Source organism: Jaculus jaculus, chromosome 2, assembly GCF_020740685.1.
Source record: "Jaculus jaculus isolate mJacJac1 chromosome 2, mJacJac1.mat.Y.cur, whole genome shotgun sequence".
NCBI lineage: Eukaryota > Metazoa > Chordata > Mammalia > Rodentia > Dipodidae > Jaculus > Jaculus jaculus.
This window is the reverse complement of record NC_059103.1, coordinates 74753446-74897039: the sequence shown is the minus strand read 5'-3', so window position 1 is coordinate 74897039 and position 143594 is coordinate 74753446. Positions and strand designations below refer to the sequence as shown.

General features: G+C 41.0%; 2 protein-coding genes and 2 pseudogenes across 2 annotated transcripts in view; 1 reads left to right on the top strand and 3 right to left on the bottom strand.

The window, feature by feature from the left end:
• Positions 1 to 24700: 24700 nt before the first annotated feature.
• On the bottom strand, positions 24701 to 102073 carry Ube2v2 (ubiquitin conjugating enzyme E2 V2). The gene is made up of 4 exons (XM_004665421.3): positions 101976 to 102073; positions 67008 to 67156; positions 59815 to 59940; positions 24701 to 25582 (listed from the first exon to the last, which is right to left on the bottom strand). Exons 1-4 carry the CDS (start codon positions 101989 to 101991, stop codon positions 25436 to 25438), a joined length of 438 nt encoding a protein of 145 aa, XP_004665478.1. The 5' UTR covers positions 101992 to 102073; the 3' UTR covers positions 24701 to 25435.
• Positions 28488 to 28974, top strand: LOC105944549 (annotated as a pseudogene).
• On the bottom strand, positions 42491 to 43001 carry LOC101605258 (annotated as a pseudogene).
• A 20449-nt stretch (positions 102074 to 122522) lies between the features above and the next one.
• Positions 122523 to 143594, bottom strand: part of Mcm4 (minichromosome maintenance complex component 4) — a 24056-nt gene continuing 2984 nt past the window's right edge. The window contains exons 6-17 of the mRNA XM_045144270.1: positions 141524 to 141616; positions 141344 to 141439; positions 138840 to 138978; positions 136704 to 136924; positions 133886 to 134006; positions 130923 to 131182; positions 129703 to 130068; positions 129146 to 129273; positions 127861 to 128068; positions 125563 to 125791; positions 123715 to 123848; positions 122523 to 122726 (exon numbers count right to left, since the gene is read on the bottom strand). Coding sequence (XP_045000205.1) covers positions 122634 to 122726; positions 123715 to 123848; positions 125563 to 125791; positions 127861 to 128068; positions 129146 to 129273; positions 129703 to 130068; positions 130923 to 131182; positions 133886 to 134006; positions 136704 to 136924; positions 138840 to 138978; positions 141344 to 141439; positions 141524 to 141616 — 2088 coding nt within the window. The 3' untranslated portion in view covers positions 122523 to 122633. The remainder of the gene's footprint in view (positions 122727 to 123714; positions 123849 to 125562; positions 125792 to 127860; positions 128069 to 129145; positions 129274 to 129702; positions 130069 to 130922; positions 131183 to 133885; positions 134007 to 136703; positions 136925 to 138839; positions 138979 to 141343; positions 141440 to 141523; positions 141617 to 143594) is intronic.

Here is a 143594-nt window from a genome sequence, read left to right as displayed (position 1 = left end):
CAGTCTCAAGAGACCAGTGCAAAAGAAGTGGAAGAAAGAATGTAAGAGCCAAAGAATGGGAAGAGTGCTTTAGAATGCTGCCTTCCAGGCACAAAGTGACCATTGCTGTCAGGAGCCATTTTGGCTGGACTTGTATCCATAGCCCTTGGCTTCCAGCAGCAAGACATTAGCAAAACTATAGCAGCCTTCCTGTAAGCAAGATTATGTATCTTCAGCCATTTGGCTGGTCTTTTGTACTGAGAAGTGATTGAAATGCAAAAACTCTGTAACAGGAAGGTTTTTTGATAGGAACTTGTAAAGCTCATAAAATCTTTGTCCATGGAAAAACTGTTTGTAAAAAGATATAAAAAGGAATGCTGTGAAATAAACCATGTCTTCAGTCTGGGCTTGAGGCCTTGCTTCAGCCCTGGACTGGAGTCCATGCTTTCAGTCTTTCTTCTGTCTTTCGTTAATCCTCACTCCCCATCAGGCTCGGACCCTTTCAGCCGGCAGGCTCCGGCACATTGCATTTATGACCTCACAGTGGCTGACACTACCTACACAAGACCTGTGTAACAGGTCGGAAAAAAAAATGACATCAAAATAGAAGAGAAGCCGGATGTGGTGGTGCACACCTTTAATCCCAGCACTCAGAAGGCAGAGAGGTAGGAGGATTGCCGTGAATTTGAGGTCACCCTGAGACTACATAGTGACTTCCAGGTCAGCCTGGGCGAGAGTGAGACCTTACCTTGAACTGGCCCCCACAAAAAATAGAAGAGAAGCCAGGCATGGTGGCACACGTCTTTAATCCCAGCATTCAGAGACAGAGGTAAGAGGATTGCTGTGAATTCAAGGCCAGTCTGAGACTACATAGTGAATTCCAGGTCAGCCTGGGCTACAGCAAAACCCTGCCTCAAAAACACAAAACAATAAAAAAGAGGGGTTGTGCTGGGCATGGTGGCGCATGCCTTTAATCCCAGCACTTGGGAGGCAGAGGTAGGAGGATCGCCATGAGTTCGAGGCCACCCTGAGACTACATAGTGAATTCCAGATCAGCCTGGGCCAGAGTGAGACCCTACCTCAAAAAACCAAAAACAAACAAATTTAAAAAAATTAAAAAAAAAAAAAAAGAGGTTGTTATTCAGGAGGGGGAAAAGGGGAGAATTGGAAAGGGAATTATGATCATGGTATATTGCTTATATTTATAGAAGTTTTCAATAAAAAGTTAAATGATTTGTGTCAGGGACTCTTGCTACTGCAAATGAATCCTATTGGGCTTTGTGTGGGGGGTGAGGAAATGACCCTGGACCAGCAGGTTTTATAAGCCAGTGCCTTTAACTGAGCTATCTTGCCAACCTCTGGATAAAATTTAATCAGGGTTTCTTTCTTTCTTTATTTATTTCATTTATTTGAGAGAGAGAAAGAGGCAGATTGAATGAGAGGGAATGAGCAAGCCAGGTCTTTTAGCCACTGCAAACGAAGTCTAGACACATGCACCACCTTCTGCATCCAGCTTATGTGGGTCCTGGAGAATTGAACCTGGGTTCTTTGGCTTTGCAGGCAAGCACCTTAACCACTAAGCAATCTACCCAGCCCTAATCACAAACTTTATATGTCTCCTTTAGTTAAAAAAAAAAAAAAAAATGCCCATATGTGTGTGTGTGTGTGTGTGTGTGTGTGTATACACACACATATTCTCTTATTTTTAAAATATTACTACAAGGTAAACTATTTTAGAACACCTTACTGTGTCAATAATCATGGCTTAGTTTTATTTTAGAGCACTGAAAATTTGACCTGAAAAATCTAATACCCTTTAGTAACAATCAAATTAATTATACCCATATCATTATTTTCAGTTTGATGTTTTCTTTCAATTTATCTTTATTTATTTGTAAGGAGGAAGGGAAAGAGAGAGAGAAAGAGACAGAATGGGTGTGCCAGGGCTTCCAACTGCTGGAAACAAATTCCAGATGCATGTGCCACTTTGTGCATCTGGCTTTACATGAGTATTGGGAAATTGAACCTGGGTCATCAGGATTTGCAGGCAAGCACCTTAACTGCTGAGCCACCTCTCCAGCCCTTTTTCAAGTATCTTTTATTTATTTGCAAACACAAGGGGGAGAAAGGAGGGAGGGAAATGGGCATTGCAGTGGCAAGGCCACTGCAAGTGAACTCCAGATGCTTGTGCCATTTTCTGCATCTGGCTTATTGGGGAATTGAACCCAGGATTCCAAGCTTTGCAAGTAAGCACCTTTAACCACTGAGTCATCTCTCCAACCCTTTTTGTTTATTTGTTTTTGGCTTTTCGAGGTAGGGTCTTACTCTAGTCCAGGCTGATCTGGAATTCACTATGTAGTCTCAGGCCAGCCTCGAACTTACAGCAACCCTCCTACCTTGGCCTCCCAAGTGCTGGAATTAAAGGTATGCACCACCATATCCTGCCCCTGTTTATTAAAATTTACTTTTTTTAAAATTTGACAGACAAAGAGGGAAGGAGAGAGAGAGGGGGAGAATGGGCATGCCAGGGCTTCCAGCCACTGCAAATGAACTCCAGATGAGTGTGTCCCCTTGTGCATCTGGCTAATGTGGGTCCTGGAGATTCGAACATAGGTCCTTTGGCTTTGCAGGCAAACGCCTTAAACACTAAGCCATCCCTCCAGCCCTTAAAATTTACTTTTGCTCATGTGTATGTAAAAAATGGTTGTTCCATGGTCTTTTGCTGCTTCAAGTATACACCCATCTAGCTTTACAGGAGTGGCTAGGGAATTGAACATGGGCTGGCAGACTTTGTAAACAGGCTCCTTTAGCCAGTGAGCCATCTTCCCAGCCCCTTGACCAGAAATTTAATAAACCTTAATACAACCTTTGATTTAACTTTTATCAGCAATACACATTATTTATAACTTTGATATCTCTTTTCAAGAACCCAAGACAGGGCTGGCAAGATAGCTCAAGGTAATGACCCAGTTTCAGTTCCCTAGTACCCATGTAAAGAAAGACAGATGCACAAAGTGGCACATGCACCTGGAGTTTGTTTGCAGCAGTAAGAGGCGTTGGTAGGCCCATTCTGTTTCTCTCTCTTCCTCTCTGTTTGCAAATAAATACAACCAGTTTTTAAAAACACAAGGAAGTACTTTTCTTCATGCCCCGTCTTTATACCCAAGACAGGAAGCCTTAGAAAAAAGGAGACTCTTTAAACCTGTGAAAAGAGGGATGGAAAGATTGCTTAGTGGTTAGGGCACTTGTCTACAAAGCCAAAGAACCCAGATTCAATTGCCCAGGCCCCTGTAAGCCAGATGCACAAGGTGGCCCACGTATCTAGAGTTTGTTTGCAGCAGCCGAAGACCCTGGCACGCCCATTCCCTGTCTCTCTCTCAAATAAATAAAAATTAAAAAAAAAAAAAAAAAAAGAGAGATTCTTCTGGGGAAAATGAGTCTTAATTGAAAATCCTGAAGAGGGAATGCAAGATGAAAGAACTAGTGGAATCTGAAGAATGGCCTGAAGGCCATTTTCAGAAGCCACAGTTTGGAACTGTGCTTTGGGCAGAGATCAAGCAGAGTGGCAGAGAAAAACACTAATAACTTGATTTGGAGCAGAGGAAGCATAGCAAGAGATATAAAGGTGTTTAGATGAAGCCAGTCTAATTTATTCATCTGATTTATGAGGGAGATAGTTAGATGTACTCCAATCAGGAGGGTCAACCTGAGGGTGAAGAGGAAAAAGGAAGGAAAGGGGTAGACACAGAGGGAACACTGATATTTGCAGTTGGGCTGGGTGAAACTATTATTTGGCTAAGCAGTGGTGTAAAACAAAATTAGGTTGTTTTTTTTTTTTTTAAATGTTTTATTTATTTCCAAGGAGAGTGAGAGACAGAGAGGAGGGATGGGCATGCCAGAGCTTCTAGCCACTGCAAAAGAATTCCAGATGCACATTTGTGCAACTGGTTTTACATGAATATGGGGGAATCAAATACCAGCTGTTGGGCCTTGCAGGTATGCACCTTAAACACTAAGCCATCTCTCTAGCCCTAGGGTTTTGTTTTTGTTTTTTGTTTAATTTTTTAATTTTTATTAACATTTTCCATGATTATAAAAAATATCCCATGGTAACTCCCTCCCTCCCCCCCCCCGACACTTTCCCCTTTGAAATTCCATTCTCCATCATATTACCTCCCCATCTCAATCATTCTACTTAAATATATACCATATCAACCTATTAAGTACCCTCCTCCCTTCCTTTCTCTTCCCTTTATATCTCCTTTTTAATTTACTGGCCTCTGCTACTAAGTATTTTCCTTCTCACGCAGAAGCCCAATCATCTGTAGCTAGGATCCACATATGAGAGAGAACATGTGGCGCTTGGCTTTCTGAGCCTGGGTTACCTAGGTCACTTAGTATAATCCTTTCCAGGTCCATCCATTTTTCTGCAAATTTCATAACTTCACTTTTCTTTACCGCTGAGTAGAACTCCATTGTATAAATGTGCCACATCTTCATTATCCACTCATCAGTTGAGGAACATCTAGGCTGGTTTCATTTCCCAGCTATTATAAATTGAGCAGCAATAAACATGGTTGAGCACGTACTTCTAAGGAAATGAGATGAGTCCTTTGGATATATGCCTAGGAGTGCTATAGCTGGGTCATATGGTAGATCAATCTTTAGCTGTTTCAGGAACCTCCACACTGATTTCCACAATGGCTGGACCAGATTGTATTCCCACCAGCAGTGTAGAAGGGTTCCTCTTTTTCCACATCCCCGCCAACATTTATGATCATTTGTTTTCAGGATAGTGGCCAATCTGACAGGAGTGAGATGGAATCTCAATGTGGTTTTAATCTGCATTTCCCTGATGACTAGTGATGTAGAACATTTTTTTAGATGCTTATATGCCATTCATATTTCTTCCTTTGAGAATGCTCTATTTAGCTCCATAGACCATTTATTGATTGGCTTGTTTGACTCCTTATTATTTAACTTTTTGAGTTATTTGTATATCCTAGATATTAATCCTCTATCACATATATAGCTGGCGAAGATTTTTTTCCCATTCTGTAGGTTGCCTCTTTGCTTTTTTCACTGTGTTCTTTGCAGTGCAAAATCTTTGTAATTTCATGAGGTCCCAGTGATTAATCTGTGGTTTTGTCTGAGCAATTGGGGTTGTATTCAGAAAGTCTTTGCCAAAACCAATATGTTGGAGGGTTTCCCCTACTTTTTCCTCTAGTAGTTTCAGAGTTTAGGTCTGATGTTAAGGTCTTTAATCCATTTGGACTTAATTCTTGTGCATGGCAAGACAGAAGAATCTATTTTCATCCTTCTGCAGATATATATCCAGTTTTCCCAACACCATTTGCTGAAGAGGCTATCTTTTCTCCACTGAGTATTTTTGGCATTTGTATCGAATATCAAGTGGCTATAGCTACCTGGACTTACATCTGGGACCTCTAATGTTCCACTGATCTACATGTCTGTTTTTGTGCCAGTACCATGCTGTTTTTGTTACTATGGCTCTGTAGTATAGGTTAAAATCAGGTATGGTAATACCACCAGCCTTATTTTTGTTGCTCAATATTATTTTAGATATTCGAGGTTTTTTGTGATTCCAAATGAATTTTTGGATTGTTTTTTCTATTTCCATGAAGAGAGCCTTTGGAATTTTGATAGGGATTGCATTAAATGTGTAGATTACTTTAGGTAAGATGCCATTTTCACAATATTGATTCTTCCAATCCAGGAACAAGGGATGTTTCTCCACTTTCTAGTGTCTTCTGCAATTTCTCGCTTGAGTGTTTTAAAGTTCTCATTGTAGAGATTCTTTACTTCCTTCGTTAGGTTTATTCCAAGGTACTTTATTATTTATTTTTTTTTTTTGATGCAATTGTGAATGGGAGTGATTCTCTGATTTCATCCTCTGTGTGTTTGTTGTTAGCATATATGAAGGCTACTGATTTCTGTGTATTTATTTTGTATCCTGCTACATGGCTGTAGGTTTTGATCAGCTCTAACAGTTTGCTAGTAGAGTCTTTAGGGCCCTTTTTGTGTAGAATCATGTCATCTTCAAATAATGATAACTTTATCTCTTCCTTTCGAATTTGTATCCCTTTTATGTGTGTCTATGGCCTTATTGCTATGGCTAAGACTTCCAAAACTATATTAAATAAAAGTGGGGACAGTGGACACCCTTGTCTTGTTCCTGATTTTAGTGGAAAAGCTTCCAGTTTTTCCCCATTTAGTAATATGTTGGCTGTAGGCTTGTCATAAATAGCTTTTATTATATTGAGATATGTTCCTTCTATTCCCAGTCTCTGTAGGACTTTTATCATGAAGGGATGTTGGATTTTGTCAAATGCTTTCTGGTGTCTAATGAGATGATCATGTGATTTTTGTCCTTCAACCTGTTTGTACAATGTATTGCATTTATAGATTTGTTATGTTGAACCATCCCTGCATCTCTGGGATAAAGCCTACTTGGTCAGGGTGAATGATCTTTTTGATATACTCTTGTATTCTGTTTGCCAATATTTTGTTGAGAATTTCTGGATCTATGTTCATGAGGGAGATTGGTTTGTAATTTTCTTTTTTTGTTCTATCTTTGCCTGGTTTTGGTATCAGGGTGATGCTGGCCTCATAGAAGGAGTTTGGTAGAATTCCTTCTTTTTCCATTTCCTGGACAAGCTTAAGAAGCAATGGTGTTAGCTCTTCCTTAAAGGTCTGGTAAAATTCAGCAGTGAATCCATCTGGGCCTGGGCTTTTTTAGTTGGGAGATTATTGATAACTGTTCGGATCTCCATGTTTGTTATAGGTCTATTTAAGTGATTAATCTCATTTTGATTTAATTTGGGTAGGTCATATAAATCAAGGAAATCATCCATTTCTTTCAGATTTTCATAGTTTGTGGAGTATATGCTTTTATAGTATGCCCCTATGATTTTTTGAATTTCTCTGGAATCTGTTGTGATGTTACCTTGTTCATCTCTGATTTTATTAATTTGTGTCTCTTCTTTCTTTTGGTCAGATTTGCTAAGGGTTTATCAATCTTGTTTATCCTTTCAAAGAACCAACTCTTTGTTTCATTAATTCTTTGGATTGTTTTTTTTTTGTTTGTTTGTTTTTATTTCATTAATTTCTGCCCTAATCTTTATTATTTCTTCCTGTCTACTGATTTTTGGTTTGCCTTGTTCTTCTTTTTCCAAGGCTTTAAGGTGAAGCATTAGGTCGTATACTTGGGACCTTTCTAATTTCTTAATAGAGTTAACTAAACATTGTATCCATTCAATCAAAAATAGCCCCAAGTATGTATGCCAGAGTAGTTATTATAACAACCAGATCCTCTATCAACATAGAGGTTAAGATTTCTGGTCTGTTGAGGGATCCAAGTCAGCTTGTGACCAAGTGAGACCCTTCCCTGGTGCAATCCCAGTTACCTTGGATGATTTTGGTCTCAGACAAGTTGCTCCCTGGGTCGTTGGGCTGCTGTTCTGGTTTCTGGAGCTGGGCACTGGCTTTTCCTGCAGGGCAAACTGAGCCTGGCAAGTGTGGCCCTGCAGATCAGCACCTCTGCTGCTGGAACTGCTGCTGCTCAAGCTGCTGCTACTGGGTCTATAGCCACTGCTGCTGAAGCTGCTGCTGCTGGATCCACCGCTGTTGCTGCCTCTGCTACTGCTGTGGTAGCTGCCACTACTGGAGCCACTGCTGCTACTGAAGCTGCTGCTGCTGGGTCCACCACCACTGCTGCCAGTGAAGTTGCTGCTGTGGGATCTGCTGCTGCTGCCTCTGAAGCTGCTGCTGCTGGGTCTGCCACTGCTGCCGCTGCTGGATCTGCTGCTGCTGGGACCACTGTTACCGGTGCCGGAGCCACTGATGTTGCTGCCAGACTCTGCTCCTGCTTGGGTCCCACTGTCAGCTCAAATTGGCGTGGCCGGGTCCCGGGACCGCTGCTCTGTTCGCTGGACCTGGGCACAGGCAGTGGGGGAGAGGAGGGAGCCACAGCTGCTCTAGTTCTCTCGCTGTTCCATGTGTTCTTCTACCTCATGGTCTGCTCCTCCATTGCTCACTGCCGCTCTCCCTTCATATTTCCTGAGGTGCGGAGAGCTCCAGTGTGAGTGGAAGCTCCCCTCACCTGGCTTTTAATGCGGCTCAAGCTGAGCCTGATGGCTTTCTGGTGCGCCGCTGTTGCTACCGCGGTTGGTGGAGCTGCCGGGGCTGCTTTTGCCAGCCTGTGCGGGCTCTGGATGCTCTGGATCTCTTCTACTTCTCCACTGCCGCTTCAATTTCCTATACACCTCATTTTTTAGTAAAAGTATGTATTTTGCTGAGTTTTTTTGGTCTTTTTTCCCCCTAGGTTGCGTTGGTGTGGTACCTATGCCGCCATCTTAACCAGAAGTCATGTTGTTGTTTTTTTTTTTTTAATATTTGCAAGAAGAGAAAGAGTATAAATGAATGGGTGTATTCCAGCACCTGTAGCTTCTGCTGCTGAAAAAAATAAATTTAAAAACATATTTTTTGAAGCCATGTGTGCTGGTACACACCTTTAATCCCAGCACTCTGGAAGCAGAGGTAGGAGTTCAAGGCCACCCTGAGACTATATAGTGAATTCCATTCCAAGTCAGCCTGGGCTAGAGAGAGAGAGCCTTCCTCAAAACAAAATTACACATATATATGTATCTATGTATCTATGTGTGTGTGTGTGTGTGTGTACGTATGTGTGTATGTGTATGTGTGTGTGTGTGTATGTATGTGTGTGTGTGTGTGTGTGTATATATATATATATATATATATATATATATATATATATATATATATATAATTTTTTTTTTTTTTTTTTTTAGACAAGGTTGACCTGGGATTCACTATGTAGTCTCAGGGTGGCCTCAAACTCACAGGAAACCCATCTCTGTTTCCTGATTGTTGGGGTTATGTACATGCCACCATGTACTATATGATTTTTTTTTCAAGGTAGGTTCTCACTCTAGCACAGACTGATCTGGAATCAAATATGTAGTCTCAGAGTAGCTTCAAACTCACAGTGATCCTCCTACCTCTGCCTCCAAAATGCTGGGATTAAAGGTGTGTGCCACCATGACTGGCCTATACTACATGATATTTTTATTTAATTTTTTATTGACAACTTCCATAATTGTAGAAATAACCCACAGTAATTCACTCCCTCCCTTCCCCCTCCCCCTTTCTCCCTAGAAACTCCACTCTCCATCATATCCCCTTCCCCCTCTCAATCAGTCTCTCTTTTTTGATGTCATGATCTTTTCCTCCTATTATGATGGTCTTGTGTAGGTAGTTTCACACACAGTGAGGTCATAGATATCTACCCTTTTGTGTCTGGAGGTGCACGTTGTAAGGAGTCCTAACCTTCCTTTGGCTCTTACATTCTTTCCACCACCCCTTCTGCAATGGCCACTGAGCCTTGGAAGGTGTGATAGAGATATTTCAGTGCTGAGCAATCGTCTAACATTTCCCAGCACCATAATGTCTTCTGGTCATCCCAAGGCACCACCATCTGAAAAGGGAAGCTTCTCTAACCAAAAGTGAGAGTAGCATTAATATATGAGTATGAACATTAAGAAAAATGCTAACAGGGCATTTTGGTGAGCATAGTATATACATTTAGCCAGACAGCAGCAGACATTACACCCCTAGGGCTCATGACTACCTCTGTTGTGGGTTTTCAGTATCAGGGATGCGTTCCCTCCCATGGAGTGGGCCTCTAGTCAAAGTAGAAGGTGATTGGTTTCCCCCATAACAGATGTGCCACTATTGCACCTGTTAGCTCATTTGGCCTGACTGGCCAAATATAAGGCTTGCAGTATACACTGTTGGGTATCTTTCTCTCTCTCCCATTGAACTGCATGCAGAATGGCTTCTTCCAGCTTTCTTTCAGCTAGTCTACAGGGAAGAGGTGTTCAGCTCAGCTCCAGCAGGATTTCTTTTTTTTTTTTTAATTTATTTATTTTTATTTATTTATTTGAGAGCAACAGACATAGGGAGAAAGATAGATAGAGGGAGAGAGAGAGAATGGGCGCGCCAGGGCTTCCAGCCACTGCAAACAAACTCCAGACGCGTGCGCCCCCTTGTGCATCTAGCTAACATGGGACCTGGGGAACTGAGCCTCGAACCGGGGTCCTTAGGCTTCACAGGCAAGCGCTTAACCGCTAAGCCATCTCTCCAGCCCTCCAGCAGGATTTCTCAGTGGCTTTGCAGCCCAAGTATGTGGAGTCTTCAGCAATAGGGTCTTACCACCTATTCCTGGTGGGAAACCAAGGGCCTCAGCAATGGCCTGTAATTTTGGGGGGTTATCAGGGACCTCTCTGGCCAACAACTCACTGGAAGGTATCCCATCCCAGGCACTAAAAATTTTCTAGCAACAATCTATGGCTCTTCAGTGTTCCATTGTCCATAAAAGTAGGTTTCCATAGGATTTGTTTATATCCTCTTAGATTTTGATTAGCCCTCCCTCCACCTTTCCTTTACTCAATCTCTTCCGCTGACCTCGCTTAGGCCTTTTCAGCCCCAGTAATCTGTTCCTCTACTTACATATATATAATACCCTCTTATTAAGTCCCCCCATCCTTTCTAGCCCACTGGCATCTGCTACAGAGTTTTATTCCTACTGGCATAGAAATACAATCATTTGTAGCTAGGACCCACATATAAGCAAGAACATGTGACATTTGGTTTTCTGGGCCTGGGTTACATCATTAAGTATAATCCTATACAGATACATCCATTTTCCTGCAAATTTCATAACTTCATTTCTCTTTACTGCTGAGTAGAACTCCATTGTGTAAATGTACCCTATCTTCATTATCCACTCATCAGTTGAGGGACATCTAGGCTGGTTCCATTTCCTAGCTATTGTGAATAGAGCAGCAATAAACATGGTTGAGCAAGTATCTCTAAGGTAGTGAGACAAGTCCTTAGGATATATGCCTAGCAGTGCTGATATCCTAGCAGTGCTGTAGCTGGATCATATGGTATATCTATTTTAGATGTCTCATGAACCTCCACACTGATTTCCACAATGGCTGGACCAGATTGCATTCCCACCAGCAGTGCAGAAGGGTTCCTCTTTTTCCACCTTTTCACCAGCATTTATGGTCACTTATTTTCACGATGGTAGCCGATCTGACAGGAGTGAGATGGAATCTCAACATGGTTTAAATCTGTATTTTCCTGATGGGCTAGGGATGTAGAACTTTTTTTTAGATGTTTATATGCCATCTGTATTTCTTCTTTTGAGAACTCTATTTAGTTCCATAGCTTTTTTATTTTTTTATTTTATTTTTCGAGGTAGGGTCCCACTAGCCCAGGCTGATCTGGAATGCACCATGTATTCTCAGGCTGGCCTCAAACTCACAGTGATCCTCCTAAGAGCCTCCTAAATGCAAGGTTTAAAGACATGCACCACCATGCCTGGCCCATAGCCCATTTTTTAATTGGGTTGATTTCTTATTAAGTTTTTTGAGTTATTTGTATATCCTAGATATTAATCCTCTGTGAGATGTATAGCTGGCAAAGATTTTCTTCCTTCTGTACGTTGCCTCTTTGCTCTATTCAGTGTCCTTTGCTAAACAAAAGCTTTGTAATTTCATGAGGTCCCAGCAGTTGATCTGTGGTTTTATTTCCTGAGCAACTGGAGTTATATTCAGAAAGTCTTTGCCAAGACCAGTTAAGTTGAAGGGTTTCCCCTACTTTTTTCTTTAGCAATTTCAGAGTTTCGGGTCTGATATTAAGGTCTTTGATCCATTTGAACTTAATTCTTGTGCATGGAGAGAGATAAGGATCTATTTTCATCCTTCTACAGATACATATCCAGTTTTCCCAGCACCTTTTGCTGAGGCTATCTTTTCTCCAGTGAGTATTTTTGCCATTTTTGTCAAAGATCAGGTGGCTATCTGGACTTACATCTGAGTTCTCTATTCTGTTCCATTTATCTACATGTCTGCTTTGGTGCCAGTACCATGCTGTTTTTGTTACTATGGCTCTGTAGTATAGGTTAAAATCAGGTATGGTCATACCACCAACCTTATTTTTGTTGTTCAAAATTGTTTTATGTATCTGAGGGTTTTTGTGCTTCCAAAAGAATTTTTGGATTGTTATTTATATTTCAATGAAGAATGCCATTGGAATGTTGATGGGGATTGCATTAAATGTGTAGATTGAAGCCAGGTGTGGTGGCGCACGCCTTTAATCCCAGCACTCGGGAGGCAGAGGTAGGAGGATCGCCATGAGTTCAAGGCCACCCTGAGACTACAGAGTTAATTCCAGGTCAGCCTGGACCAGAGTGAGACCCTACCTCGAAAAACCAAAAAAAAAAAAAAAAAAAAGTGTGGGCTGGAGAGATGGCTTAGCGGTTAAGCGCTTGCCTGTGAAGCCTAAGGACCCCGGTTCGAGGCTCGGTTCCCCAGGTCCCATGTTAGCCAGATGCACAAGGGGGCACACGCGTCTGGAGTTCCTTTGCAGAGGCTGGAAGCCCTGGCGCGCCCATTCTCTCTCCCTCCCTCTATCTGTCTTTCTCTCTGTGTCTGTCGCTCTCAAATAAATAAATTAAAAAAAAAAAGTGTAGATTGTTTTTGGGAAGATTGACATTTTCACAATATTGATTCTTCCAATCCAAGAATGAGGGATGACTTTCCTAGTGTTTTATGCAATTTCTTGCTTGAGTATTTTAAAGTTTTCATTTGCAGAGGTCCTTCACTTTCTTGGCTAGGTTTATTCTAAGGTACTTTCTTTTCTTTCTTTCTTTCTTTTTTTTTTGATGCAATTGTGATTGAATGGGAGTGATTCTTTGATTTCGTCCTCTGTGTGTTGGTTGTTAGCATACAGGAAGGCTACTGATTAGTGTGTTTGTTTTTATTTATTTATTTTTTGGTTTTTCGAGGTAGGGTCTCACTCTGGTCCAAGCTGACCTGGAATTAACTCTGTAGTCTCAGGATGGCCTTGAACTCACAGCGATCCTCCTACCTATGCCTCCTAGTGCTGGGATTAAAGGTGTGCACCATCATGCCTGGCTAGTGTGTTTATTTTGTATCCTGCTATATGGCTACAAATATTGATCAGCTCTAACAGTTTGCTGGTAGAGTCTTTAGGGTCCTTATGTATAGAATCATATCATCTGCAATGATAACTTGATCTCTTCCTTTCCAATTTGTGTCACTTTTATGTGTGTCTCTTGCCTTATTGCTATGGCTAAGACTTCCAGTAAATATAAACATTATATATTTTTCTGTTTTTTCGAGGTAGGTTCTTACTTTAGCTCAAACTGACCTGAAATTCACTATGTAGTCTCAGGGTGGCCTTGAACTCATGGCAATCCTCCTACCTTTGCCTTCCGAGTGCTGGGATTAAAGGAGTGCGCCACCACACCCAGCTCTCCAGTACTATATTAAATAAACGTGGGGACAGTGGACACCTTGTCTTGTTCCTGATTTTAGTGGAAAAGCTTCATATTTTTCTCCATTCAGTATTATCTTGGCTGTAGGTTTGTCATAAATAGCCTTTATTATGTTGAGATTATTCCTTCTGCTCCCAGTCTCTGTAGGAGTTTTATCATGAAGGGATGTTGGATTTTGTCAAATACTTTTTCTGAATCTAATGAGATGGTCATGTGATATTTTTTTTGTCCTTCAGTCCATTTATATAATGTATTACATTTATCAGTTGTCATATGTTGAACCATCCCTGCATGTCTGGGATAATGCCTACTTGGTTGGGGTGAATGATCTTTCTGATATACTCTTGTATTCTGTTTGCCAATATTTTGATGAGAATATTTGCATTTATGCTCATGAGGGAGATTGGTCTTTAATTTTCTCTTTCTTTTTTGTTCTATCTTTGTCTGCTTTTGGTATCAGGGTGAGGCTGGCTTTGTAGGAGTTTGGTTAAATTCCTTGTCTATTTTATGGAAAAGTTAAGCATTGGTGTTCATTCTTCCATGAAGGTCTAGTAAAATTCAGCAGTGAATCCATCTGGGCCTGCACTTTTTTTAGTTGGGAGATTGTTGATAACTGTTTGGATCTCCATACTTGTTATAGGTCTATTGAAGTGGTTAATCTCATCCTGATTTTATTTAGGTAAGTCATATAAATCAAGGAAATCATCCACTTCTTTCAGATTTTCAAACTTAGTGGAGTATATGTTCTCATAATATGTCCCTATGATTTTTTTTTTAATTTCTCTGGTATCTGTTGTAATGGTGCCTTTTTCATCTCTAATTTTATTAATTTGTGTCTCTTCTTTTGGTCAGATTTGCTAAGGGTTTATCAATCTTACTTATCCTTTCAATGTATCAGCTCTGTTTCATTGATTCATTGGATTTATTTTGCTTCTAATTCATTAATTTCTGCCATAATCTTTATTATTTCTTCCTGTCTGACTTTCAGTTGGCCTTGTTCTTCTTTACCCAAGGCCTCAAGATGAAGCATTAAGTTGTTTACTTGCGACCTTTCTAATTTCTTTTTTCTTTCTTTTCTTTTTTTTCTTTTTTGGTGGTTTTTCGAGGTAGGGTCTCACTCTACTCTGTAGTCTCAGGATGGCCTTGAACTCATGGCAATCCTCCTATCTCTTCCTCCCGAGTGCTGGGATTAAAGGCATGCACCACCACACCCGGCTTCTAATTTCTTAACATATGCACTTAAAGCTATAAATTTCCCTTTTAGGACTGCCTTTATTCAGTCCCAAAGGTTTGGTATATTGTACTCTCACTATCTTTGATTCTACAAATTTTTTGATTTCCTTCTTGATTTCATTGACCCATTCATCATTTAGTAGTATATTACTCAGTTTCATGACTTTGTGTATGCTCTATAGCTTTTCTTACTATTGATTTGTAGTTTGATACCATTGTGATCAGATAGAGTACAAGGAATTATTTCAGCTTTCCTATATTTTGTTAAGATTTGCTTTGTGTCCTAATATATGACCTATTTTAGAGAATGTTCCATATGCTCCTAAAAAAGTGTATTCTACAGCATTTGGATGGAATGTCCTGTAGATATCTGTTAGGTCCATGTGTTCTATGACTTCATTTAATCTTGATGCTTCTGTTTATTTTTTTGCTGGGATGACCTGACAATTTATGAGACTGGGGTATTAAAGTCACCCACTACAACTGTGTTTGGTGTTATTTGTGACTTTAGTTATAATAGTGAATATCTGATGAAGTTGGGAGCCCCCATGTTAGGTGCATATATGTTTAGGATTGTAATGTCCTCATGTTCGAGTGTTCCTTCAATCAATATAAAGTGACCTTCATTATCTTTCCTAACTAATGGTCTGAAGTCTACCCTGTGATATTAGGATTGCAACCCCTGCTTGTTTTCTAGACCCATTTGCTTGAAATGCCATTTTCCAAACTTTCACCCTAAGATGGTGTCCATCCTACGTACTACATGATTTTTAAGGAATAAGAGACCTATTGTGGTTCTATCTTACTATGGAAGAATTAAGGATTTAAACTCCCGAAGGACAAGATGCCCAGTGGAGAGCATATGAGGGAGTTTGAGGGGAGTGTGGTAAGCTCTGGCAATCAGTCGAGTGGACAGAATTAAGAGTTGGCCAGTGGTTTATGTTTTATTTTCAACATTCCACAAAACTTTTAAATAGCCAACATTTTCAGTATAAAATTTCCATCTCCTATGTGTTGACTTCTATAAGATCTATTGACTTTAACTAAAAGATATTCCATTCCTATAGATTTTGTTTTTTAATCCTACATGAGAACTAATCACGCATGCTTCTCTCATTTCTGAAGAACACAGTATCAGTGCCTTGGCATTGTTTCCAGTGGTTAAAATATGGACACCTTCCAAAATCTTGAGTAGGAATCTGTAAAATTAGCCAAAAGTCAGTCAAATTGGTACAAGAAAACTATTATTTGTACCAGAAAAATAAAATTTAGATCCATTAAAAAACTAAAAACATAACTCTGTGAATATATATACCCTCAAAATATACTTAGGGAAAAAAATTCTTTAATAAACACTTCTCACAATTCTATTATGCACAACACCAGATTACCCCCATATATATATAATATGTATATAATATATATATATATATATATATATATTTTTTTTTTTTTTTTTTTTTTTGAGGTAGATTTCCACTTTAGCTCAGGCTGACCTGGATTCACTAGTCTCCAGCTGGCTTCAAAGTGACAGCAACCTACCTCTGTCTCCTGAGTGCTGGGATTAAAGTGGTGAACCACCATGCCCAGCTCATATATTCTTTTTTTTTTTTTTTTAAATATTTTACTTTTACTTGAGAAAAGGAAGGAGAGAGAGCAAATAGGCACACCAGGACCTCTAGCCATTGCAAACAAACTTCAGACACATGTGCCACCTTGTGTACCCAGCTTTACATGGGTACTGGAAATCAAACCTAGGTCCTTTGGCTTTTTAGGCAAGTCCCTTAACCATTAAACCTTCTCTTCAGTCCTCATATATTCTTTATAATGTACATATGAAACATTATGTATTCATTAAAAAACTAAGATGCAGGTTGGAGAGATTGCTTAGCAGTTAAGGCGCATGTCTGAAGCCTAAGGTTCAATTCTCCAGGTCCCATGTAAGCCAGGTGCATGTGGTGGCACATGTATCTAGAGTTCGTCTGCAGTGGCTAGAGGCCCTAGCATGCCCATTCTCACTCACTCTCTCTCTGTCTTAAATAAATAAATAAATCTTTAAAAAAAAAAAGCTAAGATGCACTTGGGAGGCAAGGGTAGGAGTATCACTGTGTGTTCAAGGCCAGCCTGAAACTACATAGTGAATCCCAGGTCAGCCTAAGCTACAGCAAGACCCTAACTCAAAAATGCAACAACAACAATAATAAATAAATAAAAGCTAACATGGTTTTGACCAAAGATGAATAACCACCAATCTTCCTGTATTAGACAACCTATCAGAGCTCCTAGTAGGACCAATGTCATGTACACCAAGCCTATTAAAAAGAACATTTGAGAGCTGGGTGTGGTGGCATATGCCTTTAATTCCATCACTTGGGAGGCAGAGGTAGAAGATCACAATGAGTTTGAGGCCACCCTGAGATTACATAATGAATTCCAGGTCAGCCTGGACTAGAGCGAGACCCTACCATGAAAAAACAAATAAAAAGAACATTTGGGGCTGGAGAGATGGCATAGTGGTTAAGATGCTTGCCTGTGAAACCCAGGTTCAACTCTCCAAATTCTACATAAGCAAGACTCACAAAGGTGAGGCAAGTGCAAGGTCACAATGTCCACTAGGTGGCGAAAGCGTCAGGAGTTTGATTGCAACGGCTGAGACCCTGGCATGCCAATTCTGTCTGTCTTAAAAACAAACAAACAACAACAACAACAAAAACACATTTGTTGTTAGCTGTAGTGGTATATGCCTTTAATTGAAGCACTTAAAAGGATCACATTGAGTTCCAACGCCAACCTGAGACTACATAGTGAATTATTCCAGATTTGGACTAGAGTGAGACCTTGCTTTGAAAAAAAATAAAAAATAAAATAAAATAAAAAATAACATGTGGGAAGAGATGGCATTTGCTTGCTGGCCTGGGTTTAATTCCTCAGGACCCACATAAAGCCAGATGCACAAAGTGGTGCATGTATCAGTAGTTTGCAGTGGCTGGAGATCCTGGCATACTCATTCCTTCTCTATGTCTCTCTTCTCTGTTTGTATAAATAAATAAAAATACTTTTTAAAAAAAGATAACATAAGCTGGACGTGGTGGCACATGCCTTTAATACCAACACTTTGGAGGCAGAGGTAGAAGGGTCACCATGAGTTCAAGGCCACCCTGACATGAGTCTACATATTGAATTCCAGGTCAGCCTGGACGAGAGTGAAGCTCTACCTCAATAAATACCAAATAAACAAAATAAAATAGGGCTAAAGAGATGGCTCAGTGGTTAAAGGCAATTGCTTGCAAAGTCTGAAGGCCCAGGTTTGATTACTCAGGACCCACATAAAGCCAGATGCACAAAATGGTGACTGTCTCTGAAGTTCATTTTCAGTGCCAGGAGGCCCTGGCACACCCATACTCACTGTGTCACTCTGTCATTCTCTCTCTCAAATAAGAGAAGTGACAGAGGACTGTTCATCACTGAAACATCTCTATCACACCCTCCAAGGATCAGGGTCCATCGCAGAAGAGGTGGCGGAAACAATGTTAAGTGTCAGCAAACTCCAGGAATCCTTCTGTCTCCACCTTCACAGCAGTGTTGGGAATGTAGGCATGTACTACTTCAGCTAGTTATTACATGGGGATTTGAACTCAGGTTTACATGTTTACACAGCTACCTGAGCCATCTCATTTACTGACATTTATTTTACTAACAACATGAAAATCAGACTAGGGCTGGATGGCTTAGCAGTTAAGACACTTGCCTGTGAAGCCTAAGGACCCATGTTTGATTCTCCAGGTTAAGGCAGATGCAAAGGTGAAGCAAGTGCAAGGTTGCACAGGCCCACTAGGAGGCGCAAGCGTCTGGAGTTAGAATGTAGTGGCTGAGGCCCTGGTGTACCAATTCTCTCTGTCTAAAATAAAAAAGAAAATCAACCTACGGCCAGGCATGGTGGTGCATGCCTTTAACCCCAGCATTTGGGAGGCAGACGTAGGAGGCTTGCCATGAGTTCAAGGCCACCCTGAGACTACAGAGTGAATTCCAGGTCAGCCTGGGCTAGAGTGAGACCCTGCCTCAAAAAAAAAAAAAAAAAATCTATTGGAATTAAGGTAGTCCAACCCAAACTACCTATTTACTTGATCAGCACTTGATCATATTTTAATTGTAATCATTTTATAAAAGATTTTTATTTATTTACTAGAGACAGAGGGAGAGGGGGAGGGAGAAGAGAGAGAAAGAATGGGCACACCAGGGGCTCTAGCCACTGCAAACAAACTCCAGATGCATGTGCCACCATGTGCATCTGGCTTATGTGGGACCTGGAGATTCGAAACTGGGTCCAAGTTTTGTTCTCACATCACATCAGACTTAAATGCCATTAGTTATCTTTACCAATGTTTCTATTTCAAAATCTTAGAAAAGTACAAACCCCTTAACAAATGCCATGCCTTTAAGATAAAACATAAAAATTAGTTTTTATTTATTTGTGTGTGTGTGTGCACGCGTGAGCGCACACACACGCATGTGTTCACTGGGGTCTCTTGCCCTGCAAGTGAGCAATAGTGTGCTACTTTTGTATTTGGCTTTACATGGATGACTGTGAATTGAACCCAGGCTGGTAGGATTTGCAAACAAGTGCCTTTAACAGTTCAGCCCTCTCCCCAGCCACAAGAAAAAGGCATTTTTAAAAATCAGTTCTGAAAATTAGTTATCAAGTAATTATAGTCTAACACATAATACCAATAATACTGAAGTACTAGGACAAAAATATTACTTTGGTAATCACATCCTCCTCCTCAAGGGTCTCATTTGCCTGCCTTTTAAGCAAACTTCAGAGGCAATTTTATAGTTCATTTGAATGATACCACAAACTCCTGCAACCCTAGCCACTTTAGTTAAAGAGGCTCTGTTAAGTCTTATCAGTGTAACTTAGATATATGTCTCATAACATGCAAAATAGAACAATTCTGCTTTGGAAATTATTTTAATGGCATGAAGACTTTGTTGTTGTTTTTGAGGTAAGGTCTCACTTTAGCTCAGACTGACCTAGATTTCTCAGGGTGGCCTCAAACTCAGGCAATCCTGCTACCTCTGCCTCCTGAGTGCTGGAATTAAAGGCACATGTCACCACGCCCAGCTGCAGATTATTTTTCTCAAGGTAAAATCTCACTCTAGCTCAGTGTTGAAGTCAGGTTCGCGTTGCTGGCAGAAATCACCCAACCAAGAGTAGCTTTTGGGAAAAAGTGGTTTATTTTAGCTTACAGGCTCGAGGGGGAAGCTCCACGATGGCAGGGAAATGATAGCATGAGCAGAGGGTGGACATCACCCCCTGGCCAACATCAGGTGGACAACAAGGACAGGAGAATGTGCCAAACACTAGCGTGGGGAAACTGGCTATAACACCCATAAGCCAACCCCAACAATACACTGCTTCCTGGAGGTGTTAATTCCCAAATCTCCATCAGATTAGAAACTAGCATTCAGAACACCTAAGTTTATGGGGGACACCTGAGTCAAACCACCACATTCCATCCCTGGCCCCCACAAACTGATAATCATCCATGATGTAAAATGCATTCATCCAACTTTAAAAGTCCCCATAGTTTTAGCCTGGTGTGGTGGCGCATGCCTTTAATCCCAGCACTCGGGAGGTAGAGGTAGGAGGATTGCCGGACACCCTGAGACTCCATAGTGAATTCCAGGTCAGCCTGGGCTAGAGTGAAACCATACCTAGAAGGAAAAAAAAAAAAGTCCCCATAGTTTTTATCAATTCCAATGATGTTCATACATCCCCACAATAGTCCAAGATCTTTTAACTGAGCCACAATACCAAAACATCCCAAAACAAAAACCACTGCAAAAGATGGCATTGGGCAAAGCAAAGAAATATTCAACCAATACAAGATTTAAAACAACCAGGGCAAACATCAAACTCTATAACTTGAAGTCTAACAACTCCAGTCAGTGACAAATTTCCAAGTCCCATAATTCTAACCAGCAACAAGTCTCTGAAGTTTCAATGCTGGCCCTCCAGCTAGGCAACTCACAGTCCTAGAAAACTTCACTGGGTCTGGCAGCTTTCCTTAGCAGTCATCTCGTGGTTCCAGCATCGCTGCTGGGTCTCCACTGCAACCCACTGTTCATCTCGTGACTCCATGGGAGTCTCCATGCAGGCATCCAGCAAACCTGCTTCACACTGCCCATGACCATTTCCAAAATACAAGACCGTGTTACAAACTCAGTGACCCTCTTTCCTGCATTTCTTACACTCCACAATACCAGGTAGGGTGCCAATTTATTAATCTGGGGGGAATAAAGTAGGCTTTGAAGAACAGGACACTGGTTGTACATTTAGGCCCCTTTAAAAGAGTCTACATTCTTTCTGTTGCCCCAGTGCAGTTCAAAGGCTGAAATCTCTCAATTGCAGCTGAATGGGAAGCAGTTCACACAAAGATTTTTTTTTTTCCTGTGCCATATCCCTCTGCTCACACCAGTTCATTTCTACACAAAGAAACTGTGCACAACTTCTCAGGACATGTGCATAATAGCAAGCTTCTTTCATAACCTGCAAGCCCAGTCCAAACAAAGCTCTTCCTCACCCTCATAAGCCAAACCTCACAGTCCCTAGTTCTTATTGCATTCAGGTCTTTCAACTCTGACCAGAATACTCCATCAAGCTGTACTTACAGCACTACAAGGCATCTCTTAGGCTCCAGAAGGCCAAAGCCACACAGTCAGGTGCCTAATAGCAACCCCACTCCTGATACCACTTTACTGTGAGAGTCAAGTTCACATTGCTGGCAGAAATCACCCAACCAAGAGTAGCTTTTGGGAAAAAAGAGGTTTATTTTGGCTTAACAGGCTCAAGGGGGAAGCTCCACGATGGCAGGGAAATGATAGCATGAGCAGAGGGTGGACATCACCCCCTGGCCAACATTAGGTGGACAACAGGGACAGGAGAATGTGCCAAACACTAGCGTGGGGAAACTGGCTATAACACCCATAAGCCAACCCCAACAATACACTGCCTCCTGGAGGTGTTAATTCCCAAATCTCCATCAGATGGGAACTAGTATTCAGAACATCTAAGTTTATGGGGGACACCTGAATCAAACAACCATACCCAGACTGACCTGGAACTCATTCTGTAGTTCCAGGCTGGCCTTGAATTCACAATAATCCTCCTACCTCAGTTTCCAGAAAGCTGGGATTAAAGGCATGCATCTCCATGCATACTATGCAAATTTTTGTGGAGATCAATGATCCACAAAACAAAGGACTGGAAATAAACTTTACAGGTCAGGCTCTAAGAAGATATTCTGGGGGTGGGGGAGGACTTTCACAGTGATATATATAAAGGAAAGATGACATAAGACCATAGGACCAGACCCTCAGCCTGCCAATAAGCATCCCAATATTCACTAGCATCCCTGTATACAGTCAAGACACATTTAGAAAATACCAGAGACTGACACAGGCCATCAGTTACCCCCAGACTCTACAGTGTCAGTGTAATTCAACTTAATTTTTATTTTTACATTTATTTATTTTTTATTTTTCAAGATAGGGTCTCACTCTAGCCCAGGTTGAGTTAGAATTCACTATGTCATCTCAGGGAGGCCTTGAACTCATGGCAATCCTCCTACCTCTGCCTCCCAAGTGCTGGGAGTGCACCATCACTCCCAGCTCTCAATTTTTATTTTATTTTGTTTTATTTTACATTTTTTTCGAGGTAGAATCTCACTCTAGCTTAGACTTATCTGGAATTCACTATTTAGTCTCAGGGTGGCTTCAAACTCTCAGCGATCCTCCTACCTCTGCCTCCTAAATTGTGGGCTTAAAAGCGTGCACCACCACGCCTGGCCTTCAAGTTAACTTTTAAATATTAAAAGTCAATTAAGATAATCCTTCAAAGTAATAGTCCATTTTAAAAAGTTACACATAAACCTTTTTTTTTTTGGAGATAGGGTGTCACTGTAGCCCAGACTGACCTGTAACTCACTCTGTAGTGCCAGGCTGGCCTCAAATTCACAGTAATCTTTTTACCTCTCCCTCCCAAGTGCTGGGATTAAAGGCATGCACCACCATGCCTGGCCTATACCTATATTAATTTATTTGTGTATGATTTCTGTCTCTTTTTTCATTTTTTAATTTTTAATATTTTTAAAATATTTTTAAAATTAGTTTTCTATTCAGCAAATACAGGCAGTTTGGTACCATTGTTAGGCTCATCCGTGACCTACCCCTCCCCATTGGCCTCTCTATGTCTCTTTTTAATTTCAAAACTTGTTTGTGTGGCACTGGGGATTGAACTCAAAGACCTCATCCACACTAGACCAGCACTCTTCCACTGTGCAATATTCCCAAGCCCTTATGTGTCATTTAAAAATACTTTAAACATCTCTGACAACTAAAGTAGACTAGCTATGTTAAAATTAGTAAACTTGCTAGGTGTGGTGGCACACACCCTTAATCCCAGCATTTGGGAGGCAGAGGTAGGAGGATCACAGTGAGTTTGAGGCATCCCTGAGATTATATAATGAATTCCAGGATAGCCTGGGCTACAGTGAGAGCATACCTCAAAAACAACAATAAAAAAATTAACAAACTTAAACTGTATGTGGTAGTACATATAAGGAGGCTGCAATTGGGAGGCTGAGGCAGGAGTATGGCAGCAAGCAGGAGGCCAGCTGGGGCTACACAGTAACACTGTGTCTCAAAAACACCAAGAAAATTCTGGGCATGGTGGCTTATGCCTTTAATCCCAGCACTTGGGAGGCAGAGGTAGGAGGATCCCCATGAGTTTCAGGACACCCTGAGGCTACATAATGAATTCCAAGTCAGCCTGGGCCAGAGTGAGACCCTACTTTGTTATGTATCTGCTCATGTTATGCTATAAAAGTAACTAAAATATCTGAGTAACAACCCAAAGTCAATTACCTTTTGTTTACTGGATGTGCAAAGTTTGAACATCTAATTTGTTATTTTGACAAGTATGCTTTTGGCTTGCCTATATATTCTATAGTGAAGAATGAAACACATTATTAAGCTTTTCAAAATAAAGGAGACTTTAACCTGTCTTTCTGTACATTCTAGAACATTATTTTCATAAACATAGTACATAATTTTCCAAAGTGAAAAGCAGCTGGGTGTGGTGGCGCACGCCTTTAATCCCAGCACTCAGGAGGCAGAGGTAGGAGGATTGCCATGAATTTGAGGTGACTGCATAGTGAATTCCAGGTCAGTCTGGACTATAGCAAGACACTACCCTGAAAATACAAACCAAAAGTGAAAAGTGACCTAAAACTTGTATCACGTTGGTAAAAGTAGAAAAATGAATTTCCAACTTCACACCAACATATTTGTTACAGAGTAGAATAGATAAAATTAACTCTTGTTGGTAGGGGAGTTTCGAGATAGGGTTTCACTATAGCTCAGGGTCACCTAAAATTCACTCTGTAGTCTCAGGATAACCTGGAACTCATGGCAATCCTCCTACCTCTGCCTCCCCTCCTACCTCTGCATCCCAAGTGCTGGGACTAAAGGTGTGCGCCACCACACCCGGCTCTTGTTGGTCTTAAAAGCATTAAGTACAGGAAGAAACGTCTTCAGTTAGTTCAATCTGTTAACCAAAAGCTTCACAGGAACATAAAGAAAACATATTATAAAGAAAAAAAGGTATACTTGAGTAATTTGAAATTTGTAACTCTGCAAGAACTCAAGATCTTAAAAATATTTTTGGTGAAATCAAATTTGGAATGTAGTAACTGAGATACCACTTTATGCAAAGAAACTAAGTATGATACTCATTAAGTAAACATTCTGCAAATTCAAATCACAATATACAAAACAGGATTTAAATACTAAAGCATGTTTCAATGAAAGGCTGCAGTCTTTCCAATTTTGTTGTTTTTGCTTGTTTGATTGATTTTTGTTTATTTGAGGCACTTTTGTGTACCCTAGGCTGGCCTGGGCCTCGTAATCTTTCTACCTCTGCCACCAATGTGCCCAGCTAATAATTTCAATTTTTGCTACTTTTGGCATGCCCACTATACTACATAAATGCAATAGAAATGGCACAGTCTCTGAGGATACATTCCACATTTTATTTACATTTTAGACTAACTATAATCTCAAAATCACATATCCATACACCTATTTCCTTTTTGTTGGCTTCACTTAAAACTTAAACGCATGGTTTATTAAACAAAGACTGTAAACAAATATTTATCATGTCTGTTACATGTACCAAACAGGAACATCTTTTAACAGAAATGCATCAGACCCCCCTCCCGCAACATCCTTTTATTATAAATACAGGTATCAAAACAATCCTTGAACCTATTTTTGATACTACTAGTAGTCAGCACCCACACCGCTTCAATTTGTGACAATATTCATGGTACCTGCTACTTTAAACAATTTCAACTGCATCTCTCTAAGCAAGATGGATAAAGCTGCCATTTGTTTTTTCTTCTTGAGATTTTCCTTTTCAGAAACACAGGATTCCACTGCCATCTGACACCTCTTGCAATGCTTTCTTTCATCTTGTAAACCTGAATTCGGTATTTCGAGTACGCCAGGTTCATGTTTAAATGACAGTGCCTTAACAAGAGAAAGAAAAATTGTGCTGTATTTTTCCTCCTGTTACCTGAAAACATAATGGGTGTACATATATTAAATATATTCTTACAAATGTCCGGGTCATGTTTACCAGCTGGAATTCTTTTACTTAATGTGTGGGTATTTTTGCATTGTGATATTTAATCAAGACATTAACATGAGTAGAAGGTTGTCAATTTAAGACAAGTTTGAGATCCACTAGAATTAATTGTTGTACGTCTGTCCTTCTGGTGGCTGTGGAAGCTTCATATTTTCTTTGGACATCATTAGACGTCTTAACTCTTGAAGCACAACTTTAATGCTATATGAATTTTGCCATTTTGCTAAGACTGGTATGCTCCGTGCATCCACCTGAGAAGGGGAAGAAAATAAGCACAATTAAGATCTAAGTTTAAAGTACTATAGATATATAACTGGGTGTGGTGGTACACACCTGCGATCCTAGCACTCTAGAAGCAGAAAAAGGAGGATTACTAGTTCAGGTGCAGGCTGGGCTAGATATCAAAACCCTGTCTCAAAAGGAAAAACCCACAAGCCATAGATTTTTACTAGAAAGTTTTCAGTGCTAGGGATGGGCTGTGTTCCAGTGAGTTGTTGGTCAGGGAGGTCCGTAATGCCCCCAAAACATTATAGGCCATTACGGTGGCTCTTGGCTTCCTATCAGAAAGAGATGGTAAGACCCTACTGCTGAAGACTCCACATTCTTGGGATGAACAGTCACTGAGAAATCAAGCTGGCACTGAGCTAAAAACCAGCTGTAAACCAGCTGACACAAAGCTAGAAAAAGCTACAATGCATATAATTCCATAGGAAAGAGAGAAATCACCAATGGAGAAAAACAACATGGTAAGCCAGACCAAATGAGCCAGCAGTTGCAATAGTGGCATGTCTGTATGGGGGAAGCCAACCATTTTCTAATTGGACTGGAGGCCCACTCCATAGGAGGGAATACATGCCTGGTACTGAAAACCTATGACAGAGGAAGTCATGAGCCCTAGGGGTGTAATGTCTGCTGGTGTTTGGCTAAACGTATATACTATGCTCACCAAACTGCCCAATAAGCACTACTTTTAATGTTCATACCCATATATTAATGCTACACTCACTTTTGGTTAAGGAAGCTTCTTTTCTCAAATGGCAGTGACCTTGGGATGACTCAGAAGGCACCATGGTGCTGAGAAGAAGTGACAGAGGAGTGCTCAGCACTGAAACATCTATCTCTATTACACCTTCTAAAGCTCAGGGTCTATTGCGGAAGAGGTGGCAAAAAGAATATAAGAGCCAAAGGAAGGGTAGGAGTCCTTAAAAGTGCCCCTCTAGACACAAAATGGCCTGGATACCCATGACCTCACAATGCCTGATACTATACCTACACAAGATCGTCATCACAGGATGAAAACATGATGACATCAAAATAAAAGAGAGACTGACTGAGAGGGGGAGAGGATATGATGGAGAGCCGCATTGCAAAGGGGAAAGTACCATGGTTTGTTGTCTATAATTATGGAAGTTGTAAATAAAAAAAAAGAAGAAAAAGGAAAAAGAAAGCTAGAGAGATGGTTCAGCTTGCTTGCAAAGTCTGATGAAGCTGGGTGTGGTAGTTCATACCTTTAATCCCAGCATTCAGGGGCCACAGGTAGAAAGATTGTCATGAGTTTAAGACCACGCTGAGACTACACACTGAATTCCAGGTCAGCCTGTGCTAGAGACCCTCCCTCAAAAAAAAAAAAAAATGTTTAATGGCTTTGGATTTGATTCCTTAGTATCCACAGTGGTGCACACATGTGGAGTTCATATGCAATGGCAGGAGGTCCTGGAGCATCTATACTATCTCTCCCCCTCCTTGCAAATAAATAAAAATATTTAAAGAAGCCAGGTGTGGTGGTGCACATCTTTAATCTCATCACTTGGGAAGCAGAGGTAGGAGGATCACCAAGAGTTCAAGGCCACCCTGAGACTACACAGTGAATTCCAGGTCAGCCTGGACTAGAGTGAGACCCTGCCTCAAAAAACCAAAAATAAATAATGAAAAAGAAAAGAGAACAATATAAAAATGATGAAATATACTATAGCACGAACATTTTTATTTTTGGCTTTTTTGGGAAAGGGTCTCACTCTAGCCCAGGCTGACGTACAATTTACCATGTAGTCTCAGGCTGACCTTGAACCCACAGTGATCCTCCTATTTCTGCCTCCCGAATGCTGGGATTAAAGACATGTGCTACCACACCTGGCCAATATTTTTATTATTTTTAATTTGTACATTTTTATGAGCAGGGAGAGAAAGAGAGAGAGAGAGAGAGGGAGAGACAGATAATGAGAGAATGGGTATGATAAGGCCTCTTGACAGTACAAATGAACTTCAGACCCATGTGCCACTTGAAGATAATGGAGGATCAAACCTGGGCTGTCAGGCTTTGCAGGCAAGTACTTTTAACCACTGAGAAATCTCTCCAGCCCAATACCACTATTTTAAACATATTTTAACAAAAATACTATATTATGAAATAAATTAAGATTCAAAAAGTTCAAAATTGGACTGGAGAGAGGGCTTAGCAGTTAAGACGCTTTCCTTTTTTTTTTTTTTTGGTTTTTCGAGGTAGGGTCTCACTGTAGCCCAGGCTGACCTGGAATTCACTATGGAGTCTCAGGCTCAGGGTGGCCTCGAACTCATGGCAATCCTCCTACCTCTGCCTCCCGAGTGCTGGGATTAAAGGCGTGCGCCACCACGCCCGGCTAAGATGCTTTCCTGAAAAGCCTACGGACTCAGGTTCAATTCTCCAAGTCCCATGTAAGTTAGATGCACATGGTGGCAAATAAGTCTGGAGTTCATTTGCAGTGGCTTGAGGCCCTGATGTACCCATTCACGCACGCTTGTGCTCTCTCTCTCTCTCTCTCCCCCTGCCTCTAATAAATAAGTTCAAAATTACTGTACTATTGAGAAAAAATTTCTTATTTAAGAAGATTCCTAAAATTCTGGATTTTTTGTATGTGTGTGTGTGTGTGTGTGTATATGTATAGAGCTGTATTTTATAGGTAGTAAACTTTTGTCATCAGAAATACAGTATGTAAATAAATTATGTCAAATAACTAACTTGAGGCTGGATGAATGGCTTAATGGTTAAAGGTGCTTGGTTACAAGGCCTGCAGATTCAGGTTCAATTCACCAGTACTTATTTAAAATGGCAAATGCGGTGGCAGCAGCAACAGCAGCCATCGGGCCACTGTTCAGGGTTTTTAGGACTCTACTATCAAAATGGGCAGAATTTTCCTTGACCATATTGGTGGTACCCATCTGTTTTCTTGCGAAAACTATGACACAATCCTGACCAACCGTTCAGAGCTTATATCCACTTGGTTTACTTGGTGCAACTGGTAGAGCACTTCTTTTTAACAAGGTAATAAATCTGCAGTACAGTGAAGTTCAACAGCGGGTCTTGCTCACTGGCCGCCATGTGGTTCGAGATGTGAGCTGCAAGAACTGCAGTAGCAAGCTGGCATGGATCTACAAGTTCGCCACTGAAGACAGCCAGCGCTACAAGGAAGGCTGTGTGATCCTGGAGCACACTCTAATTCAAGAGAGTGAGGGCTTCAAGGAGCATGTGATAACTCTTGAAGAAAAAGAGAAAAATCCATCTTTTCCTAGATCTCCTTCACCGAAAACAAATCTATTTATATACACTGCCCACCTTAGCATCAGAATCAGATTCATGAACTGTGGAACAAGAGGTTGTGAGGACTGATGATGGAACCTTTTCCTTTTTAAAAAATTTTTTTTCCTGTATTTTCCATCCATCAACAGTTTGTAGAGAGAATATGCAGATACTTTTCCCTATGTTTACATCTTGAGTAAGAAGTCTTCTCTGCAGCTACATGGTGGGTTATGTGAGGGAAAAAATTGGGGCTAAGAGTGAAAAAGTGTACCTTACATACATTTCTGAGTGGAGAATATGTCAAGAGCATGGTTTTCAAACTTATTTGGGCTGCATTTAAAATCTTTTTCTTTTAAAATCCAGTTATTTTACTTAATTGCTAGCTTCAGAGAAGAGATCCAAATCTATGCCCAGTGCTGGAGGTTCAGCGTTAGCATGGCTTGTGCTGGCCAGTGTGCATACTCTTATTGGAGATGAACTGTAAACAGAGACCATTCTTCTTTGTCAGTCTTGACCCAAAGATGTCACCATTCCTAGTTACTCATCATCACAGAATTGGTGTTGACTGGAAACTTCCCTACACAGGGAAGAACAGCTTGGTTGTCCTGTCAATGTAACTTAAACATAGTAATATAAACTCATACTCAGAAAATAAATAAATAAATAAATAAATAAATAAATAAATAAATAAATAAATAAAATGGCATATGCACCCAAAGTTCCTTTGCAGTTGCAAGAGGCCCTAGCATGCCCATTCTCTCTCTGCTCACAAACCAATAAAAATATTTTTAAATAAATAACTACTTTAACCAGGCATGGTGGTGCATGCCTTTAATCCCAGCACTTGGGAGGCTGAGGTAGGAGAATCGCCGTGAGTTCAAGGCCAGCCTGGTCTACTAGAATGAGTTTCAGGACAAATTGGGTTAGAGTAAGACACTATCTCAAAATAAATAAATAAATAAAACCAACCACTTTGACAGGACATGGTGGTGCACGCCTTTAATCCTAGCACTTGGGAGAGACAGAGGTAGGAGGATTACCATGAGTCCAAGGCTACCCTGAGACTACATAGTTAATTCCAGGTCAGCCACAGTGAGACCCTACCTTAAAAAGGGGGGGGGCGGGCAGAAAGATGGCTTAGCAGTTAAGCACTTGCCTGTGAAGCGTAAGGACACCAGTTCAAGGCTTGATTACCCAGTACCCAAGTAAACTGAGCCAGATGCACAAGTATAGCATGTATCTGGAGTTTGTTTGCAATGGCTGAATGTCCTGGTGTGGCTATTCTTTCTTTCTCTCTCTGTCACTCTCAAATAAATAAAAATATTTTTTAAAAAACCCAACTACTTTGTAGACATTTATAAATTCCTTCTTAATGGGGCTGGAGAGATAGCTTAGCGGGTAGGGTACTTGCTTGCAAAGCCTAAGGACCCATGTTTGACTCTACAGATCCCACATAAATCAGATACATAAGGTGATGCAAGCGCTCAAGATCACCTACGTGCACAAAATGGTGCATGCATCTGGAGTCCAAGTGCAGTGGCTGAAGGCCCTGGCACACCAATTCTTCCTCAACCCCCCCCCCCCATACAGAAGTAAAAATAAAGGCTGGAGATGTGGCTTAGTGGTTAAGGCATTTACCTGCAAAGCCCAAGGACCTTGGTTCATTTCCCCAGGACCCACATAAGCCAGATGGACAAGGGGTCACAGGTGTCTGGAGTTCATCTGAAGTGGTTGGATGCCCTAACATGCCCATTCTCTGACTCTTTCTCTCAAATAAATAAAATTTAAAAATAAAATTAAAACTAAAATTCCTTCTTAATGATATAGGATCATAAAATTACTATTTCCAATGACACTACACAAAATCTGGACAACAACCTCTCAAACTGAAACAATCTCTGTGTTCTGATTTTTCTTTCCTATATGCAATCAATTTTCCACTGTGAATAACTGACAGGATGAAGATGCAGATCCTTCAAAGACTCATTCCTAGTGCACAGGTAACAGCTGTCAAGAACTAGCTTATCTAGTGTTTCCTTGAAAATCCCCCAAACAGAGCTTTATTTATTTGTTTGTTTTTCGAGGCAGGGTGTGGTGGTTTGATTCAGGTGTCCCCCATAAACTTAGGTGTTCTGAATGCTAGGTTCCCAGCTGATGGATATTTGGGAATTAATGCCTCCTGCAGGGAGTGTGTTGTTGGGGGCGGGCTTATGGGCTTTATAGCCAGTTTCCCCATGCCAGTGTTTGGCACACCCTCCTGTTGCTGTGGTCCATCTTCTGTTGGCCAGGGGGTGATGTCCACCCTCTGCTCATGCCATCGTTTTCCCCTGCCATTGTGGAGCTTCCCCTTCCAGAAGCTGCTCTTGGTTGGGTGATTTCTACCAGCAATGCAAACCGGACTGCAATACAGGGTCTCACTCTAGCCGAGGCTGACCTGAAACTAACTGTTAGTCCTAGGCTGGCCTCGACCTCACAGTGATCCTCCTACCTCTGCCTCCTGAGTGCTGGGATTAAAAGCATGTGCACCACACTTGTCTTCATGATAACATTTTAGATAATCATTTCTTTTTTCATTTTATGTATTTGAGAGAGAAGGAGAAAGAGGCAGATGGAGAATGGGCATGCCAGGGCCTCCAGCCACAGCAAACTCCAGATGCATGTACCCCCCCTTGTGCATCTTGCTTACATGGGGCCTGGAGAATTGAACCTGGGTTCTTTGGTTTTTCAAGCAAATGCCTTAACTGCTAAAACATCTCTCCAGCCCAATAATCATTTCTTAAGACATGATACTCAATGCACATTTGACAAAAGAAATAGTGTGTAACAATGTAAAGTCAAAATTTTAAATGTGGGCTGGGGAGATGGCTCAGCAGTTAAAGATGCTTGCTCACAAAGCCTGCTGTCACACATAGGTTCAATTCCCCAGTCCCCACGCAAAGCCAGTGCACAAAGTGGTATATGCACTGTGGTGGTTTGATTCAGGTGTCCCCCATAAACTTAGGTGTTCTGAATGCTAGGTTCCCAGCGGCTGGAGATTTGGGCATTAGTGCCTCCTGGACAGAGTGTATTGTTGGGGGCCGGCTTATGGGTATTATAGCCAGTTTCCCCTTGCCAGTGTTTGGCACACCCTCCTGCTGCTGTGGTCCACCTTATGTTGGCCAGGGGTGATGTCCACCCTCTGCTCATGCCATTGTTTTCCCCTGACATCGTGGAGCTTCCCCTTGAGCCTGTAAGCCAAAATAAACCTCTTTTTCCCAGAAGCTCTTTTGGTTGGGTGATTTCTACCAGCAATGTGAACCGGAATGCAACATGCACCTAGAGTTCATTTGCTGTGGCAAGATATCCTGGCAATCCACACTCATTCTCTTTCTGTTTCCAAGTAAGAAAAGAATAAATAAAAATTAACAACATTTGGCCAGCTTTTAGTGCCAGCTACTTGAAATTTGAGGCAACTAACTGAGCCAGAAATTTAAGGCCAGCCTGGGCAGCACAGTGAATACTCTGCCTCAAAAACAAACAAAACCACCAAATTAAAAATATTTGTATTGCAAACCACAATATCAAGAAAATAAAGACAATCCACAGAATGGGAAAAAAGCATTTACAAAACTAGATGTGATGTGGGGGCCTTTGTATAGTATATAAATAACTTATACAACTAAACAAAGCTTTTAAAAGTATCAATTAAGGGCTGGAGATGGCTTGGCGGTTAAGCGCTTACCTGTGAAGCCTAAGGACCCCAGTTCAAGGCTCAATTCCCCAGGACCCACGTTAGCCGGATGCACAAGGGGGTACACATATCTAGAGTTCATTAGCAGTGGATGGAGGCCCTGGCATGCCCATATTCATTCTCTGTCTCTCTCTCTCTCTTTCCCTCTCTGTCGCTCTCAAATAAATAAATAAAAATAAACAAAAAATTTTTTAAATCAATTAATAAAGTTTAAGATAGATGCAGTAATAGGCAGCTAGTAAGATGGCTCACAAAGATCCTAACTCTTATATTCAAGTCCCATGTAATACCTGCAATCTAAGTATGGGTAAACCTATGATTTCTTTTAAATTGATTCTTTTGTTGTTTGTTTTTTGAAGTAGGGTTTCACTGTAGCTTAGGCTGACCTGGAATTCACTACGTAATCTCAGAGTGGCCTCGAACTCATGGTGATCCTCCTACCTCTGCCTCCCCAGTACTAGGATTAAAGGTGTGCACCACCAAGCCCAGCTATTAACTTGATTTTTTTTTTTCAGAGAGCTATATATAACTAATATGTATAACTTATGAAGTTTGGAGATGCTAATCTAATAAATACTCTTTAGAGTACCTACTGATTCTGTTCCTCCAGAAAGCCCTAAAACAAAACCCACTGTAATCACCAGGATCTTTGTAATAAGCCTATTCCCACCTCTAACTTATTCCTTTTCTTAGTTTCAAAATGTAGTCATTTGCTTAGTGTTTAGATGTCATTTTATCTTTAAAATATTTTAGTTATTTGCAAGCACAGAAAGAGAGAGAGAGAGAGAATGGGCAAGCCAGGGCCTCCTGCCACTGCCAATGAACTCTAGATGCAGTACCACCTTGTACATAAAGCCTATGTGGACAAGGGGAACCAAACCCAGGATAGGAAGTTTTGATAGCAAGTGCCTTTAATCATTGAGTCACCTCTCCAACCCTAGGTGCCATTTTCTATATTGTCACATTCAGATTTCAGTTTTGAAATTTTTTTGGTTTTTTAGAGGAAGGGTCTTACTCTAGCCCAGGTGTACCTGGGGTATATTCATCTCCACACCACATATATTACACATGCAAGTGTAAAAGCCAGAGAACTTCAGGTGTTCTATTTTTTCTTTACTCATTCATATTCAACTGCTTTTATTTTAAGTTTTTGTTTAATTTATTTGTAAGCAGAGAAAGAAAAGGGAGACAGACAGACAGAATGGGAGTGCCAGGGCCTCCAGCTGCTGCAACAAATTGCTGGTGCATGCACTACCTTGTGCATCTGGCTTTACATGGGTACCGGAGAATCAGACCCAGATCCTTAAGATTTTGCAGGTCAAACACCTTAACTGCTGAGACATCTCTCCAGCACTCAACTACATTTTTTATTTTTTTTTATTTTTTTTTTGAAGTAGGGTCTTGCTCTAGCCCAGACTGACCTGGAACTCACTATGCAGTCTCAGGGTGGCCTTGAACTCATGGAAATCCTCCTACTTCTGCCTCCTGAGTGATGAGATTAAAGGTATGCGCCACCACACCTGGCTCAACAAATTCTTAAAATGAGCAGAGGAGGGCTGGCAAAAATGGCTCAGCAGTTAAGGTGCTTGCCTACAAAACCTAATGACCCAAGTTCTGTTCCCCAGTAACCACATAAAGCCAGATGCACAAAATAGCACAAGTATTTGGAGATTATTGGCAACAGCTAGAGGCTCTAGAGTGCTCTTTCTCTCTCTGTTTATAAATAAATAAAAATATTTAAAAATGACCAGAGGATCTAAATAGATATTTCTCCAAGGAAATACTAGACAATAAGCACAGGAAAAGTACTCAACAACTTTGGTTATCAGACACTTGCAATCAAGATCACAGCGAAATCTTATTCCATACCCCCTAGGATGGCTTTAACCAGATAATAACAGGTAGTAGCAAGACTGAAAAAAGTGGAAAGTTCATATTCTGATAGTAAAAAGACAAATAAATAAAAACAAGCTGGGTGTGGTGGCATATGCCTTTATCCCAGTGCTCTGGAGGCTCAGGAAGGAGACTTGCTGTGAGTTTGAGGCCAGCCTGGAGCTACAGAGTGAGTTCCAGGTCAGCCAGTTCTAAGTCGCTGGGTCAGGTGAGTGAGACCCTGCCTTGTAAAAAGCAAAATAAATGAATAAAAATACAAATCTAGGGGCAGATGCCTTTATCTAGCACTCGGGAGGCAGAGGTAAGAGAATCGCTATGAGTTCAAAGCCACCTAAGACTACATAGTGAATTTCAGGTCAGCCTGGGCTACAGTGAAACCCTACCTCAAAAAAAGAAAGGAAACAAAATCCATACACAACTGGTATAAATTTAAGTTAGTCAGTTTTTGTTTTATTTTTATTTATTTATGAGAGAGAAAAAGAAAGAGAGAGAAAGGAAAAGAAAAAGAGGCAGGTAGAGAATGAGCACTCAGGGCCTCCAGCCACTGCAAACAAACTCCAGACATATGCACCTCCTTGTGCATCTGGCTTCTGTGGGTCATGGGGAAATGAACCAGGGTCCTCAGGCTCTGCAGGTAAATGCCTTAACTGCTAAGCCATATCTCCAGCCCAAGGTAGTCCATTGTTTTAGGGAAAACAGTCCAACAGTCACTCAACAAATAAAGGAGAAAAACTAAAACATACAGCTACTATATGACCCAACAATTCTACTGTTAGGAAATTCTACTGCTAGGTATATGCCCAACAGAAATTAAAATATCAGGGCACAAAAACATTAAAAAAAAAAAAAAACCACATACTAAGCAAGGTCACATAGGCTCAGAAAGACAAATGCTCTCTGGTATACAGTTCCTAACCTGGAACTGCTTGTATTGACTATAAGTGGTAGTAAGCATCAGGAGTATTGATATGGAACTAGAATGAAGCTATAAGAAAAGGGAAATAAGGAGGAAGGACAGAAGGGGATATTCAACAAGCAAGTTGAGAGATGGGGAAAAATAAATGATAGCAGCTACAGAGATTGCTCAGTGGTTAAAGTGCTTACTTGCAAAGCCTAATGACCCATGTTCATTTCCCTAGTACCCACGTAATATGAGATGCACAAAGTAGCACATGCATATGGAGTTCGTCTGCAGTAGCCAGAGGCCCTGGGGAACTCATTCTCTCTCTCTCCCCCTCTCTGTATCTGCCTCTTTCTCTCTCCCTCTCCAATAAACACATCTTTTTATTTAAAAAAAAGAAAAAAAAAAAAAAAGATCACAATGCCTGGCGTGGTGGTACAGGCAGGCCTTTAATACCAGGACTTGGGAGGCAGAGGTTGGTGGAGGCCGACTAAACAAAAAAGTAGATTACACAGGTCTGCACTGGAAGTACTCGTCTCTCTTTCCATATCAGGGCAGGTTATGGGTTACATATATTTTCCTTTTTTTTTTTTGGTTTATCGAGGTAGGGTCTCACACTAGCTCATGCTAACCTGGAATTCACTATGTAGTCTCAGGGTAGCCTCAAACTCTTGACAATCCTCTTACCTCTGCCTCCCAAGTGCTGGGATTAAAGGCGTGCACCACCATGTCCAGCTTGGGTTACATATTCTTAGTTGGCTTTACCATTCTCAATTAAGGTGTATTTGGGGATTGGGGATTGACTATTCTTGCCTTTGATGCATTCAGATTTATAGGGACTTTGTCTTTTGTTTCTGTCATTATTAGGGGAAGGGTCTGATTCAGATCCAAGCAGACCTGGAACCCAATTCAGAACAAAAATCTCAACCTTCCAGCTGATAGGATTAAGGATTAAGTGTGTAGAGCAACACACTCTTAGGGATTTTGCCTTTATAAAGCTATCTGGCTGTTTTAATCCCCACAATTGCATACTCTGTGCTGTTTTTTTATTGAATGTATATATTGCTTAGCTGAAGTTTAGAATTTGACAATAAATTATTCAACTCAGCCTGCTACAACATTGAACAGCAGGCAAACTCAACACCTAGGATTACTTCTGTGGTTTGATTAGGGTACAAGAGCCACACTTAACACCTTAAATTCCTATCCTGAAGGTATATATAGCTGGATCTCTACATCTAAGAATACTACAGACAAGTAGAAAACCCAAACATAAAATCAACTCAGGATGTAAAAGTTGCTACATTATAATACAAGAAACACAAAGAATCTACATAATACAATCCCACCAAAAATTATAACTCCATCAGAAATGACCCCCAATTGTTTTAGATGAAATGCCTGACAAAGATTTCAAAAAAATGATGTTACCTATATTCGAAGAAATCAAAGAAGAAAACAAAGGAATTCAAGGAAAAAAAAAAAACTCCTGAAAGAACACAGGAAACCAGCTTAATGAAACAAGGAGATCATTACAAGATATGAGTAAGGAAACAGAAATACTGAAGAAAAGCCAGGCAGAAATTCTAGCACTGAAAAACACAGTCAATAAATTAAAAAAAAAAAAAAAACTGTGGAAAGCTGAACATGGTGGTACACAATTTTAATTCCAGCCCTTGGGAAGATCACCATAAGTCTGAGCCCCCCCCCCCCCCAAGGCTACATAGTGAATTCCAGGTCAGCCTGGGCTAGAGTAAGACCCTACCTCCAAAAAAAAGAAAACACACACACACACACACACACACACACACACACACACACACACAAAAAAAAAAAAAAAAAACCTCTCTGGAAAGTCTTGCCAGTAGAATGAATGGATGAAGGAGAGAACAGAATATCTAAACTAGACAACCAGGTGGCAGACCCAATACAGACCAACAAAGAGAAAGACAAGCCAATACGAAGGTATGAGTGGAAATTTCAAAATATTCAGGACACTATGAAAAGATCAAACATAAGAATTTAGGGTACAGTAGAAGGAAAAGAATTTCACTCCAAAGGCATAGTAGGTATTTTCAACCAAATTATAGAAGAAAAATTTCCCAAAATTGGGAAAGAAATGCCAATGCAGATACAGGAAGCTTTTAGAACACCAACTAGACAAAACCTGAACAACCTCTCCTGGCCATGTTATAATTATACTACTAAATACACAAACAAAACAAAATATATTGAGAGCAATTAGAAAGAAACTCACCTACAAAGGCAAACCCATTAGAATAACAGCAGATTATTCAACACAAACTTTAAAAGCCAGAAGAGCATGGAATGATGTATTCCCAGTTGTGAAAGATAGCAACTGTCAACCAAGATTACTTTATACTGAAGAGCTATGTATCCAAATCCATGAAGCAATAAGGACGTTGCACAACAAAAACAGTCTAAAGGAATTTATGATAACTAAGCAAGCTCTACAAAAAATACTTGAAGGAATCCTTCACGCTGAAGAGAAAGCAAAATAAACGCAGGAGGAAATAGGAAAAAAAAAAATAAACCATACTCGTATCATGGAAAATGCAAATAAAAATTAAAAAAAAATAAACCATACTCAAGGCAGGATCCTGAACTCTCTTGCCTCCAAAAAAAGCCATATCTCAATAAAAGACAGACACTGTCGTAGAGTGAAAGGATGGAAAACATTATTTCAAGCAAATAGGCCTAGGAAACAAGCAGGAGTTGCTATCCTAATATTTGACAGCATACACTTAAAACCAACATTACTGAGTAAAGACAAAGAAGGTCATTTTATACTGATTAAAACACTCCAAACATCCTAAACATGTATGCTCCTAGCACGGGTCTCTCAATTTCATCAAATAAACACTACCAGACTTAAGGACACAGATAACACCAAACACAACTGTAGTGGGTAACTTCCATACCCCACCCTCATCAATTGACAGGTCATTACAGCAAAAAATAAACACAGAGACATCTAGATTAAATGATATCATGGAACAAATGGGCCTAACAGGTATCTACAGAATATTCCATCCAAATGCTGCAGAATATATATTTTTCTCAGCAGCACATGGAACATTCTCTAATATATACCATATATTAGGACACAAAGAAAATCTTAACAAATACAGGAAAACTGAAATAATCCCTTCTGCTCAATCTGACCACAATCGGATTAAACTACAAATCAGAAACAAGAAAAACTACAGAGCAGGCCTGGCATGGTAGTGCACACCTTTGAACCTAGCACTCAGGAGGCAGACATAGGAGGATCACTGTAAGTTCGAAGCCAACCTGAGACGGACGACACAGTGAATTCCAGGTCAGCCTGGGCTATAGTGAGACCCTACCTTGAAAAACCAAAAAAAACGAACATATAGAAATTCATGGAGACTAAAGAGTACACTATTGAATGATAAATGGGTCACACTGATACAAAAACCAAAGACAGAACAACAAAAGAACTACAGACCAATCTCCCTCATGAACATAGATGCAAAAATTCTCAACAAGGGCTAGAGATGGCTTAGTGCTTAGGCGCTTGCCTGTGAAACCTAAGGACCCTGGTTCGAGGCTTGATTCTATAGGACCCACGTTTGCCAGATGCAAAAGGGGGAACACATGTCTGGAGTTCATTGGCAGTGGCTGGAAGCCCTGGCATGTCCTTTCTCTCTCTCTCTCTGCCTCTTTCTCTCTCTTTCACTCTCAAATAAATAAAAATGAACAACAACAACAAAATATGCTCAACAAAATACTGGCAAACAAAATACAAGAATATATCACAATTATTTTCACCCTGACAAAGGCTTAAACCCAGAGATGCAGGAATGGTTCAACATACATAACTCAATAAATGTAATACAATATATAAATGAACTGAAAGAAAAAAAAAAAAATCACATGACTGTCTCAATACATGAAGAAAAAAATTTAGCAAAACACAACATCAACTTCATGGTAAAAGACTTACAAAACATAGGAATAAAAGGAACATATTTCAACATAATAAAAGCTATTTATGACAAATATAGGGAAAAACTTGAAGCATTACAACTTAATTCAAAAGCAAGAAAAGGGTGTTCACTGTCCCACTTTTATTTATTAATATTATATATAATATTTTATATTATATTTATATTTTTAAATTAATTTTTATTAATTTTTAATAACAACATCCATTAATCTGTTATGTGTATATATGTGTGTATGTACACACACATACACAAGTACACACTCACACACACATATATATACATATATACATATACATATATATATGACGTATATACATACATACACACACACACAAGTAAAAGAATAGATTAATGGGGTGAAAAGGCCTGAGTATTTATTATTTTAATTTATTTTTTATAATTAACAAGATCCATGATTGTAAACAACATCCCATGGTAATTCCCTCCCTCCCCCCACTTAACCCTTAAAACTCTACTCTCCATCATATACCCCTCCCCCTCTTAATCAGGCTGTTTTTTATTTTGATGTCATCATTTTTTTCTCCTATTATGATGGTCTTGTATAGGTGGTATAGGCACTGTGAGGTCTTACATTCTTTCTGCCACCTCTTCCACAATGGACCCTGAGCCTTGGAAGGTGTGATAGAGATAATGCAGTATGGAACACTCCTGTCACTTCTTGGCAGCACCATGATGGCTTCTGAGTCATCCCAAGGTTACTGCCATTTGAATAGAAAAGGTTCTCTACCAAAAGTCAGAATAGCATTAATACATGGGTATGAACATTAAGAGAAGGTTTACTGGACAGTTTGGTGAATATAGTATACACATGTAGCCAGACAGAACCAGACATTACACCCCAAGGGCTCATGACTACACCTGTTGTAGGTTTTCAGTATCAGGGATGTATTCCCTCCCATGGAGCGGGCCTCCAGTCCAATTAGAGGGCAGCTGGTTTACACCATGACAGATGTGCCACTATTGCCCCCACTGGCTCATTTGGCCTGTTTGGCCAAACAGAGGGCTTGCAGTGTCCAATGTTGAGTATCTTCACTGCATGCAGCATAGCTTTTTCCAACTTTCTGTCAGTTGGTCTACATGGAGGAGGTTTTCAGCTCAGTTCCAGCAGGATTTCTCAGTGATCTAGCAGCCAAAGTATTTCTTCAGCAATACGGTCTTGCCAACTATGTTGGGTGGGAAAACAAGGGCCTCAGAAATAGCCTATAATGTTTTAGGGTACTTCTTCTTTTGAGAAATCTCTGTTTAATTCCACAACCATTTTTTTTTTTAATTTTTGTTTATTTATTTGAGAGCGACAGAGAGAGAGAGAGAAAAGGCAGATAGACAGACAGAGGATAGGCACACCATGGCCTCTAGCCACTGCAAAGGAACTCAAGACGCATGCGCCCCTTGTGCATCTGGCTAACTTGGGTCCTGGGGAATTGAGCCTCGAACCAGGGTCCTTAGGCCTGACAGGCAAGCACTTAACCGTTAAGCCATCTCTTCCGCCCCACAACCATTTCTAATTGGGTTGATTTCTTATGATTTGAGTTTTTTGTATATACAAGACATTAATCCTCTATCAAGTGTATAGCTTGTAAAGATTTTCTCCCATTCTGTAGGCTGCCTCTTTGCTCTATTCACAGTGTCCTTTGCCATACAAAAGGTTTGTAACATCATGAGGTCCCAGCAGTTAATCTATGGTTTTATTGCATGAGCAATTGGGGTTATATTCTGAAAGTCTTAGCTTAGAACAATATGTTGAAGGGTTTTCCCTACTTTTTCCTCTAGCAGTTTCAGAGTTTCAGGTCTGATGTTAAAGTCTTTAATCCATTTGGACTTAATTCTTGTAAATGGAGAGAGAGAAGAATCTATTTTCATCTTTCTACAGATACATATCTAGTTTTCCCAACACCATTTGCTGAAGAGGCTTTCTTTTCTCCAATGAGTATTTTTGGCATTTTTATCAAATATCAGGTGGCTATAGCAACTCCAATTTACATTGGGGTCCTCTATTTTGTTCCATTTTTCTACATGTCTGCTTTTGTGCAAGTACCATGCTGTTTTTGTTACTATGGCTCTGTAGTATAGGTTAAAATGAGGGATGGTGGTGCCTCCAGCCTTATTTTTGTTGATAGAAATTGTTTTAGATGTTCGAGGGATTTTTTGTGCATCCAAATGAATTTCTGGATTGTTTTTTCTATATGAGTGAAGAATGCCTTTAGAATTCTGATGGAGCTTGCATTAAATGTGTAGACTGCTTTTGGGAAGACTGCCATTTTCACAATATTGATTCTTTCAATCCAAGAACAAGGGATGTTTTTCCATTTCCTAGGGTCTTCTGCAATTACTCGCTTGAATGTTTCAAAGTTTGCATTGTAGACATCCTTCACTTCCTTAGTTAAATTTATTCCAAGGTACTTTTTTTTTTTTTTTGATGCAATTGTGAATGGGAGTGATTCTCTGATTTCATCCTCTGTGTGTTTGTTGTTAGCATATAGGAAGGCAACTGGTTTCTGTGTATTTATTTTGTATCCTGCTACATGGCTGTAGGTTTTTATCAGCTCTAACAGTTTTCTGGTAGTCTTTAGGATCCTTTATGAATAGAATCTTGTCATCGGCAAATAAAGGTAACTTTATCGCTTCCTTTCCAATTTGCATCCCTTTTAAGTGTGTCTCTTGCGTTATAGCTTTGGCTAAGACATTCAGTAGTATATTAAATAAAACTGGGGACAGTGGACGCCCTTGTCTTGTTCCTTATTTTAGTGGAAAAGTTTCAAGATTTCTCAATTTAGTATTATGTTGGTTGTAGGCTTGTCATAAATAGCCTGTATTATGTTGAGATGTGTTCCTTCTATTCCCTGTCTCTGTACGACTTTTATCATAAAAGGATACTGAATTTGGTCAAATGCTTTCTCTGCATCTAATGAAATGATCATGTGATTTATGTCCTTCAGTCCATTTATATAATGTATTACATTTATCGATTTGCACATGTTGAACCATCCCTGCATCTCAGGGATAAAGCCTACTTGATCGGGGTGAAAAATCTTCCTCTTATATTCTTTTTTTTTTTTTTTTTTTTTTTTTTACATCTCATGACAATTTATTGTTCATTATTAATAGTCCTCATGAAAGTAACACACATACTTAAACATCCTCAAACAATTAAAAGGAATTAACAGATATGATCATTGTATCTGACATTATGCATGATGAGTATCTACTGAACTTTGTTTCTCTTATTTTTTTTAAGGTAACACTGGCAAACTAGTGGAAGCAGTTTTCCTTCTTTATGAAGCCTATGAGTGTCAGTTGCTCCTCCAATAAAAGTTCCATTGACAAATATTCTTGGAACAGTTCTTGCACCTGTCATTTTGTGAAAAGCATCTTGAAACTGGCTCCCATATTCTAGCTTGTCCAATTCCACAGCTTTATAGTTAACATTCATGTCATGGAAAATGTTTTTGACCATTGTACAGTAAGAGCAGGATGTTTTTGAGAAAATAACCACACAATTGTCAAAAACTGTTTCTTGGATCTGGTTCACAGGACTACTTGCTGACTACCCCAGAGATGATGGTGCATTGTTTCCCATCCTTCAGTTTCTACTTGAGCTTTCCTATTAAAGGAGGCTCCACCGAGGAAATGCACACTGAACATGTCACTTCGACACTAGTAAAGGGTCAACGTGCGCTAAACAGTATGTATCACAAAGACTCCCTGAGGCCGCCGTGCCCACCGCCCGCCCGAACCGTCCTGCTAAGCTGCTCACGATCCGGACCAGCTGCGTCCCCGACCACACTGCCCGGTGACGGGACATGACCACAGCTCTGGCTTGCAGTGGGCCAAGAGGCTGACAACCACCATGCAGGCCCTCATATATTCTTGTGTTGTTTGCCAATATTTTTTGAGACTTTTTGCATCTATGTTCACAAGGGAGATTGGTCTGTAATTATCTTTTTTTCTTTTTTTCTGTTTTTTGTTCTACCGTTGCCTGGTTTTGGTATCAGTGTGATGCTGGCTTCACAGAAGGAATTTGGTAGGGTTCCTTTATTATCTATTTCATAGAAAACTTTAAGAATCATTGGTGTAAGTTCTTCCATAAAGGTATGCGAAAATTCATCAGTGAATCCATCTGGGCCAGTACTATGCTGTTTTTGTTACTATGGCTATGTAGTATAGGTTAAAATCAGGTATGGTGATACCACCAGCCTTATTTTTGTTGCTCAATATTATTTTAGATATTCGAGGTTTTTTGTGATTCCAAATGAATTTTTGGATTGTTTTTTCTATTTCCATGAAGAATGCCTTTGAAATTTTGATGGGGATTGCATTAAATGTGTAGATTACTTTTGGTAAGATTGCCATTTTCACAATGTCGATTCTTCCAATCCAGGAACAAGGGATGTTTTTCTACTTCCTAGTGTCTTCTGCAATTTCTCACTTGAGCGTTTTAAAGTTCTCATTGTAGAGATTCTTTATTTCCTTGGTTAGGTTTATTCCAAGGTACTTTTTTTTTTTTTTTGATGCAATTGTGAATGGGAGTGATTCTCTGATTTAATCCTCTATGTGTTTGTGTTCAGCATATATAAAGGCTACTGATTTCTGTGTATTTATTTTGTATTCTGCTATGTGGCTATAGGTTTTTATCAGCTCTAACAGTTTGCTAGTAGAGTCTTTAGGGTCCTTTATATATAGAATCATGTATTACATTTATAGTTTTGCATATATTGAACCAGCCCTGCATTTCTGGGATAAAGCCTACTTGGTCAGGGTGAATGATCTTTTTGATATACTCTTGTATTCTGTTTGCCAATATTTTGTTAAGAATTTCTGCATCTATGTTCATGGGGGAGATTGGTCTTTAATTTTTTTTTTTTTTTTTGTCCTATCTTTATCTGGCTTTGGTATCAGGGTGATTTATCTGGTTTTGGTATCAGGGTGATGCTGGCTTCATAGAAGGAATTTGGTAGAATGCCTTCTTTTTCTATTTCATGGAAAAGATTAAGAAACAATGGTGTTAGCTCTTCCTTGAAGGTCTGGTAAAATTCAGCAGTGAATCCATCTGGGCCTGGGCTTTTTTAGTTGGGAGACTTTTGATAACTGGATCTCCATGTTTGTTATAGGTCTATTTGATTAATCTCACCTTGATTTAATTTAGGTAGGCCACATAAATCAAGAACTCATCCATTTCTTTCAGATTTTCATACTTTGTGGAGTATATGCTTTTATAATTTGCCCCTATGATTTTTTTAATTTCTCTGGCATCTGCTGTGATGTTACCTTTTTCATCTCTAATTTTATTAATTTGTGTCTCTTCTCCTTTCTTTGGGGAAGATTTGCTAAGGGTTTATCAATCTTGTTTATCCTTTCAAAGAACCAGCTCTTTGTTTCATTAATTCTTTGGATTTTTTTGTTTGTTTGTTTCTATTTCATTAATTTCTGCCCTAATTTTTATTATTTCTTCCCGTCTACTGATTTTTGGTTTGCCTTGTTCTTCTTTTTCCAAGGCATTAAGGTGAAGTATTAGGTCGTTTACTTGCAACCTTTCTAATTTCTTAATATAGGCACTTAAAGCTATAAATTTACCTCATAGAACTGCCTTCATTGTGTCCCAGAGATTTTGGCATGTTGTGTTCTCATTATCGTTTGACTCTAAATTTTTTGATATCCTTCTTGATTTCTTCATTGACCCATTCATCATTTAGTAGTGTGTTGTTTAGTTTCCATGATTTCATGTATGCTCTATAGCCTTTCTTGCTATTGATTTGTAGTTTGATTCCATTGTGGTCAGACAGAATGCAAGAAATTATTTCAATTTTCCTATATTTGTTAAGATTTGCTTTGTGTCCTAATATATGGTCTATTTTAAAGAATGTTCCATGTGTTAAAAAGAATGTATATTCTGCAGCATTTGGATGAAATGTCCTGTAGCTATCTATAAAGTCCATTCCTTCTATGAATTCATTTAGTCCAGATGCCTCTCTGTTTATTTTTTCCCAGGATGACCTGTCAATTGATGAGAGTGGGGTGTTGAAGTCACCCACTACCACTGTGTTTGGTGTTATCTGTCACCTTAGTTCTAATAGTGTTTGTTTGAGCCCCCATGTTAGGTGCATATATGTTTAGGATTGTAATGTCCTCCTGTTGGAGGGTGCCCTTAATCAATATAAAGTTACCTTCCTAATCTTTCTTGACTAACGTTGGACTGAAGTCTACCTTGTCAGATATTAGGACAGCAACTCCTGCTTGTTTTCTAGGCCCATTTGCTTGAAACACCATTGTTCAACCTTTTATCCTAAGATAATGTCCATCCTTTGTAGAAAGGTGAGTTTCTTGGAGACAACAAATTGTAGGATCCTGCTTTTTAACCCAGTCTGCAAACCTATGTCTTTTGGTTGGGGAATTGAGGCCATTGATATTAAGTGATATTATTGAAAGGTGTGTATTTATGTTTGCCTTTTCTTTTGTGGTTCCAGTTCTACCTTTGCTCTTTTGTGTTAATTAGTATTTGAGTATTGCTTGTTTGATCCAAGTTCCTTCTTTGTGTGCTTTTCCTTCTCCTCAGCATGGAGGATTCTTTCAAGTATTTTCTGTCGAGCTGGTTTTGACTTCAAATACTCCTTTAGCCTACTTTTGTCATGAAATGTCCTTATTTCTCCATCTATTTGAATGGATAGCTTTGCAGGATAAAGTAACCTTGGTTGACAGTTTTTATCTTTCAGAATTTGGAATACATCACTCCAAGCACTTCTGACTTTTAAAAGTTTGTGTTGAGTAATCTGCTGTGATCCTGATGGGCTGGCCTTTGTAGGTAACTTGATTTTTTTCTCTGACTGCTTTCAATATTTTTTATTAGATTTGTGTGTTTGGTAGTTTGATTATTTAATGACGAGGAGAGGTTCTTTCCGGGTTTTGTCTGGCTGGGGTTCTAAAGGATTCCTGAATCTGCATTGGTACCTCTTTTCCAATTTGGGGGAAGTTTTCTTCTACGATTTTGTTGAGGACACCTACTATGCCTTTGGAGTGAGATTCTTCTCCTTCTATTATGCCCTGAATTCTTATGTTTGATCTTTTCAAAGTGTCCCGAATATCTTGAAATTCCCACTCATACTTTTCTATTAGTTTGTCTTTGTCTTTGTTGGACTGTATTAGATCTGCCACCTGGTCTTCTATCTTAGATATTCTGTCCTCTCTTTCATCCCTTCTACTGATGAGATTTTCTAGTTTTTTATGTCATTAACTGTGTTCTTCATTGCTAGTAATTCTGGTTTTTTTTTTAATTTATATTTCCTTATTTATGTCTTGTATTGCCTTTATTTCATTAAACTGGTATCCTGAATCTTCTTTGATTCCTTTGATTTCTGCTTTTTCCTTTGATTTGTAACTTTGACTTCTTTGATCATATTTACAATCATTCATTTTAAATTTTTCTCAGGCATTTTAGTGTGGAAGTTTTTGATAACTACTTGGATCTCCATGCTTATTATAGGTCTATTTATGTAGGTAATTTCATCTTGATTTAATTTAGGTAGGTCATATTAATTTAGGAAATCATCCATTTCTTTCAGAATTTCAAACTTAACAGAGCATATGTTCTTACATGATGTCTCTAGGATTTGTTTAATTTCTCTGGTATCTGTTGTGATCGTGCCTTTTTCATCTCTAATTTTATTAATTTGTGTCCCTTCTCTCTCTTTTGATCAGAGTTGCTAAGGGTTTATCAATCTTGTTTCTCCTTTCATAGAACCAACTCTGTTTCATTGACTCTTTGGATTTTTTTTTTTTTTTTTTTTTGGATTCTATTTCATTGATTTCTACCCTAATCTTTATTACTTCTTCCCATCTACTGATTTTCAGTTTGCCTTGTTCTTTTTCCATGGCTTTAAGGTTAAGTACTAAGTTGTTTACTTGAGACCTTTCTAATTTCTTAACATATACACTTAAAGCTATAAATTTCCCTCTTAGGACTGCCTTCATTATGTCCCAAAGATTTTGGTATATTGTGTTTTCATTATCATTTAACTAAAAACTTAATTTTTTTATTTCATTCTTGATTTCTTCATTGACCCATTCATTATTTAGTAGTGTATTATTTAGTTCCTATGATTTTGTGGATACTCTATAGCTTTTCTTGCCATTGGTTTGTAGTTTGATCCCACTGTGATCAGACAAAATGCAAGGAATTATTTCACTTTTACTGTATTTGTTAAGATTTGCTTTGTGTCCTAATAATGTGGTATATTTTAGGGAATGTTCCATGTGTTGCTGAAAATAACAAGTATTCTACAGTGTTTGGATGGCCCTGTATAATTCTGTTAGGCCCATTTGCTCTATGACCTCTTTTAATCCAGATGCCTGTTTATTTTTTTGCCAGGATGACCTGTCAATTGATGAGAGTGGGGTGTTGAAGTCACCCACTACAATTGTGTTTGGTGTATCTGTGACCTTAGTTCTAATAGCATTTGATGAAGTTGGGAGCCCCCATGTTAGGTGCATGTATGTTTAGGATTGTAATGTCCTCCTGCTGGAGTGTACCTTTCATCAATATAAAGTGACCTTCCTTATCTTTCCTAACTAATGTTGGATTGAAGTCTATCTTGTCAGATATTAGGATAGCAACCTCTGCTTACTTTCTGGGCCCATTTGCTTGAAACACCATTTTCCAACCTTCCACCTTAATATAGTATACATTCTTTGTAGAAAGGCAAGTTTCTTGGAGGCAACAAATTAAAGGACCCTGCTTTTTAACTCAGTCTGGAAACCTATGTCCTTTGTTGGGACATTGAGGTCATTGATATTAAGAGATATTACTGAAAGATGTTATTTTTGCCATTTTGCTTGTTTCCTAATTCTTCCAGTTTTACCTTTGCTCTCTTGTATTAAGTAGTATTTGTGTGTTGTTTGTTTTTTCCAGGTTCCTTATATGTGTGCTTTTCTTTCTCTTCAGCATGGAGGACCCTTTCAAGTATTTTCTGTAGAGCTGGTTTTGTCTTCAAATATGCCTTTAGTCTGCTTTTGTTATAGAATGTTCTTATTTCTCCATCTATTTAAATGGATAGCTTTGCAGGATAAAGTAACCTTGGTTGACAGTTTTTATCTTTCAGAACTTGGAATACATCACTCCAATCCCTTCTGGCTTTTAAAGTGTGTGTTGAGTAATCCACTGTGATCCTGACGGGCTTGCCTTTGTATATGACCTGATTTTTCTAACTACTTTCAATATATTTTCTTTGGTTTGTATGTTTGGTAGTTTAATTGTAACATGACGAGGAGAGGGTCTTTCCAGGTTTTGTCTGGTTGGTGTTCTAAAGGATTCCTGAATGCAGTGGCATCTCTTTCCCATTTGGGGGAAGTTTTCTCCTATGATTTTGTTGAAAACACCTACTATACCTTTGGAGTGAAATTCTTCTGAATTCTTATGTTTGATCTTTTCATACTGTCCCAAATATCCTGAAATTCCCATTCATTCTTCCCTATTAGTGTGTCTTTGTCTTGGTTGGACTGTATTAGATCTGCCACCTAGTCTTCTAATTTAGATATTCTGTCTTCTCCTATATCCATTCTATTGGTGAGATTTTCTACAAATTTTATTTCATTGACTATTTTTTTATTTCTATTTCCTCATTTATATTTTGTATTGACCTCCTTATTTCATTAAATTGGTTTCCTGTGTCTTCTTTGATTCCTTTTAACATTTTTTTTTTTTTCCCCGAGGTAGGGTCTCACTATGGTCCAGGCTGACTACTCCGTAGTCTCAGGGTGACCTTAAACTCACGGTGATCCTCCTACATCTGCCTCCTGAGTGCTGGGATTAAAGGCGTGTGCCACCACACCCGGCTTCCTTTAACATTCTTTTTTTTTTTAATTTTTTAAAAATATTTATTTATTTATTTATTTGAGAGCAACAGACACAGAGAGAAAGACAGATAGAGGGAGAGAGAGAATGGGCACGCCAGGGCTTCCAGCCTCTGCAAACGAACTCCAGACGCGTGCGCCCCCTTGTGCATCTGGCTAACGTGGGACCTGGGGAACCGAGCCTCGAACCAGGGTCCTTAGGCTTCACAGGCAAGCGCTTAACCACTAAGCCATCTCTCCAGCCCTTCCTTTAACATTCTTAAACAGATTTCCAATCATTCTTTTCAAATCTTTCTCAGGTATTTTCTCTAAATCAGTCTCATTGGAAGTCATTTCTGATGCATTAATACTTTTTGGTGGATTTATATTGTCCTGATTTTTTTGTGTTTCTTGTGTTATACATATTTTTGCATCTTGGAATAATGTAATGTTTTGATTTTCTAATTAGCTGCAGTATTATTAGATGTATCAATCGATCTGATGTTACATATCTTCAGGAGAGGAGCTCAAGGTTCTAAGTATGTCTCTTAAGACTCTCATAGTAACAGCAAAAGTGACCCTTGATGTTGGGTTTGCCTGCTATGAGAGTATTCAACTAAGCTGAGTCAAAGAAAATATAGGCAGATTCTAAAGTTTATAACTAAACAATGTACACATTCAATGAAAAATAGCACAGAGTATTTATGCAACAGTAGGGCTGGAGAGAGATCTTAGCAATTAATGTGTTTGCCTGCAAAGCCAAAGGATTCCAGTTTGATTTTCCAGGACCCACAAGGGGGCACACATGTCTACATGTCTGGAGTTCATTTGCTGGAGGCCTTGACATGCCCATTCTCTCTAATCCTTCTCTGCCTCTTTCTCTCTCTGAAATAATTTTTTTTTAAGTGCCATGCGTGGTGACACACACCTTTAATCCCAGCACTCGGGAGGCAGAGGTAGGAGGATTGCCGTGTGTTTGAGGCCACCCTGAGACTCCATAGTGAATTCCAGGTCAGCCTGGGCTAGAGTGAGACCCTACATCAATTAAAAAAAAAAGTGACCCTAGATGTTGGGTTTGCCTATTATGAGAGTAATCAAGTAGGCAGAGTTGAGTTAAGTATAATAGGCAGGTTCTAAAATTTAACTGAAAATGTACACTTTTAATGAAAAATAGCATAGAATGTTTATGCAGGAATAGGTATTATGACAACCAGATCCTCTAAGTCACAGTCCCTCCTTTATGATGTGTGTTGTTCCACACCCTGAACCCTGTCAATTAGAAGACTAAGATTTCTGGTGAGTCCCTTCCCTAATGAACAACAGAAGAGGAAACAAAAGCCACTATAAATCAGGAAGCAACAAATGACAAGCCCCAAATATAGCCTATTTAAGAATGGCAAATCTGACCATCCATCAGATTTAACATATAACTTATCTTTACACGAAAGGTACAATTAGTACTTCCGATTCAAGCCTACATATCAGGCTTATTTGGTGAGTACTGACCTGTTGTAAGCCCAGTTACCTTTTGGGATTGTTTTGATCTTAGTTATGCTGCGTTCCCTCTTTGTCCTTCTTTGCTGCACTGTGGGCTCAAGTAGGCTGGCTGGCTTGCTGGTTCACTGCTCTGGTCACCTGTGCTGGGTGCCGGGTGCTGTGCAAATGAGCTCCCTTCCCAGGTCTCTGGTGCTCGTTGATGCTTTCGCTGGTGGTGGGGGAATGGGTGGCTGTGGTTGGTGGCTCTAGTTCTCTCACTGGTCCACGTAATCCTCTTCCTCACTAACCCCTCCTCTGTTCCTCCTTTCTTCCCTGTTGTCCTCCCTTCACGTTTCTTGAGTTTGCGAGCATGCCAGTGTGAGTGGAGAATCCCCTCACCTGGCTTTTCCTGCAGCTCAGGCCAAGTCTCATAGCTGTGGCCCCGTGGGTCTGGTGCCTTCGCTGCTAGAGCCACTTCTTCCTGCTTCTGTGGGCTCTAGACGCTCTGGATCTCTCCTACTCTGCTATTGTTGATAATTTCTAATACACTTCACTTTTTAGTAGAAGAATGTATTTTGCTGGGGTTATTATTATTATTATTATTATTTTGGCTTTTTCTCCCTTAGGCTGCTTTGGTATGGTTCCTACACCACCACCTTAACCGGAAGTCCCCCACTTTCATTTAATATAGTACTGGAAATCTTAGCTTTAGCAATAAGGCAAGAGGCATTCATAAAAGGGATACAAATTGGAAAGGAAGAGATCAAATTATCATTATTTCCAGATGATAAACGATTTTATACATAAAGGACCTTAAAGACTCTACCAGCAAACTGTTAGAGCCAATGAACACTTTTAGCAACATAGGATATAAAATAAACACACAGAAATCAGCAGCATTCCTATATACTAAGAACAAACATGTGGAAGATGAAACCAAGGAATCTTTCCCATTCACAACTAACTTGTGTCTTGGGGAATCCTACCAGGGTCTTTTTATTTGTAGGCAAATGCCTTAACAGCTATGCCATCCCTCTAGCCCCCTTCCTCTAATGTTTTTGGTTTTTGTTTTTTGTTTTGAGGTAGGGTCTCACTCTGGTCCAGGCTGACCTGGCATTAACTATGTAATCTCATGGTGGCCTCAAACTCACAGTGATCCTCGAACCTCTGCCTCCCAAGTGCTGGGATTAAAGGCGTACGCTACTACGCCCAGCTTTTTTTCCTCTAATGTTTTAAGAGTAGCAACCACCTATGCTTATTTTATAAAAGAGCAGTAGTTTATAAAGCATGGAGAGAATATCAAGTTACTTCCAACACAAATGAATGCTTTTAATTGTAAATGGCAGTTAAATCAATATGCACGATTGCAAATCCCATGAAACACCAACAAATACAAAGGAAAAGTGGGAAGAGGTGATGAGAAAAGGGCATAAGAAAATAAATATTCTGTTAGAACAAAATCTGCATTTTATCAGTTTGTCATGCAAAATCACCTTCAAAGCCTAAAGCACTGAAATTTATACTTTATAGTTCTAACCAGGCACAAGGAAATGTTATTAAATATAAGCCCAAATTACTGACACCCACTATGACTGCTAGTGAACTGTAATTCAAGAGGTATATTTAACATGAAATAGTCTCAATTTATTTAAAACTGCCTTTGCCTGATCACCAACAATCAATGTAAAATTCTATTCACTAGTTATAAAAGCCACTATCCAGCCAAGCATAGTGGCACATCAAGTTCAAAGCAAACCTAGGATACATAATTTCAATGCCAGCCTGGGTGACACAGCAAGACCATGAGTTTGACTATCTCAAAAAAAAAAAAAAAAAAATCCAAAAACTCAAAAAATCTTGGATCTCAATTAAAAAAAACACGCTAATAATCAGATATATTCATCACACCCCTCTAAATACAAACTAACACTTTAACACTAATTAAAATCAGTATTTACTTTTCTATTTTCCCATCACCATTCTAAGTAACTACATAAAGAGTTCCTGAGGGGCTATATGCTTTACTGTTTCTGTGTTCTGATATTTTAAGTAATGACATCTCTTTCTTCTTGGTTCCAATCAAAATGATTTTCTCATCTCCAAGTTCAGACTTTCTCATTTCCTCCTTTAGATTAGGCAGACAGGGGCTGAGGAGATAGCAAAGCCTGCCTAACAGGGTTCAATTCCCCAGTAGTCATGTAAGCCAGATGCACAAAGTGGCACATATGTCTGGAATTTGTTGGCAGTGGCTTGAGGCCCTAGTATGCCCATATTCTCTCTCTCTCCCTCCCTCCCTCCAACAAATAAATAATAAATAATATTTTTAAAATATTATTAAAAATACACATAAACTTTTTATTAATAAACTCTAACTTGGGGCTGGAGAGAGATGGCTTAGCAGTTGAGGCGTTTGCCTGCAAGGCCAAAGGACCTTGGTTAGATTCCTCAGAGCCCACGTAAACCAAATGCACAATGGGCACACACATCTGGAGTTTGTTTGCAGCGGCTGGAGGCCCTGGCACATCCATTCTCTCTCTCCCTCCCTCTTTCTCTGAAATAAATAAGTAAAATAAATAAATAAAGTTAAAATAATAAACTCTAACTTTTCTAGAAAAAAATTAATAATTATAAAACAAGTTTTACCTAGACTGTACTTACTGTTGGGTATATTTAAAAAGATAAATAAATAAAAATAAAAAATAATATGACATAAGCAACTCTAAGTCAAAGTAGGATTTAAGTAGAATTATAAGCTCCCAAATAATGTGCAGCCAAACTGAGAACTCCTAATGACTGAAGGGCAATATTGTCCTCTCATCTTTAAAACTTCTGAAAGTTTCTATGAGGAACACAAGGGTGTTTGTTTTGTTTTGTGTAGTTATTATTTATTTATTTAGGCCTTCTGTTTTGTTATTTTGAGGTAGGGTCCTGGCCTAGCCCAGGCTGACCTGTAATTCACTATGTAATCTCTCTCTCAGGGGTGGCCTAGAACTCACAGTGATCCTCCTACCTCAGCCTCCCAAGTGTTGGGATTAAAGGCATGCACAACCACAGCTGGCTAGCCATTTCTTTTTTTTTTTTTTTTTTTTTTTTAGTCATTTTGATCGAGTTTTACCAAAGTACTAATCCATAACAGATCAGAACCAAATAAATAAACCAAAACATATATTGTCGGCTGGGCATGGTGGTGCACATCTATAATCCCAGCACTTGGGAGGCAGAGTCCTGGACTGCCCTGAGTTTGAGGCCACCCAGAGACTCAATTCCAGGTCATTCTGGGCTAAAATGAGACCCTACCTCGGAAATAAAAAAAAAATTACACACACACACACACACACACACACACACGTAGAGAGACAGAAAAAACCCAGCCCTAAGGTACAAGAATACTTCTATAAAAGTATTCACTACAGCAATCTTTTCAGTGAAAATAAAAATAACATAAACTAGGCTGCAGAGATGGATTAGTTTGCCTGAGATACCTAAGGACCCAGGTTTGATTCCCCAGTACGCACGTAAGCCAGCCAGATGCACAGGTCATGTATGCATCTGGAGTTCCTCTGCAATGACTAGAGGGCCTAGCGCACCCATTCCCTCAAATATGTATCTGTATCTGTATCTATTATCATCAATCACTTGATAAAGATACAAAAATAACATATATAGATAGATAGATAGAGAGATATACATATATGTATATGTACACATACATATATAGATCGAGAGATATAAAATGTTACAAAAATAGCCTAAATTCTAAGCACCCAGCATATGGAGCATGGAGTTTTTTAAATATTTATTTATTGAGCAAGTAAAAGAGGCAGAAGAGAGAGTGTGTGAAAGAGACAGAGAAAATGGGCCCTGACAAGTATAGGACTCATGGGGATTAACCAGACTAGAAGAGATGCCCAGACAGCAAGAACTAAAAGAGCAAACAAAGGTCTTGAGGATAAATGAAAGATAGCCAACCAACGTCCCAGTGAGACACAGGAAGCATGCACACTGTGGCTGAAGCCAAAGGATTTGAAAGTATGAAATGATGTTATACAATTTGTGTCTTATTTTCACTACATGAGGGAGGGAGAGGCAGATAGAAAGAATGGGTGTGCCAGGGCCTTCTAGCCACTGCAAACAAAATCCAGATACATGGGCCACCTTGTGTATCTGGTTTACGTGAGTCCTGAGGAATTGAACCTGAATCTCTTGGCCTTGTACGCAAATGCCTTAAACACTAAGCCATCACTCTAGCCCTCCCACCCCAACCCCCCCCCCTTTTTTTTTTTGACTTTTCAAGGTAGGGTTTCACTCTATTCCAGGCTGATCTGGAATTCACTATGTAGTATGTAGTCTCAGGATGGTTTCAAACTCATGGTGATCCTCCTACCTCTGCTTCCCAAGTGCTGGGATTAAAGGTGTGTCCTACCATACCCAGCCCTTATTTTGATTCTCTATTTTACTCCCACAGAGCTGCATTTAGTCTTTTTTTTTTTTTTTTTTTTTTTTAAGGTAGCTCAAGCTGACATGGAATTCACTATGTAGTCTCAGGGTGTCCTAGAACTCACAGTGATCCTTCTACCTCTGCCTTCCCAGTGCTGGGATTAAAGGTGTGAGCCACCACACCCAGCTAGCTGGGATTTTTAAAAAGTAGAATCTAAGAAGCTGTTCTAAGTGTTCATACAAGAAATATGGTCACTGCTCACTTGGTAGCAATGTAAATACAATACTAAACCTGGTTCAAGTTTATTTATTTTATTTTATTTATTTATTTGTTTGTTTATTTATTTATTTTGGTTTTTCGAGGTCAGGTCTCACTCTGGTCCAGGCTGACCTGGAATTAACTCTGTCATCTCAGGGTGGCCTTGAACTCATGGCAATCCTCCTACCTCTGCCTCCCGAGTGCTGGGATTAAAGGCATGCGCCACCACGCCCGGCCCTGGTTCAAGTTTTACATTGCAACTTACATTAGAATATAGAACTGTCAGGGCCTATGACAGACAGGCTGAGGAAAGATAAGAGGAAACAAATCAAAAAATAAAAAAGGGCTGGAGAGATGGCTTAGTGGTTAAGCGCTTGCCTGTGAAGCCTAAGGACCCCGGTTCGAGGCTTGGTTCCCCAGGTCCCACGTTAGCCAGATGCACGAGGGGGCGCAAGCGTCTGGAGTTCATTTGCAGAGGCTGGAAGCCCTGGCGCGCCCATTCTCTCTCTCTTCCTCTATCTGTCTTTCTCTCTGTGTCTGTCGCTCTCAAATAAATAAATAAATAAATAATTAAATAAAGAATAAATAAATGAATAAAAAATAAAAAAGAGATGGGCATGATGGCACACGCCTTTAATCCCAGCATTTGGAGGTACAGATAGGAGGATCACTGAGAGTTTAAGACCACCCTGAGACTACATAATGATTTCTAGGTCAGCCTGGGCTAGAGTGACACCCTACATCAAAAAAATAAAAAAAATTAAAAATAAATAAACCACAAGCCAAAGAGATCATATAAACTTGGCAGAGGTGGGTCTGAAGTTTAATCCTGACTTCCTACCTCTCACAATACCTGAATAGATCCACATCATACATTCAATACAAACGGAGTCAATGTTCTCAGTACTTCACAAAGATTATTGGGGTGAAGGTATCCTGAAAGGCTAGTTCTAAATTAGCATGGAGGGTGATCTGAAGAGTGGCCTACCAGGCCCAATGCTGAGGTTTCTAGTGACCTTTATTTCACCTTTCTCACCTTATGCTTTAAACCAGTGTACCTATCACAAAAGCACTGGCTGGGACTGGACATTAGGGAACTTATTATACATTCAAGACTTGTTTAATCCCAGCACTTAGTCAGGAGGCAGAGGTAGGATGATTGCTGTGAGTTCAAGACTACCCTGAGAATACAGAGTGAATTCCAGGTCAACCTGGGCTAGAGTGAGACGTTATTTGAAAGACAAAATAATAAAAATAAAAATAAATTCAAGACTTGGCTTGCTGCCATAAATATGGTTATTAAACACAGGGGGAACTGAGCAAATAAGTAAATGCACTAGGGAAAATGGGACCAGGTTTCTTAATTTTTTTTTTAGTTTTCTGAGGTAGGGTCTCACTCTAGCTCAGGCTGACCTGGAATTCACTATGCAGTCTCAGAGTGGCCTTGAACTCACGGTGATCCTCCTACTTCTGCCTCCGGAGTGCTGGGATTAAAAGCATGCACCACCGAACGCATGTTTTTTTTTTTGTTTTTGTTTTTGTTTTTTTTTTTTTTTTTTTTTGAGAGATAGAGAATGGGCTCACCAGGGCCTCCAGCTGCTGCAACGGACTCCAGATGCATGTGCCACCTTGTGCATCTGGCTTACGTGGGTCCTGAGGAATCGAACCTGACTCCTTTGGTTTTGCAGGCAAGTGTCCTAATCAGTAGGCCATCTCTCCAGCCCTATTTATTTATTTTTATTATTTATTTACTTATTTATTTTTGGTTTTTCAAGATAGGATCTCAGTCTAGCCCAGGCTGACCTGGAATTCACTATGTACTCTCAGGCTGGCCTCAAACTCACAGCAATCCTCTGGAACCTCTGCCTCCTAAATGCTGGGATTAAAGGCAGGTGCCACCACGCCTGACTCTCTCTAGCCCTTTTTGAAAATTATTAATTTATTTGCAAGCAGAGAGAAGCAGGGAGGGAGAGAATGGATGTATCAGGGCCCCTAACCACTGCAAACAAACTCCAGATGAATGCATCTCTTTGTGCATCTGGTTTTACATGGATACTGGGAAATCAAACCTGGCCTTAGGCTTTGCAGAGAAGTACCTTAACTGCTAAGCCATCTCTCTAGCCCAGGTTTCTCAATTTTGATTAAAGGGAATTACAAATATGGAAAGAAAGAAACCTAGAATACATACTACTTGTAGTATTGTAACAGAATTGAAGCTATCAGTATAAATTTATGATACTTAATAGATGGTAGCTAGGAAGGAAAGAGGGAAACAGGAGAGAACAGTATGTACATGATATGTTAGGGGCATGAAATACACTGTTGGGGAGAGGGAAGATAGAGATGAAGTGGGCAGGAAACCACAAGAAGCCAAAAAATATAGGACATTTCTAATGTGTCCTACAACTCTGATAATCTTGATCAGAGAGATTAGGGTGAATGCTTGTGAGGGAAGCCACATGGTCAGCATGGCCATGACTCATTCCAACAGATGGGACAAGTGCTGAGCCACAGAGTTCTTCCCAGGTCCCTAAGAGTTGCTACTAAAGAGCCACATATAATTAAATTTAATTAAATTTTGGCTATCTACTTGGTCTTTACTGAACAGGAAAAGTACAGCTAGGACATCAAGTTCTTACTCCAGAGTCAAATCTGTTCCATTATTAAGGTTATGTATTATTAACAATTCTGATAATGTCTCATCTGCTTTACAAGATCTATAAGAACAGATATATACCATGCCAGACACCACCATGCTCTTTGATGAACAGCTTTAAAATGGATTTTTGGATCTTCAAGGTGGAAAAAAAGCATGCTCACACATTCTGATAATAGTAACTACTAATTTTTAGACTTTGAGTACTCAGCTGCTGATTTTTAACTTTATCTCATCTTGCTTTCAGTCTGCCCACACTCAGATGGTCCTGCAACAATCGAACTCCATATACCTGAGTCTCCTAAATTGCCTCCAAGGACTAAAAGTCTTTAAGAACGGGAACCTTGAAGAGTCCTAGTTAACTCAATGTCCACTTCCCCCTAACACCTTGCTTTTATTCTTTCTCCCCAACATTTTCTTCCAGGACTGTCTGTCCACACTCTACCAATGCACTTTCAGGGTCCCTTAGACAGACTCACTGGAGAAGTTTCCCAACTGACATATCTGACAGCCCCACACAGCTTGAAGAATCCAGATTAGTAATCACCACAGTAACCTAATGACAGTTAAGGTTGCACCTTCAGAGTGGCATTGTGGTTGGTTAGCTCACAAAACTTGGGTGTCAGGGCTGGTTAGTTCACCCCCCTTTCAGAACCTATAAATGACCCAAATGTGGGTCTTTTAGGTTGGCTTCACCCCCCTCCTGCCTGCTAGTGGGTAGGAGTTCTTCATAATCACTCTTCTTTCATCTAAAAATAATAGTCTCTAATAGTATCTCACTTCCTAAGATGTTCATCTTATGCTGATGCTACATTGTTTCCTAGCAAATATCATGCACTTTGAGTGATTCTCAACATGGCACCTAAAGACTATGGGTCTCAAAGTCCTATGAACTTAACCCTCTACCACTCTACTGACACTGAAAATTCAGCTATTTTTACTAACATATATGGGCCAGGCACAGCAAATCCTTTTGGTTTATTTGCTTTAACATGACAACAAAAATGCTCAGCTATGAATGTTCCAATACACAATTGTTCCTCAAAGAAAAATATACTTTATGCACTACCATGTGCATCTGGCTTACATTGGTTCTGAGGAAGTAAACCTTAGTTCTTTAGCTTTGCAGGCAAGCATCTTAACCACTAAGCTATCTCTCCAACCCAACATTCATCTCTTTAATCTTAACAAATGTGCCTAACCTTTAAAGAAACAAATGTTCAGAGAGTAATAATAGCTATCTTTTCATCAATTCAGCTTAATATCACTACTGATGTAATTAAAATTCTATGAAAAAAGCATGGCCGTTGCCTGTAATACCTGCACTTAGGAGGCAAAGACAAGTGGATTGAAGGTGAGGTGGGGGGTCAGCTAGCTAAACAGAACTGGTGAGCTCTAGATTCAAGTGAGAGACCCTGCCTCAGTAAAATAAAGAGGAGAGCAACTGAGGAAGACAGCCAATGTCAACCTCTGGCCTTCACATGTGTACAAAACACACATACACAAAGGGAGGGAAGGGAAAGGAGACAGAAGCAGAGAGAGAAAGAATATGAACCAACATAAGGCAAACTCTTTCTTTTTGATACATGATTGTTTCAATGTCAAGGCTGGCCTTGAACTCCCAATCTTCCTGTCTCTGCCTCCCCAGTAACAAACTTTTTAATCTTACAGTTAAACAAGTTTTTAAAAAACTTTCTCCTGACTAATATAATATGCTATGTAAAAATGCCTATTTTAACTTACCATTCCACTGGAATTATTTATTCCATTCATATTAATTTTTGTTACAAATCTAACTGATGGAGGAGCTTCTGGATATTTAGGTCCACATTCTACTTTCAGGCTATATATTCTGTTTTCATAGTTTGTCTGGAAAGAAATAAAAAGAGAGGGGACAATCTTAATGACAGTACCTAAAATAGTAATGCCCAACTGCTAATAAAATGAATATAGTTGTTATGACAATATTTATAATTAAGTTATATGACTTAGTTATAAAATGTACTGAGCATACTTAAAAGTACAGACTTTATAAAATTAAAATAATCCTATAAAGCAGTACCAGAATAATCAGATTATACATTGTTATGGTATAAACAATGCCTATAATAAATTAGAGGGAAAAACAAACTAACTTCTCCACTACAGATTCCTCCAAAAAGATTGTAAAGAAGGGAGTACTTGAACTATTTTATTTATATATATATATATATATATATATATATATGTAAAGATTCTCATTTTCCAGAACAATCTGGTTTATTTCTATTGTCCCAGTATTATAAATAGTGTCTCTCTTCAGTCTTTTCATTTTCAAAAAGGTCTTGCTGAATAACAAATATGATCACCTTACCTACATGGTAAGAAACTACTTCCAGTAAAAGGGAAAGCACATTGTACCATCGGACAACAATACAACATAATTATTTCCTATCTCCCATTACTTAATTTACCTAACTATTTCAGGAGATAGCTCAGTAGTTAAAGGTGCTTGCATATATTACTTCTTCATGAATTCTTTGGTTAAACTCCATTATCCATACACAGGCACAACTTCATAGTCACACCATCATTTTACTTTTTTAATATATATTTTATTTATGTGAGAGAGAGAGAGAGAGAGAGAGAATGAGCATGCCAGGTCCTCTAGCCACTGCAAAAGAACTCCAGACCCATGAACTCCCTTGTAAAAATGGCTTACGTGGGTCCTGGAGAGTTGAACTGGGATCCTTTGGCTTTGCAGGCAAATGCCTTAACCACTAAGTCATCTCTCCAGCCCCACACCATCATTTTAAAAGTTTCTGTCTTTTGTTTGTTTGTTTGTTTGTGGCCCAGGCTGACCTGGAATTAACTATGTAGTCTCAGGGTGGCCTCGAATTCAAGGCTCTTCCTACCTTTGCCTCCCAAGTGTGGGATAAAAGGTGTGAGCTACCATACACGGCTTAAAAATTTCTTTTTTAAAAAATATTTTGAAGCCGGGCATGGTGGCACACGCATTTAATCCCAGCACTAGGGAGGCAGAGGTAGGAGGATCACCGTTGAGTTCGAAGCCACCCTGAGACTACATAGTTCCAGGTCAGCCTCAACCAGAGTGAGACCCTACCTCGAAAAAGCAAAAAAAAAAAAAAATTTTGAGCCAGGCATGGTGGCACACGCCTTTAATTCCAGCACTTGGGAGGCAGAAATAGGCAGATCACAGTGAGTTCGAGGCCACCCTGAGACGACACAGTTAATTCCAGGTCAGCTCGGGCTAGAGTGAGACCCTACCTAGAAAAACAAAAAACAAAAAGCAAAAAAAACAAAAAATTTTCAAAGCCAGGGGATCCTCCTACCTCTGCCTCCCGAGTACTGGGATTAAAGGCGTGCACCACCATGCCTGGCTAAGAGTCATCATTTTTTGTTTTGTTTGTTTGTTTGTTTGTTTTTGAAGGTAGAATCTCCCTGTAGCCCAGGGTGACCTGGAATTCACCATATAGTGTCAAGGTGGCCTCAAACTGCCAGCAATCCTCCCATCCCTGCCTTCCAAATACTGGGATTATAGGCGTGTACCACCATATCTGGCATAAAACAGTCATTTTAAGGCTATGACTTAAGCTTCTAGACTATCCAGGGTTTATGTTTAAGACATAATTAATTTTTCTATTAATGGCTTTTGTTCACTAAGTTAACTTAGTAATACCACTAAAACAGCAAAGAGCAAAATAAACTGAAACGATAAACTGAATTACCTGTTGTGCTTGTTCTAAATCAAATGAGAAAAGAACTAATTACCATTGGCAGAATTCATCAAAAATATTCATTTCTCATAAGAGGTATGTCCAAGTGAAAATTAGATTGTAACACTGTAACATAAAATGTGTATAATAATATAACACATGTTATTAAATACTTCACTGTTTGGTGAAAATATATATATTTATATTGAGAAGGAGGGAGTGTCAGGACTTCCTGCCATGGCAAATGAACTCCAGACACATGTGCCACTTAGTGCATATGGCTTTATGTTGGCACTGGGGAACTGAGCCAGGACTATCAGGCTTTGCTAGCAAGTGCCTTTGACCATTGAGCTACCTCTCCAGACTTCTTCAATGTTTTGAAAAAGCTATACAAGCTCACTCAAGTTTAACAGCAAACAATAACACATCCAGCATTTTGGAACTATATCTTAATTACTGAAACCAGACAATTGCAGAGGTAGGAAGATCACCAGGAGTTCAAGGCCTTGAAACTACATAGTGAATTCCAGTCAGCTTGGACCAGAATGAAACCCTACTTCAGAAAAACAAAACAAAACAAAACAACTAGCTGGGCATAGTGGCGCACGCCTTTAATCCCAGCACTCAAGAGGCAGAGGTAGGCAGACTGCCATGAATTCAAGGCAACCCTGAGATTACATAGTAAATTCCAGGTCACCCTGAACTAATGTGAGACCTTACCTCAAAAAAGCCCAAGAATGGACTGGAGAGATGGCCTAGCGGTTAAGCGCTTGCCTGTGAAGCCTAAGGACCCCGGGTTGAGGCTCGGTTCCCCAGGTCCCACATTAGCCAGATGCACAAGGGGGCACATGCATCTGGAGTTCGTTTGCAGTGGCTGGAAGCCCTGGTGCGCCCATTCTCTCTCTCTCTCCCTCTATCTGCCTTTCTCCCTGTGTCTGTCGCTCTCAAATAAATAAATAAATAATAAACAAAAAATATTAAAAAAGAAAAAGAAAACTAAAAATTACCCAGCACTCAGGAGGTAGAGGTAGGAAGATTACTGTGAGATCAAGGCCACTTTGAGGCTACATAGTGAATCCCGGGTAAGCCTGTGCTACATCAAGACCCTACCTCAAAAAAAAAAAAAAAAAAAAAAAAAAAGAAAGAAAAGGCCAGGGCTGGAGAGATGGCTCAGCAGTTAAGGTTCTTGCCTGCAAAGCCCAACAACTCAGGTTTGGTGCCCTAGTACCCACATACCCACATAAAGACAGCTGCACAAAGTAGAGCATGCATCTAGAGTCCATTTGCAGTGGCTAGAGGCCCTGGTGCAACCATTCTCTGTTTCTTACTCTCTCTGCTTGCAAAATTTAAAAAAAAAAAAAAATAGGCCATAAACCAGTCATAGGGGTGCAAGCCTTTAATCCCAGAACTTGGAAGCAGAGACAGGAGGACTGCCATGAGTTGAGATCAACCTGGGTTAGACACTACCTCGAGAAAAAAAAAAAAAAATAGGGTGGCCATGGTGATGCACACCTGTAATCCTAGCACTTGGGAAGCAGAGACAGGAGAATAAGGAATTCAAGGTCATCCTTGGCTACTACTCAGGGAGTCTGAGGCTAGCTTGGCTACATAGATTTTACCTCACAAAACATTTTTAGCACCTCCCCCCCCCCCAAAAAAACAACTTTATAATGCTACAAACCCTTCAAGTATTTGTCAATGACTAGAATTCTCATCCTGGAAATGGAGAATGATATAGCCACTTTGGAAACAACCAGATTTTCTTACAAGAATAAATATTGTCTAAGATTACCAATTTCACTCACAGGCTTTTATAAAAGAAAAATCAGAAAATGTTTTCACATAGTCTTTCACAAGAATGCCCATGGCAATTTTATTGTTAATAGTTAGAAAAACAAAAGCCAAGGAATAGAAGAACTGTTAAGTGTCTCTCTTTTTCTCTCTCTCTCACAAATAAATAAAATTTAAATTTAAGATAGATTAAAAATCAATAAATTAGCTGGGCATGGTGGTACACACCTTTAATCCCAGCACTTGGGAGGCAGAGGTAGGAGGATTGCTGTGAGTTCAAGGCCACCCTGAGGCTACCTAGTGAATTCCAGGTCAGCCTGGGCTAGATTGAGACCCTGCCTTGAAAAAACAAAAAAAAAACTTGGGTCTGATCCTGTCTCATCCAACATGGCTATCAGTGACCCTCCCCAGCAGGAACTTCCTACTTCTTCCTCAGTTTAGTTTCTCTAGGTCAGCCCCTTGAACCAATGGATCAATCAGTTCTCTCCTCACATACCTGAGTCTAGAAACAAGGCACATCCTAATTGGAAGTCTGATCCATACAAAGAAGGTTACCTACATGACTCAGCTCTCTCTTTTGCCTATGCTCTGGCTTGAGTACACATCAGTCTGTCTCTCCTCTTCTTAGCCTGGGAAGGAGAGAGCACTTTTCTCAGCCTGGGTACTTCCCTGCTTGCCTTCTGCCTGTGTCTGCTTTAAGGTAGCTTCTCACATTGATTACATGTATGATTTTTCTTTGTTCTGTGTCCTTCACTATTTCTTTTTTGTTTTATTTCTTGTCTTTTTATTTCCCCCAAGGTAGGGTCTCTACCCCAGGCTGACCTGGAACTCACTCTATAGTCCCAGGTTGGTCTTGCACTCACAGCAACCCTCCTACCTCTGCCTCCCAAGTGCTGGGAATAAAGGTTTATACGACCATGGCCAGCTGCTTCACTATTTCTTAATCTTCTTTGGTCTTTTTGTTGTTGTTGTGTTGACAACTTCCATGACTGTAAACAATATCCCATGGTAATTCCCTCCCTCCCACTTTCCCCTCTGAAACTCCATTCTTCAAAATATCTCCCCCAATCAGTGTCTCTTGTATTTTTTACTTATTTATTATTATTTTATTATTTTTTTTTTTTTGCTTGTTTGTTTTTCAAAGTAGAGTCTCACTCCAGCCTAGGCTGACCTAGAATTCACTATGTAGTCTCAGGCTGTGATTAAAGATGTGTGCCACCACATCCAGCAGAACCAGTTTTCTTTTGAAATAACCAAGAGGAAATCTAAACTCTACCTAACAACATGTGAAATGCTTTCATTAGAAGGTAACCAAAATAAAGCCAGGTCTGGTGGTAGGCCTGTAATCTCAGCTCCTGAGAAGGCTAAACCAGAAGGACTGCACTTAAGAAATCTGTCAGACCTCCGGAGTGAGTGCTAGGCCTGTCAGGAAAAAAAATATATCTAATCTCAAAAGTAAAACCCACAGCCACTTCTCATTTGTTTGTTTATTTGTTTGTTTGTTTGTTTGTTTGTCTGAAGATCTCACTCTAGCCCAGGCTGACCTGGAGTTCACTACGGAGTCTCAGGATGGCCTCAAACTCATGGATTCTCCTAACCTCTGCCTCCAGAATTCTGGGATTAAAGGTGTGCACCAGGCCTGGCTTTGATTTTTTTTTTCTTTTTTCTTTTTTTTTTTTTTTTTGGTTTTTCTAAGGTAGGGTCTCACTCTAGCTCAGGCTGACCTGGAATTCACTATGTATTCTCAAGGTGGCCTCGAACTCTCGGCAATCCTCCTACCTCTGCCTCCCAAGTGCTGGGATTAAAGGCGTGCGCCACCACACCCGGCATGATTTTTGTTTTTTCTAAGTAGTGTCTCACTACTCTAAGCAGAACTGGAACTCACTTTATAGCCCCAGGCTGGCCACAAACTCACTTCTAATCCCCATACCTCAGCCTCCTAAGTGCTAGGATGAAAGATGTATGCCATCACAGCCAGCTCAGAATTCTAGACTTTTTAAAAGTATTTTTTATTTATTTGCAAGCAGAGAAAGACAGAGAGACTGAGACAGACAGAATGGTTACACCAGAGGTTCTAGTCACCAAATGCCAGATGCACATGCCACTTTGTGCATATGTGAGTACTAGGGACTCAAACCCAGGCTGCCAGGCTTTGCAACCAAGTGCCTTAACTGCTGAGCCATCTCTCCAGACCATATCCAGAACCATATTTTTAATTAATCTTATTTATATATTCTCTATAAATGTGTTATTTTATTATTTTTTAAGATATTGAGACCTACAGCATTTCCATGGCATCTTAAACACTAGAGGGCAAATATCAATGCGTACTCAACACAAATCCAATTTAGAAATCCTCAGATTATATATGAGGGTTAGGAACCTGTTATGTCAAAATGACTAGCAGTTTTTTCTCCTCACCTTTGTGACTCTCTATCTGGAATGTTCTCTATCCCCATCACCACCTTCAGAAATCCTACCATAAGTAACTTCCTTCACTGTTCAGCCTGCCTCAATTTGTACTAGCTAGAAGACACATATTCTTTTTTGTTTTTTTTTTTTTTAATTTCATTTTTATTTATTTGAGACAGAGAAATGGGTGTGCCAGAGCCTCCATCCATAGCAAATGAAGTCCAGATGCATGCACCATCTTATATATCTGGCCTACGTGCGTCCTAGGGAATTGAATTTGGGTTCTTTGGCATTGAAGGCAAGCACCTTAATCACTAAGCCATCTCTATAGCCCTAAAAGAGACATATTCTTCAAGTCCCATAATGAACTTGCTCTGCCATATTTACCAACTTATCACTTAGACTACTTTTTCTTCTCTGCCAAATAATAAACATCTTGGGGCACCAACCATCCTCTTCCACCCAAATCCTCCAAATCATCAAGCATTATGCCCTGCACATAAGGAGGCATCAATATATGCACACAAAATATACAAGACTAGAGGAATTATTTTAGGTAAAAGTATTCATATCCAGGAGTGGTGTTACACACCTTTAATCCAAACACTCAGGAGGCTGAGGAAGGAGGATTGGTGTGAGTTTGAGGGCAGCCTGACACTAATTCTAGATCAGCCTGGGCTAGAGCAAGACCCTACTTCAAAAAACAAAAACAACAACAAAAAGTTATCATAATTGGGGCTGGAGAGATGGCTTACTGGTTAAGATGTTTGCTTGTGAAGCCTAAGGACTCAGGTTTGATTCCCTAGTATCCACATACTCCAGATGCACAAGGAGGCACAAACATCTGGAATTTGTTTACAGTGGCATACCCATCCTATCTGCCTCTTTCTCTCCCTCTCCCTCAAATAAATATTTTTTAAAATTTATCATGATTGTTTATAGAACATTAATAATGTAAAATTACTTAAAGAAAAAAATAAATATTAACAGAAAAAATAGATAATTGATAGCACTGACCCTTGGTGGCCCAATAATCATGCCTGTCCACCTTGTAAGTGTCATGTCTTCATCATCTTCGAGGCCCCAGCTAACCGTACCATCACCCACTCCTTTTTGTCCTTCTTCCAGTTCTTCCAACAAGCGAAAATTACGAGGAACTTTAACTCCTAGAGAAAAGAACGTGAATGTAAATGTAAAAAGCTCATAATTAGAAGAGTTACACATTTAAATTTAACTTTTCCAGATTCATTTTTATAATCTCCCCTATAGACAATTCCTTTTAAAAAGCATTCTGGGGCTTGGGAGATGGTTCAGCGGTTAAGGCACTTGCCTTCAGAGCCTAAGGACCTGAGTTCAATTCCCCAATACTTATGTGGAGCCAGATGCACAAAGTGGTGCATGCATCTGGAGTCCCTTTGCAGGAGCTAGAAGCCTTCGCATACCCATACTCTCCCTCTCTGTTTGCAAACAAATAAAGGAATCACCACAAAATGAAAATTTCCCCTATGTGAAGTTTGGGTACCTAGCTAAGGACTCTGGTATCAAATAAGGACTCAATTAACTACAGTACTGTGGGGCGTTGATGGTATAGTGGGAAGCACAGCTGCCTTTCAATTAACTACAGTTAATTTTTAATGAGAATTTCATTCTGTCTTAGAAAATGTACCAAGTAGTAAGGTTTTCTAGAATACTGATGCCCTGCCTCACTAGTCCCTACTATTCCCATTTTCCCTTAGGGCTCCTGGCCCTAACCAATGGTTCACAACTTCTACCAGGTTAGCATCATCACTCAACTATCACTTAGGATTTAAGAACAAATCACCTTATGTTCCTAATGGTTTCCCAGGAGGCTCCTTTTACTCCCTGCCCTAATCTAGCAAAGGCTTCATTATCCACTAACCCTTCATATTTCCACTCAACATCACATTTTTCTACTCTTTGCATCCCAACATGTAACTGTATTCCCAGAATCTTTTTTTTTTTAAGTTTCTATTCTTTCTCAATGAACTTGATCTCTACCATCATTCTGATCACAAATCTTCCAATTTTCTATAAGCTTTGCTAGGATAACTGGACAGGATATTACTAAAGGACAAGTCTTCCATGCTCTCAACAGTCCCTGACATGAACCCTCCCCCAACACCAAACACATTCTACAAAATATATGTAAATGCCCTCCACATCCTCCACCACAGAATTTGAAGGCAGACATAAAAACAAACGTCTCCTTCAAAACAAATGTATCATTTTTTTATAACCTGTTTCTCCCACTGAAACTAAGACATTTTTCATTATTAACTCACAGGAATTGGATATGTAATTGACATATTCTGAAAAGCCAACAGATATTTTAAATTTATTTATTTATTACAGAGACAAAGAGAGAGGAGGAGGAGGAAGAGAATGTGGGTATGCCAGGGCCTCTAGCCACTGCAAACAAACTCCAGGCACATGTGCCACCATGTGCATCTGCCTTACATGGGTTCTGAGGAATCAAACCTGGGTCCTTAGGCTTCACAGGCATAGGCCTTAACCACTAAGCCAGCCTGGCCGCCTGCCTGTCTGCCTGCACATGTTCTCTCTCTCTCTCTTTTTCTTCCTCTCTCTCTCTCTCTCGTCCAATATTGTAACTTTATTTATTTGTTTGTTTTTTCAAGATAGGGTCACTCTAGCAGGCTAACCTGGAATTCACTATGGGGTCTCAGGGTGGCCTTGAACTCATGGCAATCCTCCTAACTCTGCTTCCGGAGTGCTGAGATTAAAGGCACATGGCACCACCCCCAACTAAATAATGGTAGCACATGCTTTTAATCCCAGCACTCAGGAGGCACAGGTGGAGGATAACCAGTTCAGGACCTCCCTGAGACTACATAGTGAATCCTAGAGCAGCCTAGGCTAGGGCAAAAAAACCTACCTCGAAAAAAAAAAAAAGAAATCAGCTATTTGCAAGCAGAGAGAGAAGAGAGACAGAATGGGCCAGCCAGGGCCTCTAGCCACTGCAAACCAACTTGAGATAAATGTGCCATTTTGTGCATCTGCCTTTACATGGGTACTGGGAAATTAAACCTGGGTCATTAGGCTTTGTAGGCAAGTGCCTTAACAGCTGAGTCATCTCTCTAACCCAATCTAAACTTAAAAAAAATATATATATATACACACACACACACACACACACACACATACATACATACATACATACATATATACATACACACACACATACATACATACACATACAAGGAGAGAATGGGCACACTAGGGCCTGCAACTGCTGCAAATGAACTCCAGATGCATGTGTCACTTTGTGCGTCTGGCTTTAAATGGTACTGGAGAAGTGAACCCAGGTTGGTAGGCTTTGCAGGCAAGTGCCTTAACCATTGGACCATCTCTCTAGCCCTGAAAATTTCAGCTATTTTTTTAATTGACAAGTTACATAATTGTAAACAATATCCCCTGGTAGTTTGCTCCCTCCCCTGAAAATTTAAACTTTTTAAAAATTTTTTACTGGGCTGGAGGGATGGCTTAGCAGTTAAGGTATTTGCTAGCAAAGCCAAAGCACCCAGATTCAATTCCCCAGGACCCACGTTAGCAAGATGCACAGGGGGCACATATGTCTGGAGTTTGTCTGCAGTGGCTGGAGGCCCTGGAGTACCCATTCTCTCTCCTTCTTTCTCTGTCAAATAAATAAATAATTTTTTTAAAATGTTATTGCTGAAGACTCCACATGCTTGTGCTGCCAGCTCACTGAGAAGTCAAGATGGAGATGAGCTGAAAACCTTCTCCCTATAGACCAGCTGATAGAAAGCTTAAAAAAATATATGCTGCATGCAGTCCTATAGGAGAGAGTGGTCATCAGTGAAGATAACAACATCAGTGGACTCTGTAAGCCTTAAGTTTGGCCAGCTAGGCCAAATGAGCCAACGGGTGCAAGAGTGGCATGTCTGTTATGCAGAAAACCAACCACTCAAAAATAGTACTGGAGGCCTGTTCCACAGGAGTGTATACATGCTTGATACTGAAAATCTAAGATGGGGGAAGTCATGAGCCCTAAAGGTGTAACCCCTGCTGGTGTCTGCCTAAATGCATACATTATGCTCACCAAATGGTCCACTAAGCACTTCTCTTACTTTTTATACCCATATAGTAATGCTACTCTCACTACTGGGTTACAGAAGCTTCTCTTTTCAGATGGTGGTGACCTCTGGGATGACTCAAAAGGCACCATAGTATTGAGAAGTGACAGAGGAGTGCTCAGCACTGCAATATCTCTATCACACCTTCCAAGGCTCAAGGTCCATTGCAGAAGAGGTGGCAGAAAGAATATAAGAGCCTCAGGGAGATCCCTGATGCCCCCAAAACATTATAGGCCATTGCCTAGACCCTTGGTTTCTCACCAGGAGTAGATAGTAAGACCCTATTGCTGAAGACACCACATACTTGGGCTGCAAGGCCACTGAGAAATCCTGCTGGAACTGATAACCTCCTCCATGTAGATCAGCTGACAGAAGCGTGAAGGAGCCACTCTGCATGCAGTTCAATGGAAGAGAGACAAATCAGCAGTGAAGATACTCAACAGCGGACACTCCAAGCCTTGTATTTGGCCAGCCAGGCTAAATGAGCCAACGAGTGCAATAATGGCACTCTGTCATGGTGGAAAACTGCCCTCTAATTGGACTGGAGGCCCACTCCATGGGAGGGAATACATCCCTGATACTGAAAACTTAAAACAGGTGTAGTCATGAGCCCTAGGGGGTGTAACATCTACTACTGTCTGGCTAAATGTATATACTATGGCCATCAAACTGCCCAGTAAGCACTTCTCTTAAAGTTCATACCCTTGTATTAATGCTATTCTCACTTTTGGTATAGAATCTTCTCTTTTCAGATGTCAGTGACCTGAGGAAGACTCAGAGGGCATCGAGGTGCTGGAAAGAAGTGACCGGAGTGCTCAGTACAGTAATATCTCTATTACCCCTTCCAAGGCTCAGGGTCTAATGCAGAAGAGGTGGCAGAAAGAATGTAAGATCCAAAGGAAGGGTAGGACTCCTTACAATGTGTTTCCCCCAGACACAAAATGGCCTGGATATCCATGACCTCACAGTGCCCGACACTACCTACACAAGACCATCATAATAGGAGGAAAAGGTCATGACATCAAAATAAGAGGGACTGATTGACAGGGGGAGGGGATATGATGGAGAATGGTGTTTCAAAGGGGAAAGTGAGGAGAAGGAATGTATTAACATGGGATATATATTTTTTCTTTTCAATTTTTTTTTAATTAACAACTTCCATGATTATAAAAAGTATCCCATGGTAGATGTCAAGACCTTTTCCTCCTATTATGATGGTCTTGTGTAGGTAGTGTCGGGTACTGTGAGGTCATGGATATGAAGGCCATTTTGTGTCTGGGGGGAGCACATTGTAAGGAGTCCTACCCTTCCTTTGGATCTTACATTCTTTCTGCCACCTCTTCCGCAATAGACCCTGAGCCTTCAAAAGTGTGATAGAGATATTACGGTACTGAGCACTCCGGTCACTTCTTCCCAGAACCACTATGCCCTCTGAGTCATCCCCAGGTCACTGCCATCTGAAAAGAGAAGATTCAATACCAAAAGTGAGAATAGCATTAATATAACGGTATGAACATTAAGAGAAGGGCTTACTTGGCAGTTTGATAAGCATAGTATACACATTTAGTCAGACAGCAACAGATGTTACACCCCTAGGGCTCATGACTACCCCTGTTTTAAGTTTTCAGTATCAGGGATGTATTCCCTCCCATGGAGTAGGCCTCCAGTCTAATTAGAAAGCAGTTGGTTTCCACCATGACAGACATACCACTATTAACCCGTTAGCTCATTTCACCTGGGGGGGCCAAAACTATGGGATATTCTTTTATAATCATGGAAGTTATTAATTAAAAAATTTTTTGAAAAGAAAAAAAAAAACAATGTAAGAGCCAAAGGAAGGGTAGGATTGCTTACACTGCAATCTTCCAGACATAAAATGGCCTGGATATCCATGATCTCACAATGCTTGGCACTACCTACACAAGACTTTTATAACAGGAAGAAAAGATGATGACTTGGCCTGTGCTCTCAGATCATGAGGCCACTGGAGATGATGGGACACTTCTACACTGGCCCCCTGGTAAGTCACTTGTCTTCCTGAGCAGGGAGGATATGGAGACCCAAACAAAATTGGTGTACAGTCTGAAACAGGAGAATCACAATTGAGGAGCAATCACTCCTCCTGACTTCACAAAGAAGGGAAAACTACTTGGCCACCATGGCCCTGACTCATCCTAACAGACAAAAGACACCACTAAGCTATAGGGCTACTCCTGTGTCCCTAAAGTCTCTTTGGAGAACCACTAGTGACCTCCAAAACTAATCCTAAGTTAAAATTTGGCTATCTGCATGTTCTTAAATACTCAGAGAGAAATGTATAACCAAAAAAAACCCACCTTACATATATATTAAGTAACACAAGAGCTTTCTAAGAGGGGAAACAAATATGAAGACATCTTTTCCCCATAGTTCTAATTCTGTAATAAAGAAAAACTATAGGGATTTTCCACTCACACTGGAGCTCTGCACAAACTCTAGAAACGTGAAGGGAGAATGGCAGTGAACAACGGAGGAGCAGATCACAAGGTAGCAGAACACATGGAACAGGGAAAGAACTACAGCAACATCGGCAGCCTCCCCTCCCCCACCACCAGTGACCTGAGCACGACAACTTGAACTGACAGTAGGACCCAGGCAGGAGCGGAGGTAACTGGGATTACACCAGGGAAGGGTCTCACCTGCCCACAAGCTGACTTGGAACCCTCAACAGATCAGAAATATCTTACCCACCTTGTTGTCAGGATTAAGGGTGTGGGTGGGGCCCCACACACCCGAAGAGACAGTTAGAGGATCTGCTTGTCATAATACCTACTCTTGGATAAATACTCTGAGCTGTTTTTCATTGAAAGTGTATACTGTTTAGTTAAATTGTGGAAACTATCTGTATTTGGTTCCATTCAGCCTACTCGGAATACTCATAGCAGGCAAACCCAACACCTAGGGTCACTTTTGTAGATACTGTGAGAGTCTTGAGAGCCATACCTAATGCCTTAAGCTCATACCCTGAAGTTATATAACATCAGATTGACTGATACATCTAATAATACCCAGCTAACTAGAAAATCCAATCATTAGATAATCCAGAATGCAAAAATATATATATTATAGCACAAGAAACACCAAAAATCAAGATAATATAAATCCACCAAAAAGTATTAATGTATCAGAAATGACCTCCAGTCAGAACGAGTTAGAGGAAATGCCTGAGAAAGATTTCAAAAGAATGATTATAAATATATTCAAAGAAGTCAAAGAAGAAATCAAATGAATGGAAGAGGAAATCAAAGTAATCAAAAAAAAAAAAAAAACACAGGAAACCAATTTGATGAAATAAAGAGGTCAATACAAGACATGAATAAGGAAATAGAAATAATAAAGAAAAACCAGTCCGAATTACTAGCAATGAAGAACACAGGTAATGAAATAAAAAACTCTGTAGAAAATCTCACCAGTAGAATGGATGAAGGAGAGGACAGAATATCTAAGATAGAAAACCAGGTGGCAGATCTAATACAGTCCAACAAAGACAACGACAAACTAATAGACAAGTATGAGTGGGAATTTCAAGATATTCGGGACACTTTGAAAAGATCAAACATAAGAATTCAGGGCATAGTAGAAGGAGAAGAATTTCACTCCAAAGGCATAGTAGGCATCCTCAACAAAATCATAGAAGAAAACTTCCCCCAAATTAGGAAAGAGATACCAATGCAGATACAGGAATCCTTTAGAACACCAGCCAGACAAAATCTGGGAAGACCCTCTCCTCGCCATATTATAAGCAAACTACCAAACACACAAACCAAAGAAAAAATATTGAAAGCAATCAGAGAGAAAAATCAAGTTACCTACAAAGGCAAGCCTATCAGGATCACAGCAGATTACTCAACACAAACTTTAAAAGCCTTGCAGTAATGTATTCCAAGTTGTGAAATATGACAACTGTCAATGAAGGTTACTTTATCCTGTAAAGCTATCTATTCAAATAGACGGAGAAATAAGGAAATTCCACAACAAAAGCAAGCTAAAGGAATATTTGAAGACAAAACCAGCTGTACAGAAAATATTTAACGAATCCTCCATGCTGAAGAAAAAAAAAGCATACATATAAGGAATGGGGAAAAAACAAACAATACTCAAATACTAGTTAATACAAGAGAGCAAAGACAAAATCAGAACTACAAAAGAATGGCAAATATTAATAAACATGTTTCAGTATTATCTCTTAATATCAATGGCCTCAATGCCCCAACCAAAAGGCATATGTTTGCAGACTGGGTTAAAAAGCAGGATCCTTCAATTTGTTGCCTCCAAGAAACCCACCTTTCTACAAGGGATAAACACTATCTTAGGGTGAAAGGTTCAAAAACAGTGTTTCAAGCAAATGGACCTCGAAAATAAGCAGGGGTTGCTATCCTAATATCTGACAAGGTAGACTTCAGTGCAACATTAGTTAAGGAAGGCCACTTAATATAGATTAAAGGCACCCTCCAACAGGAGGACATTACAATCCTAAACATATATGCACCTAACATGGGGGCTCAAACAAACACTATTAGAACTAAGGTGACAGATAACACCAAACACAGTGGTAGTGGGTGACTTCAACACCCCACTCTCATCAATTGACAGGTCATCCTGGGAAAAAATAAACAGAGAGGCATCTGGACTAAATGAATTCATAGAAGGAATGGACTTTATAGATAGCTACAGGACATTTCATCCAAATGCTGCAGAATATACATTCTTTTTAACACATGGAACATTCTTTAAAATAGACCATATATTAGGACACAAAGCAAATCTTAACAAATACAGGAAAATTGAAATAATTTCTTGCATTCTATCTGACCACAATGGAATCAAACTACAAATCAATAGCAAGAAAGGCTATAGAGCATACATGAAATCATGGAAACTAAACAACACACTACTAAATGATGAATGGGTCAATGAAGAAATCAAAAAGGAAATCAAAAAACTTATAGAGTCAAACAATAATGAGAACACTACATACCAAAATCTCTGGGACTCAATGAAGGCAGTTCTAAGAGGTAAATTTATAGCTTTAAGTGCCTACATTAAGAAATTAGAAGGCTCGCAAGTAAATGACCTAATGCTTTACCTTAAAGCCTTGGAAAAAGAAGAACAAGGCAAACCAAAAATCAGTAGACGGGAAGAAATAATAAAGACTAGGGAAGAAATTAATGAAATAGAAACCAAAATAAAACAATTCAAACAATCAATGAAACAAAGAGTTGGTTCTTTGAAAGGATAAACAAGATTGATAAAACCTTAGCAAATCTGCCCCAAAGAAAGAGAGAAGAGACACAAATCAATAAAATTAGAGATGAAAAAGGTAACATCACAGCAGACGCCAGAGAAATTAAAAAAATCATAGGGACATATTATAAAAGCATATACTCCACAAAGTATGAAAATCTGAAAGAAATAGATGATTTCCTTGATTTATATGACCTACCTAAATTAAATCAAGATAAAATTAATCACTTAAATAGACCTATAACAAGCATGGAGATACAAGCAGTTATCAAAAATGTCCCAACAAAAAAAGCCCAGGCCCAGATGGATTCACTGGTGAATTTTATCAGACTTTCAGGGAAGAACTAACACCACTGCTTCTTAAGCTTTTCCATAAAGTAGAAAAAGAAGGAATCCTTTCAAAATCCTTCTATGATGCCAGCATCACCCTGACAGCAAAACCAGGCAAAGATAGAACAAAAAATTAAAATTATAGACCAATCTCCCTCATGAACATAGATGCAAAAATTCTCAACAAAATAGTGGCAAACAGATACAATAATATATCAGATGCCTGTCTCGTTATGGGTATGGCTTTAACTGTGTAGTGGGGAATCAAACTGGGGCTAGTGGGCTTTGATAGCAAGCACATTTAATTACCCAAGCCATCTCCTCAGCCTGGGTATTTTTATTTAATGTTTGATTTGTGTGTTTATTTGTGAGAGAGTGAGAGAGAGAGAGAAAGGCAGATAAAAACAGAGAGAATGGCATGCCAGGGCCTCTAGCCACTGCAAATAAACTCCAGAAAAATATGCCACCTTGTACAATGGCTTTCTGTGGGTTCTGGGGAACTGAACCTGAGTTTTTAGGCTTTACAGGGAAGTACCTTAATCACTGAACCATCTCTCCAGCCCTTATTTATTTATTTATAAATTCAAATTTATTTTATTTTGATTTGATTTTTTAAGAAATGGTCTCATTCTAGCCCAGGCTCACCTGGAACTCACTCTGTAGCCCCAACTGGCCTTGAACTCATGCAGATCTTTCTACCTCTGCCTCCCAAGTGCTAGGATTAAATGTGTGGTTCACCGCCCCAGACTATTTTGTGTGGGGGGAAGAAAGCCAGATGCACAAAGTGATGCATGCATCTGGATTTCATTTATAGTGGCTGGAAGCCCTAGCATGCCCATTCTCTCTCTCTTTCTCTCAAGAAATAAAGCATTTAAAAACTTAAAAAAAAAAAAAAAAGAATATTATCAGAAAGAACATCTACTGTGACCAAGTAGGCTTTATCCCAGAGATGCAGGGATAGTTCAACATATGCAAATCGATAAATCTAATACATTATATAAATGATCTAAAGGACAAAAGTCACATGATCATCTCATTAGATGCAGAGAAAGTGTTTGACAAAATCCACCATCCCTTCACAATAAAAGTCCTACAGAGACTGGGAATAGAAGGAACATATCTCAATATAATAAAGGCTATTTATGACAAGCCTACAGCCAACATATTACTAAATGGGGAAAAACTGGAAGCTATTCCACTAAAATCAGAACAAGGGCTGGAGAGATGGCTTAGCGGTTAAGCGCTTGCCTGTGAAGCCTAAGGACCCTGGTTCGAGGCTCTGTTCCCCAAGTCCCACATTAGCCAGATGCACAAGGGGGCGCACGCATCTGGAGTTTGCAGAGGCTGGAAGCCCTGGCGTGCCCATTCTCTCTCTCTCTCCCTCTGTCTTTCTCTCTGTGTCTGTCGCTCTCAAATAAATAAAAATTAAAAAAATAAATAAATAAATAAATAAAATCAGAACAAGACACGGGGGTCCACTGTCCCCATTTTTATTTAATATAGTATTGGAAGTCTTAGCCATAGCAATAAGGCAAGAGACGCACATAAAAGGGATACAAATTAAAAAAGAGGAAATCAAGTTATCATTATTTGCAGATGACATGATTCTATATATAAAGGACCCTAAAGACTCGACCAGCAAACTGTTAAGAGCTGATAAACACCTACAGCCATGTAGCAGGATACAAAATAAATACACAGAAATCAGCAGCATTCCTATATGCTAACAAAAAAACACACAGAAGATGAAAGCAGAGAATCACTCCCATTCACAATTGCATCAAAGAAAGTAAAGTACCTTGGAATAAACCTAACCATGGAAGTAAAGGATCTCTACAATGAAAACTATAAAACATTCAAGCGAGAAACTGCAGAAGACATCAGGAAATGGAAAAACATCCCTTGTTCGTGGTTTGGAAGAATCAATATTGTGAAAATGGCAATCTTACCAAAAGTAATCTACACATTTAATGCAATCCCCATCAAAATTCCAAAGGCATTCTTCATGAAAATAGAAAAAACAATCCAAAAATTCATTTGGAATCACAAAAAACCTTGAATATCTTAAATAATACTGAGCAACAAAAATAAGGCTGGTGGTATCACCATACCTGATTTTAACCTATAGTATAGAGCCATAGTAACAAAAACAGCATGTAGATCAATGCACACACACACAAAAAAAAACCAGACATGTAGATCAATGGAATATAATAGAGGACCCAGATGTAAGTCCAGGTAGCTATAGCCACCTATATTTGATAAAAATGCCAATGATACTCATTGGAGGATAGACAGCCTCTTCATCAAATGGTCCTGGAAAAACTGGATATGAAAATAGATTCTTCTCTCTATATATACACAAGAATTAAGTCCAGAGCCAGGCGTGGTGGCGCACGCCTTTAATCCCAGCACTCGGGAGGCAGAGGTAGGAGGATTACCATGAGTTCAAGGCCACCCTGAGACTACAGAGTTAATTCCAGGTCAGCCTGGACCAGAGTGAGACCCTACCTCGGAAAAAAAAAAAAAAAGAATTAAGTCCAAATAGTAACAGATCTTAATAACAGATCTGAAACTCTGAAACTGCTAGAGGTAAAAGTAAGGGAAACCCTTTAACATACTGGTCTTGGCAAGGACTTTCTGAATATAACCCCAATTGCTGAGGCAATAAAACCACAGATTAACCACTGGGATCTCATGAAATTACTAAGATTTTGCACTGCAAAGGACACTTACAAAGAGGCAACCTACAGAATGGGAAAAAATCTTTGCCAGCTACATATCTGATAAAATGGGCTGTTGAGCTAAATAGAGCATTCTCAAAAGAAGAAATACGGTTGGCGTATAAGCATCTAAAAAAATGTTCTACATCCCTAGTCATCAGGGAAATGCAGATTAATACTACATTGAGATTCCATCTCACTCCTGTCAGACTGGCTACCATCATGAAAACAAAGGATCATAAATGCTGGCGGGAATGTGGAAAAAGAGGAACCCTTCTACACTGTTGGTGGGAATGCAATCTGGTCCAGCCATTGTGGAAATCAGCGTGGAGGCTCCTAAGACAGCTAAAAATGGATCTACCATATGACCCAGCTATAGCACTCCTAGGCATATCCTAAGGATGCATCCCATTTCCTTTGAAGTACATGCTCAACCATGTTTATTGCCACTCAATTCATAATACCTGGGAAATGGAACCAGCCTAGATGTCCCTCAACTGATGAGTGAATAATGAAGATATGGCACATTTTTACAATGGAGTTCTACTCAGTGGTAAAGAAAAATGAAGTTATGAAGTTTGCAGGAAAATGGATGGATCTGGGAAGGGTTAAGTGAGGTAACCCAGGCCCAGAAAGCCAAGCGCCACATGTTCTCTCTCATATGTGGATCCTAGCTACAGATGATTCTGTGTGAGAAGGAAAAAACTCAGTAGCAGAGGCCAGTAAGTTAAAAAGGGAAAAGAAAGTAAGGGAGGGGGGTACTTAATAGGTTGATATTGTACATATGTAAGTAGAAGAATAGATTAACGGGGGTGAAAAAGCCCAAAGTGAGGTCAGGAGAAGAGATTGAGTAAAGGAAAGGTGGAGGGAGGGCTAATCAAAATCTAAGAGGATGCAAATAAATCATATGGAATCATCCAGTTTCAGACAATGGAACACTCAGGAGCAATAGATCATTGCTAGAAAATTTTCAGTGCCAGGGATGGGATACCTTCCAGTGAGTTGTTGGCCAGAGAGGTGCCTGATGCCCCCAAGACATTATAGGCCATTGCTGAGGCCCTTGGCTTCCCACCAGGAATAGATGGTAAGACCCTATTGCTGAAGACTACACATACTTGAGCTACAAGGCCACTGAGAAATCCTGCTGGAACTGACCTGATAACCTCCTCCATGTAGACCAGCTGACAGAAAGCTGGAAGAAGCCATTTTACATGTAGTTCAATGGGAGAAAGATACACCACCAGTGAAGATACTCAACAGTGGACACTCAAAGCCTTATAATTGGCCAGCCAAGCCAAATGAGCCAATGGGTGCAATAGTGCCACATCTGTCATGGTGGAAACCAACTGCCCTCCAATTGGACTGGAGGCCCGCTCCATGGGAGGGAATACATCCCTGATATTGAAAACTTAAAACAGGGGTGGTCATGAGCCCTAGGGGTGTACCATCTGCTGATGTCTGGAAAAATGTATATACTATGCTTATCAAACTGCACAGTAAGCACTTCTCTTAATATTTATACCCTTATATTAATGGTACTCTCATTTTGGGTAGAGAATCTTCTCTTTTCAGATGTCAGTGACCTTGGGATGACTCAGAAGGTATCACAGTGCTGGAAAGAAGTGACTAGAGTAGTGAGTAACATCTCAATCACACCTTCCAAGGCTCAGGGTCTAAGTGGTGGTGGAAAGAATGTAAGAGCCAAAGGAAGGGTAGGACTCCTTACAAAGTGCTCCCTCCAGACACAAAATGGCCTGGATATCCATGACCTCACAGTGCCTGACACTACCTACACAAGACCATCATAAGAGGAGGAAAAGATTATGACATCAAAATAAAAGAGAGACTGATTGAGATGGGGAAGCGATATGATGGAGAATGGAATTTCAAAGGGTAAAGTGGGGGAGGGAGGGTATTACCATGGGATATTTTTTATAATCATGGAAAATGTTAATGAAAATTGAGGAAAAAAAAAGAAAACCTATAGATGTTCAAAGGGTTATTTTCAAATCTAAAATATTTAAATATGTTCTGAGACCAAAAATTATATTTGTGCAGCCTTTAAATGGTACTCAGTAACTCTCTATTATCAAGGTTAAATGTTGTGTATGTTTCTGATAACTCTGCTAATATCTCATCTGTTTTACAAGCCATGTCAAATACTACTGTGCCATTTAATGAACAGTTCTGGAAGAAAATCTTAGCCAGGTTATCCTCAAATGGTCCTGAGACAATACAAGTCTATCTACCTGAATTCCCTTGACCTCAAAAAGGACCAGTTTGCCATGTGCTCACTTCTGATTAACTCCTTACTTTTATTCTTTCTACCCAATGTTCTCTTCCAAGACTATCTTCATACACTCTGGGGTCCATAAAAATAGTTCCCCTCTCTGGGAGAGACTCTATAACTACAACAAATCCCCACTTCGTGTCCCATTCAGCAGGAAATAGTAAATGATCTGATGTCTTCGTCCCAGTTGCTTAAAGCAGTTGGAGTGTCTTCTCATGAGAAGGAGAAATAAAAGGGGATTAGATCTACTCTTCGCACAACAAGAACAATGCCAAGCCCTGGGAGAACAATGTTGTTTTTATACCAACAATTCAGGCATCATTAGAGATAGCTTGGTCATGGCCCCACAAGAAACCAGAGGAAAGGGCTAAAGCTAGACAACAGAATCAAAATTGGTATGAATCCATGTTTGATTGGTCCCCATGGCTAACAACCTTGCTTTCAGCCCTAGCTGGACCCCTGATTCTATTATTGTTGTTACTAACCCTTGGACCCTGCATAATCAATGAACTAATCTCTTTTGTCAGGGAACGAATTAATGCAGTACAACTCATGGTGCTAAGAACCCAGTATCATCCTTTACAACTAAAAACCCAAGATTGGGTCCTCTTATGTTACAAATAGAGGGGAGAATAAAGGACTTGGGAACCACAGGGATGCCATGACAGGCTTCAGATTCACCAGTAGGCCTAAGTTTCTGTTTCCTGGCAAGGTTTATATAAGAATTTAACAGTTACTGAAAAAAGACCACAAACTGTTTATGCCATATATTTCTATGGTCATAAGATAAGTTGCTTAAGTTCCTCAAACACACATAGCCAATCACAATAAAGGTTACCTAATCTGCTTGAAGTTCCCCTAGCCCCCTGCCCACCAGCATCCTAAGCCTATCAGAAAAATACAAGTGCAGTTACTGCTTAAGTCTACCAATCATGTAACCATTCCCCTACTTCTCTGTTCAAATCCCTATAAAAACCCTGCTCCCCCCAACACACTTCTGCTCAGGGCTCTTGTACAGATCCACTGCACTAGTGAAGTCAAGAGTCCAAGCTTAAGCCCGAAACAAAGCTCCTTGCTTTTGCATGTGTTTGGTTCTCCTTGGTGGTCACTGCAGGTGACTAGAACTGGGCATAGCAATGACATCAAAATAAAACAGAGAGTAGGGCTGGAGAGATGGCTTAGCAGTTAAGGCATCTGCCTGCAAACCCAAAGGATCCAGGTTCGATTCTCCAGGACCCACGTACACCAGATGCACAAAGGGGCACATGCATCTGAAGTTTGTTTTCCAATGGCTAGAGGCCCTAGTGGGCCCATCCTCTTTCTCTCTGTCACTCTCTGCTTCTTTCTCTGTCAATTAAATAAATAAAATATGTTTTATAAAAAACAGAGTAAATGAAAGAGGGGATATGATGAAGATATGATGAATTTGTGAAGGGGAAGGTAGGGGAGAGAAGGGAATTATCATAGTTTATTGTCTATAATTATGGAAGTTGTCAATTAAAAAAGCTAAAAAAAAAGTGGGGAAAGCAGAATCTGGGGCTGGAGATATGATTTAGCAGTTAAAGCATTTGCTTGCAGAGCCTAAGAACTCATGTTTGAATCTCCAGGGCCCATGTAAGCCAGATGCACAGTGGCATAGGCACACAATGTCACACATGTGCACAATAGGGCACACACATCTGGAGTTCATTCGCAGCAGCTGAAGGCCCTGGCACCCATTCTCTCTCAACCCCTCTTAAATAAATAAATAAATAAATAAATAAAATACAACAGTGGAAAAAGTTTTATTTTCTTGCAATGGGAGGGGAGGGAGGGGGGGGAAAGGGAGAGAGAGAAGGAAGGGGAAAGAAGAATATGGGCAAACCAGGGCCTCCTGCCACTGCAAATGAATTCCATATGCATCTGGCTTTATGTATACTGGGGTTCTAAACCTGGGCCAGCAAGCTTTTACAAGCAAGCACCTTTAACTGATGAGCCATCTCCCCAACCCTAAACTTTTTATTTGTGTCTGAGAGCAAACACACCTAAGTCTGAAGCCCCAACTGGCTTCACATGAGTGGCTTAAGTGTCTGGTAAAAATCTGTTCTCTGGGGAGGTGCAAACACGTATCTCTTCATTTCAGAAAGGACACAAGATGACAAACCAAAACACAACTGCACCCAAACCAGTTTTGGTGAACTAATGAAGTCAGTGGGGTACCTTAGAAAGCAGAGGTTACTTGCAGAAGAAGTGTGAGTGACTCAAAGTTGCATCACGAAACGCCCCCCTCAGCATAAGTACCAACTCAAGCTAAATCTCTGGGACTTGTAGGCTGCTTGGCTGGTCAGTGTCCCTCAAGTAGTTGCTTATCCTTTATATATCCTTAGGGATGGGTCTTGCAACCTTTTAAGTTTAGAAAACTGCTACACAATACTGATCACTCTGCCCCTGAGCTGTTGCTGGCTATTCTTGAGGTGTCATCTTGTGAGTTTCAGCTCTCCCAGACTTGATGACCTCCTGACTCCCTCCTCCCTCTAGGAGGAAACATTTCAATTAGGAGGAATTTGCTATTCGACATTCCACCCCTTCCTCTGGCTCTTTCACTCTTTCTGCCTGCCCCTTCTATGAATTTCCTGAGTCTTGGAGTGCTATAGTCTATCTATGGCTAAACATTGGACCACTATGCCACAGCAACAGTCACTTAGTCTCAAGAGTTTCACCACTTGAGTCTTTGTTGTATACCACCCATTAAAAGTTCACCAGGGCTGGAGAGATGGCTTAGTGGTTAAGACACTTGCCTGTAAAGCTACAGGACCTAGGTTCGATTGCCCATGAAGCCAAAGGACCTAGGTTCAATTCCCTAGGGCCCATGTAAGCCAGATGCACAAGGTGGCACATGTGTCTGGAGTTTGTTTGCAGTGGCTGGAAGCCCTGGCATGCAACCATTCTCTCTCTCTCTCCCTCTTTCCCTCCCTCAAATAAATAAAATAAAAAATAAAGAAATTCTCCATGACCAAGGCAGAGAGCAGCAGTAACATTAGCAATAACCTATGGGTGCAAGCATAGATGTTTAGAAAGCAATTTGACAGGCACATCATTTCAACAAAATAATAGCTGTTGCTTCACCACTGGGGCTTATGTCACAGGCTTTTAAGCAGGCTTACAGTACCAGACATGAACTCCTTCCTTTAGAGTTGGCCTTGAATCCAATCAGAAAGCTGTTAATTCCCACAACAATCTTGCCACTACTACACTAGCAAGCACCTTTTGCCTGGCACGTTGATAATGAAGTGCAGGTGGGATCCACAGTATAGCAAAGGCTAGCCAATAATTGGGGAGCTTCCAGCTCAGCTCCAGCCTGATTTCTCCATATCTTGAAATTAAAAATATAGTGTCTTCAAAAATACCATCTAGGAGCCGGGCGTGGTGGCGCATGCCTTTAATCCCAGCACTCAGGAGGCAGAGGTAGGAGGATTGCCATGAGTTCAAGGCCATCCTGAGATGACACAGTTAATTCCAGGTCAGTCTGGACCAGAGTGAGACCCTACCTCAAAAAACAAAAACAAAAACAAAAATAAAAAAATAAATAAATATCATCTAGGGGCTGGAGAGATTGCTTAGCAGTTAAGGCACTTGCCTGCAAAGCTAAAAGACCTCAGTTTGATTCCCCAGGACCCACGTAAGCCAGATACACAAGGTGACAAATATACATTTGGAGTTTGTTTACAGTGGCTGGAAGCCCTAGCATGCCATACTCTTTCTCTCTACCTTTTTCCATCCCTTAAATAAATAAAATATAAAAATATTTTTTTAAAAAGTACTATCTAGTTTTGGCACACAACCAACAGCACTGGTAATTTTTTTTTAAATCATTTTAGGAGCTCCAAGGGTCTCCTTGGGCAACTCGTAGGTTAGGTAGTCTATCCTTGACACCATAATCTTTTTTTTTTTTTTTAAACTATTTATTGACAACTTCCATAAACATAGACAATATACTATGATACATAATTCCCTCTTATCACTTCCCTTTTCCCCTCTGAATCTCCTCTCCACTGAATCCCTTCTTAATTCCAACATACAAGTCTTTCTTTGATGCCATCTTTTTTTGTTTGTCTTTTTATTTGAGAGCAACAGACAGAGAGAAAAAGAGGCAGAGAGAGAGAATGGGCACACCAGGGCCTCCAGCCACTGCAAATGAATTCCAGATGCGTACACCCCCTTGTGCATCTGGCTAATATAGGTCCTGGGGAATCAATCCTCGAATCAGAGTCCTTAGGCTTAACAGGCAAGCATTTAACCACTAAGCCATCTCTCCAGCCCAATACCATCGTTTTTTTTTTTTTTCCCTAGTATGCAGATCTTGTGTACAAAGTATTAGCCACTGTGAGGTCATGAATATCAAGGGTACTTTACCTGTAATCTTTTTTTTTTTTTTTGGTTTTCAGAGGTAAGGTTTCACTCTAGCCCAGGCTGACCTGGAATTCACCATGTAGTCTCAGGGTGGTCTCTAACTCACAGCAATCCTCCTACCTCTGCCTCCCAAGCGCTGGAATTAAAGGCATGTGCCACCACACCCAGCTTTGATACTGTAATCTTATTCAGCAACCAAACTCATCTTTGGTTCTGAGTTCTACCATATCCCTGTTCAGGCAACAAAATATCCCATGAAATGTGGTCTGATGAGACAGGCACCTATGTCTTTTCACCACAGAATGGGCACAAAGGGATAATTGCATCAAGACAGGCATGGCAGCATAAGTTTTTAAATTCTAGTACTCATTAGGCAGAGGAAGGAGGATTGCTGTGGGGCCAGCTTAGGACTAGAGTGAGTTCTAGGTCAGCCTGGACTAAAGTGACACCTTACCCTAAAAAAAAAAAAAAAAAAAAAAAACAGGGTTAGAAAGATAGCTTAGCAGTTAAAGTTCTTGCCTGCAAAGCCTAAGGACCCAGGTTCAATTCCCCAGTACCCACATAAACCAGATGTACAAGGTGGCACATGCATATGGAGTTCATTTGCAATGGCTGCAGACCTTGGTACACCCATTCTCTTACTCTACCTGCCGCTCCCTCTCTCTCACACACAAACAAATAAATTAAAACAGGGACCAGTGTGGTGGCACATGCCTTTAATCCCAGCACTGGGGAGACAGAGTAGGAGGATCAGTGAGTTTGAAGCCATCCTGGAGCTACAGAGTTCTGGGTCAGCCTGGGCCAACATAAGACCTTACCTCAATAAATAAATAAAAACAAAAAGAATATATGCACCAAAACCAGTTTTGACAAGCCAATGAGTTTATTGGAGTTACTTACAGAGCAGGGTGAGGGTTTATTTACAGGAACATGGGTAACTCAAAGATAACAGCATCACCAAAAAGCTCACACCCCAGAACAGGTAACAAGCAGCTTGGATGAATGGAGTCTTCCCCTACAGTTGTTTACCCCTTTATATCTTTTTTTTTTTTTTTTTTTTTTGGTTTTCCGAGGTAGGGTCTCACTCTAGCCCAGGCTGACCTGGAATTCACTATGTAGTCTCAGGGTGGCCTCGAACTCACAGCAATCCTCCTACCTCTGCCTCCCGAATGCTGGGATTAAAGGCGTGCGCCACCACGCCCGGCTAAACCCCTTTATATCTTTATGAAGGAGTCCTGCAACCTTTTATGTTGAGAAAAATGCTACACAGCACTGAGCAGAGTCTGCTCAACAAAAGTATTCTGCTTGGGACAGAAAGCCGCCAGGCAAGTGCTAGCTGGAAGCAGGTAGACTCCAGGGGGAGTGTTCGCTTGGTGCAGGTAGGCATAGGTGAACCCATGATCTCGCCTCAGCCACCTCCACTGACTGGCACCAAGACATGCCTCTGGATGCCTCCATATTCTGATGTTCAGTCCCCAGCTGCCTCCACAGACCAACACCCCCACAACAGTAACCTCAAGGGACCTTTGGGTCAGGTCTAGTCTGGTCTGTGGAGCCTGGCCCCGCCCATCTGCTGACAGGTACCCCAATGCTGCCTCCTTGGTGCCTCACTCCTGCCCCACTTATAAATTTAGCTTTCTGGTTCTTGCCCCACCCTGAGGGTCCAAATCCTAACAGTTGACTTGGTGGAAAAATAAATCATATTTACTGAGCACTTCCTATGGGCAGACTTGCTAAAAACTTGAAAAACTTCACTAAATCTCACATTGCATGGTATTAGTAACATCAGTATTTTACTGGGTAAGAAAACTGAGTCTAATCACTAGGTTGAACCTAATGAACTGGCTGATATTCAGGCATCTTTTTAGCACAGAAGTAGCACTTTCTTTTTTTTTTTTTTTTTTTTTGGTTTGTCGAGGTAGCTCAGGCTGACCTAGAATTCACTATGTAGTCTCAGGGTAGCCTTGAACTCTCAGCCATCTTCCTACCTCTGCCTCCTCAGTGCTGGGATTAAAGGCATGCACCACCATGCCAGGCTAGAAGCAGCACTTTCATAAGGTTCAATCAGCAACCTGCAGAATCAGAATTGGAAACTTGGATTTCATAGCCCAACCTCCAGATGCCTCCCCTATCTCCACATGAAACAGGCGTGGTTCTGGGTGGCACTCACTTCTCTAATTCCGAGCTAAAATGTTCCTAAATCCTGCAATTCTGCTGAGGATAGGAACACCATCCTAACCAACAAGAAGCAACTTTGACCAAACAAATCCTATTCTGAATAATCATAAAAATAACCTTTCTGAAAATATATACATATGACCTTCCTTGGGCTGGAGAGATGTCCCTGTTAAAAGCACTTGCTTGGGGGGCAAGTGTGGTGGCATACGCCTTTAATTCCAGCACTTGGGAGGCAGAGGCTGGAGAATTGCTATGAGTTCAAGGTCAGCCCAGCTAGAGTAAGACCCTACCTCAAAAAAACAACAAAAAAATTCCTTTAGAAGCTGGGCATGGTAGCGCATGCCTTTAATACCAGCACTGGAGAGGCAGAGGCAGGAGAAAAATAAAAATAAAAGTGCTTGCTTGCAAAGCTTGTCAGCTGGGTTCAATTCTCCAGCTACCCATGTAAAGCCAAATGCAATCCCAAACTCATGGTTCTAATAGCAAGAGACCTTGTCTCAGGAGGTGAGGCAATGACACCTTGAGGTTATCCTATGACTTCCACAGGCATGCTGTGTCATGTGCATACCACCCATACATATACATACATGCAAACTAAAAAACTGTTTTTGTTGTTTGGTTCTTTCAAGGTAAGGATCTCACTTTAGATCAGGCTGATCTTAAACTCATTCTGTAGCACCAGGCTGGCCTCAACTTTACAACAGTCTTCCAACCTCAGCCCCTGAGTACTGGGATTAAAGGTATGGGCCACCATGTGTGACCGAGATAAATAACTCTTATTTACAAAATAAAAACTTCCTGACAAGGGAGATGGCTTATCAAATAAAGTGGTTTGCTGCTCAAGCCAAATTACTGGACTTCAATCCCCAAATAACATGGCAAATTTCCATAATACTAACATGCTAAAAGCAAGATGGGATATTAAGACAGGAGAATTTCTCAGGAGCTTGTGATGAGCCCACCAAGAATAGCAATCCAGAGAAAGAAACCCTGCTTCAAATGGCATGAGAGAGGACTGACTGGAAAGCTGTCCTCTGACCTCCACATGTGTGTAGTGGCATATGGGCATACACAAACACACACACACCCTTTCTATTAAGTGAAGCAACCCAATATAAATCTTGATTTTCAAATAGGGAGGGGTATTCAAAGCAAAAATTCTCCTATCCAGAGACGTCGCCACCATTTTACATTTTTCAAGATTTTCTCAAGTCCGAACATGGTGGGTGGCACATGCTCTTTGTGCATCTAGCTTACATGGATCCTGGGGAATCGAACTTAGGTCCTTTGGCTTTGCAGGCAAGCGCTTTAACCACTAAGCCATTTTCTCCAGCCCGCGCAGAAATTTTTTTGTTTTGTTTTTTTGGTTTTCGAGATAGGTTCTCAGTCTAGTCTAGGCGGACCTGGAATTCACTATGTAGTCTCAGGGTGGCTTCAAACTCACATGATCCTCTTACCTCTGCCTCCCAAGTGAGTGCTGAGATTACAGGTATGTGCCACCACACCCAGCTTATTTTATTCCCCTGCCAAAAATTTATTTATTTATTTGAAAGAGAGAGATCTACAGAAAGAGGCAGAGACAGAGAGAGACAGTGCAAGGCTAGGAGCATGCCAAAGTCTCCTGCCACTGCAAATGAATTCCAGACTCATGTGTCACTTTGTGTATCTGGTTTTACATGGGCACTGAGGAATTGTACTGGGGTCATCAGGATTTGCAAACAAATGCCTTTTAACTGCTGAGCCAGCTCTCTAGTCTTCCCTACCTTGAGTTTAAAAAAAAAAAGCCAGGCGTGGTGGCGCACGCCTTTAATCCCAGCACTCAGGAGGCAGAAGTAGGAGGATCACTGTAAATTCGAAGCCACCCTGAATCTACATAGTGAATTCCAGGTCAGCCTGGGCTAGAGTGAAACCCTACCTAGAAACCCCCCCAAAAAAAAAGGAAGGCTGGAGGAATGGCTTAGTGGTTAAGACGTTTGTCTGCAAAGTCTAAGGACCGCATTTCGATTACCCAGGACCCACGTAAACCAGATGCACAAGGGGGCACATGTGTCTGGAGTTAGTTTGCAGTGGCTGGAGGCCCTGGCACACCCATTCTCTCTGCCTCTTCCTCCCTCCCTCCCTTTCACTCTCTTTCTCAAATAAATGAGTAAAATATTTTAAAAAACAAAGAAAGAAAAAGGAGCCGGGCATGGTGGCACATGCCTTTAATCCCAGCACTAGGGAAGCAGAGGTAAGAGACTCACCATGAGTTTGAGGCCACCCTAAGACTACAGAGTAAATTCCAGGTCAGCCTCAGCTAGTGAAACTCTACCTCAAAAAAAAAAAAAAAAAAAAAAGGAGGGGGGGCGGGTGTGGTGGCACACGTCTTTAATCCCAGCACTTGGAAGGCAGAAGTAGGAGGATCACTATGAGTCCAAGGCCACCCTGAGACTCAGCCTGGGCCAAAGTGAGACCCTACCTCGGGGAAAAAAAAAAAAAAGGAGGGGTAGAAAGGGAATGATCATGCTTTATTGTCTATAATTATGGAAGTTGTCACTAATAAAAAAGAAAGCCAGGCTTGGTGGCACATGCCTTTAATCCCAGCAGAGGTAAGAGGATTGCTGTGAGTTCAAGGCCACCCTGAGACTACATAGTGAATTCCAAGTCAACCTGGGCTAGAGCAAGACCCTACCTCGGAAAAAACAAAAAAACAAAACAAACAAAAAAACCTGCTTTGACTAATTATTTATGCACACAAAATAAAAACAGGATGGAGGGCATGGTGGCACACGCCCTTAATCCCAGCCCTTGGGAGGCAGAAGTAGGCGGATTCCCGTGAGTTCCAGGCCACCCTGAGACTACATAGTGAATTCCAGGTCTGGGCTAGAGTGAGACCCTACCATGAAACACCCCCCCAACAACAACAACAAAAAAAAAACAAAAAACAGGATGGAAGCCTGGTATCTCTGCACTTCATTTTTCATCTGCTTTAATGTGGGTCATCAGCCTCTCTCTATGGTTACTTAAGGAGTGTTTAACATATCACACCATTACCCCCTCAAGGATGAAGACAAAAAGATGTTATTGTCCTTAATCTACAGTCACCTTGGATTCCAGCAACGGAAAAATCTAGTCTGGAAGACCACCTCAGATGGAGGAAATTACCTATGATTTCGAGGCTGTAACTGAGCAGAAATGCAGAAAATATTCTAGGGACTTCCAGTTAAGATGGCAGCGTAGGAACCTTGCCAAAGTAGCCTAGTGAGGAAAAAGCCAAAAAAAAAAAAAAAAAAAGCCAGGCGTGGTGGTGCACGCCTTTAATCCCAGCACTCTGGAGGCAGAGGTAAGAGTATCAGGGTGAGTTCAAGGCCACTCTGAGACTACATAGCTAATTCCGGGTCAGCCTGGACCAGAGTAAGACCCTACCTCTAAAAACAAACAAACAAACAAAAACAGCAAAATATACTCCTCTACTAAAAAGTGAGGTGTTTGCAAGGCTCAGGGTCTAATGCAGAAGAGGTGGCGGAAAGAATGTAAGAGCCAAAGGAAGGGTAGGACTCCTTACATACAACATGCTCCGTCCAGACATAAAATGGCCTCGATATCCATGACCTCATAGTGCGTGACACTACCTACACAAGACCATCATAAAAGGAAGAAAAGATCATGACATCAAAATAAAAGAGAGACTGAATGAGATGGGGAGGGGATATGATGGAGGGTGAAGATTCAAAGGGGAAAGTGGGGAGAGGGAGGGCATTACCATGGGATATTTTTTATAATTATGGAAAATGTTTAGAAATTGATAAAAAATAAAATAAAATAAGATTTAAAAAAAGTGAGGTGTATAAGAAATTACCAAGGGCAGCAGAGAAGTAGGAGAGATCCAGAGCTCACATAGGCAGGCAGAAGCAGCACCAGCAGCACCAGGTTCATGGGGCCACAGATGCAAGGCTCAGCTTGAGCCACAAGAAAAGCCAGGTGAGGGGATTTTCCACTCACATTGGAGCTCCTCACACACAAACTCAAGAAATGTGAAGGGAGCAAACAACAGAGGAGCTAGAGGATCATGCAGACCAGCAGGAGAACTAGAGTCACCATCCACAGACACCCCTCCCCCACCTACAGATCAAGGGTCAGCAAGCACCAGAGACCAGGGGAAGGAAGCTCACAGCACCCATCACCAGTGACAAGAGCAGTGATCCCATGACCCAGCCAGCCTACTTGAACCCACATCACACCAAAGAGGGACCCAACCAGGAGCACAGCATAACTGAGACCAAAATCATCCCAAAAGGTAACTGGGATTACACCAGGTCAGTAGCCACCAAATAAGCCTGGTATATAGGCCTGATCTGGAAGTGCTAATTGCACCTTCCATATCAGGATAAATTATGTTAAATGTGATGGATGGTCAGATTTGCCATTCTATTTTTTTAACTTTTTTGTTTATTTTTATTTATTTATTTGAGAGCAACAGAGAGAAAGGGGGAGAGAGAATGGATGCACCAGGGCCTCCAGCCACTGCAAACGACCTCCAGATGTGTGTGCCCCCTGTGCATCTGGCTAACGTGCGTCCTGGGGAATTAAGTCTTGAACCAGGGTCCTTAGGCTTCACAGGCAAGCGCTTAACCACTAAGCCATCTCTTCAGCCCGGATTTGCCATTCTTAAATAAGCTATATTTTGGGCTTGTTATTTGTTGCTTCTTGATTTATAGTGGCTTTGTTTCCTCTTCTGTTGTACATTAGGGAAGGGTCTCACTTGGTCACAAGCTGACTTGGAACCCTCAAAAGACCAGAAATCTTAACCTCCTTGCTGACAGGATTAAAGGCATGGGGCACCACACACCCTAAGGGACAGTGTCTTTGTTAGAGGATCTGGTTGTCATAATACCTACTCTTGCATAAATGCTCTGTGCTGTTTTTCATTGGATGTGTACATTGTTTAGTTAAGTTTTAGAATTTGCCTGTATTTTGTTCCACTCAGCCTACCTTGAGTACTCTCACAGCAGGCAAACCCAACACGTAGGGTCACTTTTGTAGATACTCAAGAGTCTTGAGAGCCACACCTAGCATCTTAAGCTCCTACCCTGAAGATATATAACATCAGATGAATTGATACATCTAATAATGCTGCAGCTAACTAGAAAATCCAAAAATTAAATTAATCCAAGATGCAAAAATATATACATTCATAACACAAGAAATAACAAAAATCAAGACAATATAAATCCAACAAAAAAGTACTAATGCATCAGAATCGACCTCCAGTGAGAATGAGTCAGAGGAAATGCCTGAGAAATATTTCAAAAGAATGATTATAAATATACTCAAAGTCAAAGAAGAATTCAAAGGAATCAAAGAAGACACAGAAAACCAATTTAATGAAATAAACAGGACAATATAAGACATAAATAAGGAAAAAGAAACAATAAAGAAAAACCAGTCAGAATTACTAGGAATAAAGAACACAGTTAATGAAATAAAAAACTCTGTAGAAAATCGTACCAGTATGGGCTAGAGAGATGGCTTAGCAGTTAAATGCTTGCCTCTGAAGCCTAAGGATCCCAGTTCAAGGCTCGATTCCCCAGGACCCACGTTAGCCAGATGCACAAGGGGGCGCATGCATCTGGAGTTCATTTACAGTGGCTAGAAGCCCTGGCATACCCATTCTTTCTCTCCCTCCCTCCCTCCCTCTCACTCACTCTCTCTCTCTCTGCCTTTCTCTCTCTCTCTGTAGCTCTTACATAAATAAATAAATGAATAAAATTTAAAAAAAGAAAAAAGAAAATCTCACCAGTAGAATGGATGAAGCACAGGATAGAATATCTAAACTAGAAGACCAGGTGGCAGAATATGGTCCAACAAAGAGAAAGACAAACTAACAGAAAAGTATGAATGGAAATTTCAAGATAGTCGGGACACTAAAGAAAGCAAACATAAGAATTCAGGGAATAGTAGAAGGAAAAAAATTTTACTCCAACGGCATACTAGGTGTTTTCAACAAAATCATAGAAGAAAACTTCTCCCAAATTGGGAAAGAGATGCCAATACAGATACAGGAATCCTTTAAAACACCAACCAGACAAAACCTGGAAAGACCCTCTCCTCGCCATATTATAATTAAACTACCAAACATACAAACCAAAGAAAATATACTGAAAGCAGTTAGAGAGAAAAATCAAGTTACCCACAAAAAAAAGTTATCCATTCAAACAGATGGTGAAATAAAGACATTCCACAACAAAAGCAGGCTAAAGGAATATTTGAAGACAAAACCAGCTCTACAGAAAATACTTGAAAGGGTCCTCCATGCTGAAGAGAAAGAAAAGCACACATATAAGGAAACTGGAAAAAAAATACTCAAATATTAGTTAACACAAGAGAGCAAAGGTAAAACTGAAGAACTACAAAATAAAATGGCAAAAATAAATACACATCTTTCAATAATATCTCTTAGTATCAAAGGCCTCAATTCCCCAACCAAAAGACATAGGTTTACAGACTGAGTTAAAAAGCAGGATCCTTCAATTTATTGCCTCCAAGAAACCAACCTTTCTACAAAGGATGGACACTATCTTAGGGTGAAAGGTTGGAAAACAGTGTTTCAAGCAAATGGACCTAGAAGACAAGAAGGGGTTGCTATCCTAATATCTGACAAGGTAGACTTCAGTCCAACATTAGTTAGGAAAGATAAGGAAGGTCACTTTATATTGATTAAAGGCATACTCCAACAGGAGGACATTATAATCCTAAACATATATGCACCTTGCATGGGGGCTCCAAACTTCATCAAACAAACGCTATTAAAACTAAGGTCAAGCTGGGCATGGTGGCGCATGTCTTTAATCCCAGCACTTGGGAGGCAGAGGTAGGAGGATCGCCATGAGTTCAAGGCCACCCTGAGACTACAGAGTGAATTCCAGGTCAGCCTGGTCTAGAGTGAGACCCTCGAAAAACCAAAAAACAAAACAAAACAAACAAACAAAAAAAAAAAAACCCCTAAGGTCACAGATAACACCAAACACAATGATGGTAGTGAGTGACTTCAACACCCCACTCCTCATCAATTGACAAGTCATCCCGGCAAAAAATAAACAGAGAGGCATCTGGATTAAATGAGATCGTACAACAAATGGACCTAACAGATATCTATAGGACATTTAATCCAAATGCTGCAGAATATACATCCTTTTCAGCAGCACATGGAACACTCTCTAAAATAGACCATATATTAGAACACAAAGCAAATCTTAACAAATACAGGAAAATTAAAATAACTCCTTGTATCTGACCATATCTGACCATAATGGAATCACACTACAAATCAATAACAAGAAAACCTATACAGCATACACAAAACCATGGAAACTAAACAATGCATTACTAAACAACAAATGGGTCAATGAAGAAATCAAGAAGAAAATCAAAAAATTCATAGCGTCTAAGCCATCTCTCCAGACCCGGGAAAATTATTTTTTCCTACCTAATAACTAAAACAAACAAAAAGACTGGGTTGGAGAGATTGCTCAATGATTAAAGATGCTTGCTTGTAAAGCCTGATGGCCTGAGTTCAAGTCCCCAATACCCATGTAAAGCCAAATGTACAAAGTGGCACATGAATCTAGAGTTCATTTGCAGTGGCAGAGGCAGGAGGCCCTGACACACTCATACTCTCTGTCTTTGAAATAAATAGTTTTTTAAAAAAGAAAAAAATTCATAGAGTCAAATGACAATGAGTACACAACATACCAAAACCTTTGGGACATAATGAAGGCAGTCCTAAGAGGTAAATTTATAGCTTTAAGTAACTATATTAAGAAATTAAAAAGGTCACAAGTAGCTAATAAAAAAAAAATTTGAAAAGAAAAAAAAGAAATGCAATCATATAGTAGGATCCAGATTGCTCCCCAGTGATGACAATGACAAGGACTTCTTTACAATACCTGGTAGAACCAGAACTGAGACAATGATCAATCATATTACACTTTTAACTATGCATACCTCTTGACTCTGCACCAATTCTCCCTCTATTTAAACCTAAAATTCATGTTAGTACCCCAAGAAAAGACTTGGAGTCCTTGAAACTATGGAAGTTCTGTTGTCAATTTGTCAGATTAGGAATCTAGTAAGAGGCTTCTCTGGCAGGTCTGTAAGGGTATTTCCAGGATAGATTAACTGAGGGAGGAAGTCCTTCTTTTACAATGGGTGATCCTTCCAGTGGTGGGCTATATACGAAGATGATCTGTGAGAACATAGCTGTTTTACCTGGCTACCCATACTGCTCACTGGTGTGTACTTTTTACCTGGCCACCTGTGCTACTTACTTAGTTAATCTGTCTACCCTTTGCTACCATCCCTCGTGGACATAAGAACTGAATTTCATAAACCTTCAAACATGGACTGACGACCAGGGGCTCTCTAGGAATTCTCTATGCCTGTGGTGCCAGATTAAAACTTCCAAGGCATCCAGCCTTGTGGTCTTGAGCAGTGATCAGATTCCTCAATGCTCAAGCCTACAGATAGATCATTGCACTGCCCAGTTTGTATCCTGGAAGATAATCCAATAAACCCCCTTTATAATAAATATTCATTCTATCAGTTCTGCTCCTCTATAAAACCCTAACAGAAGGACCTCTTAGCTGGGTGTGATGGTGCACGCCTTTAATCCTAGCACTCAGGAGGCTGAGGTAGGAAGATTATCATGAGTTCAAGGTCAGCCTGAAACTACATAGTGAATTCCAGGTTAGCCTGGAGTAGAGTGAGACCCTACCTCAAAAAAAACAATAATATGACTAACTTGAAATGCAGATTATTCAAACAATACTCTTGGCTGAAATTCTCTATGTAAACAAAGCACTGTAAAATATGTAAATTTAAACCCAAGTCTTCTAGTATTAAAGTACTTAAATTACTACTAAGTATTTATAATATTTTTAATATTGTCTATAATTTTTTTTTTTGTTTTTGTTTTTCGAGGTAGGGTCTCACTCTAGCCCAGGCTGACCTGGAATTCACTATGGAGTCTCAGGGTGGCCTCGAACTCACAGCAATCCTCCTACCTCTGCCACCCGAGTGCTGGGATTAAAGGCGTGCACCACCATGCCCGGCTTGTCTACAATTTTTCACAAATTTAAAAATGTTTTCCTTCAACATCTTTCTCAATGAAACAAAAAACTGTAAAATACTGTGTAGAAGGGAAAAAAATCATATCAGGTGACATAATACTGAAAAGACCTGCTTTTTTGTTATCATTTTGTTTTTTCAAGGTATGGTCTTACTCTAACCCAGGCTAACCTGGAATTCACTATGTAGTCTCTATAGTGCTGAGAAGTAACAATGGACTATTCAGTACTAATTGAGACATCTCTATTCCACCCTCCAAGGCTCAGAGTCCATGGCAGAATAGGTGGAGGAAAGAATGTAAGAGCCAAAGGAAGGTGGCACACCTTACATTGCTGTCTTGCAGACACAAAATGCACGTGGTATTCATGGTCTCACAATGCCTGACACTACCTACACAAGACTTCCTAATAGGAGGTAAAAAATGACAGCATCAAAATAGAAAGAATCTAATTAGAAAGAAGGGATTCAGCCAGGCATGGTGGCGCACACCTTTAATCCCAGCACTCAGGAGGCAGGGATAGGAGGATCACTGTGAGTTCGAGGCCACCCTGAGACTACATAGAGAATTCCAGGTCAGCCTGAGCTAAAGTGAGACCCTACCTCGTAAAAAAAAAAAAAAAAAAAAAAAAAAAGAAAGAAAGAAGGATTCAATGAAGGATGATGATTTGGGAGGGGAAAATGAAGGTGGTGGGAGAAAATTATGGTTTATTGTCTATACTTACAGACGCTGTCAATAAAAACTTTTTTTAAAAAAGTTTAAAAAATTTTAAAGCCGGGCATGGTGGCTCACGCCTTTAATCCCAGCACTTGGGAGGCAGAGGTGAGAGGATTGCCGTGAGTTTGAGGCCACTCTGAGACTCCATAGTGAATTCCAAGTCAGCCTGGGCTACAGTGAGACCCTACCTCGAAAAACCAAATTAAAAAAAAAAAAATTTAGACTATGAAGATCTTGGGCTGAGGAGATGGTTTAGAAAGTACTTGCTTGCAAAGTCTACCAGACCAGGTTCAATTACCCAGCCACTCACATAAAGCCAGATGCAAGAAGCCCTGGAGCACCCAGTCTCATCCATTTTCTCTTCTCTCTTTGTCTCTGCTTACAAGTAATTAATTTTTTACAAGACAGTAGCAAGGAAAAAACAGATCACTTGAGATTCCAAGATCACCACAGTCCAGAGATTACCATGCCACATCAGAACATGCACCACACACATGCAAAAGAAAAAGAAAAATTTCACTACAATACATTTAAGTTTAAACTGGTAAATTTAGCCAGGCATGGTGGTACATGCCTTTAATTCCATCACTTGGGAGGCAAAGTTAGGAGGATAAACATGAATTCAAGATAGATCCTACCTCAAGAAAACAAAAATATATGTATTTTTAAATCTATTAAGCACTCATTGAGGTGTGAGTATATACTAAAGGAAAACTTTACCTATTTGTTTATTTTTGTTTTTCAAGGTAGGGTCTTGCTCTAGCCCAGGCTGACTTGGAATTTACTATGTAGTCTCAGGGTGGCCTCAAACTCACAGTGATCCTCCTACCTCCTATACCGGAGTGCTTGAATTAAAAGACTTGCACCACCACATCCAGCTAATATACTATGTCAAATCTAAAATGACATCAACTATGATTTTTTTTTTTTTTTCAAGGTAGGGTCTCACTCTAGCTCAGGCTGAACTTGAATTCGCTCTGTAGTCTCAGGGTGGCCTTGAACTCTGGCGATCCTACCTCTGCCTCCTGAGTGCTGGGATTAAAGGCATGAGCCACCCTGCCCGGCCCTCAACTGCTATTTCTATTATAAGGAAAAAAAAAAAACAACATCTCAAAGGGCTGGAGAGATGGCTTAGCTGTTAAGCACTTACCTGTGAAGCCTAAGGATCCTGGTTCGAGGCTCAATTTCCCCAGCACCCACATAAGCCAGATGTACAAGGTGGTGCATGCATCTGGAGTTCGTTTGCAGTGAATGAAGGCACTGACATGCCCAATCTCTATCTATCTGCCTATCTCTCTCTCTCACTCTCAAATAAACAAAAGTAAGCAAAAAAGTTAAAACACAACAGTGGACACTTACAATTGGCCAGCCAGCCAGGCCAAATGAGCCAATGAGTGCAATAGTGGCATGTCTGTCATGGTGGAAACCAACTGCCCTCCAAATGGACTGGAGGCCCGCTCCATGGGGGGGAAATACATCCCTGATACTGAAAACTTAAAACAGGGGTAGTCATGAGCCCTAAGGGTGTAACATCTGCTAATGTCTGGAAAAATGTATATACTATGCTTATCAAACTGCACAGTAAGCACTTCTCTTAATATTTTTACCCTTATATTAACGCTACTCTCACTTTGGGTAGAGAATCTTCTCTTTTCACATGTCAGTGCCCTTGGGATGACTCAGAAGGTATCATAGTGCTGGAAAGAAGTGACTGGAGTACTGAGTAACATCTCAATCACACCTTCCAAGGCTCAGAGTATAATGTGGAAGAGGTGGCAGAAGGAATGTAAGAGCCAAAGGAAGGGTAGGACTCCTTACAACATGCTCCTCCAGACACAAAATGGCCTGCATATCCATGACCTCGCCGTGCCTGATACTACCTACACAAGACCATCATAAAAGGAGGAAAAGATCTTGACATCAAAATAAAAGAGAAACTGATTGAGATGGGGAGGGAATATGATGGAGAATGGAATTTCAAAGAGGAAAGTGGGGGGGAGGGCAGGGAGGGTATTACCATGGGATATTTTTTTATAATCATGGAAAATGTTAATAAAAACTGAGAAAAAAAAAGTTAAAAAAAATCGCAGATACTTAAATGTGCCCTAAAATTGAGCAATATAAAAATATACCCAAAAGGGGAGCTAGGGAGATGACTCAGCACGGTTAAAGGCACTTACTAGCAAAGCCTGACAGCCCATGTTCAATTCCTCAACACCCACGTTAGAGCCAGATGAAAAAGTGGCACAATGCTAGGGGTGGTGGCACATGCCTTTAATCCTAGCACTCAGGAGGCAGAGGTAGGAGGATCACCAAGAGTTCAAGGCCACCCCTGAGGCTACACAGTGAATTCCAGGTCAGCCTGAGCCAGAGTGAGACCTTATCTCGGAAAAAAAAAAAAAAAAAAAAGATGGCACAAGCATCTGGTGTGTTTGTAGTGGCAAGAGAATTTGGTGCATCATACACCCCCACCATCCCCCCATACACACAAGCAAAGAAATAAAACATATACCTGAAAAGGCAAAATTTAAACCAACTTTTGTATATTTGACATCATCTGTTCTGTATCTTCAAATATAAGTGGAAGGATCTGGATCAGATGGCTTGCAAACTACCTCATCCTGTGGTACGGACAATGCCTTAAATACAGAATGAATCATACAACTGCTATTCTTTATGTTACAATCAGAAGCCTCTTACCCCGTCTACAAAGAGGCATATTTACTCTAGAACTACACAGAGAGCTCATTCCAAAGTCTATTTGCTAGACACTAACTCCACTAGACAGAAGAATTAAGAATAGTATGTTTACATTTAATGAAGGCAGAGGTCCTAAAAAAATTTTTTAAAGGATTATTTCACTTCAAAAAATTAGCAGTAAAATTAGGTCTGGCTAGATGGTACATGCCTTTAACACCAGCACTTAGAAGACTAAGGTAGAAGAATGACGATGAGTTTGAGACCAGCCTGGGGCTAGAATTCCAGGTCACCTTGGGTTAGAGACTGTCTAAATAAATAAGTAAAATGAAACCAATACAACAAAGATAAAGAATGGTGAAACATATGTAGAAAATGCAAGCATCTACTGTGCAATAAACTCAGTATCTATCAGAATCTCATTACATTCAACTTTCCAAAACAAAAGTGGTTAACATTTATGCACCACAAAATACTCAGTATTCCCTCATATATTCAGTGTTGGAAAATATGATTTTAAATAAACAATGCAATTAAAATTAAAAATTATCAAATTACATCATTTTATTAGTTAATAAGTTATATGTATTGCGCACAACTCTTCAAAAGACATGGCCCCACTGCCAAACACATACATTTCAAGTACCAAGTACAGCAATTAAAGCTATAGAAGATGTCACTTCGCACGCTTTTAATCCCACCACTCGGAAGGTAGAGGTAGTTGAATCACTGTGAGTTCAAGGCCACCCTGAGATTAGATGGTGAATTACAGGTCAGTCTGGGTTAATGAGACCCTACCTCAAAAAAAAAAAAAAAAAAAAATCCTTACTCTGCTGGTTAGCTCTGATCCCAAAAACTATTTAGTCAAAGCTAGACTTGCAAAAAATTTTATCACCGGGGCTGGAGAGATGGCTTAGCGTTAAGCGCTTGCCTGTGAAGCTTAAGGACCCCGGTTCAAGGCTCGATTCCGATTCCCCAGGACCCACGTTAGCCAGATGCACAGGGGGCGCAAGTGTCTGGAGTTCGTTTACAGTGGCTGGAGGCCCTGGTGCGCCCATTCATTCTCATTCCCTTTCTCTTTCTCTGTCTGTCTGTCACTCTCAAATAAATAAATAAATAAACAAAAATTATCACCTATACATAATAAACATAAGATTTAATACAGTATGCAGAATGTAAACGTTGTGTGTGTGTGTGTGTGTGTGTGTGTGTGTGTATTTTGTTTGTTTTTCGAGGTAGAGTCTTGCTCTAGCTCAGGCTGACCTGGAATTCACCATGTAGCCTCAGAGTAGCCTCGAACTCACGGCGACCCTCCTACCTCTGCCTCCCAAGTGCTGGGATTGAAGACGTGCAGCCACCATGTCCGGTAAATGAGGATGTATACTTTCTAAAGTAACAACAGCAACATCCACTCAATGCCTTCCATTTCAGTACCATATGGTCTCGAAAATTCGTATTATGCAATGATGGCATGAAATATCAAACCACATTGTTCTACAATATTTTAACCTAATGTATTTGAAGTCACCAAGTTTCTGACGCCTCAGTGTCGATGCTTAATTTCTAAGTCTCTGCTTATGGGAAACGAAATGTTGCAGTCGTACGGAAGATTGAACACTTCATCTAAGACAACACTTGTTTTTCAATTAACTTTCATCTTGCTTTGTGCTTTTGTTTGCACTGAAGTTTTTCACTTAAACGAAAAAAGAGAACTCGCATCCTGTCAGGTAGGGAAGAATATTCATCTCTCCCTCTTTCTCAAGAGCAACCTTCCTCCAGGTCAGTCGTCGGCTCCCTCACGTGCGTCAGAGTCCCGGGGACCGGCCCCCAACTCCGTCCAGGAGGTCTACCGGCCCTAGTCACTTCGAGGTCCCCGGCGCCTTCCACCCCGAGTCCGGGCCGCGTCCACCAGGCCCGGCTTGCGCGCCCGCTCGGAGCTCAACCCGCCGCCCCGACGGCCGGCGCGGGCCCTGGCGGCCGCCCCGCTCCCCAGACCCTCCCACTCGGGGGGACGCTCCACCGACGGCGCGGCGCTGCAGGCCGCGCACTCCAACTTCTCCCCGGGCCCGGCCGAGCACACGAGCAGCGAACCGGCAGAGCCGGCTCGGAGCCGGAGAGCGGCAGCCCAGCCCAGGAACCAACCTGTGGAGACCGCCATCTTGTCCAACAGCCCGACGCAGCCGCCGCACGCACGACGTCACGCGTCATGTCCGGGAGTGCGCGTGCGCTGTGCGTCACAGTGGTCCTGGCCTGGGAACCGAGGTGCTGGCGGCGCTCAAAGTGACAGCGCGCTCGTGGGTCAAGAGGGTACGGATCCTGGTCACTGCTCTTCTCAGCTCCCAGTGTCTCCACATTTATGTCAAAATATATGCTAAGGAAAATTGCACTAGCGGGTTAAGAGACAAATTTGGCTCATCTCTGCAGTAGGTCTACAATATTGTTCTGGTATAGGGATGTAGCTCAGTGACAGAACACTTGACTAGCATATTCAAGGCCCATCTGGGTTACAGGAGGGTGTCAGGGAGCGGACAGTTAAGAAACCTTAGAGTTAGTTTCTGGGGGCTGGAGAGATGGCTTCGCGGTTAAACGCTTACCTGTAAAGCCTGAGGACCCCAGTTCAAGGCTCGATTCCCCAGAACCCACGTTAGCCAGATGCACAAGGGGGCGCACGCGTCTGGAGTATTTTTGCAGTGGCTGGAGGCCCTGGCGCGCCCATTCTCTCTCTACTGCCTCTTTCTCTCCCTCTCTCTCTGTCGCTCTCAAATAAATAAATGAAAATACACAAAAAAAAATTATTAAGAGTTAATTCTGGGGGCTGGAGAGATGGCTTGGCGGTTAAGGCGTTTGCCTGCCAGCATCCATGTAAGCCAGGTGCACAAGGGGGCGCACGCGTCTGGAGTTCGTTTGCAGTGGCTGGAGGCCCATTCTCATTTCCTCCCCCCCCCCTCTTTCTCTCTCTCTCTCTCTCTCTCTAATAAAATATTTTTTAAAAAAGAATCTTTTGCCAGTGCTGAGGATTGAACTCAGGGTCTTATGCATACTAGGCAATTGCTGTACCACTGAGGTATATCCCAAACCCAAAATTAAACTTAAATGCCTTTTCCTGAGAACCTGTCATTGCTCTTCTCTTTATACCAGATCTTACAGTAGGAGCCACAGTTGCAAAATTGGATAACTTAAATGCACTGGGTCTAGTTGGATCCCTTAGGGACAAGAACCAAGCAGCAGCACACAAAGGCAAAGTGTATGTACCTACTTTAATTGACAGCATAGGCAAAGCAATGATCATGATGTTCTGGATCCTGTAGACCTATGATATTTAACATAATGTTCCTTAAAGTGAAATAGGAAGCACACTAAAGTTTTGCTGTCTGTATAAGTAGAAAAATTCAAAAGCCAAGGATGGTGGCAGGTGCCTTTAATCCCAGCGCTGAGGAGGCAGAGGTAGGAGGATCGCCATGAGTTCAAGGCCACCTGAGACTTCATAGTGAATTCCAGGTCAGCCTGAGCTAGAGTGAGACCCTACCTTGAAAAATAAAACAAAAAAGAAAAGAGAGCAAAAGGAAAATTCCACAGAAAATGAACAAAAGGCTATTTTGAATGTTAGCAACAGAGAATTATGCCTACTTGACCAATTACCAGACTTAAGCCAGTTTATACACTCAGAATCCCTCAAATTGATGAGAGGCCATGTGCCAGTGAGGAAGAACAATATTACAACACCAAAATGTTACGCTGTCATTTTTTCCATCCTTCCCCAAAGGATTTACAACCATTTACCAGGTGTATCATTTACTTTCTAATTCCTGGGACAAAATAGTGGACCAGATAGGGATGGAAAGAGTTTATTTTTGGCTTAAAGTATTGAGGGAAAGAGTGCATTAACATGGAGAAGGCATGACAGGAGCAGACAGCTGGCATCACATCCTCGGATCAGCAGGGAGGGAGTAGGAAGAAAAATGAATGAAAGTGGGGCTGGACTATCAAACCTCAAGGCTCACAGGCAGCGACCCACTTCTTCCAGGAAGGTTTAACCTCCTAAATGTTGCATAACATTCCCAAACAGTGATACTAGCAGGATATTAAATATCCAAACAGTGAGACTATGGGAAATTTTTTTTTTTTTTTTTTTTTGCTTGAGCAGATTAACACATATCCTGGCATACAACTTTTGATCTTACAAATGCATTTTTCTGCTTGCTTGTTGATAGAACCACTAGAAGCAAATTAACTTTCAGCTGGCAAGGCTAGCAGTACATCTTAACTATTCTACCTCCAGGTTATATTAATTATTATACTAATTTTTCAACTTAATTCACAGGAATCTTGATCACCTGTCTCTTCCACAGATCTCACATTGATTCACTACATTGATGATTGATTGGATGAAGTTAGAAGATGATGACAAGTCTAGACTTGTTGCTACAGTATATGCACATGAAAGAATGGGAAATAGAATGGGCATTGAGGTCCTTAATCCCAATCCTCGGGAGGCAGAGATAGGAGAATCCCTGTGAATTTGAGGCCATCCTAGGACTACAGAGTGAGTTTCAGTTCAAGATGGTCTAGAATGAAAATCTACCTCAAAAAAACAAATAAACAAGCCAGGCATAGCAGCGTACACCTTAATCCCAGCACTCAGGAGGCAGAGGTAGGAGGATTGCCATGAATTCAAGACTACCCTGAGGATACATAGTCAATTCCAGGTCAGCCTGAACCAGAGTGAGACCCTACCTCGAAAAACCAAAAATAATAATAATACTAAAATAAACAAAAGAACAAACAAACAAGAATGACAAATAAATGCAACAAATGTTGAAGGGCCTTCTGCCTCAGTAAAACTTCTGAGTCCAGTGGTGTGGGGTATGCAAAGATACTCTTCCTAAGGTGAAGGATAAATTGTTGTATTGGGCCCCTCCTACTACCAAGAAATAATCACAACACTTAGTGGGCCTATCTGGACTTTGGAGGCATCACTTTCCTCACCTGACTGTGTTACTCTGGCCCTTAAACCAACTGCACATGACTCAGAAAGCTGCTTGAATTGAGTAGAACCCAGAATAGGCCAAGGTACTTCTACAGGTCCAGGCTGTTGTGCAAATTGCTCTGCCACGGGGCCATATGATCCAGCAGAATCTGAGGTACTTGAGGTAACAGGTAGGGATGCTGTTTGGCCCTGTGGCAAGTCCCTATAGGTGAATCACAGTCGGTGCCCTTGGGATTTTAGAGCAAGGTCCTACCATTATTCTCAAACAACTATTTTACCTTTGAGATAGCTCTTGCCATGCTATTGGACATTAGTTGAAACTGTTTGATGATGGGCCACCAAGTCGTCATGCGACCTGAGCTTTCCATCATGAGCTGGGTGTTTTCTGACCCACTAAGCCATGAAGTTGGGCAGCACAGCAGCTGTACATCAGCAAATAAAGTTAGATGTATGTGATTGTGAAGGAGCAAATCCTGAGGCACAAGTAAATTACATGAAGTTTCCCAAATGTCTATAGTTCCTATTCCTCTTACAAGGTCTTCTGTCCTCAGGCATGCATTATGACCTCATAGGGATTGATTGAAGAAAAGACTTGTGCCTGGTTTACAGATGCTTCTGCATACTATACAGGCACCACTCAGAAGTGGACAGCTGCAGCGTTGCAGATCCTATGACAATCTCCGTTGCAGTTACTTTCTCATTGCTGGAATAAAGAACCCAACTAAAATCAGTTTAGAGATGGAAAGTTTCTTTTCTTTTCTTTTCTTTTCTTTTCTTTTCTTTTCTTTTCTTTTCTTTCTTTTCTTTTCCTTACAGTCTTGAGGGGAAGCTTCATGATAGTAAGGGAAAGCAAGGCATGAACCTTGGCTGGACATCACCTCTGCACAGCATGTGAAAAACACCAGCAGGAGAGTGAGCTCAGTTATGGTAAGGGGGTCTGGCTGCAACACCCCTAAGCCTGCTCCAACAACACACTTCCTCCAGCAAGGCTCTGCCTCCCAAATTGCCATCAGCTGGCACTCACTACACATGAGTTTATGGGAGACATCTGATTCAAACTGCCTCAAACTGATGGAAAGTTGTAAAGGTAAATCTTCACAATGGGCAGAACTTTATGCAGTGCACATGGCTGTGCATTTTGTTTTGAAGGAAAAATGGCAACATGTGTGCATATATATGGATTCATAGACTATAGCAATGGTTTGGATGGAAAGAGGAGTACTTGAAATGTGCACAATTGGTGAGAATGCCTTTGGGGAAAGGGATATGTGGATAGATATTTCCAAATAAAGGATGTAAAGATAGTTATGTTTCATGTAAACACTCATGAAAAAGTCAGCAGAGAGTGACTTTATAATCCAGTGGATAAACTGAACAGTTCTTTGGATAGTGGTCAACTTCTTTCCCTAGCCATCCCTGTTATTGCCCAATGGGACAATGAAAATGTGGTTATGGTGGCAGGGATGGAGATTATGAACAGTCTTTTCAACATGGACGTTCACTTTCCAAGGCTGACCTGGCTACAGTTGCAGCTAGCAACACAGAACCCCAATATGTCACCATTCCCTAGGGTGGTCAGTCAGTAACCTGGTGGCAGGTTGACTACATTGCACTACTTCCATCTTGGAAGGGACAGTGTTATGTCCATAGTAGAATAGATATTATTCTATGTATGCATTTGTCTTTCTTACATGTAATTCTGCTTTCAAGACTAATTTCACGGGTTTGTAGAATACCTAATTCGCCATCATGGTATTCCACAGAGTACTGCATCTAATCAAGGAACTCAATTCACAGCCAAAGAAGTGTGGCAGTGGGCTCATACTCATAGAATTACCATGTTACACACCATCCTAAACCAGGTAGATGGATAGAATGGTGAAATGGCCTTTTCAAATTTTTTATTTTGTGTATGAAAGAGAGGGAGGGGGAGAGGGAGAGAGACAATGGACACACCAGGATCTTCAGTCACTGAAAATGAGCTCCAGATACATGTGCCACCTTGGGCATCTGGTTTACATGGGTCCTAAAGAATCAAACCTAGGTCCTTGGCTTTGCAGGCAAGTGACTTAACCACTAAGCAATCTCTCCAGCCCCTTTTATTTTTTCTTTTTGTTCTGCTGGTTTTTTAATCAGGGTCTTAGTCTACCCATGCTGACCTGTAGCTCACTCTGTAGCTCCAGGCTGGCTTCAAATTCCTAGTGATTCTCCTGTCTCAGATTCCTGAGTTCTAGAATTAAAGGTTTGTGCCACTGTGGTGGCTTGATTCTGGTGTCCCCTATAAACTTAGGGGTTCTGAATGCTAGGTTCCCAGCTGATGGAGATTTGGAAATTAACACCTCCTGGAGGCAGTGTACTGTTGGGGGTGGGCTTATGAGTATTATACCCAGTTTCCCCTTGCCAGTGTTTAGCACACTCTCCTGTTGCTGTGGTCCATCTGTTGTTAGCCAAGAGGTTGATGTTCACCCTCTGCTCATGCCATCATTTTCTCCTGCCATAATTGAGCTTCCCCTCAAGTCTGCAAGCCATAATAAACCCTCTTTTCCCTGCAAGCTGTTCTTGGTCAACAATGCAAACTTGACTGCAACAGTAAAATTGGTACCAAGGAGTGGTGTCATTTGCTGTTAGACACCTGACTGCCTTTGGCCTTTTGGAGTTGATTTTCAAGAGGAATGTGGAAGGATTTGAAGCCTTGGCCTAAGAGACACCTTGGAGTGCTGTAAGTACAGCTTGATGTACTATTCTGGTCAGAGTTGAAAGACCTGAATGCAACAAGAACTATAGACTGTGAGGTTTGGCTTGTAAAGGTGAGAAAGAGCTTTACCTGGACTGGGCTAGAAGCAGTTTGTGTGCAAGGCTTGCTGTTGTGCCTCTGTCCTGAGAATTTGTGCAGGGTTGCAATGTGTAGAAATGGACTGCTGTGAGAAGAGAGATGTGACACAGAAATGAAATATTTGGGCTGAAACTGCTGCCAATTTAACTGCAATGACGCTTACAACCTTTGAGATTGGGGCAACAGGAAAAATGTAGACTCTTTTGAAAGAGCCTAAATGCTCAAAGAGTGTCCTTCCTTCAAAGTCTGCTTTATCCCCCCCCCCCCACCAGATTAACAAACTGGCAACCCACTTGGTATTATGGAGTATAAGAAATGCAGAAAGAAAGGGTCATTGAATTTGCAATGCTGTCTTGTGTTTGGGAAATGGCCATGGTCAGTGTAAACCAGGTTTGCTGGATGACTGTGTGGAGACCTGATTGAGCCCTGACAATGGGTTGCAGTGGAGACCCAGTGGAGGTGCTGGGACCACGAGATGGCTACTAAGAAGAACTGCCAGCCCGGATGAAGTTTTCGAGGACTGTGAGTTGCCTAGCTGGAGAGGTGAATTGGAATTCCAGAGACTTGTTGCTGGTTAGAATTACTGGACTTGGAGACTTTGTCACTGGCTAGAGTTGTTAGACTTAGAGCTACAAAATGTGATGTTTGCCCTGTTTAAATCTTGTATTGGTTGAATATTTCTTTGCTTTCCCCAATGCCAACTTTTTATTATTATTATTATCAACTTCCATGATTGTAAACAATGTGTGATGGTAATGCCCTTCCTCCCCCCACTTTCCTCTTTGAAACTCCATTCTCCATCATATCCCCTCCCCATCTCAAACAGTCTCTCTTATTTTGATATAATGATCTTTTCCTCCTATTATGATGGTCTTGTGTAGGTAGTGTCAGGCACTGTGAGGTCATGGATATCCAGGCCATTTTGTGTCTGGAGGGGCACATTGTAAGGAGTCCTACCCTTCCTTTGGCTCTTACATTCTTTTTTTCACTTCTTCCTCAATGGACCCTGAGCCTTGGAAGGTGTGATAGAGATATTGCAGTGCTGAGCACTCCAGTCACTTCTTTCCAGCACCACGATGCCTTCTGAGTCATCCCAAGGTCACTGCCATCTGAAAAGAGAAGATTCTCTACCAAAAGTGAGAGTAGCATTAATGTATGGGTAAGAACATTAAGAGAAGTGCTTACTGGGCAGTTTGGTGAGCATAGTATATACTTTTAGCCAGATAGCGGCAGACATTACACTCTTAAGGCTCATGACTACACCTGTCATAGATTTTCAGTATCAGGGATGTATTGTCTCCCATGGAGCAGGCCTCCAGTCCAATTAGAGGACAGTTGGTTTCCACCATGACAGACATGTCACTATTGCACCCTTTGTCTCATTTAGCCTGGCTAGCCAAATATAAGGCTTGCAGTGTTCAGTGTTGAGTATCTTCACTGGTGATTTCTCTCTCTCCCATTGAACTGCATACAGAATGGCTTCTTTCAGCTTTCTTTCAGTTGGTCTACATGGAGGAGGTTATCAGCTCACTTCCAGAAAGATTTTTCAGAGGCCTTGCAGCCCAAGTATGTGGAGTCTTCAGCAATAGGGTCTTAGCATCTATTCCTGGTGGGATATCAAGGGCCTCGGCAATGGCCTGTAACATTTTGGGGACATCAGGGATCTCCCTGGCCAACAACTCTCTGGAAAGTATCCCATCCCTGGCACTGATATTGTCTAGTAACAATTTATAGCTCCTGAGTGTTCCATTGTACAAAAAAAGTAGGTTTCCATATGACTTATTCTCTTGATTTTGATTAGCCCTCCCTCCACCTTTCCTTTACTCAGTCTCTTCCCCTGACATCATTTAGGCCTTTTCACCCCATTAGTCTATTCTTCTACTTACATATATACAATATCATCCTATTAAGTACCACCCTCCCTTCCTTTTTATTCCCTTTATGTCCCTTTTCTAGCTTACTGGCCTTTGCTACTGAGTTTTCTTCCTACTCACACAGAAGTTCAATCTGTAGCTAGGATCCACATATGAGAGAGAGCATGCAACATTTGGCTATCTGGGCCTGGGTTACCTCACTTAGTATAATCCTTTCCAGATCCATCCATTTTCCTGCAAATTTTATAACTTCATTTTTCTTTACTGCTGAGTAGAACTCCATTGTATAAATATGCCATATCTTCATTATCCACTCATCAGTTGAGGGACATCTAGGTTGGTTCCATTGCCCAGCTATTGTGAACTGAGCAGCAATAAACATGGTTGAGTAAGTATCTCTAAGGTAGTGATATATATATAGGATATATATATAGGATATATGCCTAGGAGTTGGATCATATGGTAGATCTATGTTTAGCTGTCTTAAGAACTTCCACACTGATTTCCACCATGATTGGACCAGATTGCATTCCCACCAACAGTGTAGAAGTGTTCCTCTTTTTGCACATCCTCGCCAGCACATATGGTCATTTGTTTTCATGATGGTAGCCAATCTGACAGGCATGAGATGGAATCTCAATGTAGTTTTGATCTGCATTTCCCTGATGACTAGGGATGTAGAAAATTTTTTAGATACTTATATGCCATCTATATTTCTTCTTTTGAGAACTCTATTTAGTTCCATAGCCCATTTTTAATTGGGTTGTGTGATTTCTTATTTTTTAATGTTTTGAGTTATTTGTATATCCTAGATATTAATCCTCTATCAGATGTATAGCTGGCAAAGATTTTTTCCCCATTCTGTAGGCTACTGATTTCTGGGTGTTTATTTCGTATCCTGGTATGTGACTATAGGAGTTTATCAGCTCTAACTGTTTGCTGGTAAAGTCTTTAGGTATTTATGTATAGAATCGTGTCATCTGCAAATAATGATAACTTGATCTCTTCCTTCCTAACTTGTATCCCTTTTATGTGTGTCTCTTGCATTATTGCTATGGCTAAGACTTCCAGTACTATATTCAATAAAAGTGGGGACAGTGGACACCCTTGTTTTCTTCCTGATTTTAGTGGAAATGCTTCCAGTTTTCCCCATTTAGTAATATGTTGACTGTAGGCTTGTCATAAATAGTGTTTATTATGTTGAGATATGTTCCTTCTATTCTCAGTCTCTGTAGGATTTTTATCATGAAGGAATGTTGGATTTTGTCAAATGCTTTTTCTGCATCTAATGAGATGATCATGTGATTTTTGTCCTTTAGACCATTTATGTAATGTATTACATTTATCGATTTGCATATTTTGAGCCATCCCTGCATCTCTGTAATAAAGCCAACTTGGTTGGGGTGAATGATCTTTCTGATACCTTCTTGATTTCTGTTTGCCAATATTTTGTTGAGAACTATTGCATCTATGCTCACGAGGGAAATTGGTTAGTAATTTTCTTTTTTGTTCTACCTTTGCCTGGTTTTGGTATCAGGGTGATGGTGGGTTTGTAGCAGGGGTTTGGTAGGATTCCTTCTTTTGCTATTTTATGGAAAATTTTAAGAAGCAATGTTGTTAGTTCTTCCTGGAAGGTCTGGTAAAATTCACCAGTGGATCCATCTGGGCCTGGATATTTTTAGTTGGGAGATTTTTGATAACTACTTGGATTTCCATACTTGCTATAGATCTATTTAAGTGATTGATCACATCTTGGCTTAAGTTAGGTAGATCATATAAATTAAGGAAATCATCCATTTCTTTCAGATTTTCAAACTTGGTGTAGTATATGTTTTTATAGTATGCCCCTATGTTTTTTTAAAATTTCTCTGGTTCCTGTTGTGATACTGCCTTTTTCATCTCTAATTTTATTGATTTGTGTCTCTTCTCTCTTTCTTTTGGTCAGATTTGCTAAGGGGTTATCAACATTATTTATCCTTTCAAGGAACCAACTCTTTGTTTCATTGATCCTTTGGATTTTTTTTTTTTTTTTTTGGTTTCTATTTCATTAATTTCTTCCCTAATCTTTATTATTTCTTCCTGTCTAGTGATTTTCGGTTTGCATTGTTCTTCTTTTTCCAAGAATTTAAGGTGAAGCACTAGGTTGTTTCCTTTCTAATTTCTTAATATAAGCGCTTAAAGCTATAACTTTTTCTCTTTGGACTGCCTTCATTGTGGCCCATAGGTTTTGGTATGTTGTGTTCTCATTGTCATTTGACTCTATGAATTTTTTGATTTCCTCCTTGATTTCTTCATTGACCCATTCATTATTTACTAGTGTATTGTCTAGTTTCCATGATTTTATGTATGCTCTATACTTTTCTTGCTATTTATTTGTAGTTTGATTCCATTGTCATTTCATAGAGTACAATAAATTGTTTAAATTTCCCTGTATTTTTTAAGATTTGCTTTGTGTCCTAATATATTTGAGAGAATGTTCCATGTGCTACAGAAAAGAATGTATATTCTGCAACATTTGGATGAAATGTCTTATATATATGTTAGGTCCATTTGTTTCATGACCTCATTTAATCCAGAGATGCCTCTCTGTTTATTTTTTGCCAGGATGACCTGTCAATGGATGAAAGTTGGGTATTGAAGTCACCCACTACCTCTGTGTTTGGTGTTATCTGTGACCTTAGTTCTAATAGCATTTGTTTGATAAAGTTGGGAGCCCCCGTGTTAGGTGCATATATATTTAGGATTGTAATGTCCTCTTGCAAATGAACTCCAGATGTGTGCCACCTCTTGTACATCTGGCTAAAGTGGGTCCTGGGGAATCAAGCCTTGAACCAGGGTCCTTAGGCTTCAAAGGCAAGTGCTTAACCGCTAAACCATCTCTCCAGCCCTGTTTTTTTGTTTTTTGAAGTAGGGTTTCACTCTAGCCCAGGCTGACCTGGAATTCACTGTTATGTCTGAGTGGCCTTGAACTCATGGTGGTCCTCCTATCTCTGCCTCTTAAGTACACCACCACACCGGCTGAAACCACTTGGAATTGGATCTGTTGAAACAATTATGTAGAGGAAATAAGCAAGTTCTCATGTATAGGTTCAGCTTAATAAGAACATATCTATAAACCGGGCGTGGTGGTGCACACCTTTAATCCCAGCACTCAGGAGGCAGAGGTAGGAGGATTGCTGTGAGTTCAAGGCCACCCTGAGACTCCATAGTGAATTCTAGGTCAGCCTGGGCTAGAGTGAGACCCTACTTCGAAAAACAAAAAACAAAAAATAAAAAAAGAATATATCTATAAGAACTATAACCCCAAACTGGGCAACGGTGGTCAAGCCTTTAACCCCAGCACTTGGGAGGCAGAGGTAGGAGGAGTGCCATGAGTTCAAGGCCTCCCTGAAACTATATAGTAAATTTGAGGTCAGCCTGAGCTAGACATACCTAAAGCTAGAGAGAAAAAAACAAAACAAAACAAAACTATAACCTAGAACAGGTGTTTCAGATGGTCACAGGGACATGAAGTCACATACAGAAAAAGGTAATAAATTAGCCTTTTTTTTTTTTTTGAGGTAGGGTCTCGCTGTAGTCCAGGCTGACCTGCAACTTACTATGTAGTCTCAGAGTGGCCTTTAACTCAACAATGATCCTCCTACCTCTGCCTCCTGAGTGTTGGGATTGAAGGTGAGCACCACCACGTCTGGCCGAACTTGGCCATTTTTATAAATTAATATTTTTCAATTTTTTATTTTTATTTTTTTGTGTGTGAGAGAGAGAATGGGCATGCCAGGGCCGTTCAGCCACTATGAATGAACTCCAGATGCATGTGGCCCTTTGTGGTGCATGTGCAACATTGCATGCTTTTATCACTATGTGTCTGGCTTACATGGGAGATTCAAACATCTGTTCTTAGGCTTTGCAGGCAAATGCCTTAATCATTAAGCCACCTCTCCAGCCCAGAACTTGGCCATTTTAAAAGACTAATATACCTAAAATAATTTTGGCTATAAACTGGTAACATTTTCTTCTCCATGATTGCTGTAGTCCATTGTTAAAGTTCTAGTCACACAGTTATGGCTTCTGGGAGCCTCAGCTCTGTAAGTCTACAATCTCTGGACAAATCCCCTGGCTATTGTCCAGGGTCTGTTTAACTTCTTCAAGTGGGAGTCAGGCTTTATCTTGAACTGGCAACAAAACTTGGCAGTATCATCAACTTTTTTCTTTGAGAGAAAGAGATAGAAAGAAGCAAATAGAAAGAGAATGGGCATGCCAGGGACTCCAGCCACTGCAAATGAACTCCAGGTACATGTGCTACCTTGTACATCTGATGTTATGTGGATACTAGAATTGAGATTGGGTCTTTAGACTTTGCAAGCAAGTGCCTTAACCATTGATCAATCTCTCCAGCCCCTCATCAACTTTTTAAAAATTTATTTTATTTATGAGAGAGAGAATGGTCATGCCAGTACAAATGAACTCCAGACATATGCTCCACCTTGTGCATCTTGCTTACATGGATTCTGGGGAGTTGAACCTGGGTCCCAAGGCTTCAAGTATCTTAACCACTAAGCTTTCTCTCTAGCCCTCACTGACTTTATTTTATTTAATTTATTTCATTTTTTGAGGTAGGGTCTCACTCTTGCCCAGGCTGACCTGGAATTCACTATGTATTTTCAGGGTGGTCTTGAACTCACAGCAATCCTACAAGCCTCCTGAGCTAGGATTAAAGGTGTGTGCCACCAAACCCGGCTTCATCGATTTTTTTACAAGCATGACAAATGCAAGGGTGGGTTGGGGGGAGGGGGAGGGAATCATGACATCTTGTGACATGGTTATAGTGAGCCACTGACAGTAGGCAGTAAGAGGCAGGGTCAGATTACTTGTAGGGAGGCCATGGGAGACCATGGTGTGAAGCTGTGAAGATGAGACATGAGTAGTTTTGGAGACTCCAGGATGCTGAAGATGCCAGGACCTGAAAACATTGGCCAAGGAAAATTGCAGTCTCAGAGTATAACCAGCCCATGAGAGAGGCTATGTTTGCTGTAGGCAGCAGAGCTGAAGGGGCTTTTGGAGCCCAGATGATTTCATTACAAATCCTAGATGCGATACCAGACATGGATTTACAGGATTTGGTGTTTGCTCTGCTAGGTTTTGGTCCAATCTTTCCTTGATATGGCCCCATCCCTCATTTTGGAATGTGAATATTTGCTCTGTGATATTATGGGTTGGAAGCATTTTTTTTTTTTTTTTTTAAACACAGATTCCAGTTAAAAGAAGGCTTTGGTTCTCAGGTGAGACTTTGAACTTTGGGCTTTTGAATAGTGTTGGGATTGTTAAGGACTATGGAGAATTTTTAATTTAATTTTCTTATTTGAGAGCAACAGAGAGAGAAAGAGGCAGATATGTGAGTGTGTGTATGTGTGTGTGTGTGTGTGTATCTATATCTATATTTATATATGGAGAGAGAGAGAGAGAGAGAGAGACAGAGAGAGAGAGAGGTGATGGGCATGCCAGGGCCTCCAGCCACTGCAGATGAACTCCAGAAGCATATACTCCCTTGTGCATCTGGCCAACGTGGGTTTGGGGAATTGAGCCTTGAACCGGGGTCCTTAGGCTTCACAGGCAAGTGCTTAGCCATTAAGCCATCTCTCCAGCCCGACTATGGGGATTTTAAAAATTGAATGAATGCATTTTGGTGTCATGAGATAGTCAAGGAGATAAAGGCTTAGGGCTGAGTATTGTGGGATTTGTTTGTTTGTTTGTTTGTTATTTTCAAGTTAGGGTCTCGTTATAGCCCAAGCTGACCTGGAATTCACTATGTAGTCTCAGGGTGGCATTGAACTCACAGAGATCCTCTTACCTCTGCCTCATGAGTGCTGGGATTAAAGGTATGCACCACCACCACATGTTGTTGGGTTTAAAAAGTATTTTATTTGGGCTGGAGAGATGGCTTAGCAGTTAAGCGCTTGCCTGTGAAATCTAAGGACCTCGATTCAAGGCTCGATTCCCCAGGACCCACATTAGCCAGATGCACAAGGGGTTGCACGCATCTGGAGTTCATTTGCAGTGGCTGGAAGACCTGGCATGCCCATTCTCTCTCTCTCTCCCTCTTTCTCTATGTCACTCTCAAATAAATAAAAATGAACAAAAACATTAAAAATATTTTATTTATTGATTGATTGATTTTATTTATTATTTGAGAGAGAGAATGGCAGAGAGAGAGAGAATGGGGTTGGAGAGATGGCTTAGTGGTTAAGGCACTTGCCTGCAAAGCCTAAGGAGCCAGGTTTGGCTCCCCAGAACCCATGTAAACCATATGCACAAGGTGAGGTATTCACAGAAGGCCACATATGCACACAAGATGGTGCATTCATCTGGAGTTCAATTGCTGTGGGTAGAAACCCTAGCACGTCAACTCATTATCTTTCTCATAAATAAAATAATACATATATTTAAAAAAGAGAAGGGCTCTTTCTCTGTCTTTCACTCTCAAATAAATAAATGAAAATAAACCAATTTTTTTTTTTTTTTTAAAAAGGGCTGGAGAGATGGCTTAGCGGTTAAGCACTTGCCTGTGAAGCCTAAGAACCCTGGTTCAAGGCTCGATTCCCCAGGACCCACGTTAGCCAGATGTACATGGGGGTGCATGCATCTGGAATTCATCTGCAGTGGCTGGAAGCCCTGGCACATCCATTCTCTCTCTATCTCTGCCTCTTTCTCTGTCTGTCACTCTCAAATAAATAAATAAACCCCCCCCCCAAAATTTTCTTTTAAAAAAAGAGAAGGGCTGGAAAGATGACTCAGCAGTTAAAGGCACTTGCTGACAAAGCTTGACAGCCTGGGCTTGAGTCCTCAGTACCCAAGTAAGACCAGATGCACAAAGTGACACACGTGTCTGGAGTTTGTTTGCAGCAATTGTTGGTCCTGGTACACTCATACTCATTCTGTCTCTCCCCTCCCCCACCCTGCTTCTTTCTCTGAATAAAGAAATCAATAAAATACTTTTTTAAAAACAGGGAATGGGTGTGTCAAGCCCTCTAACCACTGCAAATGAACTCCAGACACATGCACCACCTCGTACATCTGGCATCACACGAGTACTGGGAATAGAACTCTGGTCTTTAGGCTTTGCAGGCAAGTGCCTTAACCACTGATCCACTTCTCTGGGCCTTGTCGTTTTTTTTTTTTTTTTTTGGAGGTAGGGTCTTGCTGTAGCCCAGGTTCACCTGGAATTCACTATGTAGTCTCAGGGTGGCCTTGAACTCACGGCTATCCTCTTATGTCTGCATCCCTAGTGCTGGGATTAAAGGTATGCACTACCATACCCGGCTGCCTGGCCAAATTTAAAGTTTGCAGTGTATCTCCACTGATGACTTCTCTCTCTCCCATAGAGCTACATGCAGAGTAGGTTCATGCAGAGTATGTTTTCCCAGCTTTCTGTCAGCTGGTTTACAGGGAGCTTTTCAGCTCAGCTCCACCTTGATTTCTCAGTGATCTTGCAGCCCAAGCATGTGGAGTCTTCAGCAATAGGGTCTTACCATCTATTCCTGGTGGGAAACTAAGAGCCTTGGCAATGGCCTGCAATGTTTTGGGGGCATCAGGGACCTCCCTGGCCAACAATTTACTGGAAGGTATCCCATCTCTGGCAGTGAAATTTTTCTAGTAACAATCTATGTCTTCTGGGGCACCATCGTCCAAAACAGTAGGTTTCCATATGGCTTATCATACCCTTTTAAATTTTTTTTTTTTTTAAATTTAATTTATTAGTTTTCTTTTCAGTAAATACAGGCAGTTTGGTACCATTATTTAGGCTCATCTGTGATCTACCCCCTCCCATTAGACCCTCCTTATTATTGAAAATGGGTCGTGCATTGTGGAGTTAGCCCCCAGTTATTAGTATGATAAATGTCTCTGAAAATCATGACCCAACATGTAACTCTGACATTCTTTCCGCCCCCTCTTCCGCAAGATTTCCCTGAGCCATGTTGGGTTCATTTTTGGTCTGCTTCAGTGCTGAGGTGTTGGGGGCCTCTGAGGCTCTGGCTCTCTGATTTGGTAGGAGTTGATTTTTCTCTGAATTGATCTCCTTCCCCTTTGTGCTGGTATCCAGTTCACAGGAAAACATCACCCTTGCTTGTTTCGCCAGTTGTCCTTAGTTTCAGTTGGGCCCCTTCTGAGGTATGTTGGGGCAGCTCTCTTCTTAGGATCTGCATCTATCTTTTTTTCCCTCGTTGTTTGTAGTGCAGCTAGGCGGTCGCCATCTTGACCGGAAGCCCCCCCCTTTTAAATTTTTATTAACTCTCTTCTGACCCCCCTTCCTTTACTCAATCTCTTTCTTCTTTTTTTTTTTTTTTAATATTTTATTTGAGAGAGACAGACACAGAGAGAAAGACAGGTAGAGGGAGAGAGAGAGAATGGGCGCGCCAGGGCTTCCAGCCTCTGCAAACAAACTCCAGACGCGTGCGCCCCCTTGTGCATCTGGCTAACGTGGGACCTGGGGAACCGAGCCTCGAACCGGGGTCCTTAGGCTTCACAGGCAAGCGCTTAACCGCTAAGCCATCTCTCCAGCCCATCAATCTCTTTCTTTACTCAGTCTCTCACTTAGGCGATTCCATCCCCAGTAATCTGTTCATCATTTTACATATATACAATACCATTCCCTTAGTCCTCCTCTCTCCTCCCTTATTATTATTTTTCCTTTTTTTTTTTTTTTTTTTTCTTTTGAGGTAGGGTTCCACTCTAGCTCAAGCTAACCTGGAATTCACTATGTAGTTTCAGGGTGACCTTGAACTCACTGTGATTCTTCTAACCTTGCCTCCTAAGTGCTGGGATTAAAGGTGTGCACCGCCACACCTGGCTTGGACCAGCTTTTTTTGAGCAACTATAAAGCTGCGAAAAAATATTTTCTGTGTGAAAAGCATGTAGTTATGACAAGTCAACATATTTCAAGTTCTCTGTCCACTAGAGCATTTTTAGAGTACCCACTGTGTGACAGGTATAGGGAGCCTTTACTGCATGTTTCTGGAAGCCTAAGAAGGGTCTAACAGCACTGCACCAAGTTAAAACTCAAGCAATAACCTAATACATCATCACAGATAAGGCTTTAGTTCTAGTCAGAACATAAAGGTGGAATAGTCCACATGCTTGGGCTGCAAGGTTCCTGAGAAATCTTGCTGGAACTGAGCTGAAAACCGGTGTACACCAGCTGACAGAAAGCTGGAAAAAGCTATGCTGCATGCAGCTTCATGGGATAGATCAATGGAGAGCATCAACAGTGGACACTGCAAGCCTTAAGTTGGGTCAGCCATGCCAAATGAGTGCATGGGTGCAACAGTGTCATGTTTGTTATGGGGGAAACCAACCCCTGTGATTGGAGGCTGGCTCCATGTGAGGGAATTTGATGGGTGAAGTCATGAGCCCTAGGGGTGTAATGACTGCTGGTATATGGCTAAATGCATATATTATGTTCACAAAACTGCCCAGTAAACACTTTTCTTAATGTTCATACCCATATATAAACACTACTCACATTTTTGTTACAGAAGTTCTCTTTTCAAATGGTGATGACCTTGGGATTAGTCAGAAGGCACCATAGTGCTGGGAAGTGACAGAGGAGTGCTCAGCACTGAAACATCCGTATCACAAGGCTCAGAGTACATTGTGGAAGATGTAGTGGAAAGAATGTAAGAGTCAAAAGGATAGGGCTCCTTACAATACACTTTTCCAGACACAAAATAGCCTGGATATCCTTTTCCTTGCATTGCCTGACACTACCTATACATGACCATTATAATAGGAGGAAAAGATGATGACATCAAAATGAGAGAGACTGAGAGGAGGGGATATGATGGAGAATGGAATTGTGAAGGGGAAGTGTGTGTGTGTGGGATTATGATATTTTTTTGTGTATGTAATTATGGAAGTTGCCAGTAATAAAAAAATAATTAGCTGGGTGTGGCAACACACACCTTTAATCCAAGCACTCGGGAGGCAGAGGTAGGATTGCCATGAGTTCAAAGCTACCCTGAGACTACATAGTGAATTCCAGGTCAGCCTGGGCTTGAGTGAGACCCTACCTCAAAAAAAAAAAAAAATATTATGCAACACAGCTCAGTCAGTATGTTTAGACCAATCTGTAGGGGCTACTCATGCCAGGCTTTTTCTTTCTTTTTTTTTTTTTTTTGTTTTTTTGAGGTAGGGTCTCAGTCGAGCCCAGGCTGACCTGGAATTCTGGAATTCACTATGTATTATCAGGCCAGCCTTGAACTTATGGCAATCCTCCTACCTCTGCCTCCTAAATGCTGGGATTAAAGGTGTGCACCACCACACCCAGCTTTTGTTTAATTTTTTGAGAGGCCCCACACTATCGCTATATATATATATATGTTATAACTCAGTATAAAGTTGTGGTGGTTTGAATGTGAATGTATGTCCCCGGAGACACAGGTGTTTTGTTAGGTTTATAACTTGGGTCTTCAGCCCAAAGGTGTGTTTAGGGTGGATCTGAATTCCAGCTCAAAGGTGTAACAGAGCAGTTTGAGCTCTGGAAGTCCCACTTGTTGCCAGTTCTGTTGTTTTTTGGTATTTGCTTGGTGGTGGTTTTCTTTTATTTATTTATTTATTTACTTAGAGAGGGGGGCAGACAGAGTGAAAATGGGCATGCCAGGGCCTCTAGCCACTGCAAACGAACTCCAGATGCATGTGCCACCATGTGCATCTGGCATATGTGGGACCTGGAGAATTGAACCTGGGTAGGCTTCACAGGCATGCACCTTTACTGCTAAGCCATCTCTCCAGCCTGGTGGTGGTTTTTCTATCCATTTGGAGTTGAATGTGAACCGGCTTCTTCTGCCATTGATGGAACTTCCCTGGATCTGTAAACCTGAAATAAATCACTTCCTCTCTTAAAACAACAAAAAAGAACATAAAGCTGTGAATTTCAACTTTGATTCCTGCTTTGGGATTTCAGACAAGCCATGGGATTTCTTTATGAGATGAATTCTTGATTCTATGGGGTGGCTGTGAGGGTTACACATGGAAATTATCTCCTATGTAAAATGAATTCCCATGAAAGCACCCAAGTGAAGCCACTAGATGGGCAGCGCACCACGCTCCTTGGTGAGTCTTCACTCCAACCATGGCATTCCAAGTACATCACCAATGCCAACTTCTCAATGCTATTATTCATTTGTATTATTGTCTTTTCTCCCCACAAATATATTTATTTGCAAGCAAAGAGAGAGAGAGAAGAGTGAGATAGACACACCAGGGCTTCTTACCTCTGCAAATGAACCCCAGATGCATGTTGTACATCTGACTTTAGGGGTATACTGGTGAACTGAACTCAGGCTGTCAGGCTTTGCAAGCAAGCACCCTTCTAAGTCATTTTTCTCCAGTTACTTTTCTTTTTTGCTCTTTTAGTTTTGAGTGAAAGAGGGAAAGAGAACTGACACGCCAGGGCTTTTCATCCACTGTGAATGAACTCCAGAAGTGTGTGTCCCCCTGTGGCGCATGTGTGATATTTCACACTTGCATCTCTATGTTATCTGGCTACGTGGGACTCAGAGATTTGAACATGCAATCTCATTCTTAGACTTTGGAGGCAAGTGCTGTAACTGCTAAACCATCTCTCCAGTTCCTACTTTTCTTTCTTTTTTAAAAATACGCCCCCCCACCAGTATGTCCACTCTGTTTCTCTCTCTGCTTGAAAAGAAATAAAAATATTTTAAAAATATGTCCCTTGATTTATCATTTTCTATGGATGCATCATTTTCTTTTTCAAGGTAGGGTCTCACTGTAACCCAGGCTGACCTCAAACTCATGCTGATCTTCCTACCTCTGCCTCCCAAGTGCTGGGATTAAAGGCATGTACCACCATGCCCAACTATATCTATGGATACTTTTTTTTGAGGTAGTGTTTCACTCTAGTTCATGCTGACCTGGAATTCACTATGTAGTCTCAGCCTGGCCTTGAACTTGCAGAGACCCTCCTACCCTCCTACTTCTGCCTCCTGAATGCTGGGATTAAAGGCATGTGCCACCACACCCAGCATATAGATACTTTAATAGGTGAAAATTGATTCTAAGTTTTTTTTTTTTTTTTTAAGTCAACTCATACTGTGTGATCCAATTAAAATGAAACTCAGGGCTGGAGCAATCGTTCAGTGGCCTAGGGTACTTGTTGAGTTCATCTGCAGTGGCAGGAGGCCAGAGCACGCCTGCACATTCCCTCTCTGTGCTTGCCTCTTTGTCTCTATCTCATAAATACATAAAAATTCATTATTTCTTGGTTTCTTTCTAGATAGCCTATAAAGCAGCATTATGGATGTCCAAGGGTACAGTATTTAAAGTCCCCTCCCCCCAGAGGTATGGTCTCATTTGAGCCCAGGCTGACCTGGAATTCTGGAATTCACTATGTAGTCTCAGGGTGGCCTTGAACTCATCGTGATCCTTCTACCTTTGCCTCCTGAGTGCTGGGATTAAAGGCATGTGCCACCACACTTGGCTTTAAAGTTTTGTTCTTAATGAGAAATAATGGTTGATAACCAGGCTTTTTTTTTTCTTCTGCTGTTTATTTAGAAAAAGATTTTACAGGTAGGGTCAAGTAGCAACTTGGAACCTAATAATTCCCAACTAATTCCTGATCTAATAGTCATGAAAAAAAGCCTCTAAATAATTTTACACTCAAGTGCTACAAAAGGGCCACGTGTACACAGAGCCAGGTAATACATACCTTTAATCCCAGCACTCAGGAGGCAGAGGAAGGAGGACTGCTGGGCCAGCCAGGGTCTACAGAGTTGGACTAGGGTGAGACCCTACCTCAGAAAACACACACACACACACACACACACACACAGAATGAGTTGCTGCTCTTTATGTACACACAGAAGCAATGTGCTTAAAAAAGGGGGTATGTCAGGAGAATAATCTCTACTGTATATGCTGATAAAATGGGAACATTTCACTTAAAATGTTAAAATGTAAATACATATATGAATAAAACCCAATCCAGGTTAGAAAACTTTTATGTAAGCAAATATCACTTTTTTCAGAATCTATTTGCATTGCTGACAACAGCAGCAACTGGCTGATCCACAGGCTGCATGGCTCTGATGGCCTCAAAGCAAGCGCACAGTTTTCCCAGTCACTGTAAGAAAGTCATCATCAGCCAAGGCACGCAGGGCTTCTTCAAACATGTCTTTGGTAATTGCCTTTGGGGAAAAGAATGAAAACAAGTATATGTCAAACCCCCCTTTCTTTAACTGCCCTTGCAGTAAGGAGTGCCTTCCTTTATCTTTTTGTCCTTGAACTCAATCTGAATCCCTCCTTAGAGATTCTTGAGATACCGCCCAGAAAGAAACCTGTCACTGAAAAGGTGATAATCTCCAGGTGGGCTTTACATTGTTCTTGCTTCTCATGGGCAGTAGCTCTTTATATTCTTTCCCCCTCTTAACCTAACAGTCTCTCTCTCTCTCTTAAAAATAAAAACAACAACAAAAAACCCCACAACCTCCTCCCCCCTCACTAAATAAGCAAGGCTGCATTTGACCCAAACTTCTTTTCACTGAACAATTCATTATTTACAAAAGAACACCCGTCTGGGCGTAGTGGTGCATGTCTTTAATCCCAGCACTTGGTAGGCAGAGGTAGGAGGACTGCAATGAGTTTGAGGCCATCCTGAGACTACATAGTGAACTCTAGGTCAGCCTGGGCTAGAGCAAGACCCTACCTTGAAAACAAACAAAAAATAAAAGGAGACTCCTTTTTTTTCCAGGTAGGTTCTCACTGTATCCCAGGTTGACCTCAAACTCAGTGATCCTTCTACCTCAAGCCTCCCGAGTATTGGCATTAAAGAAGTGCAATACCTTGCCCAGCCACTTTCCTTTATTCTTAAAAAAAAAAAAAAAAAAAAAAAAATTAGAGAAAGATAGATAGAGAGACAGAGAGAGAGAGAGAATGAGGGAGAGAGAGGGAGAGGGGGAGAGAGAGAGAGAATGGGCATGCCAGGCCCTCCAGCCACTGCAAATGAACTCCAGACGAACGTGTCACCTTGTGCATGTGGCTTATGTGGGTCCTGGGGAATCAAATCAGGGCCCTTTGGCTTTGCAGGCAAATGCCTCAACTGCTAAGCCATCCTTCCAACCCCATTTTCCCTTATTTTTACCTGCATTTATTACTTACACATACATAGACACTTACCGTATCAGATTGTGCTCGAATATCCTCAAAAAGTTGCTGGTATTTTAGAGCTGGTGTTTTGCCCTTGGATAAAATAAGTTTTCTCAATACTTCTGCTAATTCTTCTTTCCGTTTTCGAGAAGTGGCACTCATTCCTAGTTAAAAAAAAAAAAAAAAAAAAAGAAATTTTTCTTTCATTAGCAAGTGAAATGTTCCAAGCTCCTATAAATTCAGTAACATTGTCAAGAAAGATATGGAGGAGGTGGAGAGATGGCTTAGTGGTTAAGGTGCTTGCCCGCAAAGCCAAAGGACCCAGGTTCAATTCCCCAGGACCCATGTAAGCCAGCTGCACAAGGTGGCATATTCATCTGGAGTTCGTTTGCAGTGGCTGGAGGCCCTGGTGCACCCATTCTCTAGTCTTTCTCTCTCTCAAATAAATAAAGTCTTTTAAAAACAAAACAGGAGTTTTTGTTCATCAGTAGCTAGTTGTCACTGAAAGAAAATCTACAGCCTGCGAAGGAGGCATTATCATGTTTATTAGGAATTAACATGCCCCCCCCCACATTGACTAGGCTTGCCTTGAATTCCTGGGCTCAAGTGGACCCCCTGCTTCAGCCTACTACTAACAGGCAATGGAGTTGTGAGGCAATGTGTCTGGCTCTCCTTAAATGGATACTAACAGGCACCAAGACAGCAAAGGAGACAGAATCCCCTTAGAATTATACATGAGTATCGTGTGTGTGTGTGTGTGTGTGTGTTTATGTATGCATGTATGTATGTATTTGACAATATGTATAGGTACACTAGGGCCTCAGGCTAATGCAAACGAAAACTGTGCATCTGGTTTTTTGAGCAAGTGCTTTAACTGCTGAGCATCTTCCAAAGCCCTAACCTGCATGATTTTTTCTTTCGAGGTAGGGTCTCACTCTAGTCCAGGCTGACATGGAACTCACTATGTAGTCTCAGGGTGGCCTCGAACTCATGGCAATCCACCTACCTCTGCCTCCCAAGTGCTGGGATTAAAGGCATGTGCCACCATGCCTGGCATACCCTGCATATTTTTATAAGGAGAATACAGGGTACGAGGCAGCTTTCAATAAAATGCCCTGGTCCCAGAACATTTAAGAATTAGTTTTAGGGCTGGAGAGATGGCTTAGTGGTTAAGGCATTTGCCTGAGAAGCCTAAGGACCCAGGTTCAATTCCCCAGTATCCATGCAAGCATAAAGTGGTGCATGTTTGCATGTGTTTGCAGTGGCTAAAGGCCCTGGGGTGCACATTTTCTCTATCTGCCATTTCCTCTCATTCTCAAATGAATGAATAAGATATTTTTTAAAAAATTAAAAAAATAGAATTTGTTTTAAAGCCAGATGCACAAGGTGGCACACATATACAGAGTTCATTTGTAGTGGTTAGAAGCCCTGATGCACCCATTCTCTCTCTTAAATGAATAATAAAAAAAGCAAAACAACAACAACAAAATCTAGGTATCAGCTTAAATCTGTAATGTCCAATAAATAAATATAACTTAGAATTTTTTTTTTTTTTTTAAGGTTGTGTCTTGCCCTAGCCCAGGGCGGCCCAGAACTCAGTGATCCTCCTACTTCTGCTTCCCAAGTGCTGGATTAAAGGTATGTACTATCATGCCCAGCTAAAGTTCTTTTTTTTTTTTTTTTTTTTCCCAGAGGTAGGGTCTCACTAGCCCAGGCTGACTTGGAATTCACTATGGAGTCTCAGCGTGGCCTTAAACTCATGGTGATCCTCCTACCTCTGCCTCCCGAGTGCTGGAATTAAAAGCATTAAAAGCGTGCGCCACCACACCCGGCTTTTTTAAAGTTCTTTTTTATTGTTGTTGTTCAAAAGTCACAAACCTGTAGTGAGGATGGATATATCCACAATGCCAGTCCGGGGATCAGTTGCAGACTGCTTCAGAGCCTCCCGGTGGAGGCGCTTTGCCTCTTCCACATCAATTGCTTCCACTTTGTTTGAAAATCTCACTTTGGCATGGGCTTCTGCTAAGCGAATCAATGACTCTAGTTGTCGAGGGTATGCAGAAACCATTCCTCGGCTGCTACCGATCTTCCTCATGTCTACATAAGCCTAAAGCAGGCAGAGGAAACAAGTGAAATGCCTTGGTGATAAAAACCTGGTTAATGGTTAAACTTGAAGAGGTAGGGTTCCACTGAATAAACGTATGCCATGCCTGGTTGTATTTTCCATTGTGGAGGCACTGTGGGCAATCACAAATTGGATGTGGTCCTTGGCCTTGGAACTTACTAAGTGGTGAAACCCGACACATACACAGACATGCGCACAGACCAGACCATAGAGAATCTAGAGAAGAATCATGACATCAATGTATAGTGATGCCAGAAACACCTGAAAAACACTTGGGAAGACTTCTTAGAGACATCTAGCATAGACATGAAGAACAGAGGCTATAAGGATAGAGAGATAGCTCAGAAGAATGTTGCCTGAAGTTACAAAGGCTCTGGTTATAATCCTCAGCACCAACACACACAGAGAACAGAGAGAAGCACAGCGGCAGAGGAAAGGGATATGGCATGATGGGAACAAGGCTGAAAAGAGGATGAACCAGTGGATCCATATAAAAAGACTTGGGTATTAGATACAGATCTATTTAATGAGGCATGTAAAAGATGATGTCGTAAAGGGAAATTAAACTAATTTTATATGTAATGACAAGATTTTATTTCCATCACAATATAAATAAAAAATTACCTTTGATCCTCATGGAGCTCAGTTGGGATGTAAAAGCCATCAAAGCACTCAACCTAAATATGCCATTGTGGCTGAGCATGGTGGCGCATGCCTTAATCCCAGCACTTGGGAGGCAGAGGTAGGAGGATTACCATGAGTTCAAGGCTACCCTGAGACTCCATAGTGAATTCCAGGTCAGCCTGGGCTAGAGTGAGACCCTACCTCAGGAAAAAACAAAGAACACGCCATTGTGTACTGCTGCTCCTGAGTAGAGAAGCATTAATTTAAAATGCCATTTAGTTTGATTCTTTTTCTCTTCGAGGTAGGGTCTCACTTTAGCCCAAGATGACCTGGAATTTACCATGTAGACTCAGGTTGGCCTCAAACTCTCAGTGATCCTCTGACCTCTGGCCCCCAAGTACTGGGATTAAAGGCATGCACCACCACACTCAGTTTAATTTTTAAAACCTAGGAAATGGGCTGGGGAGATGGCTTAGTGGTTAAGTGCTTGTCTGTGAAGCCTAAGGACCCCGGTTCGAGGCTCAATTCCCCAGGACCCACGTTAGCCAGATGCACAAGGGGGCGCACGTGTTTGGAGTTCGTTTGCAGTGTCTGGAAGCCCTGGCGCGCCCATTCTCTCTCTCTCTCCCCTTATTTCTCTGTCTGTCACTCTCAAATAAATAAGTAATAAACAAAGAAATTTTAAAAACTAGGAAATGGAGCCTGGAGAAATGGCTCAGCAGTTAAGGTGCTTGCAAAGCCTAACCACCGGGGCTCAATTGTGCAGTACCTACATAAACTAGATGCACAAAGTGGTACATGCATCTGGAGTGTGTCTGCAGTAGCTAGAGGACCTGTGCATCCATACTCTCTATAGATCCTCTGCTTGCAAATCAATAAAATAACCCAGATACATAAATTGACACTGGTGGAGAGCTGGGCGTGGTGGTGCACACCTTTATAGGAGGATCTTTGAGGACACCCTGAAACTACAGAGTTAATCCAGGTCAGCTGGAGCTACAGTGAGACCCTACCTCGAAAAACCAAACCAAAAACCAACTGCCCCCCCAAAACAAAACCAGCAACAGAACAACAAAAATATTGGAGAGATGGGTTAGCAGCTAAAGAGCTTGCCTGCAAAATCTAACAACCCATGAAAAGCCATACGCAAAGTGACACATGCATCTGGAATTTGTTTGCAGCAACTGGAGGCCCTAGTGCATCAATTCTCTCTTTCTCTGTGCTCTGCTTGCAAATAAAAATAAATATTAAACAAGAAAAGCATTTAAGCATAAAAAATATACTATGTAAGTTTTCTCCCTTTAACACTGGAGAAAAGAGTGTTATGGAAAACTCACTCAATAAAAGAATTCATAGTGTAAAGGGGATATTAGTTGACCTGACACTTGTCGACAGGCTCAGTGAAACCTTTTCTTAGGTTTCATTACCTCAATGAGAGCCTGGCTAGCCTCTTCACTCAGCCGGGGCATGATGGTGGTGTGTGCATATGCAATATAGTCCTTCAACACTGCCATGTCCAGGAATTCCTCCTCCATCTGCTCCTCACTCTGGTAGTACAGCGCAACCAGGTGGTGAGCCAGACGCCGGTCATAGGCCTCATCCTGAGGGTCCAGCATGAGGAAGATCAGATCAAACCTGAGAAGACGGAGGAAAAACAATGTCTTCTTAGTTGGTGCACCAACATATTTAGAAACAGAAGTGTTTGTTCTCTCCCCCCACCGCACCAAATGTAGGGTCTCACTTAGTCCAGGATGACCTGGAATTCACTATGTAATCTCAGGGTGGCCTCGAACTCACAGAGATCCTCCTACCTCTGCTTCCCAAGTGCTGGGATTAAAGACATGCACCACCACGCCTGGCTAAGGCTTTTTGACTGCATCAGACTGCATTGATGGTGGCCTCAATGAGAGTTGCCAGGGGAAAGAATATTACTGCACTGCAAAAGGGCCAATCAACCTGACCCATCCTTAGGTTTGCCAAGATAACAAGTGAGTAAGAAAAGTAAAGCTTTTATCAGGGAAGTTACTGTAAGTCTGAGGACTGGAAGATTTGGATGAAAATAATTTCAACTATTTTGAGAAAAAAAATTGTTAGGGGCTTAGAGATAGCACGAGGCCCTACATTCAATCCCCAGCACCACCAGAAAACAACAAAAGACTTTAGGCAATTAAATACATAATTGCTGCCATGAAGAACACTGATAAACCAGATGTGAAAACATTGTACATGGAGTAAAGAAACTGTTAACAGAGGCTCGATCTACTTTCTTCTCAATTCCCTGCTGAAAATCCCACAAATAAGCAAAAGCATGCTTTACAAAAATGATTTAAGCCAGGCATGGTGGTACATGCCTTTAATCTTAGCACTTGGGAGGAAGAGGTAGGAGGACTGCTGTGAGTTCAAGGCCATCCTGAGACTACCTAGTGAATTCCAGGGTCAGCCTGAGCTACAGCGGGACCCCACCTCAAAAAGACCAAAAAAGGACTAGAGAAATGGCTTGGCCAGCAAAGCCAAAGGATCCAGATTCAACTCTCAAGGAACCAGGTAAACCAGATGCACAAGGTGGCACGTGCATCTGGAGTTTGTTTGCAGTAGCTAGACGCCTTGGTGTGCCCATTCACTCACTCACTCACTCACTCACTCACTCACTCACTCACTCTCTCTCTCTCTCTCTCTAGTAAATGAAATACTTTTTACAAAAAGATTTACTACCTTGACAACAATGTGTGAGGTAGCTGGATGTTTTCAATGGTTGTTTTTTTAGGATTCCATTGAGATTCAATGGGATTTGCTGCTGCCAGGACAGAGGTACGTGCATTGAGCTGACAGATGATCCCAGCCTACCAAAGAAAACAGTACAGTTAGAAGCCTTCCCTGATGCTGGCAAGGAAGACAGCCATCCTCACCTGATCGCCTGCTAAGCCTCATTCCCTAGCCAAAAGCCATGTCACTTTCACTGGCTTCCTCATGAGGACATGTCTTGTGCTCAGATAGGTGTGTGCTGCATCTCTAAGAGCAAACACTTGTGGCATGTCTAGCATTAACTCAAGTTCATAAGTACCACATAACAGTGAGTTAACAGTACAAAAGGTAAGAGGTTAGTTACCCTGTAGAAAATGCTTAGGTTTTGCTGAAATGTGATATTAAAAGCACTGATGTTTCCTTAAGTTAAACTAGGTAAGGCTATACCTAACAGCTCTGCAGCTGCTTCATGTCAAGGAACCACATGTCTAACCATGTTTGAAGTCACAGTGGCAATCATGACTCACCTTTGCAATGGACAAAGTCTGCTGTTCCATGACTTCGTGTAGCACTGATCTTGTACTTTCATTCATTTTGTCAAACTCATCAATACAGCAAATGCCATTATCACTCAGGACAAGGGCACCTGTCTGCAGAACCAGCTGCCTTGTCTCAGGGTCTTTCATCACATAGGCTGTGAGGCCAACAGCACTGGAGCCCTTTCCAGATGTGTATTGGCCCCTGGGTACCAGGTTGTACACATATTGCAGCAGCTGGGACTTGCTAGTGCCAGGGTCACCACATAAAAGGATGTTGATCTCAGCACGAAATTTGCCCCTTCCTGTGTGACTGAAATCCTTCCTTGTTCCACCGAAGAGCTGAAGCAAAATACCCTAAAATGATGACAAAAAAACTAAACATTATGTACTGCAGAGTAACAAAGTTGCCTTAAACTTCAGAGGCACTTTTCTAAATTATTGATTGAAGATATACAAAGTATGTGATATCATGCAAGACCATTACTCACGCAGATCCCTGTTCTGACCCTATGTGACCTCTTATGTTTAAGAATATGAATGCGCTCAGTGCAAGGATGAGTACATAGGCCACAAAGTTGTAACACTCAACCTATATTCAAGGCAGAGAACAGAGCTTTGCTTTGCCACACAGAAAACAACTCTTACTCCTGGGAGATATTAGCAGCATGAAAGTGCTCCCCCCCCCCCCCGCCCCCCAGAGGTAGAGTTTTACTCTAGCTCCAGACTGACCTGGAACTATGTAGTCCCAGGCTGTCCTAGAACTCAGTGATCTCCCTACCTCTGCCTCCCACGTGCTGGGACTAAAGGCCACCATGCCAAGCTGAAAGTGTTCCCTCCAACCTTTTCTTCTTGAGACAGAGTCTCACATATTCCAGGCTTGCCTTGAACTCCAGATCTTCCTCTATCTGCCTCCATGTGCCATCACAACTGGCTGCAAATAGATTTTTATACTACTTGTTTCCAAATAAGAAGTCCCCATCCCAAGCTAAAAACTCCATTACTGAAATGACTTAGTGGTTAAGGTGCTTGCCTGCAAAGCCAAAGGACCCAGGTTCAATTCCCCAGGACCCATGTAAGCCAGATGAACAAGGTGGTGCATGCATCTGGAGTTTGTTTGAACTGGCTGGAGGCCCTGGTACACCCATTCTCTCTCTACATGCCTTCCTCTCTTTCTCAAAACAAACAGACAAACAAAAAAAATCCATTACCTTCTTTATATCTTCATGTTCATAAATGCTGGGAGCCAAGGCTGAAGCAAGTCTCTCATAAATGTCTGGCTTCCTGGAAAGTTCCTTAAGCAACTTCACACGGTTCTCTGAAAAAAGCTTCTGTTCTGCTTCTTCATCCAGGCCATGCAAGCGTTTTGCATCCGTTTTCCGATAATGAATGACATCAATGTGGGTTTTGTAGACAGACTTCACGTTGCTCACTCTTGGATTAACTCGAATAGGTACTGCTCGATAGATGCCTGAGGACACATCCAGGAGAAACACTTTTTATCTTTGTGCTTCTTCATCTGCATATTCAGCGGTCAGAACAGAAAATGAGCAACACCAAGTTAAGCAATCCAGCTCACCTTAGCCTCCATCACAGCTCTGTGAGCATTTTAGGATGAGGCCTCAGGCCTACAATGCAAATTTCCTGGCACTCTTGGAAAGAAACAAGTTCTTAGAACAACAGATCTAAATGTATGTTTGGCTGGGCGTGGTGGTGCATGCCTTTAATCCTAGCACTCGGGAGGCAGAGGTAGGAGGATCGCCATGAGTTTGAGGCCACCCTGAGACTCCATAGTGAATTCCAGGTCAGCCTGAGCTAGAGTGAGACCCTACCTCGAAAAACCAAAAAAAAAAAAAAAAAGTTAAATGTATGTTTGCCCATATCCAAGTGTTAGGTGTGACCTTGGGCAGCTATTTGTGCCTAACTGCTTAGCACACAACTGTTCTGGATGTGAAATGAAAGTGGACTGGTTCCAGCAAAAGGCCTGACTCATTGCTGTAATCAGTAATATATATAGTAGTATTGTTTTCCTAGGCAAAATGCTCAGAATGTTAACTTTGGATTTCAAACTAGAAATCTTGACTTCTAGGCTGATTCTGTCCTGTTGCTCATTTCTTTTTCCCCTCCAAGTAAAGTTTCATTCTACCCTGTCTGACCTGAAACTCACTGTAGTCCCATACTGGCCTCAAACTCACAGCAATTCTCCTACCTCTCAAATGCTGGGCTTAACAGTGTACATATGCATGTTCTGATGCTATTTTCTTTCTTTTATTCACTATGTAGTCTCAGGGTGGCCTCGAACTCATGGCAATCCTCCTACCTCTGCCTCCTGAGTGCTGGGATTAAAGGCATGCACCACCACCCCCGGCTTCTTTTGGTTTTTAAGGTATGGTCTCACTCTAGCCCAGGCTGACTTGGAATTCACTACCTAGTCTCAGGCGGGACTCAAAGGGGAGAGGGAGGGGGAGGGAGGAAGAAAACTGGTATACCAGGGCCTCTAGATGCTGTAAACGTACTCTAGACACATGTGCCACTTTGTGCATTTGACTTTATGTGGGTACTGGGGAACTGAACTCCAGTCATTATGGGCAAGTACCTCAACTGCCTAACCATCTCTCTAGCCCTGCTACTGACTTAAAAAAAAAAGTTTTTATTTTTATTTATTTATTAGAGACAGAGAGAGGGAGGGAGAGGGGAGAGTAGAAAGAGAGAGAGAACAGGCACGCCAGGGACTCTAGCAGCTGCAAATGAACTCCAGATGCATGTGCCACCTTGTGCATCTGGCTTATGTGGGACCTGAAGAATTGAACCTGGATCCTTAGGCTTTGTAGGCAAGCGCCTTAACCACTAAGCCATCTCTCCAGCCTTCTTCTTTTTTTTTTTTTATGAGGTAGGGTCTCACTCTAGCCCAGGCTGACCTGGAATTCACTATGGAGTCTCCTACCTCTGCCTCCTGAGTGCTGGGATTAAAGGGCATGCACTACCACACCCAGCTTTCCTACTGCTTTTTGAGGATTAAATAGATCTCACTCTTTCTCATCCTGATGGCACAGACCAAGATCCTTACTCATCAGATCAAGATTTAAAACAGAAAAACCAGCTTACATATAACAAATTTAGAATACAAACTAGATTATAATTTATGTCTAGATGGATGAGGAACAGGTGTATTAATGACATCTTAAGTGTCCCAGCTATGTTCCTATAGGGACCTGCTGTGATTCACTTCTACAGAAAATCACTGAAATTCTTAAAAGTCTCTGAAACGCTTGCTTTGTCCAAATAGTTTCACATGCTCAAGCATATTAAGTTCACTTTGCACTTGAGAAAACTAGCCTAAAGTACTAAACGTTTCAGGACAGTTGGGAGGCTAAACAAGAATTTGCATGAACTTCCACTACTACACATATATTTACAGCTTAAGATTGCCTGTGATTTCTGCTAGTTTTATGCTGATGAAAATCCAGATTGATGGAGGAATAGACAGACTGCAGTCCTAAGCCCCTAAAGCCAGGGCTCTTTAGACTCAATTCCACTGTGAAGAACAATTCTGATACTCTTACCTTCCACCCACTGACAAAAATGCCTCCAAAGTGTGGAAAGAGTGAAACCCAGATAGCATTGTGGAAAGGTCACTCTTGGCAAGGAGAGAGAGGATCTGGAATCTGAAGCCACTATTACTGCAGTACTGTAGTGTAGCTACTAGCAAATCTACATTAGCCTCCTCTTGTGCAAGCAAAATGCTCTGTCCTGTTCTTTTCTGAATAAATGTTCACTTGTATGTGGAAAATTATTCCTGACTCCTGAGTTGGTGTTATTTTGAGCTGTTGGCACACATCAAATCCTATCAATACCAGACTTTTTCTTAAGCTGCTTCCTCCTGGCACTATCACTACCAATCTGACACAAACATAAGGAGACCTATACAGCAAGGGGCAAGGAACCACCAGGACAATGCATTCCAAAATCCAAGTCTGTAAAAAACTGAATGGCTTCAGTGTTAGGCTATAGTTGTAACTTAAAAAGCTGGTACTTACTTACATAAGACCTACATTGGCAATAGATAGTGGACGCAGCCCCAGCCCAGTGAATCAATGAAAGTTGAATGACTCACTAAAGGAACATTAAAAGCAGGACAGACATCCTGGCCTGTTGTCCAAACCTAAATTCTTACCTGTGACATTCACCCTGTCCCCGGGCTGAACCTTGTCCACAAGATCATTGTGGGCAAAAAGGACAACTGTGTGAGGTGTCTGTCCAGCAGGCATGTCTTCAGGAGACTCTTGAAGTTTGATCTGAATAACAATGAAGAGAAAACTTGAGAAAGAAAGCAGGGCAGAAAACAAATGAACTAAAAACCAGGATCACCCCTAAAATGCCCCAAACAGCTGCATGCCACTGCACAGCCTGGACATAACTATGTTTAATACCTAACATCTTTCACTTCTTTTGCATAAATGTTTATCTGTAGTTCAAACTGGTAGGGTCTCACTCTAGTCCAGGCTGACCTGGAACTGTAGTCTCAGGATAGCCTTGAGCTCACGGTGATCCTCCTACCTCTGCCTCCCCAGTGTTGGTATTAAAGGCATGCACCACCACGCCCAGCTACCTTTTTTTTTTTTTTTTTTTGAGGTAGGGTCTCACTCTAGCCCAGACTGATCTGGTATTCAGAGCTCCTCCTAACCCTGCTGAGATTAAAGAATAAAGGCATGCACCACCAAGCTTGGCCCAAAGCACACGTTTTATGGCCAACCATTAGGCATTTAAAAATATTTATTTATTTGCAAGCAGAGAGAGATGGAGAAGACACAATGGATGCACCATGGCCTCTAGCTGCCGCAAACAAACTCCAGGCGCATGTGACACCTTGTGTATCTGGCTTTATGTGGGTACTGGGGAACTGAACTCAGGTTATTAGGCTTTGCAGGCAAGTGGCTTATCTGCTAAGCCATCAATCTATTCAGCGTCACACTCACAGATTCTTGCTTTGTCTGTCTACATCCACTCATGTAACAAGTAAGTACCTGCCTTCTGTAAAGTTGGTTCAGAGTGAATAAAGTTCCCCCTTTCATGGAGAGGAGGGGGACAGACAACACAGTAGACAGAAACAAAACAGTTGAAGACTACATGGCCCTCAGGCAGTGGAATGTAGATGCTTAGGGATGGTGACTCCCTTCAGCTAGTTCTAAGGATGTCACAGCTTTATTGTTTTCTATTTCTAACTCTTAGCACTGCTTCCCATTGTCAAAGAAATTGTTTAAATAGGGGGCCAGGGAAATGGCTTAGCAGTTAAGGCCTGCGAAGCCTAAGGACCCTGGTTTGATTCCCCAGGATCCACATAAGCCAGATGCACAAGGGGGCACATGCGTCTGGAGCTCGTTTTGTAGTGGCTAGAGGCCATGGTGTGCCCATTCTCTTTCTATCTGCTTCTCTTTCTATTCCTCTCTCAAATGTATAGAAATATTAAAAACAACTGTTTAAATATTATGGCAAATCTGTTCTCATATGCCAACTTTAATGCATCAAGTATTTTATTTATTTATTATTATTTTTAGTTATTCAAGGTAAGATCTCACTCAAGCCCAGACTGACCTGGAATTTACCATGTAGTCTTGGGGTGGTCTTAAACTCACGGTCATCCTCCTACCTCTGCCTCCTAAGTGCTGGGATTAAAGGCATGTGCCACCAGACCTGGCTTTATTTATATTTTTGAGAGAGGTATAGAGAGAGGGAGGGAAGGAGGGAGGGAGGGAGGGAGAGAGTGAGTGTGAGAGAGAGAGAGAGAGAGAGGGGGGCGGGGGGGGGGGAGAGAGACACAGACAGACAGACACACACAGACAGGGAGAGAATGGGCACACCAGAGCCTTTCAGCTGCTGTAAACAAACTCCAGACATGTGCTCCCTTGTGGGCATGCTGGCATCACTCCTGTGTCTGGCTACTTGGGATCTGGAGGATATGAACAGGAATCCTTAGGCTTCACAGGCAAGTACCTTAACCACTAAGCCATCTCTCCAGCCTGCATCACATATTTATTTTAAAATATTTTTATTTATCTGGGGAGAAAGACAAGGGGAGACAAGGGTATGGATTCTTCAAAGCCTCTTGCCAATGCAAATGAACTGCAGACACCTGTGCCATTTTATGTGTCTGGCTTTACGCAGGTGCTGGGGAATCAAACCTGGCCTGTCAGGCTTTGCAAACAAGAACCTTTAACCACTAAACCCTCTCATAGTTTCCAAAAAAGTAATTAATACTAAATCTGATTTATTTTATCAAACAGCAAGCCAATTTGATCTGTTAACTTCTAAAGTGATGGGAACATTTTAACAGCTTTGAGCATGAAATACTGAACTGGTATTCACTGGTAGTAAAAGGCTACCAAGTTCCAATGCTGGAGCCCAGTATGTTTCAGATATTCCAGCTGGAAGTGTTTATCAAAACATCTACCATCAAAAAGGAATGGAGGGCTGGAGAGATGGTTTAGTGGTTAAAGTACTTGCCTGTGAAGCCTAAGGACTTATGTTCAAGTTTTTAGTTCCCATGTAAGCCAGACGCACAAAATAAGGCAAGCATGCAAGAGGGCACATGCATCTGGAGATCGATTACAGTGGCTGGAGGCCCTGGTGCACTAATTCTCTCTCTCATTAAAAAAAAAAAAAAAAAAAAGGTACTTTGTTGGGCTAGGAATTGAAGCTAGGCATGGTGGTGTGTGCCTTTAATCCCAGTACTTGGGAGCCAAGGTAGGAAGATAGCTATGAGTTTGAGGTCACCCTAAGACTATAGAGTGAATTCCAGGTCAGCCTGGGCTAGAGTCAGATTCTACCTTAAACCCCCAGTGCCCTCCCCCAAAGGAATGTAAAAAGCTGAATGTCATTTATGAAGGTTGAGGGCCAGAGTGACAAACTAAATTTGGCTGAGGAATCAGACAGAGGCAGAACAAAGGCAAGTATTTGTTGGGGAGGTCCACCCTGGGTACAGAAAAGCCACATACCATCTGCTTGTCAGAGAAGAGGGAGCGGTTGTGGATCAGCGCCATGCTGTGGTTGGTGTGACAGCGGGCACAAGTGCAGGGCTCTGCAATGCGGCCACGGTCCATCTCCACTCGGGTGGTGTGGGCACACACTTGGCACTGAAAGAAGGCCTCCTGCATCTCGGGGATCAGCTGGGATGTCCTGATGACCATACCATTGATGGTGATGAGCTGGTCAATGTCTACAAGGAAGAGAGGTTGGCTTGTCTATCAGCTACTAATCTCAACCCAGCCAGGCCTGGCTCTCCCACCAAAGTAGGATCTTAATCTACACAGAGGTGTTGAGGACGCTGTTAACTTGACATGAACAGCTGGTTGGGTATCCTCAGGACTAGGACACCCTTTCAGTCCCGTCTTTTGTCCTCTTTAACACTAGATCCTAATGTCACAATGAGTCACTGTCACACTCTGCCTTTCAATTTACCTTGCATAGTTTAATTTATGAACTTCACCAAACTCTAAGAGTGACAAAAATCTTTCTCCTCCTGGTGCCATATCAATTTTGAAATAAATCTAGATTCTTTGCTGGCATTCCCAGCAGTTTAGGACCAAGGCTTTTCAGCCCCACTCAAACACTGCTTACCAAACAAAATCCCTGCTTCAGCCCTCCATATCGTAGTGCTTATATAGCCCTTTCTGCCTGCCTACCTTCTTTCTTTCCTTCACCGTCTAGAATGAATTCCATACTTCACAAATTTCTTCATGTAAATTTCTCCCACCATAAATTTTTCCCTCATAGACCTAGCACTTTGCTCCTTCGCTGAGGCTCAGACTGATGCCTTCTGCTCTGTTCTATTTATTTATTCTTCTAATATTTTACTTGCCAAACTCGAACTTAAATTTGTATGCATGTGTGTAATCACATTAGGGCCTTGTGGTGGTTTGATTCAGGTGTCCCCCATAAACTTAGGTGTTCTGAATGCTAGGTTCCCAGCTGATGGAGATTTGGGAATTAATGCCTCCTGGAAGGGGTATATTGTTGGGGGCGGGCTTATGGGCTTTATAGCCAGTTTCCCCATGCCAGTGTTTGGCACACCCTCCTGTTGCTGTAGTCCACTTTATGTTGGCCAGGGGGTGATGTCCACCCTCTGCTCATGCCATCGTTTTTCCCTGCCATCGTGGAGCTTCCCCTCGAGCCTGTAAGCCAAAATAAATCTGTTTTTACCAGAAGCAGCTCTTGGTTGGGTGATTTCTACCAGCAATGCGAACCGGACTGCAACAGGCCTGTTGCTTCTACAAATGAACACCAGATGCTTGCACCACTTTTTGAGTCTGGCTTAACTGGGTGGCTTGGGAATTGACCCAGGGTTTTATAAGGAAGCACCTTTAACTGTGGAGCCTTCTTCCCTATCCCCCAAACTAGAATTTGTTTCTAAACTTCAAGGGTGGGGATATTGTTTTCTATAATGACTAAGCAAATGTCTACCAAATGGTTAATAGTCACATCAATTAAAAAACATGTGTTGTGTATAGGTGCATGCTTAACATGGCACATATGTGTGTGGAGGTCAGGACAACCTTGGAGTGTTTACCCGATTTTTTCACCTCATGACACGGGGTCTTTTGTACTGTTTTATTGCTGCATGCACATGTCTAGCTGGTCTGGGAGCTTCTGGGTTCTCCTGTCTGCTTCCCATTGTGGTAGGTATGTTGGGATTACAGACTTGTGTTTCTGGCTTTATGTAGGTGCTGTGGAAAGCTGAACTCAGGCTGCAAGGTTCTCAAACTAATACTTGTGCTGAGCCATCTTCCCAGCACCCTAGTCATACCTTCAACTTCCAACTCTTACAGACACACACAAACGGAGAGAAAGATTGGGTGTGCCAGAGCCCCTAGCCACTGCAAATGGATTCCAAAGCATGCATCACCTGTGCATCTGACCTACATGGGTAATGGGGAATAGAACCTGGGTCCTTAGGCTTCACATGTAAGCACCTTAACTGCTAAACCATCTCTTCAACCCCAAATCTTTTATTTAAGTTAGAATACATGAATCTATTGTTTTGTCCATTTATCATCTAGTATCACCTGTAAGAGTTTCAATGAAGACTTTTATTTTCATGTAAGAAATTTTTGTCTTATTATTAAATATATTACCTTCTGGATTCAGGTTTCTCATATTCTTTGTCTTCAATGCATTGAAAGGTCTTACTTGAATCTGATGCTCTAAGATGGAATCAGGGTAATGGTCAAAGAAGATCTCATTGACAGCCATGTCAAAGGTTGGAATAACCTCCTGTAGAAACAAATATAAGATACCAAGCTATGTTTGCACTCTTATCTTGGAATGTAAGAAAGAAACATTTCATGAGCACAAAGGAACAGCCAGGTGTGGTGTTGCAAATCTCTAATTCCAGTATTCATTCAAGAGGCAGATGCAAGAAGATCTCTATGAGTTCGAGGCCATCCTGGGCTACATAGTGAGATGCAGGTAAGCTTGGGGTACAGTGAGACCCTGTCTAAAAAAATAAAACTAAAACAAACAGAAACGGAATCATTGCAAAAATTGCCCAAGAGAAGCACACATATATACTATTTTCAAACCTTTGCCAGCCTGAATTATCTTTTCTTTGTACACTTTCACATGGGTTAAATGTGGTAGTATGTGAAAGTGCATTGTTATATGCTTTGGCTAGTAATGAAAGAAAAATTTATTTTAACAAAATGTGTGTGTGTGTGAAAGAGAGAGCGAGCGAGAGAGCGAGAGTGAGAGAGAAAGAGGGGGGGAGGGAGGCAGGCAGATAGAGAATGGGCGCACTAGGGCTTCCAGCCACTGCAAATGAATTCAAGATGCATGTGCCACTTTGTGCATTTGGCTTACATGGGTAATGGGGAATTGAACCTGAGTCCGTAGGCTTCACAGGCCTTAACCACTAAGCCATCTCTCTAGATTGAGAAATTTTTTTTTAATTCATGTTTTTACATCTTAATTTTCTTCCATAGTGAAATGATATGAATAAAACACATGAATTATTCTAACAAATGATTCTCATTGCACAGATCGAAAGACAGCTTTTGGGGGCTGGAAAGATGTCTCAGCGCCTAAAGGTGCCTGTTTGTAAGGCCTGCTGGCCTAGGTTTGATTTCCCAGTACCCATATAAAGCCAGATGCACAGAGTGGCACATGTGTCTAGAGTTCAAGTAAATAAATATATTAAAAGCAAAAGCAAGCAAACAAACAGGGCTGGAGAGATGGCTCCGTGACTAAAGACACTTGGTTGCAAAACCTGTTATCCCAGATCCAAATTCCCAGCACCCATGCAAAGCCAGATGCACAAAGTGGCACATGCATCTGGAGTTTGTTTGTAGTGGCAGGAAGCCCTGGTATGCCCATCTCCTCTTTCTCTGCTTGCAAATAAGTGAACGAAACATTAAAAAACAAATAAACAGGGGCTGGAGAGATGGCTTAGCGGTTAAGCCCTCGCCTGTGAAACCTAAGGATCCTGATTTGAGACTCGATTCTCCAGGACCCACGCTAGTCAGATGCACAAGGGGGCACAGACGTCTGGAGTTCGTTTGCAGTGGCTGGAGGCCCTGGTGTGCCCATTCTCTCTCTATGTCGCTCTCAAATACAACAACAAAATAAACAAAACAAAACAAAAAAACAAGAAAGCTAAAATAGGCCAGGCATTATGGCACATGTCTTTTAATCCCAGCACTCAGGATGCAGAGTTAGGATTGCTGTGAGTTCGAGGGCAGCCTGAGTCTCCAAAGTGAGGTCAGGTCAATCTGAGCTGGAGTGAGACCCTACCTGCAGAAGACAAAACAAAAACCCCACAAAACATTTTTGGGAGGCTAAGAAACTTAACCAAAATTATGCAGCTACCAAACAGCAAAGCCAAGATTCAAAACCCTAAGCCTGCTTGTCTCTAAAGTATATTCCTAGGCAAAATAGTTGGTATAAATACTTCTATCTAAAAGACTATACCATGGTTAATATATTTTAAGGGTGGTGGGAAGTACACAATGCACTTATGGAATATTTCCCCTTAAGGTAATTTATTTTGAGCTGGGCATGATGACACTCAGAAGGCCAAGGATCAGTTTAAGGCCAGCCTGTCCAACACAGTGAATTGAAGTCCATCTTGTCTTCTATGAGAGTTTCTTTCATCTTTTATGTTCAACAAAAGATAATTTACTTCATGAAATCCAAGAAACTATCACTGGCAAGATTATTTTAGGAAACACTACAAATTAAACTATGCCATGTCAACATGACAAACACTAAAGCATGGACAAAAAAGCCCACTTATTATTTTTTAAAATATTATTTATTTGCAAGCACACATGAGAGAGAATGGGCATGCCAGGGCCTCTAACTGCTGCAAACAAACTCCAGATGCATGCACCACTTTGTGCATCTGGCTTTATGTGAGTACTGGGGAATTGAATCCAGGTCATTAGGCTTTGCAGGTAAATGCCTTAGCCTCTGAGCAAGCTCTACAGCCCCAAGCTCACTTATAAAAGAGGTTAAACACGGTTTTCTCTAAAGTGTTCAAGCTTTAGAGACATCACATGGTATAACAAAAATTCTGCTTTCTAGACACATCCCTTATAGGTATTTACTATGATTTAAAAGGTAATAAAAAACAAATTCTTACCTGTGGGTAGGAAATAAGCTGTCTATACAAGTTCTTGTCAAATGATCTTATGTGTTCACAGTTGACATTTAAAAATGGCTCTCCTATAACATTAATCTGTGAGATAAAATGAGTTAAGTCATACTTACTAGTTTTACTTTAGAACATTAAAACTATAATTTGTAAATAATCTTTGATTACCTCTGAAAGCCGTTGCATGTACAAAGGTTTAGTAATATCTATGCCAACATTTTCTTCTTTAGTCAGAGGGTCAGTAAAATGCTTAAGAAATCTCTGTGAAATGGAAAAATACTACATTTAATCAATCTGGGAATCATTTAACTATTATTAACATGTAGGAAGCTGTATATAGTTATTTGTACAGAAGCATTACTATTTTTTTTTCTTTTTGGTTTTAGACAAGGTCTCACCACATATTCCAAGGTAGCTTTGAACTCAAGACAGTCCTCTTATGTCTTCTTCAAGTGCAAGGATTATAGCCATCATAACCTGAATGGCATGAATCCTATGACCCTCCCCGCCAAGAACATAAAAGTGCTGTGCTAGTTTTCCCTTTAAAATACTATAATGCCAGCACTCTGGAGGCTGAGGTAGGAGCATTATGAGTTCGAGGCTAGCCTGGGGTTACAGTGAATACCAGGTCAGCATAGGCTAAAGTGAGACTCCAAACAAAACAAAAGTATCCCACAAATCTTGATTTAAAAATTACTTAACAATTTAGTCCCACTGTAATCCCTCCAGTAAGATAGAGCAGGGTCAAATGACAGGGTCCCTTTGTACACAAGAGGTTCTTTATTTGGTGCATCAATTTTTATTAACTTCCATGATTCTCATGGTAATACTCTCCCTCCCCCCATTTCCCCCTATGAAACTCCATTCTCCATCATATCCCCTCCCTATCTCAATCAGTCTCTTTTATTTTGATGTCATGATCTTTTCCTTCTATTATGATGGTCTTGTGTAGGTAGTATCAGGCACTGTAAGGTCATGGATATCCAGGACATTTTGTGTCTGGGGGGAGCATGTTGTAAGGAGTCCTATCCTTCCTTTGGCTCTTACATTCTTTCTGCCCTCTTCTGCAATAGACCCTGAGCCTTGGAAGGTGTGATAGAGATATTACAGTGCTGAGTACTCCAGTCACTTCATTTTTTTTTTTTTGGTTTTCTAAGGTAGGGTCTCACTCTAGCTCAGGCTGACCTGGAATTCACTATGTATTCTCAGGGTGGCCTTGAACTCTCAGCAATCCTCCTACCTCTGCCTCCCAAGTGCTGGGGTTAAAGGCATGTGCTACCACGCCCGGCTCCAGTCACTTCTTTCTAGCACCATGATGCCTTCTGAGTCTCTCTCTCTTTTCTTTAAAATAAATATTTTCTTCATTCACTTGAGAAAGAGAAGGTGGGAGAGAGAGGGAAAAGGAGAGAGAATGGGCACATCAGAGCCTCCAGCCACTGCGAACTCCAGATGCATGTTCCACCTTGCGCATCTGGCTTATATGGGTACTACTGGCCAATCCAACTTGGGTCCTTAAGCTTCAAAGGTAAGCACTTTAATGGCTAAACAATCTCTCTAGCCCATAACAGGTTCTTGACAAGAAGTCCACAGCCTGAATGAAACACCACTGTTGTCATCTTCAAAGACAGAATTGAACAGATCAGTTTCTGAGTCCTTTTTGCATGACAAGAAATAAGAAATGCTAGTTGTCCACTGCTGGTGGGGCCCTAAGTTCTCTTGCTAATATTCAGGACAACCTACTTTATCATTGGGTGTGAGAAGCCCAGGCTCCTCATGGCTGTATTTGGAATTTGAAACTCTTACCTCCATGTGGCTTGGTGGTGCCACTGGATGGAATTCTTCAAACTATCCACCACACCAGAGAGGAACAGGGAAGAAGTTTCTCATATATATATGGTGCTATGGGTGTCGCTTGGTGCAACCACCACCTTACAAACCGGTAGTAACACATGCAAATCCAATAACTCAACAATTCTTCTCTTGGATACAGAGATATCTCATCTGCAATTACTTTCTTCATGTTCATTATCCAAAATGACCCTGTTTATCTGGTGTTCAATGTCTGCCTCCCTCAACAGAATACACAAGGCCTATGTCATTTATCTTTTTCTTTTTGAGGTAGGGTCTTGCTCTAGCCCAGGCTGACCTTAAACTCAGTGTTCTTCTTTCCTCTACCTTCCAAATACTGAGATCAAAGGTCTACGCCACCATACCCAGCTTATCTTCTTTTTCTTTTTTT

Excerpts from the sequence above, each read along its gene's own strand:
- Ube2v2 (XM_004665421.3), bottom strand. Across the intron at positions 59,941-67,007 it reads TGATTATTGGGCCACCAAGG|ACAAACTATGAAAACAGAAT; the intron begins GTCAGTGCTATC and ends ATTTCTTTCCAG. Across the intron at positions 25,583-59,814 it reads TAAATAATTCCAGTGGAATG|GTGGATGCACGGAGCATACC; the intron begins GTAAGTTAAAAT and ends TCCCCTTCTCAG.